The sequence below is a fragment of the Carassius carassius genome, chromosome 4 (genome assembly GCF_963082965.1).
Source record: "Carassius carassius chromosome 4, fCarCar2.1, whole genome shotgun sequence".
Taxonomy (NCBI): Eukaryota; Metazoa; Chordata; class Actinopteri; order Cypriniformes; family Cyprinidae; genus Carassius; species Carassius carassius.
The window spans coordinates 10,743,037-10,857,334 of record NC_081758.1 but is presented as its reverse complement, the minus strand read 5'-3'; the positions used below and the strand labels follow the sequence as shown (position 1 = coordinate 10,857,334).

Sequence of the window (114,298 nt, the reverse complement as noted above, 5' to 3'; positions counted from 1 at the left end):
GCTCCCACTGCGCCACTCACACCGCCTGTTCCACCAGCACCGTCTGAGGGCCCCTCCCAGCCGGAACCACGCCTCCCGATCCCGGAGGCGTACTCGGGTGAGCCTGATTTTTGTAGAGCCTTTCTTAACCGCTGTGATATGCACTTTGCCCTCCAGCCCAGAACCTTTGCCGATGAGAGGGCCAAGGTGGCCTTTGTACTTACCCTGCTTTCTGGGAGGGCGGCATTGTGGGGAACAGCGGTGTGGGAGAACCAGGATCCATGCTGCGCTTCGTTCCAGGCGCTCTCCGCAGAGATGAGACGGGTCTTTGATCGGGCCGCCGCAGGGCGGGAGGCGGCCAGGAAGCTGGCGGAGCTACGCCAGCACGAGAGATCCGTCTCGGACTATTCCATCGAGTTCCGGACCCTGGCGGTGGAGTGCCATTGGAACGAGGAGGCGCAGTGGGACATGTCCCAGCATGGGCTGGCTGACCGTGTCCAGAGAGAGATCTACGCCCTGGATCTTCCCCCGTCCCTCAATGGACTTATGGAGCTGGCGCTACAGGTCGATGCACATCTGGCACGGATGGAGAGGAGGGGTCTACTCAGCACCCCATCCAGGGGACCGGCAGACGTGTGATTCAGCGGCGGGGACGCGGCCAGCCCCGTCTACGATCACGAGCCCATGCAGGTAGGGCGAGCTCGGCTTTCCCGGGAGGAGAAGGAGAGGCGGAGGTCCCTGGGCCTATGCCTTTACTGCGGTGGAGCCAAACATCAAGCCCATGCCTGTCCGGTAAAAGGGCCAGGCCCGGTAGTACGCATGAGGCTACTATCGGGTGGGATCTCCGCCGAGAAGACCTCATCACCATCATCATCATCATCTACGCTCCTTCCGGTAAGGCTGCGGTGGTCAGCACAGACACACCACTGTCAAGCACTACTGGACTCTGGGGCAGAGGGTAACTTCATGGATAGCACATTAGCACACAAGCTCCACATTCCCCTCAGACCCCTTCCGCACCACATCACGGTTCACGCCCTGACTGGACAGCAACTCCCTACCATCTCGTACATTACTGAAGACATCACACTCATCACATCTGGCAATCACTCCGAGACCATCTCCTTTCACATCCTTGACTCTCCCCCTGGCACCCATTGTCCTCGGGCACCCTTGGCCCCTCCTCCATAACCCCAAAATAGACTGGTCCTCTAATTCCATTTTGTCCTGGTGTAAAAAGTGTCATGAGTCTTGTTTAGTGTCTGCCTGTCCGTCTGTGTCTGTGCCTGTGTTACAGGAGGAGGCGGTGGATTTGTCTAACGTGCCCGCTGAGTACCTCCATCTGAAGGAAGTGTTCAGTAAGTCTCGTGCTGCTTCTCTTCCTCCGCATCGTCCTTACGACTGTGCCATAGATTTACTACCAGGTAAGTCTCAACCTAAGGGCAAACTTTATTCACTTTCTGTTCCAGAGAGGGAGGCTATGGAGAAATATATTTCTGATTCTCTAGCTTCTAAATTCATCCGCCCTTCCTCTTCTCCTGCGGGGGCGGGGTTCTTTTTTGTGGGAAAGAAGGACGGATCACGGCGACCTTGCATTAATTACCGAGGACTGAACAACATCACGGTAAAGAACACTTATCCTTTACCGTTGATGTCTTCGGCCTTCGAGAGGTTGCAGGGAGCGTCAATTTTCACAAAACTGGACTTACGCAATGCATATCATTTGGTTCGGATCAGGGAGGGGGATGAATGGAAAACTGATTTTAACACCCCCAGAGGGCACTTTGAATATTTGGTGATGCCCTTCGGGCTCTCCAACTCCCCAGTGGTCTTCCAGGCACTCGTCAACGACGTGCTGCGAGATATGATCGATCAGTTCATTTATGTCTACCTGGACAACATATTGATTTTTTCTTCCTCTCTCCAGGAACATGTGCAGCATGTCCGACGAGTGCTTCAGAGGTTGCTAGAGAATGGGCTTTTTGTCAAGGCGGAGAAATGCGAGTTTCATGCACAGTCAATTCCATTTTTGGGGTATATCGTGTCTACTGAGGGAATACGCATGGATCCCGAGAAAGTTAAGGCTGTGGTAGAATGGCCAAGCCCAGATTCCCGTAAGGCCCTACAGAGGTTTCTGGGGTTCGCTAACTTCTACCGGCGTTTCATTCGCAACTTCAGCCAACTAGCCGCACCTCTGACCGCCTTGACCTCTGCCAAGACTGCGTTCAGGTGGTCAGACACAGCTGAGGCTGTGTTTGCCAAACTGAAGAGCCGTTTCATTTCAGCCCCTATTCTGATTACCCCTGACCCTACACGTCAGTTCGTGGTGGAGGTCGACGCGTCAGAGGTGGGGGTAGGAGCGGTGTTATCTCAACGTTCTCCCTTAGACGACAAGGTCCACCCTTGCGCGTATTTTTCATATCGTTTATCTCCGGCAGAACGAAATTACGATATTGGTAACCGAGAATTGTTGGCAGTTAAGATGGCATTGGAGGAATGGCGACACTGGTTAGAAGGATCGGGGGTTCCTTTTATAGTATCGACTGACCACAAGAATTTAGAGTACATTAGCACCGCCAAGAGGTTGAACTCCAGGCAGGCTCGATGGGCACTTTTTTTCGGACATTTTGACTTTACTATCTCGTACTGCCCGGGTTCCAAAAATATCAAACTCAATTCTTTGTCGCGTATTTTTGACCATTCCGAACGCCCGTCCACTCCCGAGTGTATTTTTCCTGAGACATTAGTGGTCTCCACTCTCACATGGTAGATCGAATCGAAGGTCAGAACGGCCTTAGAAGGGGTAACGCCGCCGCCCGTGTGCCCACCGAACCGCTTATTTGTGCCGGAGGGATTAAGGTCCAACGTTATCCAGTGGGGACATTGCTTTAATGTAGCTTGCCATCCAGGGGTTAACCGTACTAGATTTTTAGTCAAGCAACGATTCTGGTGGCCACTTATGGCTCGCGACATTCACAGTTTTGTTTTGGCTTGCTCGGTTTGTGCCACTGGTAAGACTTCCAATCGGCCCCCTGATGGGTTACTCCAACCGCTGCCGGTTCCTTCGAGACCCTGGTCCCACATCGCTCTAGATTTTATTACCTCCCTCCCGCCCTCCCAGGGCAACACGGTAGTTTTAACCGTGGTGGACCGGTTCTCGAAGGCAGCCCCCTTTATTCCCTTGCCCAAATTACCCTCAGCCAAGGAGACAGCGTTGACCGTCGTAGACCACGTCTTTCGTTTACATGGCCTCCCGATAGACGTGGTTTCCGACAGGGGACCCCAATTTGTGTCAAAATTTTGGCGAGAATTCTGTAGACTACTGGGAGAGACTGTAAGTCTGTCCTCAGGGTTTCACCCCCAGAGCAATGGTCAAACCGAGAGAGCCAACCAAGATTTGGAAAGGGTGTTGCGATGTTTGGTCTCCAAGAATCCTTCCTCCTGGAGCCAACAATTGTCTATGGTGGAGTACGCCCACAGTACCTTACCAGTATCAGCTACGGGCCTATCTCCTTTCGAGTGTAGTGTAGTTACCAGCCACCTATTTTTCCCAGTATGGAATCCGAGGTTGCGGTCCCCTCCGTTCACGCCTTCGTCCAGAGGTGTCACCACACTTGGACTAGAGCCCGCGAGACTCTACTCCAGGTGGGGGCGCGCACCAAGGCCAAAGCCGATCGCCACCGGTCAAGGCCTCCCGTATACATCGTGGGTCAAAAAGTGTGGCTTTCTACCAAAAATATTCCTCTCCGTTCCGTATCTAATAAGTTGGCTCCCAAATTTATTGGTCCGTTTACTGTCACCAAGATCATTAGTCCGGTGGCAGTCCGCCTTAAACTCCCTCCTGCGTACAGGAGAATTCATCCCGCCTTTCACGTATCCAAAATAAAGCCCGTTTTTCATTCTCCCATTAATCCGCCTACCCCGGTTCCCCCCCGCGCCGCGACTCGTAGATGGGGAGACCACCTATTCGGTCAATCGCATTCTGGACTCTAGACGGAGGGAACGCGGATTTCAGTACTTGGTGGACTGGGAGGGTTACGGTCTGGAGGAGAGAAGTTGGGTACCTGCTAGGGACATCCTGGATCACTCCCTTATCGATGATTACAATCGACAGGTAAGAGATTCTGGGGACGCCAGGAGGCGTCCTTAGGAGGAGGGGTACTGTCACGGTTCATGAATGCACCGTCTCCAGCTGTATTCATGTTACGTCATGTTGATTGTTTCATGGGGGTGATCAGCGGCAAGTGCATCTCATTCCAACTGCCTATTTAACACCCTGTCTTTCGTCTCTTGTTTGTCAGATCGTTGTTTGAGGTCGTCTGTGTCTGATGTCTGATTCATGTGTCCCTGCCTTGCTTTGTCTCCTGTTCGGTTTCTGTTGGATCATCACCTTCGCTCACGGATTATTGTCACCTCACTTGGATTTACCACCGCCGTCATCATCATCAGCGCACTCAATTCACCTACTCACCAGTCTGTGCTGCCATTGCGGTTCCTGCGTCATTCTCCAACCTACCATCATCTCAAATATTACTGTTAACTTGCTTTTGCCTCCTGTCCTTCATATTCCAGCGTCACACTAATCGCCTTTTTGGTAATTTCATGAATTAACTGACAACAGAACTACATTCTATGCTCATAGTTTCTTGTACGCATTATTTATAATGAAGCGATATAGAGTTGTGCGCCTATACATGCACGTAAAGTTGAAGAGTGTGCGCCATGAGCAGAGTAAAACACCTATCAGCATGGTAAAACACCTGTCAGTACAGGAAAGTTTGTTTTACTGACATATAGCCTACAACATCATCTCATCAGACCGCAGTTCACAGTAGTTCTACTGAAGCTCATAGGCACATGTTCCTCTCCGCGCTCTTTTGTACTTGCGGAGGAACAGTAGAAGTAGGTTACGCGTCTAATAAGTCTCACGTTTGATGTGGCCATAAAGAGATACGGCAGTTCCACATCTTAATAAATGCATTTCTTTATAAAAAAAAGGGGGGGGGGGGGGGGCAAAAACTGATTTTGAATGGGGGACCAAAGGGGTGGCCAAGCTTAGGCCAAGGCCACTCCCTAGCTCCGCCCCTGGACGGGACAGGGCAGGATAGGAGAAGATAGGGAGACACATTAGAATAAACAAGTGTTAGGACACTGGAAATGCAAGTTCTGGTTGAATTAATCATGTGAAACTGAAAAGGAATTGATTTCCAATGATACATTTGCTAGCTGCATTATAAAATATTAAGTGAATGTGTGTAGACCAGCAGCAGGAAATTTATTCATTTATATATTTATTTATTCACAGGGTGTTAACACCCTGAAAACCACATAATAGGAACCTATTAATTAGAGGAATGAATTATCATTAAATGTATCAACACTCAACTGAGTGTGTGTGTGTGTGTGTGTGTGTAGGCTATGCACTCGTTAGGCGGCGCAACTCCTCGCTCACTCTCGCTCTGTCTGTAGCACAGTAAGCGCAGGAAGGAGGCAGGGCTGTTCTTCCTTTGCATGTTTGACCATCGCTATTTGCTGAATCACACAAACTCTTCCGCATCGTCAAAACTTTGAAGACAGATCGCAGTGCATTTCAGTCCGTGGATACACAACGCCGTCAGACAGAGAAGGTGTCCTCTTCCGCGCAACTCTTCATGGCGAAAAGACCTTTCTTTTTCACTTCTGCCTCCTGTCACCTACGAGACACAAGCCTTTAAAAGTTTGCCTTGCATGTGAATGTAGAAGACTCATCTGTGAAATGAAGCTCAGTAGACAGTTCACAGTTCTTGGCAGTGCCATATTCTGTGTTGTGATATTTTCCTTGTACCTCATGTTGGATCACATAGACCAGAGCAAAAACCCGAATGGAGAGAGAAGTCAAAACGTGAGTATTCTTCTCCTGTCTTATGCTTATCAATAAACAGTGTTTATATAAAGAGATTGTCAGCGGATGTGTGTTTTCTGTGTTCAGACTGTAAACTTATAGGCTAAAAAAACTCGATGGTGATGTGGTTGATTAAAGGCAATAGTTTGAATTGATAGTTTGGTTCTTTCCAATTGACATTACACTATTAAGATAACAAACAGACACAAAGATGGCTGTGAACAGTCAGTCATTTCCTGGATTTCCTGTTTCTCAAATACTTTATCGTGCATTTTCCACTAAATAACTTAGAATCACGATACTGTTCTAAGCAATTAAGAACTCGAACGAAAAACGAGATTGTGTTTAGCTGCGGACAGTGAACTGATCTCAAAGATAATTTCCTCAGCGTTCATGGGTTGAGTTTCAAAACACTACATAGACTGCACACTGTTTCTGCTCAATTAAGATTTTTTTTATTCATAATATAGGTACAGGCTCGCATAAATAGTCCTACCTACCGTAACATATAATTGTATTTTTATGATTAAAATGAAGGTATCTTTTCAAATGTGTATTTTCTGGAACACCTTGTCATATGAACAACGATGACAACGTTTCATGCACCTCAAGTTAACAAAACAGCTGTTAATTAATTTCCAGTCGGACATGACTGGAAGAAAAACTTTTTGTTCAGTATTGGTTTTGTCAGACTGATTTAAACCGAAATCATTCGATTGTATTCTAAACGATTCATTAATTGAATCGACTCATAAGAGTCATTTGCTCGTGAATCGGACGATACTTTTCGCGCTGTTTGCTTTTGCGTGCAGCTTGCACGGTCAAAAAAAACATGTCGTTTTTGCATTATTTCCTTTTACACTGTTTTTTTTTATTCCGTCTTATTTGATTCAGACTGTGAACTAAACACATGTAAATGTAATGAGAATTAGTAGAATCGTAGCCGAGAAATAGCATTTTGGGCTTTGACTGCGCGAAAATACGCAAACATATTTGACAATTCTCAGCTGGCAGCTCACTAGGTTTTAAGACAGACACAATGCTTCATATTGTAGTTTACTTTTTCACTTAATACAGTTAAAATTTTCAATTAAAAACAGATTCAAATTCAGTGTCATAAACTTCAGTTCATTTGGACTCATGAATCGAAAGGGAGTCAGTTCTTAATTTCTGAACTTAAGAACTGACTCCCTTTCGACCAATTGTCTATTTGTTTTACAAGATTGAACACTGATGTTCTTTGACAGTGATGTACTATGGTTTAATGTAACACATTTTTGTACACCTGAATGAATGACATTTGCGACCCACAGTGGAAAGAGGGAGAATTCGAATCAAATGTTGTATTTTAGTCTCTCACATTTTCACAGACACAGTGCCTGTGCCTGATCTGTACAAGCTGCTGGCCAGATGCTGCATTAAATTACTTTAAAGTTATGTAAAAAATTCTGAGATGCACTACATTCAATTGTGCTTTGTTATCATGTAGTAATGCATTCAGATGTCATTGTCAGAATTTTGTGCTGAAGGGCTGCGTGATCTTGTCCGAGGCAGTGTTAAAGGTGTTACTCACTGTTTTACTCTCTTCTGCAGGGCCAGCTTGGTATTCTGCAGGACAAAATAGACCACTTAGAAAGACTACTTGCAGAGAACAATGAGATCATTGCCAACATCAGGGACTCTGTAATTAACCTGAGGGAAACTGTGAAAGATGGGAAAATGTTTCCTGATGTGAACATGAATCAGGGGAACGTGGAATTGCTGGCCCCTGCTCCTGCGCTGCTCCCCATCCTCTCAGAGGACTGTCAGTTTGCAGCACGCACGTACTCCAAGGCAGCAGATGGAGTACAGGTACAGAAAAATAAGTATTTATATTAGGTGGACCAACTGATTATTCTCAACAATCATATTTCTTTTGCTTGCCCAGTCAGGCCAGTGATCCAGATTTATACAGCCCTGTCAATATTTGATATATATATATTTATAATTTACTCAGCATTTGAATAGCAATATAATAATTTACTGTATATATATATATATACACTATAACACATATATATCTATAACACACAGACACACACACACACACACACACACACATACATTTACACACACACACACACACACATATATATATATATATATATATATATATATATATATACAGTAAATTATATTGCTGTTCAAATTCTGAGTGAATTATAAAAGTTACAGCAATTTACAAAAAGTATAATTTTTTTTGTCAGCAACAATAACTGGAAATAAGGCAGCTGTAAATAATATTTGCATGGGTTGTCTGTGGTAGAACTCATGCATTCAAATAACAATTAATTAATTCATGGTGGAACCCGGAGTTGAATTCCATTCTTCCTCCAAACTAAAACCTCAGTCATCATATTTTTATAAGACATACATATGAAACTAAACAACACTTACATATTGGTCAACTGTGTAATAAAGGTAGACTTTATCTGAAGGATTAAACTGTAACATAAGCAAACATAAGCATTTGGTTGGCTTGAGAGAAAGTAAGAAAAAAAAAATTCACAGTCAACTTGAAACTATATTTTGCTATTTTATGATGCACAATATACTTTTTTGAAAGTTTTTTTCCCCCTGAACAATGTTACAGTAAACATGGATAGATCAATGCCAGAGAAACTTGTTTTCCAGAGACTGACTGTTCTGTGGAGGTTGAGAAATATCTCAGTGCCTGGATTGCGTCACTCTAGCAGACTCATTTTTGCATATATTTGCATGTGCATTTGTCTATGGCTTGCATTTTCCTTAGCCCCTTTTCACCTTTAATTGTTTTACATGGGGACATGATGTAATATCAGCATTTACAGATGCAAGTTGTGATTTTTATTGCTATTGCTTATTGCTTGAGGAAAAAAGTCCCCTGCTGAATTAATTACCTACTGTTTTTTGACAAACACCATGGTTGTTGTTTGTCAATAATTCAGTTTAATTTCCATCCAAATTAACAACTTTGAGTTTACATGCAGGAATTGCTTGAGAATATATTTTTTTTGTTTCTTTCAGAAAACCAACAAATGAAATTAACATGTCATCTGGATTTAAATAGAATTTAGCCAACGCAAATAAAATGACATAGCTATCCTCTTTTGATTTATTTGATGTGTAAATGATTTTTTCACAGAGAAGCCATGTGGATGCTTTTGTTATAATGATACTTATTATCAGTGAGTTTTTCTCAAAACTTCCTTTAAGTTAGTGTGCAAAATGATACATTTTCATAACCAATATATATTAATGTACATGTCTAGTATTATGAAATGACTTTTGCACTTGGTCGAATCGAATGAAAGTATTTCTGTTATTGTCCAGTTAAATGATGCTCTCTCCTGCTTTCTTCCAGATGCTGGATGTTTATGACTTACTCAGCTTTGATAACCCTGATGGTGGTGTATGGAAGCAAGGCTTTGATATCTCGTATCGGGACAATGAATGGGACAATGAGCCACTCCAAGTCTTTGTTGTGCCCCATTCACATAATGACCCCGGTGAGTGATAATGTTTGTTGGCCATTGTCTTGTATTTGTAGACAATGAGAATCACCATTTATTAAGAAAACAGACATGTGTTTGTCTGATGTATGTACATGATGAATATTACAAACATTTGTAGTTTAATGGCTTTGATTGGTTGCAGATCGGGGTTGAATCTATTCAAATACGAATTTGCATACAAAATTGTCTAGTCAAGTACTCATACTAGGGTTGTGCCGATAGACAATAGTATCGTGCATCTGTGCAGAAAAACCAATATTGTATATTATATATTTTCCAATATCGTGCATCCCTACTATGGATATCACTCAATGCTAACTCTTACACAAACTAGTCAACTACTAAAGCCACTCTCTGAGCTTAAAGGCGCAATATGTAATTTTTCTGCTTTAAAAATAGCAGATATCACTGTATCTATGTTATATATATATATTTTTTGTGTACTTACATTATCCCGACAGTTTCCACGAACTTTAAAATCCGGAGAAAATTATAGTTTAATTAGAAGACACGGCACGTTTCTTTATTTCCGTTTTGTCGCCCGTCTATGGCGTCATATAAACTTTGACCCCTCTAGTTTATCTAACTTCCTGCGGAACCGCCAAATACAAAGGTGAACAGAAGCAAAGACGAGACGAAGAAGAAAAAGTAGTAGCTAGCCTTGATCGAGACTATTATATTTTATATTTATATTGTTTATATTCGTATTTATACCTCAATCAATAACTTAGTTATGGATCATGATTATGCTTTGCCTGCACGTTCTGTGAAGCGCAAACGTACGGGTGAAATAAATGACCCGAGAAGGTTTTGGGACAAGAGAAGAAACAAGACACGGGTAAATATTGGAGTTGCATTTCCAAGATAGAGAGAGCTTCGTGACAAGCTGAAACTACAGAGAGATGCTTGCATTCTAATAAACAGGTATGCATCCATTCAGCTAACTATATCTATCCGTATATTTTGTGAAACGATGATGTCTTGTGTAAAACGCAGACGGACTAGCTCTCATGTAGAGTATAATGTAAATCTACATGTGTTCTATATCTAGCTGGATAAAGTAGCTTCAAATGCAGTTCACTATTTTGTTCGATATCATAGTATAAACGTAGCCTAATTATAATTATTAACGAAAGGCAACCGTGTTTTTTTTAACATATATTACTACTAGCTAGATGGAATATTGATTTGATAGGGGTCTGATAATTCATATATCTCTCCGTTCGAAAATACGTGATTGTCAAAATACTAAGGCTGGTGACACACTGGCTGCGTGGCATCTCTGCTGCATGCCAGAAGCGTGGGGGCTGCTGCTGCTGTAGGTGACATAGAGGGAGACCGCTGACAGACCAGACTCTTGTCTTCATGACAACAATATCTATACTTCATGTTGAACATAAATATAAAGCCTACTGATAAAGGACACCGTCAACAGTATTGACGGCAAAATAGACTTATGTTTGACAGGTGCAATATTTGAAAATCGATAATTATTTATTTATTTTTTAAATTACATTTGTATCTGAATTTATGTCAACCTATAGACTTTCAAACATCAAAATGTCATGAATTAATATGTATTTGTGTACAAAATTACAAAATAAACATATTTTCCTATTATATTTTGCCTGGAAACGCTTCCAACACGCGTGCGTGTCGCGTGAAAAATAGGCGTCGTTGGTTCTATTTCTAGCATGCACACGTTTTCCGCGCGGCTCGAGCCGCGCCTGAGACACGCGTCTCACGCAGGCAGTCTGCAAGCTCTAACCTATTAACATGGGAGCCGAATTCAAAACTGACACGCCACGCAGCTGAGACGCCGGCCTCAGTTAAAATGAGTGAGGAATGTGGGGAGCGACAGAGCGCCTGTTCCAATGAACAATAACTCCCATGAGCCTACGCTCTTTCCCGACGTCATCAAAGTACGTCTCATGTTATTATTTTCATTGAGTGACCCCTGGTGGCCAAAAATTCCATACTGCACGTTTAAGTTTCTGTGCTCTTTTGCCTGCCAAAGGCAACAATGAAATATATTTTCTCACTGAATATTCACCTAAATCTCACCACTACAATAATGTTTGGGTGTACTTACAGCTGGGTGATAAATCTGTCAGAAAAAATAAATAATAAACTAATTAGTAATTTGGCCCACATCTACACATGTGTGTTGCTTGAAAGAAAAGCTATCATTAAATCGTTAAATGCAACACAAACTCACAGTTCATAACTACAGACTGCTTAAATAAAAGTTTGGTTTGACTTGAAGAAATTGTGACATATTATTGCATGGTAAATTGTACTTCTGAAAGGAAAATTATTATTATTCTTGTTTAAAAAATATCATACAACCAATATGTTCATCCATGTTTTAATATATACAGTATGCAAGTTTTGTTGTGTAACACCTTAACTGACAAAAAAAAAGGTTTATTTGAAAAGGTAAGTGTCATGATTTAATTACATTGTTAAATGCAATGTTAAAAATGTATGAATTCATTTGATTAAGCACAAGTTTGATGATGAATTCATATTAAATCATAAAATATTTATTTAGTATTTTAATTTATTTAGTATTTTATAGCAGCAATGGGAAGCCTTGAATATTTTTTAAAGCACTTGCATGGATTACTCATTACAAGCTTTTTATAGATTGAGCTGTAGTTTAAATAGTCTAAAAATCATCCATGTTTGACTAAATAAACCTTTTTGAGGTAGAAATAGTTTGGATGAACGTCTGTTGTGTTACTGACTTAATTCCTGTGGGATGACAGTGTTTCCCACAGAATTAGATTCTATTTGCGGTGGTGTGGTGTTTGGGGACCGGGGACCGGGGACCGGGGAAGGGGGATTAAGTTAAATATATCATAAATATATCATATATTTTTAGTGACAAGTACACATTTCCATTGCCAACACTTAGTGTCAGATACCTTAAAGGGATAGTTCACCCAAAAATGAAAATTCTATCATCGTTTACTCACCCTCAAGTTGTTCCAAACCTGTATGAGTTTCTTTGTTCTGTTGAACACAAAGGAAGATATTTGGAAGAATGACAGAATCAAACAGATCTCGGTCCCCATTGACGTCCATAGTAGGAAAAAATATCTGTTTGGTTACAAACATTCTTCCAAATATCTTCCTTTGTTTTCAGCAGAACAAAGAAACTCATACAGGTTTAGGGTGAGTAAACGATGATAGAATTTTCATTTTTGGGTGAACTATCCCTTTAAAGACATTGCTATTGCTACATTGCTATGCCATTGCTACACTTTCTATGCAATGACTGCTCCACAGACTTCTTGTTGCAAATTTTGCTCACACACACACAAACCTGGACCTGGAGATGGACACACACACACACACACACACACACACACTCAAACTCACAAACTTACTGACACACTCAAACACAGGCTCACACACTCAAACATTCAAAAAGACTCACACACACACACACACACACTCACAGACTCAGACACACACAGGCTCACACACACACCAAACTGGACCTGGAGGTGGACACACACAGACTCTGACACACCTGGACCTGGAGGTGGACACACACAGACTCTGACACACACACACACACACACACACACACACACACACACAAACCTGGAGATTGAGGTGGACAAAAACCAACACACACCAACCTGAACCTGGAGATAATAATAATATAATGTCTAGTCTGGTGGCTGTGATATATATAAACCTACCAACGTCCGTTGCCATGATTTTTGGAATGACAGGTCGCGAGAAGAAAAAAAAGACATTTTAGTCGCATAACATCGGTTAATGGAAACGCTGTCATTTTGCAATAGTTGTTTATCGATATTTATAAATACATTGTATAGATTGTATAAAATACAATTGTACCCATATTAAATAGTTTTAAAATCTGAATCAATCCGTGGCGGTCAGTGTTGATATTGTGGCGGGCCGCCACAAATTAATGAATGTATGGGAAACCCTGGATGAATTTAGCTCTGCGTAAAACTGATTTACGTCCGGAATTAAGTTCTTTCTCAGTCTTTAAAACTTAAAAAAATTGGTTTATTAGTACTACCTGATTAGTGTTACCTGATTTTATTTGTAATTGTAGGATCTTGATTTTACATCTATATATTCTATTATTTCTTTTAGTCTGTGATTGAATGTCTTTTTAATTACAAGAGAGTTGATCCTTATGATATTTATGCTTTGTCTTTGATTTACACTTGATCTTATCACAACTAGCCAGAGAAGATTGCTATTTACACCTGGTAATGTCTTAAATCTCATTTGACCACTCAGATGAGATTTTGAGTGAAGGATCTCTGGTTTCACAACATTTTAGACCCTGTTTGACCACTCGTGATTGGATCACCTGAGACTGATATTAATCCCAGGTGTAAACGGGGTCATAGTTACAACAGGTCCCTTTCTGGTACCCTTGTGCTTATTGTGAGAAAGTCTCCATGACAACCAAGTTCAAAGATACAATATAAATTTACACACAAATAGTCTAATATTTACATGGTTATATTTGAAAATTAAGTCTGTGTTTTGTCCATTGTAGGTGCCTTACTAAAACAGTGAGTTTTAGCTTAAAAATAGCTTGGGATAATAGAAATGTCTTCCTCTGTTGATTGACAAGTACTGGTGATAGCTGAACTTTTATTGAACTCTGAATATTTCTTTAAACAAGCTTACTGAATAGTTTGTGCCATTTTGTGTTTTATTCCCCAAGGTATTTCAATAGCTGTGATAGACGAGAATTGATGTACCCTTCCTCTTAACAGCCATCTCACTCAGCGCAATAGATCTAACAATGTAATAGCATTCTATAAAAACAGGAAGTTTATTACTTGACCCTTCCATGTAAATTACCAAGTGTTCACTTCATATATTACGTTACGTTTGAGAAAGGACCAAAAGGAAATTATTGTCAGATATACAGCGTTATTTAAAGGGTTAGTTCACCCAAAAATGTCTTGATCTTTCTAGCCGTTTAATGGCACTCAGTGGGTGTTACAGTGCATCAGTTCAAAATAAGTGTAATAAAAAGCACCCATCCTTAATAAAAAGTGTCTCACACAGCTCCTGGGGGTGAAATAAGTCCTCCTGTGGTGAATCAATGCATTTTTGTAAGAAAAATAACCATATTCAAAACTTAATAATCACTTTAATCTAGCTTTTTGCCAACAGTTGTACATGGAAGCAGTTCCGGGAGGATGACATATGAGGTTAGCGTTGTGCTTGTGCTGGTGAGTCTCGTGAAAATGAACGTTTGTTAACAGGAGCAAAGGAAGCAAAGTTTCCTTACTTTAGCAAAGGAAAACCAGTCTCCTCTTGGATTGTATCGAAATCCTCCGACACTCTACTTTACATATCCTCGTTTTGTACTTCTAATTAGTGACCGTTGTTTTGTTTTGATCTCTCCCCTGCGCTTCCGCGCTCATCACTTCTGAGCGGCACATCCGCGAAGCTGACCTCCATACGTCATCCACCCGGAACTGCTTCCGTGTACAACAGTGAGCGCAAACTAGATTAAATTGATCATTACGTTTTAAATATAGATATTTTTCATACAAATACGCATCAATTCGCTACAAAATGACTTTGTTCACCCCCTGGAGCTGTGTGAGACACTTTTTATTATGGATGGGCGCTTTTTATTTCACTTCTTTTGGACTGATGCACTGCAACACCCCCTGAGTGTCATTAAACAGCTTGAAAGATCAAAGAATAATTTTAATACAACTATTTAATTAATTTAAGTTGGCGAACGATCTCAGCTTCAGCACGGAAAGTGAGGAACTAACTGATCTCTGTTTCATTACAGTTTGCACATTTTTGTCGCGAACGTTGATGTGCCTTCAAAACACCTGGCAAAATAGTTGTGCGATAACGTGCGTCATCACTACGAAACACCCTTTACGGCATTAGTTCTGGCTTTTGTTCACACAGAGCTCGTTCCGGGACTGAACCCGGCAAAGTTACTAGGTCCCCAACGTGTTTGCCTTCACACAGACGGCGACCCGGCAATGTTCCGGCATTTATCCGGTTCCAACGTGCAGTGTGAAAGGGGCTTTACTTTGATTGTAGGATTTTGTATTTACATCTAGATTGTATTTTATCTCCTTTCAGTCTATAAAGTAAATCTTAAATCAAGTAAATCTTAAATCATTTCGGTAACACTTTAGAATAGGTAACACTTGTTAATTACTGTATTAACTACAACATTTCTCTCAATAAATTATTAATTAGCTTCTTATTAATAGTTAGTAAGGTAGTTGTTAGGTTTAGGTATTGGGTAAGATTAGGGATGTAGAATAAGGTCAAATAGAATAAAGCATTAATATGTTCTTAATTACCACTAATACATGGCTAATATTCTAGTAATATACATGCTAATAAGCAACTAATAGGTGTTACCTATTCTAAAGTGTTACCATCATTTCTAGGCCATCTGTGTTTACCAGGTCAGTCCTGTCTTTGAGATTTCAGATGTTTCATGAAGAAAAAAAACATTTATTCACTTCTTCTAAACATGTTTTATTAATAATTTCAGTTCATTTTGATATTTTTGTAGGGTGAAATGTAAAAAATAACCTGGTGGTTTATCCATCCTTAAAGGGGGGAAAAAATTAATGATCTAATTTGTCATATCGTTTGTTTATTATTTCTTAAATTATCAGTGTTAAATGTTAGCATTGAAAGCAATCCATGCAGAAATCCATTTTGTTGTTATGCTACAGGGAAACCTTAAAATGGGAAATGATATCAGAAAGAGAACCCTTTTAGTACCTCATGGCAGAATCACCTGATCTTGTGATCTTTAGGGGGTTTTTACATGAGATGTTTCTGTGTTCAGCTTGATGCAGTGCAACAGAATGCAGGGACTCTTTTAGCTTGAAACATTGTGTTTAAGGGGTCATCAGATGCTACATGCACTTGTACAAGTAGTTTGAACTGAAATGTGTGCAGTGTGTGTACACAACCACCCTATAATGATAAAAATCCGCCCAGTGTTTTTTCCTCTTTCTCAAAGCGAACCGATCTCAGATGCCTGTCTGTGTGACGTTACACAGACAGGCCCCTCCCACGATAGTTTAATAGACTAGTGTTTCAGCACAGACTGGACTGGTGTCTTACCATAGTCCCGTCCTGAGTTAGCTGTCATCAGTCCGCCATTGTTTCACCACTGGAGCAGATGTAGACAGATATAGTGACTCCTTAGCGATTGAGGTGTTCTGTTGTTAGCAGTCGTCATTTACTCCTGACATCTGAGCCGCTTAAGACATAGTGGATTACGTTTGTGGCTGAAGGGAATGTGCTCCCAGTCTACCTAAATGCATCTATGTTCGCGCTTATCATTTGTGATCCAGCTTCACCAACAGAAGTGAGTATAAGGTTTTATAATGAATCTTTGCAGGTCACCTTTCCTATTAAATGTGCTAATTAGCAAGTTTCACGATGAATGCGGCTAAAGTAAACAGTCTCTCTGAGAGCTGCTCGGAAGAGAGGGGTGGGGTCAGCAGAGCTCATTAACATTTAAAGGAAAATGCTACAAAACGGCTTGCTCTGAAAAGAGCTGTTTTTGACAGGGTAAAAAGGGTGTTGTTTTGCACCTTACCTTAACCTTAATTACACCGGGGCCGTTTGGCGTATAGGTCAACAAGCTTTCTTCAACGGCTTAAATCCATGGTGGTGACTTCAGTCTTGTCCCATGGAATGTTGACTGCTTGCAGATCTTCCATAAAAGTTCTAAACCTGTGTAAACACTAGACAGACAAAACCTGTTGCAACGCGGCGGTGTTGCTTTCAGTGAAGACATGGTTCACTGTTCTGCCGCATTCCCAACAAGGTCCATTGACCAACACAAAATTAATTTGCTGAATGCATAAACTGTATTTTGGCATTTTTGGCATCTGTAAACCTGGCAATGTAAGGGAAATGCTGTGTATGGTGTTTAATGTAATTTGTGAATTACCATAGACTTCTAGTCTAAATAACACAATTTGTAACTATTACTGTTATTACACTTTGTATTATGCTTGCTATAGAGTGTGTGACATCACGTGCACTACTGCCAGTGCCAGTCACAGCCTTAAGCCCCATTCGATAACTATAAAGATAACGATATTAGCATCCACACCAGCGAATGATATCGTCTGTTTATTCTAAGCACATGTGTGTCTGCTACTTTAATTTCTTGAGCTCGTTATAGCAGGATGGATTCAGATTGTCTGTCAATGTTTGTATCATTCATCAGTTGGAAAAAATCGTTCTGAAAATTATTCCAACGTAAAATAATAAAACAAACAAACACAATTTTTTAAATAAATAATAGTAATTCAAATTCTAATTACTCACTCGAGTGTAACTAGTCTGTTAATGGATAACTAGTCTTCCATTATTTTAAGCAAACATTTCCAGGTGAATTAACACGCACTGTTCTCACACACACAGGTAAATCGACTCGCTAGCTTAAGCTTTTTGTTGTTCGACTGTCATCATTGGTATGTGTGGTAACCCGACCTGTGCTGTTTATGTTCTGTATCAACATTTCTCTCTCTTTTCACTTTTGTTTCACTGCTGTTTTTGTAGGGATGTTGATTTAGAAAGGTAAACGAAAAGTGTGCATGAACAGACCTATATTTAATTCATAATTAACTTTCAATTCACCTTTTTCATATAACGTAATGAACTGTGTTTATTAGTGTTTAGTTAGCAAGCAGCAAGTTAGTCCCTTCAGCATAAACCACACTGATGTCTAGATGGAAAACTTGTTCTTGGAAGGTTTTTCTGTTAAATGCCATTATCTGATGTTTCATGGCTCAGGACGTGTAGCAACTGTCAGTTATGATCTGTTGCTTATGGTGTCACAATTATAATTTTTTATGATAGAATAATCCCGTACAGGCTTAATCTGTTTAAACCGATGCCATTGCATTTTTATAGTTATTAGGCTTAGTTTTCTCAATATTTGAGTTGCCGTTATTACTAAATGGTGTCATTTCATGTTCATGAGCATTTCATGTGGGATTCAAATGTGTGTAATTATTGTGAAATTGGGAGTGTCTGTTTGCAGGGTGTAAGATTGTTGTCTGCTTATGTGTATTTAGTAGAAGACTGTGGGAGTGTTTGCAAAACCTCTTTTTGTTTGCAATTTCATTTGGTACTAATTTGGCACATAAATTACACTCTTCACTTTTAAATATTTGTCAGGCTCATTTGAAACTTTAAACTTGTATTGCAAGTAGACCTGAGCTTCAAAAATTGAGAAACAATGAGGTGGCACCAGCTAATACTTTTGTAAAAAGGTAAAGTTAGTGGTACTATATGTTGTATGTCATGTTTTTATATTTACAGAGTGTAATTTTATATTTACACCCGAGGCGAGATGCTGTACCAATCATCACAGGTGAAGAACTTTATGGGTAAACCCCTTATTGTCATGTATGCATGATAGTTAAAGCATAACACACAGTTCTTTCTGCTTTCTGTAAAACCAGACACACAACTTTTTTTTATTATGCAGTACTGTGGTACTGGAAATGTGGTACTTGTAGTAATGCTAGGTTACTTTGATTTGCACACTTTAAAAAAAAATTTATATTGTTTTTGTTGGCAGAGAAAGAGAAGAGAAACTTACAGAAAAAGAAAAACATGCAACAAAAATAACAATATAAGTGGCCATACTTTTTGTGTACTAGATCAGTCGGTTTAACTGTACTGTACATACATCATTATACCCTCACGTAAGCCTTCAAATACATTCATCTGTTCAACATAAAAGAAAGCTTTCTCAATTTGTTTGTTGCAGTCATAGTATATATGTGAGTCTTTCCATTTCTTTGACATCTGTTACTATTTGAAACCACTTGTCTCTTGTAGATGTATCCTCTTTGTACCATTTCCTGGGTCGCAGCCTTACTTCTTTCCCATAATATATCTTTTTCTCATTTTGATCTAATATATTATGCTGAATGTCTCCTAGTGTTATTTACCCCTTTATATAATTCTGATGCTGCCCTATTTGTAACTTCCTTTTATCCCTGTATAATAATCTGAGTGATCTGATTCATTTGAGCATTGTCATTTATCTCTTTCAAGTATCTAAACAGATCTTGGTTTACAAGGCCAAACTTGTCTTTGGAAGTTTGAAAGCTTTCAATATCGCCATCGTTTATAATTGAGCAAATGTAGGAAATTCCTAAATAACCCCATTATTTGGATTGTGTGGCTCTAATTCAAAATCTGAATTTGCATCTCCAAATGAAGTTTGCTTACTGCTGTAAGCCACATTTTCAAAGTTGGTGGCTTACAGTGATAATAGATCTGCCTTTGGAAGTTATATTTTACTTATTAAAGCTTAAACTAGCAACCCTTTGCTTTAACTTTCTGTTTCCTTCTCAAGGAACATGTGACACTGAAGACTGGAGTAATGGTTCTAAAATTCAGTCTTACATTACAGGAATAAATTACACTTTAGAAAATATTAAAATAGAAGAAAAATCAGTTATTTTGTCAGTTTGTATTTTAGTTTTTTAGAATGAGTATAAAGCTCAGTCTTTGCAGCAAAGGCAATCATTATTTAGTCTCTGAGACTCTCTGGTGCTGCCGCACGAGCGCAAGGTCTCTCATTCCCAGCGCGAGCCTCTCTTTCTGCTTCTGCTGTGTTCAGCGAGCGCAGAGAGGAACAGCACTTTCAGTAAAAAAAAAAGATATTCTGTTGCTTCTAACTCTATTTTACAAGCAAGTATAAACGACATCAGTCACAGCACAACCACTGACTTTATCGTATGTGTATTTGATTTCATTAGTGCAGATTAATCTTTGAGAGCTGGTTATGTAGTCTTAATGTACCGCGTTTCAATCATTGTAATATTCCGTTGTCTGACAACAGAAACATTAAAATATAGTAATAAAAACTGTTTTATTGAGAATTAAATTAAATGGCTAAATTAAATTGCAGTATGTGAGCATAGGGAGGCAATACAATACGACGCACTTACGTCATAAATATGCTAATTAGCGCATGGCGTCATATATTTAATGTTCTCATGATTTATTTTTATGAATTAAAATGTTTCAAAACACCCCCCCCCCCCCCTGTTTTTTTCACAAATCGCACCCTGTTTATAAGTACTTATAAACAGCCAATATGCTAGTAAGTAATAAGCAAATAGTTAATAATGTAAATTGTTTTAAAGGACTGTTTCTTAAAACATAGTTTTACTAGCCTGATATTTCAAAGAATCCTTGATGTCCTTTATAGAATCAAGATTTCCATTTCCTGCAGTAGCGAAACACCCCCATAACAAGACTGGTCCAACCTTATGGGCAAACATAAAAAACACCTCTTTTGCACCAGACAAAAGTTTGGACACATCACTCCATAAAACATTCTTCCAGAACTCCACTGGTCTCTCCAAATGTATTTTAACCATTTATGTTCTTCTTGGTTGGTGTTAGTGATATGCCGGTATAAAATTTTCCTATTGCGATTAATTGCTGATGCTTTTATCACGGTATACGGTATTATCATGGTATTGAAATTTAGTTTCAAAAAGGGGTCATAATACAGTATAACAGGTTAAATAACCTATTTAGGTCACACTTTATTTTAAGGTCCAGTTCTCATTATTAATTAACCATTAACTATAACTTTTGCCTCAATTAATTTCTAATTTGCTGCTTATTAATAGTTTATAATGTAGTTGTTAAGTTTAGGGTATTGGGTAGGATTATGGATGTCATGCATTATATGTACTTTATAAGCACTAATAAACAGCCAACATGTTAATAATAGGCATGCTAATAAGCAACTAGTTATTAGTGAGAATTGGACCCTTTACTAAAGTGTTACCGAATTAACTAATGTTAACTAATGAAGCCCTAATGTAAAGTGTGAATTAACAATAAAGAATCAAAACTCTAGGGCATGTTGTAGTCCAGATTAAAATGAAAAAAACATTTTTTTTTAAATAAATAGCCTATTAAGTCTAAATATTTAAGTATTTGGCTGTGATAAACAACACAGCAAATCCTCAAATTTGAATGTCTATTTAAATACATTTGAGAAAGTAGCAGCTGCTTTATTTATGGGGTTTCCAAGGTTTTCCAAGGCAGTTTAGCGCCATCTGCTGTCAGAGAATGAATGTGCTTTCATTCAGGTCTCTCACGTTCACCATGTGCTTCTCATGCGTGTTTGTTTACATCAGAGCACACACACATCTTTCAAGGAGCATACAGCAGTGTTGTGCATTTTGACCAGATGATGGGAATAGTATTCTTAAAATGCATTCCAAATTCTGAATAATTTGTAATATAATTATGGTACACTGTAAAAAGTAATACCTAGATCTAACATATAAAAAGTGAGGCAAGTGGCTGGATGTTTTAAGTTGAGTCAACTTGCAGACTTTAAGTATAATAATCTCTGTAACATTACTTAATTAAAATGCAACAAAATCAAGTTGAGTTAACTAATAAGTGCTAGTATTACTCAGTTTTAGATAAACGTAATTTTCTTGGTACAGGTAACATGTTTATGGGTTGCTACAAGTAACCTGTACTCATTTTAATTAGGTTTTATGAACTTTATGTTCATAGTAAAATTAACCTAATCAAATGTGAATAAACATTTTAATTGAGTCCCGGTTATAACCTCAGAAAAGAAATCTAAATGTCTATATTCTTAACAGTATAGTGATCAACTTTACATAGACTTTTTCAATAACAATTACACATTGAGTTGTAGAAGAAAAAGATGGGAAGACAGATTGAAGACAATTAGATTTATTCAAAGTCAACCAGTATCACTTTTAACATTGCCTACAAAACATACACAATAGGACGCATGGGGTCCAATCCCACAAAGAGCCTCTGATATACAGTTAATTTTCATGACTATGAAAATTGTAGATTCACACTTAAGGCATCAAAACTATGAATTAACACATGTGGAATTATATATGGAATTATATATATAACAAAAAAGAGTTAAGAGTATAACAAAATATATAACAAAAACAAGTTAAGAGTTTCCAAAGGGCTTAATTTTGTACCTAATCTTAAAAATCATATAACTCAAAAATATTACATTATATATTGACAATATCACTTGTGATATGCTATTAAACTGTTAGATGCTATAAAAATTCCTCAGATCTTCATAAAAGCTGACATTTATAAATTGTTATAGTCTCTGGGGGGGTTGAATAATTTTGATCGCATTTGTATAACATGTCCAAAAGCATTTTGATACCGTACTTCTGATATCCCTTTAAAGGCGTAACATACTACTAATTTCTTGCATTTAACACTAAATGATATATTTATCCAAGCTACTCTTTCAGTACATTAAAAAGTAAATGGTGACCCCCATTAAATAGCTTGGGCATTCTGTTAAACCATATCCCTTTTATGGTTTGGAATAACATGAAAGTGAATAAATTATGACAGTATTTTCATGTTTGTGGCCGAAATTTGTTGTAGGTTCATGACATCATCTCAGCAACCTCTGTGAAACGTTTTGTGTGTTGTTCTGCTCAGGCTGGCTGAAGACATTCGATGACTACTACCGAGACCAGACGCAACACATTCTCAACAACATGGTGGTGAAGTTACACGAAGACAGTCGGCGAAAAATGATCTGGTCTGAGATCTCGTATTTTTCAAAATGGTGGGACGGCATCGATGAGCAGAAACAAGATGCTGTCAGGAGGTGAGGTTTTTCTCTGCTGTTAATATCCATTCATCCTCATGCTTCGGTGTAAGCTACGGATTCATTATTTGCAGCGTTAACACACACAGGTCTGGTGTAAGCAAGACTGGGAGATATTGAGGAGATCTCCATTGTGCTTTTGGTCCCATTTTAATTAAGTACTTTATTGCCTAGCTCTCAGGTGATGGTTTATGCGCAAAAATAAAAGAAAAACTAAATTAAATTAAGATATTGGTACAATACACACTGTATATATTTTCTAGTATGTGTTTATTTTCATAACCATTCTCTTCTCTTGAAACTTTCCCAAAAATCTGTTAATGTCTTCCATTTTAAACGATTGTTAATCAATGTTATTTGTTTAAAGATGTCATCAGTACATATTTACATATTGCAAAGTTGACCCTGCCACAAGAGAGGATGGGCTATAAATCCATGTCAAATATACAGAATTGGTCATGTTCACTGTTGAGCTAGCCTTGGGAAAAAACACAAATGCCATGTGGAAATGTAGTAAACATTTCTGCTGTCGGTTTGAATTCCAATTAAAGCATCTTTCAAAACGGCTGAAGCCAAATGAAAAATCCAACGCCAATATTTATTCACTATTGATTTGATGCACAGAAAGAGTTTGAAGCAAACAAGCTCTATTCTTTGTGAACATTCACCCCAACCCTCAGGTTTATTTCCAAGATGGCCTTGGCTGACTCCAAATCAAGATTTTTGGCAGGCATGAGCAGGTTTATTTTATTTTATATCAGGTGAATCTAGGTCTAGCATAATGATTCAATTTCTTTTACTGCCACATACATGGAGGTGTATCTTCAGAATAAATCAAGTTGACTGAGCTCAGGAGTCTGCCTAGTGCGTTATGGAAAATGGGAACTGCAGATAAGTCCATAAATTCCAATCTATGCTGATATATATTATTTAATTTTCAGTATCGGCAATGAGACATTTGAAATTTGTGTTAATCAAAGAGTATGTCAGAATATTTTCAGACTGGTCTAACCTAATTTCATGCTCTTCTAACATTTAACTAGTTACAGGAAGCATTTAGTCTCAGATTTCCCCTTCTAAGAGGGGTAAACATATATTCCATGGTCTAAATTGCTTCTGTAGTGTAAAAAATCAACCAAATATGTCTTAAATGATGGAGAAAAGTTCATAGTAGGGTCAAAGTCATCATAAAATTATCTTTGTAATCATTTTATTTGGCATGTCTCTGTAAAGTTATTACATTTTTGAATTGTTTCAAATAACCTACATTAATAAATCATGCACAATAAGCCCAGGAACATGTGCGAAGAAAGTTGTGTTGCCCTTTAAGAAATTTAAGTTTCAATTATCAGCTTTAATTATTTTTGGTAAAAATTTTCAAGTGAAAATGTGAAGTTCATAATTACTTTTTCTTTGTCTAACTCATTTGTAAAAATTCTATTTTTTGTTTCATGTGATGAAGTCACTTCCTGTTTAGTCACTTCCTGTTAGTTAGTTCTGCATGAAAAACAATGAGACAGACATGGTGTGCTCTCTCTGATAATCCGTCGCATCCACTTAAAAGCATCACAGAGGCAATGCCGTAAGTTCATTAATATAACACTAGATACGTTAAAGAGCCACACAGATGGGAAATCAAAAATTACCTGTATTACAGTGTATGATGTAGCTGTCCATCAGTGTAAACAATGTGCAAAGTAATTAAACCAAAAAGTACACGATTTATAAAGTTATTGGCTTCTAAAGTAAGGAGTCGACTCTGAATCGCTGAAACGAGTCGTTATAGATTTCAAATCTTTTGCCCATCTCTTTGTACGTAACGAGAACACTTTGCATAATAATCTCCGCCTACCGTCTTGGGAGAAACAAAACTCTGACCTGCCCCACCCCCCACACAGACGCTCTGGTTAGTAGTTGGTGTGATAGCATCATGTCGAGGAGACAGTGTGTTTTTAATTGTAAAGGCAAGTTTGTTTTATTTTCACTGCCAAAGAATGAAGAGCAGAAGAACCAATGGCTAAAATTCATTTTTACCACAATACCAGAGCAGTACAACAAATCCCTTTTGTTGTGTTCACAACATTTCACTGATGACTGCTTTTCTAATCTCGGTGAGTTCAAGGCGGGATTTTCAAAGCGTTTGGCCATAAAAGAGGGTTCATTACCAACTTTATTTGGACCAACAAGCATCTCCGAATCACAACCTGTAAGTATGATTATGAAGTTATGTGTTTGTTTTCTCCCGAGCGTCTTTATCAGTATGTCGCGCTAGCACTATATGTTAATGCTAACGCATTGTTTACCGTTTAAGTTGTCAGTTGACCAATCAGAACACGGTATGCTACCGAAAGGTATGGTTTAAGGAAACTGAATCTTTTGAACAGCTTTGCGTGAACCGTTTGGGGATCTCTGAGAATTGAGGTAATTTTAAAATGATATTTTGACAAAATGACAACGTTTTTTAACCTTGCATGGATTTAAACCTGTTGTACAGGACTTATAAACAGTTATAGGAAGCTTAGAATTTTCATCTTACTGGCTCTTTAAAGATCACATATTAGTGATGATTTTGTTAAAAAGACGATGTTTTGATAAGTTACTAAAAATTGTTGTTTACCATTGTGTACAATCTCTCAGCAATGCTATAACCATTGTAATCGCTGCTACAAAGAGAACAGTAGTTTATCTTTATGTTAAAGTCATTTATAATGCTATGTTAGTCAAGACACTGGACACTGAATATTGCTGTATTGTTTTATTACAGTTTTCACCACAAATGTTAATGAGGAAGAGGGACAGTAAATGATCAACCTTACTACGTGTCATTCTGTCTTCATTGGCTACGGTTTAACTTGGTGTTTAGTCAGAGTTTCAACACACTGCACGAGAACACTACAAAAGTGAATAGGGTGGTTTTTGATTTTGCGTTGACTTTAATGAAGGGTCTAATCACAGTGGCCCATTTTCTTGGCCAGCGATTGATTCGAGAATAACAGATCATTTTTCAAAGTAATTTTGAAAGTTTCTGTTCGTTATGTGCTGAGCTAGTGCTCTTGGTTTTGCTACCACTGCTCTTATTACTGGCCTCCAGAGGGCCACTCTATACGATTCGCAGCTGAAATATTCAGCATTACAGAGAAAAGCTGCTGAATAGCAATCAGGCCTGGAGAACTCTACTTCTAATAAGGGATGCCATTACCCAAGGTGTCTCATCTCTGTTCAAGAAAATTATTAGTTTGCAGCTTCAAAACTCAATAAATCTGAAGATTAAAAAAAATAAAATTGTAACCATGTTTAAAGCCGCAAAGTGGAGAAAGTGCTTTGCAGTAAAACCCCTGAAGAAAAGCTGTCGATGATGTTGCAGTGGTGAAATATTTGCAGCTCCACTGTCCTCTTTAAAGCTATGATTATCTTAGTTTAAAGACATCCACATTAACTTTGTTCTTTATATACTTATACTTTCCTGGTTTTACTGTGCATGTTATTGTAAAGTTAAGAAAAAAGTCTTTATAACATTTCATCAAACAATATTAATGTTGCAGATGGGATGACTTCTTCCAAACAGACAAAGCAGTCTGACTCATCCACTCTTGAATAAGTGCTTCTCATCTAGTTTATTTTATGTATTTTTTTTTTTTATTAAAATAAAATTGTAATAAAACAACAATAAACTGATATTACATTAAGAAATAATACTGACAGGCCTAAAGTCAAATCAAGTCAAGTCAGTTTATTTATATAGTGCAAAAACAGATTGTGTCAAAGCAACTGAACAACATTACCTAGGAAAATTAGTGTGTCAGTAGTGAAAAATGACAGTTAAAGGCAGTTCATCATTGACTTCAGTGATGTCATCATCATTCATCTCTGTTCCGTTTAAATAGTATCTTTGCAATCATTTGCAATCAAGCCAATGATATCACTGTAAATGAAGTGTCCCCAACTAAGAAAGTCAGAGGCAGGGAACCAAAACTCCATCGGTGACAGAATGGAGAAAAAAAACCTTGGGAGAAACCAGGCTCAGTTGGGGGGCCAGTTCTCCTCTGACCAGACGAAACCAGCAGTTCAATTCCAGGCTGCAACAAAGTCAGAGTTTTAAACACTATTAACATAAAGGCTGTTTTAGTTTTCCCTAAAAACAAGCTTTAAACAAGCCAAAACAAATTAATTTAAAGGGAAACTGAAAGTAAATTTGGGCTCATAGCCGAACTCTCTCATTCAGTACAAATCCAGATGTTTCCAAATTCACAATGTATTAACTATTATAAGCTAAAGTATTATTTATTACATAAAATAGGCTTTGTACTTCGCGTGTGTTCCAATATCGATGGGGAAAACATCATAATGAGCATAAAAAACTGGTGGTGGACGAGGAGACTCCCTTTCACAATGTAGAGTGCTTTGAGTGCTTGATATCATATCACCAATTAAACTGACAACAGCAGTCTCATGAATCTTGTTTCATTTGCTCAAATAGCATTAAAAAAACATATTTTCTCAGGCTAGACCAGCCATTGCGCATGTGCAGTCCAGATCACACGTCTCCGAACACTGACTGTTTCTATAGCAGCCAGGACTTTTAATGGCAGCTGTGGTTGACACGAGGACTTTACAGACTTTAGCGATTGACTCTTTTATTCAGAAGGCTGGGCTTCATTCAATAGAGCGGCCATATTCAGCGTTGCATTTTTTCCCCCATTCAAAACTGTATGAGTGAGACCTCTTGGGTATTTTATAGTCTTTGTTAACAGCCGACATCCACCCACTCCCCTTCTCATTTATCAGAGTGGGAGATCTTCCTAAAATCTTCCTAAAATCAGGACCAAGGTGGCAGGGCCTGGCCCCCTGAGGCCCCCAATGGCACAGACCCTGCTTGAATTAAAACTAAGGAAAAAATTAATACAACATGGCCATGATTAATCTAAAACCAGAGTATCTGAAACCAGGGAGTGAATTAGTACAACTTGGCCAGGATTTAACTAAAACTTGGGAGGGTGTTAGTACGAAAACTTAACTGCAACCTGCTGAAAATACAAATCTTCTCTACTTTCTCTAAAGCAGTTTTGGGGGTTAACTCAAAAAGTCAAGGGTGTTTAAATTAAAATCATGGCAACACATTACATTCTAATGAATCAATAAAATCAGAAAAAAATCGCCCAGTCATACCAAAAAATAAGACGTGAGTGCAAATTCTTAAGTCATGGCTACAATACCTACATTTGCTATGGCATATCAAAGAAAAGACTCCGTAGAACTACAGTTGTAGCTTCAGTTAAGAAAATAACCCTGCTTTTCTTGATCCAATCAAGTCCCACCTTGCTTTTTTTCTTGTGAAATCTGTAATGTATCTCATAAAAACACATTACAGAAGTACAGTTGCATTGTGAATGCAGTTTCATGTCAACTAAGTAGGGTAAATACGATTCCCCTTTCTTCTCTTTCATTGACTGTCTCTTTCTGTAACGCAGGCTGATAGAGAGCGGTCAGCTCGAGGTGGCTACAGGAGGCTGGGTGATGCCTGACGAAGCCAACTCTCACTATTTTGCCTTGATAGATCAGTTAGTTGAAGGTCACCAGTGGTTGGAGAGAAATTTGGGTATGTAAATCTATTGCATCTCACCCTTTAACTTCCCCTTTTTTATTCATTCAGTTACTTATCTTCACATCAAAACTAACAGTCCTGGAAATAGCAAAAAATATGTCAAGTATGTTTCATAACTACGTAATATATATATAATATACCAGCGTAAAAAAAAAAAGATGAATGAAACTTTGTTTCCAGGCGGACTGATATGGAAGTTATGTAAAGCCAGCCAATTAGATTAGAACTTGCTAGATCGAGGAAGAAGTTTCCAGTTTGAAGCGACTGTGGGCGGTCCTAGGTTATACTGGGTAATAATATCTTGTTTGAGACCCATTTAAATTCTGAATCAGCCTCAACTCAAAATGTGGGTTGTGAAACCAAGAATGTTAAACCTCTTAACTGCAATACTATAAGGAATTTTCGCTCTTCTACATATTTATGCTTCGTATATTGGGTCAAAGACCTCTGGGAGATTTTTCTTTTCAATGTTCATTATTAGTATATTAAAATGTGGAGGAAAGCCCTGGCTCTCATTTCTGCACATCCACTCTACCATCTGCTCTCCTGATATCTCCGCTGTCTGTGGACTGGTTTTCAAATATAGATTGATTGGAGAGACTGATACTACAGTGAGCCTTTCAAACAGCACTCGTTTCACCAATGATGCTAATTCCCAGTGTTACTCTGTGCCGCTGTGTTCAGGTTTGCTCATGAATATAGAAACGTGTCTCTTCGGGGGACATCTATCCTTCAAGATTACTTGTGTTACTCCTGTGTTTCAATCTGATCCATGAGTTCCTCGCTTTACCATCAGAGCTGTTGTAAATGCTCTGCTGAATTTATTAGTGTTTCTTTATCCGCATTAAAAATGTGACCTTGCTTTTTCTAAAAATGTGACTAGGAATGGGTGCTATAGCTAAAGAAATCTATATAGTGACCCGTGCTGGAAAAATAAGTCACAATGAACACATTTTTAAAAAATGATCTATTGTGAGTTTCACATTATCCATTAAAAAATCTTAAAAATGATGTATGATTTGTTGGAATGGCTGAGGTACACTTGTTTAAAGTCAAGTTTTGAAAAAAATCGAGTTAAACTTTTCTGAAGTTTCAAAAACAAACTCGCAACGATAACTTAAAATCTCTGGTAATACCACCAATTTAAATATATGTTCAACTTTTTTTTAATTTCCATTATACCACAATGCACCTCGCGGGGTGTATTGGCCAATCACAGAAGATTCATTCATTTCAGTAATTCAACTTAAATTGTGAAATTCGTGTATTAACTTTGTGTGGGTTTTTGTTAAATGTGAGCCAAAATCATCACAATTAAAAGACCCGAAGACTTAACCTACTTCAGTCTGTTTGCACTGAATTTCACAATTTGAGTTAAATTACTGAGATAAATTAACTTTTCCATGACATTCTAATATATTGACATGCACCTGTGTATTAAGACCTACTAATATAATGTTACACATCTGATGTTTTTCTCCAACAGTTACCAAAATGTTCATTTAAGACATAACCGATTATATTTGTGTGAATATTCGCCAAGACAGAAATACCTTTAATCTGTGATCTGATGGCTTACAGTCAATGCAGTAAAAACAATTAAGTTAAATAGTTAAATCTGTTAAATAATCATTGTATGTTTTACATACTGTTTTTTAATTATTGAACACTGAATAAGAATATTATTGAATCATTAACCGTTTATACGCATCAGTTACATAATACGCATTAAGTAAAAATAATCATCAGCAATATTAATACATATAATTGATATTTTTCTATACTGAAAACTCTTTGAACATTTTTGTTCAATATGTTACGTTTTAACTACATTTAGTGGTGGATGCACTTAAAACTACACCCTTTTAGTAAGTTTAGTATGTAATACTGTGTCATATTCCTCCTCTTTTTTTGTTAGGAGTGAAACCCAAGACTGGCTGGGCTGTGGATCCGTTCGGTCACACTCCTACCCATGCTTACCTGCTCAGACAAGCCGGTCTATCTAACATGCTGATCCAGAGAGTGCACTACTCAGTGAAGAAACACTTTGCCTCTCAGAAGACCCTGGAGTTCTTCTGGAGACAGAACTGGGGTGAGCAACTGATCTTGATGTAGGAAATAGAGGATAAAAAATAGTGGTCGACCGATATGGTTTTTTTGACAGCCGATACCGATATCTTGGAAAGCAGGGTGGCCGAAAGCTGATATAAAGCCTATATATATATATATATATATATTTAATTTTTTATATATATTGATAATTTTTGCTTTTTTTTGTGTTTATTTTTATTAATATTTATGAAATTTTTAATAATTTGACAATGGCTTAAAAATAAATGTGTAAAATAAACATACTTATACTTATATTTTTCACAAATAAATAAATATTTAATAAAAATATAATTTAAAAGCAAGTAAACACTGTAACCAACAGGGCACTCAGTTGTCTGGGAAGTTTGTGTGCATTGGGAATCATATTTTTCAAATAAAGCCAGGGTAAGACTAATTTTACATACAGCACAAAGTGAAAATGAAATGAATATGACAGTGGGCAAATGCATAAAGCACAGCATAATTTTAAATCTAGAGTTTAAAGTTTAAAGCATTCAGTTCACAATTTCGACCGACCGTCACACAGAGAAAAAACACGATCATGCTGGAAAAAAATGCACACTTCATAAGATCTCAAAGCTAGTTTCAACTAAGTTTGCAAGGTTTGGGAAAATAAATGTTCATTAGCTATTCAAAGAAATATTATAAATCATATTAATGCGTACTTGCTTAGTCCTGACGGCAAACGAGAAAGTATTTTCCTAATAATATAAAAGCAATTATTATAATACTTTTTGTATACATTAATTCCTTAGTTTAACCATTCTATTCGATTATTAGACAGACTTCTGTCTGTATTAGACAGCGCTGTTTACAACGACAGTAAACAAGAGGGACAATGTGAGCACTGTATGCTCAGGCGCTGCCGTTCTCATATATCAGCCAAACAGAAAAACTTATTGGCCGATGCCAATATATAAAAACATTTAAAGTATCGGCCGATATATCGGTCGACCACTAATAAAAAAAACAATGTTTTTATTGAAAAAGCTTTTTTTAGAGTTCATTTATTCAGTGCTTTAATGTTTATGATGAATTTCCGTATTATATAACTGGTAAATATGATGCATTTGATTATCATCTTTTAGTTAGTGATTATGCGGATTAAAACCTTGATAGGTGGGGCTGCTCGCTACATTTAGTCTCACGAATTTAGAGACAGAGGTGTAAGTGAGATAAATTCAGTTTTCCATGAAGCATCTGCAGCTGTTGGCCCCGGAGCAGTTGGTAACCGACCTAACAAAGTCTGTGCCTTGTAAAAGCTCACCTCCTGTTCCAGATGCATCTCCATCACTGGAGGTCATTCAGACACACACCTTTAAAGATAACCACACAAACAGGAGCGATAATGATCAACCTCACCAAAAAGTGCTCGAAGCTAAACTGTAGTGTTTATGTTGCTAGAGTTCCTCAGACTCATCAGGAGGTCAGAAACCACACAAGGAAGCGTGGTTAAAATAATGGTACAGTGACTGTTCATCACACCATCCTAGACACTTTCCTTTTCCCTTTCCTTTGGATAAATATTTTTGGTAACATCCTGCATGTAGCTACATGTCAATAGTGTTCAGTCAAAGACCTCATGCCAAATGTTGTATTTTGAAAAAGAAAAAAAAAGCTCTCATTTCTTGAGCTGTTACAAGGAATAAAGCATGCAGAGTGTAAAATGTAGAGACATTTGTGTCACCCTTGAAGGTCGTTGTATTAGAAAAAAAATTTACAAGCAAAAAAAAAAAAATGCACAAAGATATGATATTAATAGACTTTAAATAATAAAACAATATTTATGCTGTTCAGAAAATGCAATTTGGAACTTTTTTGGTTATGAATAGGGTTGTGAATCTTTGGCAAGGCTTCGATTCGATTACGATTCATAGGTTTTCGATTCGATTCAAGAATGATTTTTGCAAATTTAGAACGATTCAATTCGATTCGATTCACAATTAAATTCGATTATAAAGATTTGATTCTGCATTCTTTAAGTGCATTCATGGGATTATTTAAATGCTTATACTAAATTCTTTAAATGCTTAGTCAGGGGGCAAATTACAGTAGCATTTATGGTTAGAGAACCATAGGTAAAAAAAAAAAAAACCTTTTGTCCATTGTTAAATGATAGTTTAATGATGCGACATGGCATACGTAAAAATGTATGTAAGCCAAGTTTTTAAAAAAGAGCTTAAAGAGTATTATGTATAAGCTAACATTTGACACACCAGGGGCGTAGTCATAATTTCAGAAGTGACAGAAATGTCAAATACAATCATTTTATGTATGTAGCCTATATAATAATAATAATAATAATAATAATTATTATTATAATTTTTTTTTACAAGGAATTATCTTCTTTTTTAATTACTTTTAATTAGCTCTAATAAATCAAATACACTGCTGGACAATAATCAATCATTTGTAATCGATATTTTTTTCCTAATGGCAATTTTATGATTGTTTTATATACTAGGCTACATTTAATTAGCAATTATTTAAAATTTCTGCACAGAATAAGGTAGAAAATATACTTTATAGTTTCTGTACTGTAATAAATGTCAATTAGCACTGCATCATTCATAAATTGTTTGTGGGTTTTTTTTAGTTTCATCAGTTCATTCTGCTTTTATTCAGTTTAGCTGCAGATAAAGCCTGGCACGTCTATGAGAGCGAGATCGCTTCTCTTTCAGTGTGAAAACGTCTTCATCTCTATTTAACTTTTCCTCTCCATCAGCGAATGATCCTGAGGGAAAACATGCCAGATGTCTGTTTGCTAATGAAACAAACGCTACTTTCATGCATATTATCAGATAAATCTCGCGCTCTTATTTCAAGGACGTTGTTAATGCTGTGGTTAATTTTAAAAGTTTCCTTCGTATATTCGGTTCATCCGCATTCTTTAAACACATTTATAATTCAATGGAACTGTGCATATGATTTAGACACTTACATTTCTGCTCCGTCCATGCAATAAATACAGCTGTCGACGGCTCCGGTAACTCCGTCGGTAAGATGCAGAGAGCCATTGACAAACTACAGAAAGGTATAACTACTTCACGTTAGCATTACTGGACACGAGTCCTATAGATCACACGTCAGCTGCGTCAGAGACGAACGGAGCGCTAGCGCAATCCTGTGACAGTCTCAGTCGGTAAACAGTGGAGCGCGTGAAGGACAGATAAGAGGCACGATTCACGAACACTCTTCAAGGTCTCCATTAATTTGTGCGTGTAGTAATTTAATGTGTATACATTTTGAAAGCATTGAATCGCTATAGAAATCGGGATTCATTCGATTCTTAGCATTTTTAATCGATTACTGTCCAAGATCGGCAATTCACGATTCAAAAATCATGTTTCAAGATCGATGCATATGAATCGACAGGGTTTGTAATCGATGCATCGAGAAAACGAGTGAATCGTTACACCCCTAGTTATGAAGCATTAACAACGCATTCCGAACAGCATAAATTAATAATTAATTAATGGAGATTAAAATAAAAAAGGAAAAAAACAGAAGGGAGCAGAACTGCAGCCATGTTTTCGAGTTGTTTCAAACCAAAGTGCTCAAAAAACTACTTCAGTGGCCCTTTTCAAAGGATTCTTTGCACCAAATAACCCGTTGCAAAAAACAAAGGATTTAAAGGTTAAAACTCTAATGCCCTTTGGTTTTGTAACTGGTTATTTTTAGTCTTATTATAAGCTTTGTTATTCTAATAAAGGAGATCAAAGAAAGAAAGGTGTGTTACAGAAGCTTACTAATGATTTCTTAAAATGTATTTATAAATTGAAACCACTAAGTTCATTTGTTTAATGCTGCACTACAGCCTAGCCTCTTTCAATTTAATGAATTTTACTTATAGGCTATCTATTAAGTATTAAATTGGAAATGTCTTCAAAAAGTCTAATCATTTTAAAACACTTCTTTCTTTCTTTCTTTCTTTCTTTAATTATGAAAGTAATAATACTATAATATTAATAATAATATTTTGTGCAGAAACCTTTAACTCTCCAAATCTCTCGTTATATAGGGTATAAGGTTTCTCAATTCATAGTTAAGTGCTTATATTTAATGTGATGAAATACACCTGTGGTTACTCTGCATGTGTGAACTTGAGGAGAACTGACCTCACTGAAAACGAGCTTGGTAAAATCATTGTAAAGGTGGCTCAAAAAGTGTAGATCTAGTAGCATTTGTTTGCAGATGCCACATGTTTTGAGATTAGCAGTATAATTGTATGTTGTCATGATAATATTTTTGCTGCTGTATGTTGCTCCATTGGCACTTGTCCTCTAATGATTTAAATGAAAAATAAGAGCTGAGAATGGCAAACAAAAGAGGAGTCAGAGGAAATGTCCTCCTACATCCCATCTATTGTTTTCCATTGTCTGCCTGTTCAGTGTCGTGCATCTGTTTTGGGATATGCTGTTTTTTCCAGACCTAGTGTTTAAAACCCTGGAAAAATGGACTCTTAGCTTAACTTAGATCTCTGACTGTAGCCGGTGCTGAACAAATATGATTACAGTTCATTTGTTCAATGTTCATTCACTGTTCAATTTAATTCCATATATTACCATTTAACAGACAGCCAGACTACTCTGAGCTTCACATCTGGTCCCTTATTTAAAGGAAAATCCTGCATTATTTATTTGCACAGCTTTTATGAAGGTCACTCTGGAGCTCATGCTGTGCTGAATGGATAATTGAATATTTTTATTGCACCTGATTGACCGAAATCTTATTTCACGATAACGATATATATCGTGATATAGTATAGTACAATTAATTCAATCTCTAATCGCGATTACAATTACGGATGCCACAATTACGCAATCTTTCAAAGTGGCAATTAATCGTAAAAGTCCACTTATGTTATACTGCATGCTTAAGATGGGTTTTTATCTTTCTACATTTTATATTAAGGTATTTTCATTATTTTAATTTTAGTTTTAGTATAACACTATAATACCATTCATATTTTAACTTTTTTATCATTTAATGTTATAATCTGATGAATAGTTGACATTTGAGGCTTAACACTATAAAAAAAGGCTAAAAGTTTTTCAGTTAGTGTTTTTATCTTGTTTATTTTCATATAGAAATATGACATTCAGTTGCATCAAACAATGGTATAAACATGTAAATTGTGATAATCGTAAATTAATAATCGCAATTACAATTTCAAGGAAATAATCGACAATTATGATGATTGTTATAATCGGGCAGCCCCACGATATAGCTATTTCTATTTTTGTTAAGAAAAGGGAAGATTACGAACAAATTTTTTTCCTTGAAATAACATAATAACAATACTAAATGTAAAACTGAAATATATTAGACTTTAGATGCTGTCACATTTACCTTTAGGAATCCACATGATAGGGATGCAGAGTTCGCAACGGGTTAAAGTTAGTTGTTTAAATTTGCAACATTGACCGACTGACTTGATTTGAAAATGATTTCATCTATCGCTACACTATTAACAGTAGACAGTGGCCTTCTTGTTTGCATGGCCACACAAGACTAGTAACTTCGCATTTGTTTTTGGTTCCAACAGATCAGGACTCGAGTTCAGACATTTTGTGTCACATGATGCCATTCTACAGCTACGATGTTCCCCATACATGTGGTCCTGACCCAAAAATCTGCTGCCAGTTTGACTTTAAAAGGCTGCCGGGAGGAAGAATCAGCTGCCCGTGGAGAATTCCTCCTCAGCCTATCACAGATAATAACATACAGGAGAGGTACAGCTATACACACCAGTAACAGTCACGGACATTATGTGCTCCATGATTGTTTTGAACCATGTCTTGAAATACTCTGTCCCGGTAAATAACAATTTTGAATCCCTTTCTTGTGTCATTGTTTGTGGATTTGTGTTCCCCCAATTCTGATTAGATTAAGATTTGCCTCCACTTAGTTTATTCTCTCCATATGTAGGGTTCAGACGCTGCTGGACCAGTACAGGAAGAAATCCAAACTTTTTCGGACCAATGTGCTGCTGGCTCCACTTGGAGATGATTTCCGTTACACTGAAGCTGTCGAATGGGACCAACAGTTTGAAAACTACCAGAAACTCTTCGACTACATGAATTCTCACCCTGAGCTTCATGTCCAGGTCTAGCATCCTTAGACAGACTTCAGTGTTTCCTTGCCCACACTGTGAACTCTTCTTGGTATATTTTCAGCCATAATTCTATGTTTTCCTATATAACTCTTTTGTTTCTCTTTGCAGGCCCAATTTGGAACGATTTCAGATTATTTCGAGGCCTTGCGTAAAAGTACTGGCATGGATCCGGTTGGCATGAATGTTGGGCAGTTGGCTTTGCCTGTGGTAAGTGGAGACTTTTTCACTTACGCGGATCGAGACGACCACTACTGGAGCGGATACTTCACCTCACGGCCGTTCTATAAGCGCCTGGACAGAGTGCTGGAATCACATCTCCGGTAAGCCTTTACACAGCTTTTACCACTTTGGAAAATGATCAGCAAAAGTGTATTGCTTTTAGCTCTCTGTAGCACCAAAATGTCATTCATTGCACCAAAGAGAAAATATGAACCTGAAAAAAATGAAAATATGCATACATGTTTTTGGTCTGGGTCTCAATGTCCAAAAATTGAAACCGTAAAAATAACAAATAAAATGTCTGAACTTGATTAGCCTTTGAAACCATGATTTCAAAATGAACATAAAGTTAATTATGAGCTATAATGCCTTGCTAATTTGTGCAATACAATAAATCAATGACATTTTTCTGGAAATGTAACTTTTTCAAAGTGTGATCACTGGTTGTTGTTGCTGTTGTTTTTTTATTCAAAGTTTAAAGACCAAAATATTTTTGGTCTGGTTTGTCATCGGAAAACGACTGTGAATTTGAAATGTGTTTATCTGCTAAAAGTTGGTTTATAAAGTACACTAGCATACAGATGACCTAACACACATGCTCTAAAAGCCACAAAAACAGCATTATTTGAATTTTCTGACTTATGCACACACAGTCAGACAGGTCTAAAGAACCAGTTTAAATAACTAGCAATTTATAAAGTGGTTATCAGCCTTACTTTTCGGATTTAAATTTGACCAGTCTACTTTTTTATGTAACCGATTTAAAAAAATGTATGACCAGTTTTGCTGCAATAAATGAGATGACTAACATTTAAGACTAGTCTAAGCAGTTTATGTAACCGGCCCCTAAACTGATCGTGGTTGCTGGTAAAGTCTGTCTACATGAAATGGAGCTCTGTGATAACAGACGTTACCATCTTTTTCTTGCAGGGTTGTATGCTGCTAACTAACACACAAAGCTGAAGGTCACATGTCTGTGTTTTCATGATAAGACTGAAGCCCTGCGACAAGGTCTCAGCAAACTAAAGCAGCCAGTTTTGAGCCAGCGACTCAGTGGCTTTAGTATTTATTTGAACATGGCCATTGACTTTTCTCCTTGACACCTTTTTAACATGATATTATTGGCCCTAGAAAGATGAAAATGTATCTTATTAAGAAAGTGCCCTTTATAAAGTAATTACCGCTAGTATGTGGAGTTTGAAAGAAATAATTCCTTATTTAATTGATTATTCGTTATTTTTTTTTACAGCTGGAAACTATTGAAATGTCTTTGCAGTTCTCATTAATGGACCTGGTTGTAGATAATGAGACGTTACAGTGGTACATATTGATGTACTACATAGATTTTTCTACATGCTCCTCTACAGACATTTTTTCATGTTTATCAGTAGAGCACTGTTGTTATTGTTAACTAAAACTGTTAAAAAATGCTTTTGGTAATTAAAAAAAAGAGCTGAAATTGTATAAAGGAAAATGTTAATATTAGATGAAAAACCTTAAAACTTCTTTTAAAAACGGACAAAAATGAGAAAAGCACATAAAAAATGACTAAAACAAATTGAATAAAATTATCCTATAATTAATAATAATAATAATTATTATTATTAATATTATAATCCAAACTGAAAATAGAAAAAAGCTCTTTTAAAATATTTACTAATACAGTACTTTTATTTATTAAACAATACTTAAATAACCTTGCAATAGAGCTCTAAACTTAAACCCTCTAACCACAAAAAGTACTATGGTATAAACCTTTTTTAAATTAATTTTCCATGGTGATTTGTCCCATGTTTTTTGTTCATTCAAAAATGGTCCATTTGGTTCATGTCTCATGGATTTGGTTCATGTCTCATGGATTTGGTTCATGTCTCATGGATTTCGGTTCATGTCTCATGGATTTGGTTCATGTCTCATGGATTTCGGTTCATGTCTCATGGATTTGGTTCATGTCTCATGGATTTCGGTTCATGTCTCATGGATTTCGGTTCATGTCTCATGGATTTCGGTTCATGTCTCATGGATTTCGGTTCATGTCTCATGGATTTCGGTTCATGTCTCTTGGATTTGGTTCATGTCTCATGGATTTGGTTCATGTCTCATGGATTTCGGTTCATGTCTCATGGATTTCGGTTCATGTCTCATGGATTTCGGTTCATGTCTCTTGGATTTCGGTTCATGTCTCTTGGATTTGGTTCATGTCTCATGGATTTGGTTCATGTCTCATGGATTTGGTTCATGTCTCATGGATTTGGTTCATGTCTCATGGATTTCGGTTCATGTCTCATGGATTTCGGTTCATGTCTCATGGATTTCGGTTCATGTCTCATGGATTTCGGTTCATGTCTCATGGATTTCGGTTCATGTCTCTTGGATTTGGTTCATGTCTCATGGATTTGGTTCATGTCTCATGGATTTGGTTCATGTCTCATGGATTTGGTTCATGTCTCATGGATTTGGTTCATGTCTCATGGATTTCGGTTCATGTCTCATGGATTTCGGTTCATGTCTCATGGATTTCGGTTCATGTCTCTTGGATTTGGTTCATGTCTCTTGGATTTGGTTCATGTCTCTTGGATTTCGGTTCATGTCTCTTGGATTTGGTTCATGTCTCTTGGATTTGGTTCATGTCTCATGGATTTGGTTCATGTCTCATGGATTTGGTTCATGTCTCATGGATTTCGGTTCATGTCTCATGGATTTCGGTTCATGTCTCATGGATTTCGGTTCATGTCTCTTGGATTTGGTTCATGTCTCTTGGATTTCGGTTCATGTCTCTTGGATTTCGGTTCATGTCTCATGGATTTCGGTTCATGTCTCTTGGATTTGGTTCATGTCTCATGGTTTTACCATGTTTTATGGACATGGTACCATGGAATAGATTAGGTATAGTGATTTCATAGTATTATTTGAAGTACTATGAAGCATCATTTAAATACCACGTTGTATGTATATGATTGAGTTTTTTGATATTATGTGTGTTTGTGTGTGTGTGTGTCTGACTGCCCTGCATGTCATTGTTAAGTGCGATACCTGATAAGGATATTAATTTCCCTCATTTATTCCTGTATTGTACGTCTACACCCTGTCCTCTCAAAGACCGCTGTACTGATCACACAAGTGAATAGACTGGGTACACCTTCAGCTTATGGATGTGGAGAACTCTATTTAACATGGTATTTGCATTTTGATGGGTGTCTAAATGTAGGCTGGAAACAGTTTTCATCAGTATGCAGTTGTTAAACTATTCCCCGTTCTACATGATGGCTTTTTCACCCAGCAAATAGGACTTTGTTCAGCTCTGCTCAGTTTCTCTCTCACACACACACACACACACACACACACACACACACACACACACACACACAGTAGACAGATTAGAGATATTCAGTCCAAGGTCATTTCATGTTTAATTAATTATTAAAGTCAGTGTTTGGCTGTTCTTGCGGGAGCAGAAAGCAGATGTATGTTTGATGTGAAGTTTGTAGGTCGCATTTTAATCTTATAACTACTGTCTGTGAAACCAAATACAGAAATGCTGAAATGTTTGATCTGCAGAAACTACTTAGTCTATAAAAATACAATTAATACATTTAAGGTGAGACACTGCAGGCAAAAACACTGTTTTTTCAAGCACCTGTCAATTTTGAGATTTTGGCCTTTTTGGTTTTTCATAAAGTGCTTTTTCAAACTAGTGGAAGGAAAACATCCAAAAGACACTGTTAAGTGTTTCTTTTATAGCCCTTTATCTGTTTGTGTCAATAGATTTCAATTACAATACATATTTTTAAAGGCCGTTTTCTCAAAATGAGTTTTTTCTTCAACACTGAGCCATAAATCTCCACTTCAGTAGCACTTACACACACCAAACTTGACATTTTTATTCCTGTCTATATTCTGAAGATTTTTACAGAGGGATTTGTTCATATATATTTTCCTTGATAATATACAACATTTTATTCCCCCCAAAATTGTGAAAATATATTGTTTTCTGGCTGTTCAAAGTATTTTCTGAATTATGGAGTGACAAAAAAAGATAACCAGAATCTCCCATCTAGTGTTCAGATTTTTGTACTAGACATTTATGCAAATTAGCACATATTTCATTAAATAATGCCTCATTTGCATATTTAAACATAACATTTTTGAAAACTTGTAATACAAAAAATGTTTGCAATAATCAATGTAATCAATCAACTGGGTAAGTAAGGTGATAACTATTAGTTATTTTTTTTGCCCTATTCACCTGCAGTGTCTCGCCTTAAATACATTTAAACTATGGATAATTTTGTCACTTCAGTTTACTGATGTACTCATGATAGAGGTCATGCTGTGGATGTCAATAAAAAAAAAAAAAAATTTAATAACAAATAATTTAGAAATAATTAATTATTTTCATACTTTTTACATTCTCATTTTTTATTCAAATCAGCGTAAAGTTAAAGTAGCAAAACAAATACTTAAACCATGTGTGAATACAGTACATTTAAATTACTATTTCTATTAGTATTTTAGTTCGTATTAGTATTTCTGCTGTAATTATGACAGCTGCTTGTTTTCAGACTTTTTAAAGAAACTGAGAGTATTCAAGTTTTAAATAAATGAACCATGATTTGTGTAAATCCAGATGTTTCAAGAACTGTAGAACAACATTAGTTACTGATTTAGTAGTTATTGATAGTGTATATTTAGCATTTTAATTTAGATTAGAGTTGGATTATTTTAATATATTACTACTGTTTTTTTTTTTAATTTAAATATTTTTTAAGTCCTCCTGTGCAACCCTTGTAAATTTACTGAGGTCCCGGGCCCCTGGTTGAGAACTAATGCCGTTTTTTTCAAGATGTGAAATATGACTCCTGTCCAACAGGTTTTGATAGGTTTGCCCAGCTATAGAATTTCATCTGCTGTGGAAAATTTGAGAAGGTCATTATTCTGAGATATGACACCTGTATTGTTACTATAATGTGGAGAGATTCTGGTATCATTGTTGTTCTCACTCAGACACACCCAACACAAAAGGGACTGTACATGACTGTTGTCTTTTTTTCCCTGAAATTTGAACATTAGCCGGATTCAGGAGGTATTTTGATGCCAGACGGATTCTTGTAACACTGTGGATTTATTCAGTGTGAATTTTTGATCTTGCGAGGGAAGGAGTTTCATATATCACTTTATGTTTGTTCGCAGGGCAGCTGAGGTCCTCTACTCTCTGACCTTGGCCAATATTCAGAAGTACGGCCAGCCCAGTGATTACCCTGCAGTGGATAATTACAAGTTGCTGACAGAAGCCAGACGCAATCTAGGTCTCTTCCAGCATCATGATGCCATCACCGGCACGGGCAAAGACTGGGTGGTTGTGGACTATGGAACAAGGTAGCACATCTTTCCTGAAATATATGTGAAAGTGAGACTGATAATAGACTTATACTACTTGTTCTTCAGTTTCTTTTCATACATTTGTTGCATTTCACCCAAAAGTCGCATAGAACCTTCAAATTGCTTGTAAAGCAGTTGTTACCATCTGCTTAATAACCATAACCACAATGCAAAAATATCTAAATACTGAGAAAATCGCCTTTGAAGTTGTCCAAATGAATTCATATTACTAATCAAAAATTAAGTTTTTATATATTTACGATAGGAAATTTACAAAATATCTTCATGGAACATGATCTTTACTTAATATCCTAATGATTTTTGGCATAAAAGAAAAATCCATAATTTTGACCCATACAATGTTTTTTTGGCTATTGCTAAAAATATACCCCAGCGACTTCAGACTGCTTTTGTGGTCCAGGGTCACAAATATGAACCACTATTGTTAGTGATATAATATGCATCCCATGAATGGTGGCGTGCACATTTATAATGTAGAAACAACATGATCTGTGTTATTTTTAAGGTTGTATCACTCTATTCTGAATGTGAAGCGAGTGATTGTGAGCTCAGCTCACTGGTTGGTGCTCAAGGACAAACCAGCATACTACCATGATCCTTCAAATCCCTTTCTTCAAATGGTGAGTTTTCATATTGTACATCTACAATATGAATATGGCATCACTCTGAAATTTGAATATGGCATCACTCTGAATATGGCATCACTCTGAAATTTGGTGTGCATGTCACACTTGCTTGTTTTGTGTTACAGGATGATGTTCAGCCAACCCAAGATGCCTTACCTCGCAAAACTATTCTTGAAATTGGTGAAAAACCAAGGTAAATCAATAATTCCTTCAATTTCTAAATTAAATATCCTTAAAAATAAATTTCTCTGTAGAGGAGTTTTACTTTCTGAGCTTTTGTGCTTATAGCAGAATAATGTTGATTTGGTACATGTGTTGAAGTAGATGAACTACAGGCAGCAGAATCTGTGGCAAAAGTTTCATAAGAATGCTTAATTTTTTGTGCTGTTCCCAGGTTGTTGGTGGTTTACAACCCCACAGAGCAAGCTAGGACATCCATGGTTACAGTATACGTGACTTCTCCTAAAGTGCGCGTGCTTAATGCTCTTGGTCATGTGGTCCGTGCTCAAGTCAGTGCAGTGTGGAATGAACCCAGTCATGCTGCTACCGACGTCTTCCAGGTGAGGTCTTCTTCATTGATGCATCAGGGGTATGTTGTTTATGGAAAGTGTGTGGATTCTTCAAACTAGTCCGTGTTTAGTTTGAAGACATTTAAATGATCATCAAGCCACTGTTTGTTTTTTTCCTCGACAGTTGTCGTTTGTGGCTCAAGCTGCTGCTCTGGGTCTGGGCGTGTATCAGCTGATGGGAGGAATGGAGCCAAGGACAGAAGCTGCCAAGTACATGTTCCTTCAGGATGGCAAGCAGATTTCAGGCAGTAAACTGGAGCATTTCCCAAAGTTCTATCAACAAGATGCGGCTCCTGTGCACATTGAAAACCCTCACCTGAAACTCTCCATCTCTACAGCTACAGGTCTTTTAGAGGTTAGATAATAGACTGATACTCTAATGTGATGTATGCTTTAAGGTCATACATTTAGGAATGACTCTGAAATGTCCAGAGAACATCTCTTGTTTACAGAAAATGAGGGTGAAGGAGGATGACTCTGAGTATCTGGTGAAGGTGGAGTTTGTTTGGTATGGCACCACCAGCAATAAAGACAAGAGCGGCGCCTACCTGTTCCTGCCTGACAAAGAAGCAACAGTAAAAATTATTTTTTCTTAGATTAATCAAATATTCCATGTCTTGCCCAGTAGTATTGTTATTCTTATTCTTTCTTTCTTTCTTTCCGAGTGAATATTTTCCTACATTTTATTTATAAACAGTAGTAGAGAGAAACAGAAAATCAATAGACAGTAGGGGTGCTCTGATGGATCGGCTACCAATCGCTATCAGCCGATAATCACTTTGGGAAGTTTGATCAGCGGTCTCTTTAAAGGAACTCAACACATTTTTTGAAAATAGACTCATTTTCCAACCCCGCTAGAGTTAAACAGTTGAGTTTTACTGTTTTCGAATCCATTCACTGTGGCACTTTTAGCTTAGCTTAGCATAGATCATTGAATCTGATTAGACCGTTAGCATCTCGCTCAAAAATGACCAAAGAGTTTCTATATTTTTTCTATTTAAAGCTTCACACTGCTCTTAGTACTGTACTAAGAGCTACAGAAAATGAAAAGTTGGGATTTCCTAGGCCAATATGGCTGGGTTTGTGTAGTTTCAGCAATAGCAGAGTTGCTGGGGACAATTTTCAGGCGCTGCATTATATCATAGCAAAGTTCCTTAATTATTACGCCGGAATGAGAGTATAGTACCCAGCTGTATCTTCATTTTTAATTTTTAATATTTCTTCATTTAAATTTAGTACACGATGTAACTAGAGAAGAGTCAAGTTTTAAATAGGAAAGATATAGAAACTCTTTGGTCATTTTTGAATGAGATGCTAACGGTCTAATCAGATTCTATGATCTATGCTAAGCTAAACTAAAAGTGCTACCGCCAGAACAGGAGATCAGCTAAAAGGATTTGAAAACAGTAAAACTCAACTGTTTAACTCTAGGGGAGTTAAAAAATGAGCCGAGTGTTCCTTTAAACACCAATTTCATAAACCTATCTCAAGCTGACGACATACCTGCCGTGAGAGGTTTGGCATGGGATGCTGCAGCATCATCTACATCTCTGTCCGGCGTGGGTAAAATAATTATAATACTGAAGCTGAAGTACAATTCATATTTCTTTATTAAATAACTCACAAAGTAATTTGAAAACTTTCTGTGAGTCATAATTTCACAAACAGTGCAAGTGAATCACCGCACTCTCTCTTTCCCTCTCAAAATGCCCAGATGTGTCGCATCGTCACTAAAGTTACTTTAAAGTTTCTTTTCAAGTCTTGCCAGTGTTTTAACCATTCAACACTCGAGCACTCTTCTAGATATGGTGCGCTCATGCACACTCAAAGCACGCACACATAAGTCCGCCTCACATAACAGCTCTCAAAATCAGGCTTGTGCTGCGTGTAAGCCATTGCTCCTTTGTAAAAACTAAAAATGCACTTCATGATCAAATGTTTAGGTAATTTTATAATTATACCCCCCCCCCCCCAAAAGAGTCACTTAAGAGCCATTTTTCATAATTACAAGATTTTAATTTAATAACAAGAAAAGCAACAAAAATGGGTATTATATATATATTAACCACTCCTCTAAAAACTGCAGCAGGCTTGTGGTTAATTTGAGGCAAACAAATAATTATCATGAAAGTTTGCTGGAACATATTTTTATATAGTTTCACTCAAATTTCTGTTATTTAGCTGATTGGAGTTCTAAATATAACAGTCACTGCTCACAGCTATATCTGCTTTCCACTCCAATACTGGGAAACCTCATAAGAGCTAAACTCTCTCTTTCATCAGGACATTAGACAGTTTTGTCATGCAGTGTCTTTGGTAGCTCTGCTCTAAGGGGATTTTATGAGTTTGATTTGATTCACATTGATTTTGTTTTTCTCTCTCACACAGATTTACTCTCCCTCTCAGCCACCGGTGGTACGAGTCACTAAAGGACCGCTGTTTTCTGAAGTCACCACTACCTTCACGCACATCACACACACTCTTCGGCTTTACAACATCCACGGTAAGAGAGCCCAGCAAACACTCAACACCTGCACTGCTTGCAGTCATCACTATTTACAGCATGCAAATCAAATATTTACACTAGGGATTTGCAAAATTACATTTTCAAGTTCGACGGAAGTCCTGTATAATTAAGCCACTTTTGAGTTTTTGTTAGTGCCAAAAATCGATGGTGGGAGGGTAGCAGTGTAACCTCAGAAAACCTCTGGTTGATTGACCCCCAGAAATTCCTTTTCTTTTCCAAGTAATCTTTATTAAGAGAGCCTTTTATTCACATAACTATAACGACTTGTCTAGTACAACATGTTTTACTGGATGCTGTACAAAGCTTTTTTATTTTCTAGCTCAGTTATTGTTTTTAAAGGTAAGCTTTTTAATGTTCCACAAGCTATAACAAACTGTGCAATCTTTAATGTCTAAAAAAGACAGTGTATTACACTAATAAGTTACAATATTTAATCAACATCGAAACGAAGTTTGATATCAAAAGACAGTCCAACAAATATTTACTGGTGTGCTAAAATGGGATCATTTTGTGAAAGCATGACATGCATTCAGAAAGACTTTCTTATCAAGAGCACCGGGGGTTGGACAGTCTGTTAGTGAACCCTTATGGGTGGGTGAGATAACATACATCAGTGTTTTTGAAAGAGCAGGGCAGTCACATGAGCCTTAGGGACCTTTCCCCCAGTGATGTTTGTTTTTTGTCCAAAGAAAAGAAAAGAATGAGGCAAAACATCTTGTGGGTTATTCCCTTGAGTTCAAACTGAAATTTAGTATGCAAAGCTTAAGGAGAGGGACGTTCAACTCACACACAAGGTAGTTATCTCTGACATTATGAACACAAAAGGAGAAATTCTAAAGCTTGTACTGGTTTCTCTTTTCCACGTCATTACAACAAATGGCAAATGAAGCTTTCAAGTTTAAAAATGATACATTTTTTTCAGGATGCTTTGATAAAATAAAAAATTTATTTGACTGTCTTTGACTTTTGATCAGTGTGTCTATGCTAAATGAAAGTATTTATAATTTCTTCATGACCCTAAACTTTTGAACAGTGCTGTTAATAAATACAGAATTGCATTTTTGAGAGAACTGTTCCTGTCAGGCGGTTGCAATAGTGTTTTATCTTATATCTGAGGTATTTTGAGTAGTTTTTAGTTTTTGTTTTTCTGTCTGATTGCTAGGTGTTCTGGGTGATTGTTATGCTGTTGCTCAAGTCAAAAGAGCCCAAGTCTCTATGATATTCTGGTCTCTAGAGATGTTTCAGGTCCTTGGTATAAATCTAGAACTTTTCCACCTAAATCGAAAAGTAATTAACAAGACACACAATTTGTGGCATCATTTATGACTGTTGGAAAAACAAAATGTAAATGTTTAGGTGTTTGTTCAAATCATCAACTCAAAGCATGAGCAATAGTGTCAGTGATGGTTACCATCTCACTATGAGCTAATGAGGACATGCTCATGTTGAAAACTTTCCAAGCTATCGTACTCCATAAAAGCATAACCTTGTTTTTGTGGTTGTGCTGCTATATAGAGCATGTTCTTCCACCTTAAGGGGTTTTATTTTAATTAAAGGAAACCAAACATATTTGTCTCTTGCACTGTTTTATTCCCAAAGGCTCAATTAGTCCAATTCAAATTGCACATTTAGCATGAAGGAGTGTTTACTTATTTTCACCGTACTCTGAAAATTTATTTGCTCAAATTCAACTGAAGCCAGGAACAAGTTCAAGTTAAAAAAGGAAAGCAGTCGTTTGCTGTTGGCAAATGTACAGTTTGTAGTATTCTGGCAGTTTGTATGTGATTGTGCACCAAACAGTAAATGAGATGTTGCTTTGTGCATCATCAGCCTGATGACACTTATTGGTCTATAAGAAAAGTGGTCTTTAGTGGTCCTTGCTAAATTACTGAAAGTATATTCAGTATACAAACAATCACTTCAAAAAATTGCTAAAATATAAGTGTTCCACAGAAACAATAACAGTGAACAGGTTAAAGCAACATTAGAATGATATTTTTGTGAACTGTTCCTTTAAATACAGATACAGTTGATGCTATGTGAGTGTCGATACAGAAATTGTAGTATGGAAGTGGAGGAAACGGATATCCAATCCTCTTCTGTTGACTGTGCTCAATTGTCCATTTTGACCCCCCTCTTTCTCTCTTTCTCATAGGTGTAGAGGGTCAGTCTGTTGAGATCTGTAACACTGTAGATATAAGAGGCGAAATCAACCGTGAAATTGCAATGAGGATAACTTCAGATCTGAACAGCAAGGATCGATTCTTTACCGACCTCAATGGCTACCAGGTTTGACATCAGTATATTCTTTTTTTTTTCTCTCTCTCCTTGACTCCCACATACACAATAAAGTTTACACTGTTTATATGCAAGTGTGCGTTATAAAGGCAAGGGAGTATCGGTCGGGGCTCGTCAGGGGAATCTGTGGTTCTCTTTCTAACATTCGCTTGGTATCTCACTATAGGAATGCCCCAGGCATGACCGATTGCGAACGCACCAATGATACTGCGTCTGCCAATCACAGCAGACCAATCGCTGCAGTGATCAGGGAGTCCCACCTCCCTCTATATAAACCGAGCAACCTGCCGTTTTGTCATTCTTGCTCTCTTCCCTGTGAAAGATTTCGAAAGCTGTCCTCAGCAGACTTATAAAATTATTGTTCAACAGTTCACAGACAAAGCCACAAGGTAACACCCCAGACGCTATATTTCCATATGTTCTTTGAGTGACTGCAGTCCCTCTTGTGTATCAGCTTTCCCGTCCCATCCCACCGAAACAATTGGGAATTGTGGTCGTACAGATGAAACCCGGGTTCGTGAAATCAAAACCATCTTACATAACCACAGCAGCAAAACATTGTTCAGCTTACCCCCAGTGTAGCCAGAAGAGGTGGTCTACCTGAGAAATCAGTTCAGCTTCAGGAAGGGATAGGAGACAGCACTCAGAGTTTCTCTGTCTCATCCCTACAGAACATTTCACATCTCCTTCCTGTGAGGAATTCAAATACAAAAATTGTTCTCGCAGACTGTTCAGTGTCAGATGTGTGCAGGAGTGTGGCCTGTTCATCAAGTGCCCCTTAAAACATTGACTCCCCCACTACCAACAGTTCTGAGAGAGGAATACCAAAAGTTCATAAGCATTCCAACACAAATAAAAAGTTCTCTAGCCAAGGGCTAAGGGTGCAGAGTGGGATGAAAAAGATTCACAAAAAATCAAACCAAACTAATATGACTGTAACTCCCTTTACTGGGGCGAAGTTCCCCTCTTTGCCATTAGAGTTTGCTGCATGATGGGAAAGGCCCTCTTGGTGCTCAAGTAATGAACTGTTGTGCATGCGCAATCAATCCCGGGGTTTTATCCACTATAGACTGGGTCTACAGACCCACTGTAAAACCTCCAGTAATGTTCTTCTCTCTAGCGGGTGATGAAGCACCATTGGGTGTGGATGATCTAGCCCACTAGGCCAGGATCCTCTCGTCTGCCGATTCATGAGAGGAGCGCGGCATTTATCGAAACCACTGATCACGCCCTTGGATTTTTCCTGAACGAACTCTCAAAATCCTGTTCAAGCCCATTGAGAGGATCTCCTTAAAGCTGCTTTCTTTAAAGACCTATCTGTTACTCACACTTTCTACAGCTAAAAGGGTGAGTGAACTGCACCCATTATTAGTTCACTCCTCATATTTGATGTAAGATCCAGGTGGTCAAAAAGTAACTTTTAGAAATAACCCAGCATTTATGCCTGAAGTATTCAATCATGCTGGTTCAGGTCAGTTGGTGGAACTGATGGATTTCCATCCACCACCTTTTTCATGTCCAGAGGAGGAGGAGATACACTGTTTATGTCCTGTGTGGACTCTAAAAATGCATGTACAAAGAAACGGGGCACTTCGCAAAAGCAATCAGCTTTATACTTCGTGGGGCTGACACTGTTAAGGGAAAGCCTGTCTCCCATCAATGCCTCTCGCACTGGGTTGTAGAGGCCATCATGTAACAGTAAAACGGTTTATATACAGGGAGGCGGGACTGATTGCTGCAGTGATTGGTCTTCCATGATTAGCAGACAAGGTGTCATTGGTGCTATGGTCACAACTGGGGTGTTCCTATAGTGTAAGTCTGTAAATCTTTGGGTCAATATATATATATATATATATATATACATACAGATGCTGGTCATATAATTAGAATATCAACAAAAAGTTGATTTATTTCACTAATTCCATTAAAAAAGTGAAACTTGTATATTATATTCATTCATTACACACAGACTAATATATTTCAAATGTTTATTTCTTTTAATTTTGATGATTATAACTGACAACTAAGGAAAATCACAAATTCAGTATCTCAGAAAATTAGAATATTACAATACAAAGAAAGGATTTTGAGAAATCTTGGCCAACTGAAAAGTATGAACATGAAAAGTATGAGCATGTACAGCACTCAATACTTAGTTGGGGCTCCTTTTGACTGAATTACTGCTGCAATGCGGCGTGGCATGGAGTTGATCAGTCTGTGGCACTGCTCAGGTGTTATCATAGCCCAGGTTGCTCTGATAGTGGCCTTCAGCTCTTCTGCATTGTTGGGTCTGGCATATCGCATCTTCCTTTTCACAATACCCCATAGATTTTCAGGTGAGTTTGCTGGCCAATTAAGAACAGGGATACCATGGTCCTTAAACCAGGTACTGGTAGCTTGGTGCCAACTGTGTGCAGGTGCCAAGTCCTGTTGGAAAATGAAATCTGCATCTCCATAAAGTTGGTCAGCAGCAGGAAGCCTGAAGTGCTCTAAAACTTCCTGGTATACGGCTGTGTTGACCTTGGACCTCAGAAAACACAGTGGACCAACACCAGCAGATGACATGGCACCACAAACCATCACTGACTGTGGAAACTTTATACTGGACCCCAAGCAACGTGGATTGTGTGCTTCTCCTCTCTTCCTCCAGACTCTGGGACCCTGTTTTCCAAAGGAAATGCAAAATTTGCTTTCATCAGAGAACATAACTTTGGACCACTCAGCAGCAGTCCAGTCCTTTTTGAAGCGAGACGCTTCTGACGCTGTCTGTTGTTCAAAAGTGGCTTGACACAAGGAATGCGACAGCTGAAACCCATGTCTTGCATACATCTGTGCGTAGTGGTTCTTGAAGCACTGACTCCAGCTGCAGTCCACTCTTTGTGAATCTCCCCCACTCTTGTGAGCTGAGTGAGTGTCAGCCACGTTTAAAAAGTTAACAGCTTAAGTCATTTATGGATTAATGCTTATTGGAGACGCAAACCGCTTCAAACGATTCAGTTCGATTTGGTGAACTGGTTCAAGAAGAACCGGTTAAATCGAATGATTCGTTCGCGCAGTGTTGTGAACGCGCTCACAACAGACCCGGAACTAAATCTAAAATATCTTAAACCGTGCTCCGAAGATAAACGGAGGTCTTATGGGTTTGGAACGACATGAGGGTGAGTTATTAGTGACACAATTTTCATTTTTCGGTGAACTAACCCTTTAAGTTCGTTGAGTGCAAGATCACTTCTCTTACACTTCTCTCATTTTCATAAAATAAAATGCTATAATATTTAACTATTCCTCTCCATCTGCGAATGATGATTTTGAAGGAAAACGCGCCCGATGTCTGTTTGCTATAGCAATGAACGAACTCTATTTTATAGGGGTGCTGAGATTGATCGGCTACTGATCACAATCTGCCGATAATCGCTTTGGGATGATTGATCAGCAGTCTCTAAAAAGGCAAATCTCATAAAACTGATCTCAAGCTGATGACGCGCCTGCCGTGAGAGGTTTGGCAGGCATGCAGCGAAACCGTCTTAGTATCTGTCCGTGCGGGTGAAATAATTATAATGCTTTAGTGGAGGTACAATTCATATTTCTTCATTAAATAACTGATAAAGTAATTTGAAAAAGTTTTCCTCCTATCAAAATGCAAATGGCTTCAAATCACATCACGTCTGCACTATAAGTGAGTCGACACAGGAATTGTCACCTGCACTATCAATGTCACACCGTCACTCAAGTTTCTAAATTGCATTTTTTAAATTATTTTTATTTCTTGCCAGAAATAAGTTTTTCTTGTTACTTTTTAAGAAAAGAAAGCCAAATACGATAGCAAATTTACCAGAATATACAATACCTTTAAAAAGTTTGGGGTCAGTGAGATTTTTTTGTTACAAATTAATACTTTTATTCAGCTAGGATGCATTAAATTGTTCAGATTTATAATGTTACAAAGACTTCTATTTTAAATATACTGTCTATAATATAAACACTTTTTTTTCCTTCTGTGAAATGTCCGATTGGGTACCAACAACATGACTGCTGTAAACAAATATTGTAAAAGAATAATCTATTTTTTTTTCTATAATTAATTGAACCACAAGAACATGAACGGATGCTGCTGTTATGGCCTTTTCACACACATCAGATCTGATGAAACCACATTTTCATCAGTCTCTGAATGAAAGTGAAAAACTTTAATGACCAGAAGCATGTTGTTGCAGGAGTTCGCTAAATATGATCTCAAGGTGGGAATACAAAAGGATAGCTGGACTAATTCTGTTTACTGACAAGTAACACTAATCAACAAAGGAGTTAGTTAATTTATTTGAAGTGATTGTTTTGACTTGTCTTGTTGTATTTCGGTTGATAGTGTCAAAATGCCTAGTTGTTTCTGGATGGCGTAATGAAGATGTCAGTTTTTTTGTTTTTCATTATTTCGACAATTAATCAAAAAAGAGTTTAGAGTGTGCTCTAGGCCTGACCAAAACAAACAAGTGTCAGTTTAAATCACTCATTTTTTTTTTTTAACACATTGGAGTATTAGCGTGGCATTTAATTAGCTTATGATGTCTCTCTGGCCTTGGCCAGGATTAAGTGCTTTTCTTCGGTCCAAACTAATTAACTGACTTCACAAAACAAATGCCTCATGAATAAAAACTGTGAAATATTCAATCCATTTTTCCTCCAAGTCACAATAACACACACACACACATATCAAAGCTCATCAGTTTGACAGTGTTTTTTCCTTCAGATAAGTGTCTCCACATGCCCACACTCAGTGTTTGCAGGGCTCTGAACATGGGGAATTTTGAGCTTTTCCTCCCTGCAGTGTTAAAAATGCCATGGGCTGTTTTTACAGGTGCAGCCGAGGAAAACCATGGCTAAGCTCCCCCTGCAGGCAAACTTCTACCCCATGACCAGCATGGTTTACCTGCAGGACTCCAGCGCCAGACTCTCTCTGCTCACCGCACAGTCACTTGGAGCAGCCAGCCTCAAGAGCGGTCAGTTTGAACTCAATTCTAAGTCCTGTAGGTCTTGGATCTGGATTTGAAAATCTGAAATAAACCTGGAAATAAAAAAAAGTTATTATCTAAAATTAACAAGACAAAGAATTCCAGATTCTGCAATTAGTTTAATTAATAATGATTCAGCATTATTTGGACACTGATCAAATAAACATATTTGTCTTATTGACCATGTGAACTCAGATATAGGAATTTTATCATCTCAACTATTCTGCTATTTATTCAGGAAGGATGCATTAGATTGATCAAAAGTGACAGGAAATATATTTATAATGTTACATAAGATTTCTGTGTCAAATAAATGCTGTTCTTTTGAACTTTCTATTCATCAAAGAATCCTGAAAAAAAAATCATGGTTTTTATACAAAAATATGGATAATAATAAGAAATGTTTCTTGAGCACCAAATCAGCGTATTAGAATGGTTTCTAAAAAATCTTGTGACACTGAAGACTGCAGTAATGATGCAGAAAATTCTGCTTTGCGTCACAAGAATACATAATATTTAAAAATGTAATGAAATAGAAAACAGTTATTTTAAATTGTACTGTTTTTACTGTTTTTTGATCAAATAAATGCAGCCTTAATGAGCATTAGATATTTTTTCCAAAAACCCCAACCTTTTAAACGTTAGTCTACATTATAATGTATATTAATTTCACTTAAGCATCACAACATTGATTTGGCACTGAACCCCCCAAAAAACTATTGGCTTTAGTTCTTAGTGTTGTATTATATTTCTTATTTCTTAAATTGTATAGATTTTTAATATCATCCTCTTTGGATCATTCTCAAGTCATGCTGGAGAACATGATCAACAGATTTTACAACAAACTGCTGTTATTAAAGTCAAACCAAATATTAAGACATTCTGACATATAAAATGATCTTTATAATAAGAATGTCCCTCTAACTTCATTATAAATACCACATGCCAACTTAATGCTGCATCAGTAACAAAGCCGTAAGCAAATAATTTCACAGCTTTCCATTTAGACACATCACTGAGCATCAGAACTGCTATTCTTGGGTTTTTGTTTGAAAAGATACGGCCTCACTTCACTCTGGCAGGTCTACAGGTGTAGGTGAATTGCTGGTGAAGAACACTCCAAAGTTGAATGTAAAGTGCTTTTGGTCATAATACAATCTGTCAAGTGTGGTTTTGTCAGGTTGTTTTGTAAAAGATGATGTATTTGTTTGGTGCTCAAACAGCGGGCTCTATGGTCTCATGGTCTATGGAACAGATGATTTATGCATGTCCATTGGATGCATCAGTGGGTCTTGTGGTGAAGTATGTGTGACATCTTAATGAAGCTCATTGCTGTGGACTCAACAGGTCAGCTGGAGGTGATTATGGACCGCAGGCTCAATCAGGATGATAATCGAGGCTTAGGTCAGGGAGTGCTGGACAATAAGATCACTGCCAACTCCTTCCGCCTACTGCTGGAGAAGAGGAGCTCTGCGGAGGAGGTAATCAGGATGTAAAATGATTGAGCTAAAGAAGCAAAAAACATACATCCATTAATGACCACTTGCTATCAGTGTCTGGATTTTTGGAATTTTGGAAGTTCCCTGCTGAGACTGATACAGTTAAGCACAATGAAACTCAATTAAGCATAGATTGTGTGTATGGAACACCATATTTGGTAAAAAAAGACCTTTATTAGCTGATTATTGGATGTAAGTTACATGTACCCATGACCATGGTGTTCCTAGCTCTGTGCTCTACTGTTCAAGCTACAGGAAGGCTTGTGGATATTTCAAGAGGTCATATGATGTTGCTAAAAAGAACATTATTTGGTGTAATGAAAGGGGTTCATGCTCATTCTAGTTTCAAAAAACACATTTTCCACATACTGTACATTATTGTTTCTCCTCTGTGCCTTGCCTTTCTAAAACGCGTCAATTTTTACAAAGCTCATCATTCTGAAAAGTGAGGTGTGCTGTGATAGGCCAGCTGTCCAGTGCATTGTGATTGGCTGAATACCTCAAGCGTGTGACAGAAATGTTATGCCCCTCACTATACTGTGATGCTGTGTGTCCCGGAGCATTATAAATTAGGTATTTGTTGCATCCAGTGGGGACATAAGTACGGATTGTAATGATAATACCAGAGGTTGTAAATTCCAGTCCTCATGCCCTCGTTGGGTTGAACAGTTCTGGAACAGTGTTGTAAATACAACTTAACCACTGATTCTTAGTTGTGTCTTCTTTAGGAAGGCCAAACAAAGTAGTTTCGCTTTCACAATGAAACACACAGCTTCTCACAACATGACGCTGGCAGCAGTTTCGAGAATAAAAGTTACACCTTCTTTCTTTGCATGAACTTTTGGGCTGCGTTATGCAAATCTTCCTTCATCGTGATGTAGACATGTGGGGCTGTGTTAGAATGAGTCGTTTTAGGAGGGTGTGGACGAGTGTTAAGAGCTCGTGACACTCCAAAGAGAAAGGAAAAATTGAAATCGCATCATATGACCCATTAAATTGTAAATATTGCATGTTTTATTGCACGTTAATTTCCCCTGTTTTTATATTTAGATTACTTTTGCCATCATCTAACACTCACTTAATCCTTCAAAACACTTTTTAATAATATTGTTAAATGTAATTATTATCAATTTAAAAAAGAATATACATTTTTCATACTGTTCATCATAATGCTATGATGCCTAAATTCATATGTAGAATTTAAAAGGCCTGCTTTTAGTTTTGAATGATAGAAAAAGGACTACTGTTCAAAAGTTTGTGGTCAGTAAGATTTTTGAAATACTTTTGAAAAGTCACTTATGCTCAAAATCAAAAGAATTACAGTAAAAACAGTAATATAAAAAAAGACATTATTTAAATGTCTTTACTGTCAGGTAGCTTCTTTACAGGACTGAAGGCCCCGATATACTCAAAACGAAGTTCCTTTTCGTTCTCCGTTTAGGGGTAAAACGTAGTTTGAAATACGTGAGCAGCGGTAATTAGCGAACATCCGGACGCCACCCACTATGAATATGTAAATATGTGCTGTGAGCTTTCCTCTCAGTAACAAAATAAACCACAAACAGTTTTGTTTATAAAAACCATCTGTTCATAACAACATGCGCATGTTTGCACGAGCAATCCCGTGAAGTCACGCCACATGTATTTACATGGCACTTTATTTATGTCATGTAAACCTTAGTTTTGGCTGGATTTTGTTCAAAATTACGTCACATCAATTCGTTCTATATCTGATATCAGGGCCTTGATAGTGGGTCCAAGCTTGTCATTTATGGTCATTAAGAGATGGTTAAACAGATGGACTGCCAACTCGTGGACACTGTGGAGCAACAACAATCCATCTCCCAGTTTCTAATGTTGTAATAACCGGCTTGACCACCTTAACCTGCACCCATCCCCACCCACCCAGTTGTGTTAACAAAATAACCTGGGCCCGTATTCATAAAGAATCTTAATGCAAAAAGTAGCTCCTAGTGACAAAATTCTAAGAAAATTCTTGGAAATGTGGGTGTTTACTCTTAAAATTAAGGAAAAAATCCTAGTAAAGAAAAAAGTAATTAAGAAAGCATCTTAACCCTTAAAAGAGATCTTAAGGTCAAACTTGTTAGGAGCTCAGTCAAGGACTTTTAAGAGGCTTAAGAGTTTCTTTAGCAGAGGAGAAAATGGCAGAAAGACAAAGAGGCAGAAGAAATGTGTTGCAGACAATGGATGACAGTGAGTTAATAAGACGCTATAGATTAGATCGTGCCGGGATCATGTTTGTGACTGATCTTATTAGAGAAGTGCTAACATCTCCGACACACTGCAGAAATGCCATAGCGCCAGAAATTAATCACTACATTACGATATTTGAGCAGAGTGATCACACAAACAATTACAGCACTTTCAGAACATCTTATTGTGTCGCAGTTAATTTCGTTTCCACTGGACATTCCCACCTCGCAGGCTCAGAAAACTGCATTTATGAATATAGCAGGCTTATAGGGGCGCACAAGCAGGGGGAATGAACCGTTAATAGTTTGTGCTATACGCTCCCATGTCTGCTGCTTGTCCCTTGCTGTGACACCTGACCCAAATTTTCCTTTAAGAATGGCCTTGTGTTCATCCACTAACTGGGCTAACAGTAAACACTGTTCCTCTGTCCAGTTTGGCTTTCTCGCCCTTCTTGGTTTTGATTCCATGTTTGATACATTAAAACCAACATTCAAACCGCCACTTAAATAGGACAGCAATCACTGGCTAAGAATGATAAAAGTTGTTCCACTCTTTCCAATTACAATCAAATACCTTATAGGAAATTAAAAGTATGGTAAATAAAAAAGGATTTCTATACACACATATAATGTGTGTTTGTGTATGTGTGTGTGTGAGAGAGAGAACGGTCAAATAGGAAAAATTACGCATGTACATTCAAAGTGAGAATTAGAATAGACCCTATACTTAAAATCACTCTTTTTTTTCCTTCTTGGACAACCAACCAATCACAGTCTTCAAAAGATTGTGTCATACATAGCAACGGGGTCAACCCCGCCTCCTCACTAAGATGAAAGTTTTTGTCTTTTGCTCTCAGATCGGTCCCGAATCGCTCTTAAGCTAAGACTCCTACGTAAAAGTTTTTAAGAGAAATGAAGAGTTTTCTGAGAGGATTCTTAGAATCTTTATGAATACGGGCCCTGTAGGTTACTGTCTACTTAGACCAGAAACATATTCAGTGCAAATATGGAAATGCTGGTCAATGCGGTCCCATTGAACATTCTTGCTTTAATGTTCTTTCTTGTGTTACTGTGGCTGTAAGAATCCTCATTATGTAATATATGTATTATACGATGGTAGTTTAAATAACTTGAACTTTCTTAGCTAGATTTTCTTGGAAATGCTGCTAGACCATTTCAGTTGTAGAAGACTAATTCACGCACTTGCACAGTTTCCTGTTTTAGACTGAAACCTATTATAATTTAATGCTGACTTTTCTGTTTTAGGCCCAGAGTGAGGAGACTGCACCATACAGCTATCCGTCTATATTGAGTCACATGTCGTACATGTACCTGAACCATCCCCTCATCTCAATAGCAGTCAGTCAGCGCTCGGATGCCCCATCCTTGATTCCCTACAGCCCTCTGAGCGCCTCCTTCCCCTGCGACATGCATCTGGTCAACCTGCGTGCTATCCAGTCTAAGGTATGCCTCAGTTGGGTTTGTGTCTTCTAGAGGATTTGAAAGAGGAAGCAGAAACCAGTTTTGGCAGTAATTGGGGAGCACAGGACTGCTGGCTCAGTTCCTTAGAGGGCCATAAAGTATATTGACCTTCAAATTGATATTTCAGGGTCTTATTTCCCAGGGCTGAACAGTAATATGTTAACACATGACAGCATAAAGGTAAAAGTGTTCAGTACAGGGCTTATGGGACCGTTTGAGAGATTTCAGTAGAGGATGAGAGGATGCAATGCAATCTGGCTTAAATGCTTAAAGGGGTCTTATCATGAGGAATCACAATTTTCTTGATCTTTTGAGATAAAAGATTTAATTGTACTGTCAAAATATACATTAACTTCAAGAACTCGAATCCTCCCAAGTGACTATTTATTGAAATAACATATGAACACATGACTGCCCTCATTAACATATCAACAATGCCTATTTGGTATTCAGAAACGGATATGGATAGTTATTCTTAACAAATAACAAATACTGTCACTCTGCAGTATCTTTCTGAAGAATCCCACTGTCAGAAAGACCTGCTGAAATGTATTTTTAACAGTATTCTTGATCATGTCAGTCTGAATTGAACAGTTTATGTGGCACATTTCAGCTTGGATTGTTTAGCATGGATGCTGTTGAAGAATGGGAGAGTTAAAAAGTCAGCACTGGCCAATAATGACTTATTTATGGGTTTTGATACATAAACATTGAAAGAGGACACCACAGGAAAAAATAAATAATAATAATATAAAGACATGACACATTTTAGTGTATTTTTCAAAAACAGCATTACTGTGTTATTGATCCATTCCAAACTGTAGTGAGTTGCCTCGCTGTCTTCATATTGACTGAAAAGTACACTTTTAGTGTACAACATTTTACAAAGTATATGTGTAAAAGAACTGTATACTTGCAATACAGTATTAATTTAATAAAAAGCCACTCAAATGTTTTTAAGGACACAACACTTTCACAACAAGTTTTACACATTTTAAATCATTACGTTTCAATTTTTTTCATGTGTTAGCTAACATACTAAAGCACATGTAAAGTAATTAATTATCATTATAACTGTAGTGTTATTCGATATTAAAATGAATGAATGAATATATTTTAAATGTACTAAACTGCAACTTGATCATTGCAAAGGTATAATAACAAATACATTTAAATAGATGACATTAAAGTTTCAATAGAATTATATCATATATGACATTATGTATAAAACATTATGTGATTAACAACATTTTAGTTTACCAGAAATGCTTGTCAGTACATTTGGCAGTGCACTTTAACTATATTTCAAAGAAAAAAAAGAGTAAAAGTAATTATGAAATTACATATAAAGATTATATAAACTTAAGTGGTCAAAAAGCAATCTGAAGTTCAGTTATATGCATTTAATAGCAATTGAAATTACTTTACATTTGCAGTTAATTGCAGTTAATATACATCTAAGTGTAAGAAAACAGTACATTCAGTTCACACTTTTAAAAGTATTCTGTAGTGTACTACTTTTTCTCAAGGGCACACCATTATAGTGCACTACTCCCATGAGGTGCACATTACATTCCAATAGAATTTGATGATAGCATGTTGCTAAGCTAAGAACTAGAGACTACTAGTTATATCATACTAGTTTTTATTGTCTCTTGCTTGAATTATGACTGACAGGTCATCAGAAAGCCAGAAAACTCTCTTTAACTGCTGAATTGGGATGCTGCATTCACTACCACTATATGAGATTATTAATTAAAATGATTGACAGCACTGTTGGATGAAGTGCAGAAGAGCTTTTTCTGCACTTAGTAGCTGAAATAGAATAGAGTCATTTAACAATGCCTGAAAGTTCCTTTGTTGTGTGTCTTGGAAATATCCACCCAAGGACACCCTTTGTGCAAATGAAAAAAAAAAAAAAGTTTTTCAAGCATGGAGGATATTGATTATATTTCATTATTTTTTGCACAACCAAAAATGTACCTCAGCTGTGAGAGCTTTGTTGACTGTGCAGAGTGATTTACTATTTCAGTTGTTAAGCTAGTGCTCTGGGTTTAGAGTGATGAGAGATTCTGCTGGGCAGAGGTGTATGGATAAATATTTTACTGTTTCACTGTTCATGAAGGGGCAAGTATGGATTCAAGTGCATATTTTATTATGAATAATGACAGAAAATATTTAATAGAAGTGCTGCCTTAGAAATTAATTTCTTCTCACTCCAGTTTGTGAAAAAAAACTTGCAATGAATGGACATATATGGAGAAAGACAGTGTATTGGGGAAACCTTAAATTACACACTTTAAAAAAAAAAAAAAAAAAAAAAAAAAATATATATATATATATATATATATATATATATATATAGCCACAAGATTTAAAGTTGCACCCTATCATTTTAGAGTATTAAGAAGTTTTATGTGTAAAGATATGAATCATAATTTTTAACAAATTTGAATTATAAATAAAAAATGCACACACATGTGAAATGAAATATCAGTCTTCTAGGAAAAGCTGTATAATTCTAAATGCAGTGGGTGGCTCACTCATGAAAACACAGGACAAGATGTGTCATGCAATCGACCCAGTTACCAATAATGTAACAACAGCAATAATAATACAAATGGGCCGCAGTTAGTAATCAAACATGGTACATCCAGATCAATAGGTGTCAGTATAATGTGCAAAACAAATGGGTGAAGAAGAGCCAGTGAAGTGTACATTTATGGTGCGTTTCAAACTGGGTAAATCACCCTCTGAATGGCACTTCGGAGTGAAAACAATCATGGCCGCCATATTGACGGGTTGTTCTAAACGAAGGGCTCAAAACTGGCCAATTTAAATGAAAGATCTCGAAGGGTACAACTTTCGGGTCCCCATGATCCTTTGCACAGGGAAGTTGTATGGCGTCACAGAGTTCGACTTCACAGATAAATGTATGCATAGGATTTTTCTATATTACTGTAAAATTTATACGAGTTAGATTGGGAATATTATTATGGTCAAAACGGCATTGTACTTCAACAAAACTACTTTACAGAAGTGTGTTCCAAAAAAATAGTTTTTTTTTTTCTCCTACACCCTTCATTCCTTCGAAGCTCTCACTCCGGTGGGTAAACCCTTTGAAGGGATTAGGGCATAGGGATGAGCCCTTCCAAATGGAATGCAGGACGTTAGACAGTTTGTAACTTTCAGCTTTCAAAAAATTATTTTCCAATTCTTTCAACTGATGTTTTGACACTATAATGTAACTATGATGTAAGATGTCAGTAGAATGGCTTGTAAACGAGAATGAAATTACATTTACCTCATTATTCTAAAAATAAAATGATAATTCTATAGTGGAGAATTTTACTAATTATGTGCACTATATTCATGTTTTTACTTAGCCTGTTTATTTTGTCATGAAAACAGATGTTTAAATGTTTCAACAAAGAATTGGAGTAGAAGCATTATTATTTTTTTCAATTTGAGATAAAACAATTTTTTATGAATTTATTGATAATTAAATAAAGTTTAGTTTCAGTTTTCTGCCAAATGAAAAATTTTACTTAGGTTTGGTGTTTCTGTAAAAAAATAATTTCGGTACATCACTAGTTTTAATCCAGTATTACCACTCATGTTATTACCATTGGAAGTTTGTAAGAAGCAGTAACTGTGTAACAATAAAAGCAATAATACCAGAAACGCATTTTAACGCATAATTAATGCATAATTCTCTGTACAACTTTATAGAAATCTAGCTTTGCCCAACTACAGCTCAAATAATACACATTTCTGTAAGGAAGATCTATATGTGTGCTTCATAAAAAAATAAAAAAGAAGGGGAGCCCACCATATGCCTTTCCTCATCAATCCATTCATTGTAAGTGCTGTAAATGGAATCATTGTTTGATTTTACAAACCAAAATTATTTTCAGCGCAGAATCGGCAGCCTCTCCCATGCTATCAGTAAAGCTCAAGTTATTTTGAACCAGCAAGACTGCATTAAGTTCCTTTGTTTTCTGAAGTCTTGAGGAGAGACTCTTTCCATGGTGCTGTGATGGGAGAGACTCTCACTGTGGTGCTGAGCTGCAGTGTTAAAGGCAGCGCTCCATAATTGGCTCAGTGTGTGCGTGTGGAGAAGAATCGGTGTTGTGTTTATTCAGCCTGAGGCTCTGTCTCGCTTCTCTCACAGGAGGAAGGGGGAGGTCCATCCGAGCAAGCTGCTTTGATACTCCACAGAAAAGGCTTTGACTGTGGCTTCTCCAATCGGAACACTGGCCTACTGTGTACCACCACACGTGGCAAGGTAAAGCAGATCACGCGGTTTCCCACACACAGTCCCACAACACTCATTTAAAGACTTTGGCCTGAGTTTTGGCTTATATTTAAAATAATAATCATAAATAAATAAAGATTGTATATTTGCTCCCAAAAGGATAGTTCATGCAAAAATTCTAATCTATTTTAAACACAGAACCCATATTCCATAGAACACAAACAGGAGAACTTACTGGTCTTTTTTTTCTATCCAATTAAAATAAGGCACTGGAGCATTCAAGCTTCAAAAAGGTACCATAAAAGTCATATAAATGCATTAGTCTGAAGTCATGCAGTAGTTTTGGATTCCTCTATAGTGAGCTGTTAAAGGGATAGTTCACCAAAAATTACTCCCTCTCATGCTATTCAAGATGTAGGTGACTTTTTTTCTTCAGTAGAGCAGTAAAGAAGTTTTTGTTGATTGATAAAATCCAAGCCGATGGATACCGTCACTTTGAGAGGAAAAAAGCATATCAGGCAACATAAAACTAATACCTGTGGCTCTGATAATATATTTATGTCTTATGAAGCAAAACAGTCTGTGTGTGCAAGAAATTGAACATTATTTACAACATAATTTCCTATAATCCATAGCCTAATGCTGTGTTCACACCAAACGCGAATAGAGCGTCAAATTCGCGTCTACCGCGTCTAGTTTGCCGCTTGACCATTTTGAGATCATTCGCGCGAGTAATTAGTTTCATTCGTGCGTCAAATTAACTTCACAACAGACGCGAATTCGCGTCATGGGGGGGCTTCTGCCAGCTGAGTTCACGCAGCATTTTCTACCGCCATTTTTATTCGGATAATTTTAAAAATATTACTGTTATTGTGTCATGAAATGTAGTTTTAAAAGTATTTCAAGCGAGAATGTAGTTGTTTTAAACTCAAATATGCGGTTTATTTATAATGACAGCGTCTATTTAAAAAATGTGTTTCGCCGATCTCGGAGATGAGCTCCATACGATCAGCGGGAGCTCAGAGCTCAAGTATCCGCCGAGAGCAGCCTCATCTCGGCTAGACCCTCTGACATTTGCCGCTGGCTCTGATGTCTCTTTAGTGGTTCAAGTTAAAATATAATTCGTTTGGGGTAAAACGAAACGTTTCTTATCTTTGGCCTTTATTCAATTAATCTATTAATATGTTATATATAATATATATATATATATATATATAGGTCCTTTATTTTATTCCTGTCTCTATAGAAAAATGAACTTTTGTAATATAGCTCTGGTTGACTGCTCACTGACAACATCAGTCGTTCCTCTTGTTGAATGAGTGGAGAAGGGAATTCCTGCACAACCGGAGGCTGCAGGAACATACTATTGAATGAGTGACTCCTAGCAGGCTCCTGGTTGGTTAACGCGACGCGAATTGACGCCAAAGTTCAAATTTTTCAACTCGGGCGGCAGACGCGAATTCGCCTCATTCGCGCGTCTAGTTCGCGCGAATGACGCGAATTGACGCGCGAATTGAGCGCTTAAAAACACTTAAATGCACAAAAGCACCATTCGCGCCTAACGCGCGTATCGCGCGAAACGCTCAATTCGCGCGTCAATTCGCGTCATTCGCGTCATTCGCGCGAACTAGACGCGCGAATGAGGCGAATTCGCGTCTTCCGCGCCGCGCTAAACGCCCCATTCGCGCCGCGAGACCTCCAGACGCGCGTAAACGCGCCTTTGCATTGACTTAACATTGAAATCCTTTGCGCTAGACGCTCTATTCGCGTTTGGTGTGAACACAGCATAAGGCAAACAGGTGAGTAAAGAGCCAGCACTACTGAAATACTAAGTCACTGTTTTGAACCTTTTGTCTTTTTTAGTTTAATTGGTGTATTTTTTTGCACTGAGTTAGGGATCTTTTTGGTGCTTTTGTATCCTTTTTTGAAGTTTGTTTGAATTTATTTACGTTTTTGTTTGTTATTCCAATCATATTTCAGAATCTGAACTGTCAGTTTTATAATAATGATTTAAAGGTGAAGTGTGTAAATTCTAAACAAAATGTAAAAAATAACTAGCAAATCCAAAAATCATTTAAAACAATTGTTTAACAAAGTGCTGTAAAAGCATAATCAAAGTAAAACTATTTTACACATAAGAAAAACACCAAATACATAAACAGCTCTCATACGGAGTTAAATGCCAGAACATTAAAACAAATAAAATTTAAGACTAGATTTAAAAACAGCAAGTGTTTGGGCCTGCCTAATATATAGCATGTATGTGTCAGGGATCTAGGAAGGAGAACCCAATTGCAGTGAGATATAACAAGGGTTTATTGACAAAACATTCAAACAAGAGGGTGGTGAAGTGCACAAGATACCACAACAGCAATAAACAGGAACAGCTAGGGAAGGCCACTGGGAAGGCTTCAGGAAACAACTGGCAGAATACTTTGGCAACAGAGGGGGCAGCAAGACCAGGCTGATAGAGAAGACCACACAAGGCACCATAGAGCAGAGCTCAGACACTTGTTGACCACTGACTCTGAGACCGACCAAGTGCCAGGCAGGTAGAACCAGGACAGGACACACAGGGACAGGTCAGGAACTCGAACACAAGACTAGACAGGACACAGCTCCACAAAAACACAAATTAAACTCAAGACGAGGAAAAACAAACCAATATAAGGTTAAGTAACAAAATAAGAAAATTACCAATTTAACCAACTTAAAGAATAAAATCAAACAAAACCAAGAATCAAGACTAGAAAAACTAACTAAATATTACAAATAAATACAAAAGCAAGAATAAACAAATGACTAAAACAAGGAGCAAGACAAGAACATATAACTACAAGGACTAGACAAGGGCACAAGACCAACCAGACAGGGAGACATGGGCACATATTCAGCCACATCCACAGACAGAGATAGAGGAGGTGAGGATGACCACGTACCAGCAAACACAAAAGGGTAAGGTGCACTATAAATAGGGAGGAAAATACATGAGGGACAGGTGAGCACAATTAGACCAACTAGGCTAACAAAGGGTGTGGTAAAGAGGAAACAAGGAGGAGGGGCTAAAGGAGCACATGGCCAAGAAAATAACTAACAAGGCCATATGCTGACACTAGACACAAGAAACAAGAACATAAAACAAAGTGACAGTGCAAAACCCTGACAGTATGACCCTTTTAAAATCATTTAAAGATAAAAAAGACTTGACTTTTGATAATTGCCTCAACTGAAAAAAAAAACTAGAATTAAGGAATTGATTTGTTTTTCCAATTTTAATTATTAAACACCCAGGTTTTTACCATTTGGCTTCACAAATGATTTTATAACATTCAAATCTAAATCAAGGGGATCACAGGTGTTGCCAGGTCTAAATATCATGACTTCTGTTTTTTCTTCATTGAACTTTAAAAAAATTTGAAGTTATCCAGGCCCTAATCTCCTTGAGGCAGTTCAACAATGGTGCTATAGAGATTGCATCTTTCCATCTAAAAGAGAGATAATGTTGTGTATCATCTGCATAACAATGATATGAGACATCACATTACCTAAAAATGGACCCTAATGGAAGATGTAATGAAAATAAGATCGGACCAAGAATGGAGCCCTGAGGGACACCACAGAGAGAGATGCAGAGGATGACATAAAATCCCCAAGACGGGCTGAAAAACTTCTGTCAGATAAATAAGATCTAAACCACTCCATCACAGTTCCCCTAACTCCAACGCAGTGCTCCAGCTGAGAAATCAGGGTGTTACGGTCTACTAAGTCAGTAGCTAGTAACAATTCATTATAAACTTTCAGCAGGGCTGTTTCTGTGTTGTGGAGTGATTTAAAACCAGACTGAAATACTTCATTGTAAACCATGAAAAGATTTTTCAGAAAATTCAGAATGACGGAAAATTACTCTTTGAGCCAATACAATAGTGTGATGCCTACGCATTCAGAATTAAATGACATAAGCACATACCAAATTTACTCAAACTTAAACTAAAAATTTACTTCAGATTATTAATAAATACTACAATAGTATTCTTAAAACAATTACTAAAATAACGGTTTTAGGAAAAAAGTTGTTACTAATAAGTTGATTAATTGGATGCATTGCACTACAGTGGTTAAACAGCTAATTACACTTCCGTATAGGAAACGCACCCTTGGTCAGATACTCAAAACAAACAAAGTCTTAATGCCATAGAGCAGGGATGAGCAAACTTGGTCCTGGAGGACACTGTCCTGCAGAGTTTAGCTCAAACCCTTATCAAACACACCTGAACAAGCGAATGAATATCTTCAGGATTACTAGAAAGCTACGTGCAGGCGAGCTTTATCAAGGTTGTAGCTAAACTCTGCAAGACTGTGGCTCTCCAGGACCAAGTTTGTCCATTCCTGACACACAGTAACAGTGCTACACTCTACACTCAGAAATCAACCAACTTAATAGTTGCTCTGTATATTAAAATGAGACAGAAGACACATAAAAAAGGGTACGTCACCTTTAAGATGTTTATAAAAATGAGCTATTTACAGAAAGAGTTCCATAAGAAAAGTTAACTTTCCACTCAGTTCTATGAGACTGTCAGATATGCTAACCTTCTCACCTCTTACAAGTCTAAGCCATGACTCAGAGCATACTTGAACATGTTGTTGTGTTGGAAGTCCTCTAATCAACAAACTGTGTTTGCTGTGTGTGTGTGTGTGTGTGTGTGTGTGTGTGTGTGTAGATCCACTTAGAGAAGCTCCTGACAGATCTGAAGGTGAAAAGCATCACTCCTGTATCACTGTCTCTGATGTACACATACAGTAGTGATGCTGACCTGCAGGAGATCAGCCTTAAAGCCATGGAAATCAGGACTTACCGCCTGCAGCTGAGCTGAACTGAGTTGCAGTTACTTCTGCTCACGTCCTCCGTGTTGTGCCGTGATGTTGTCCTCAGCTAAGGACTCAGTAAGCGATTGTCAACAGAAAGCTTGAGCTTCACAGCAAGGCACAATATGAACTCTTCAAAAATTCCCAACCAGTTCTCTCAGGTTATTTAACATAACGTGACGATTCTTCTGTTTGAATCACTGCTGAGAGTTGACAGTTTGCACTGGGAACATACAAGTTGTACACTTTGAAAGTGGGGAAGGTGCAAGAAACGCTCTTCTCACTGTTACATGATGAAGAGAAAAGCTCCTGTTTGATCAGAGTGCTTGTGCCCTGTTCATTTTATCCTTACAATTCCAAGGTGAAAGTTAATTTATAGATTGTAAAACTTACCTGAAATGTTATTTTGTTGCAATCCCAAAGTTTTTACTCACAAATGTGCCTTAGTCTGTTTAGGTGTAATGGATGTGATAAGCAATTTTAGACCTTTTTTATTTTGTGATCTTCAAACAACCACAAATCTTCATTTGTGAAAAGTTATTTTTGAATGCAGATTATCAAAATTTTCAGTGTTTTCTGTTTTCTTTAATTGTCCCTTGCAAACGACTGCAAGTTATGTTTATCACATTCATTGAAATAGGTAATTTAATGCAACTTGAAATTTAGACGATGAAGCCTCAGATTTTGTCTTTATCTTTCTTCTGTGATGTTTTTTAATTTTTTTATAGATACTATATATTTGTCATCTTTTTTTTCTGAAGGATTATAAATAGCTTCAGTAGCAATTTAAATTCACCAAAGGTGGGTGTCTTGCAACAATGTGCTAAAGAATGTGTATGGAAGATTTCATTCCATTTGTTCCCAGAGATGATAATTATCAAAGAAATTGTTTTATTTAATATATTAGGCTATATAAATATAAACATGCATATATTTTTATCAATATAAATCAATGTAAATTTAGTTGAAAGGGGTGATGAATCATACAATGGTGTCATGGTTACTATGGATTATAAACCTCACGTGATTGTGTTGAAGTTTATAAACTAAAATTATCTTAGCAGCTAGATATATTACACAATCAAACTATGCAAATGTAGATTTTTGATTTATTCAACAATGATCTATTTTTTTAAACCGTCAGGTAACACGGGCCCTGTGGGGTTTATCGTAAATCAAAAACTTCCTGTAGTCAGAAACTGTGTGGCAGTAATTCTCCCAGTTTTACCTGGAAAAGTTCTTGAGGCTTTTTCTGGTATGTTGAAGATTTGCAGCTCATCATGACACGATATGAATGTTTTCCTCAAATTCATTTTCCTTCTTTCTGTGATGTTTATTCTTGAAGGGAAACCATTTCCTGTGTCGTTTTGAGGTGTTTTCTGTTTGAATCTGCTTTCAGGCTCTAGAAGACTTGGTTGCTTGTCTTGAGCGTGATGAAGGATGATCATTTGTTGACTTGCTACTGTGATTTTTTTTCATGTTAATTGGGTTGATTCTGCATGTTTTTCTTTCTCTTTTATGAAAATATTCACTGGTGTCTTGTTCTGTTGGTCAGTCAGAAGTGCTGTGATCACTGTATTCTAGCTGCTTAATTCACACTTTTATGACCAAATTGGTCTGTGACTGTAAATAATCAGGATAATGAAAGCAGGCCGATGCTTTTCAACCCTGTGAGAACATTCCTCTTTTTAATCTTGAAAAGTGTGGTGACTATCTGAAGAGTAATGCATCTTTTTACCAATGTTGCCAATTACAATTTTAGCCAACTAATATCTGTCTGTCATTTGAAAGGAATGTTACAAAAAAATAAAATGTAAAAAATGTGGCCTTTTCTTTTGTTTGCATTTTAAGAACTATTTCTTATTGCTTTATAGACTCATCATATCTCATTGTTTCATGGTGTGTTCTTTTTGACATTTTCAGCGCGTTTCTTCATTGTCTTCTCTTCCTCTTCCTTTCTTTTTTCCAGCTCTATCTTTTCAATGTCTTCCTCTCTTTCCATCATTTTCAATTCCTTTTGCCACTAAAAGATTTTGAAAGAATTAAACATTAACAAACAAGTGTTTTTGAGTCCATTCAGCCGAAATGCACACATGGTACAGCAGCAAAGTTCCTCGATTATTACGCCGGTATAGTTCCTAGCCATATTAGCCTAGAAAATCACAACTTTTCATTTTCCGTCAGTCTTAGTACACAGTGTAACTACAGAAGAGTCCAGTTTTAAATAGGCAAAGTTTTAAATAGGCAAAATATTGAAACTCTTTGGTCATTTTTGAGAGAAATGTTAACGGTCTAATCGGATTAAATTATCTATGCTAAGCTAAGATAAAAGTGCTACTCTCAACAATTTAACTCTAGGGGAGTTGGAAAATGAGACTATTTTTTTTTTTTTTTTTACTGGAGTGTTCCTTTAATGTATTTGGTGTGAATTTTTTATTTTATTTTTTGTTTTTTTATTTTTTTTGCATTCCCTGATGAAACTTGGTGCCACTGCTAGTACTTTTGTTATTGTACCAGATTCTTTTAAAGAGAAGCCAAAAACCTTGGTGTCTTGTCTGTAGTAATGGTGAGGGGTGTGATGGGTTCAGGGCAGCCTCCTCCAGCTCTGGCTTCTCTGGGTTTGGTGGTTTTTATTCTGTGCCGGTGGTCTGCAGAATGAGTAGTGAGTTGATCTGGGAAAAGAGAGTGTGCTGACCGACCAATGATCCGCTCGCTCTGTGCACGTACACACAGATCAACACATGTGTGAACTCATCCTCTCTCTGTGCTTCTCCAGAAGCCTTTTATCACCCTGTAAAGGAGATAATAACAGGGTGAAACTGCAGGTCCTATTGATCATATAGAGGCTTGAATTGAGATTCTGTTCTCGACTCGTCTGATTTCAAAGTGTCAGAGTTTAATGCTTTTGCACCAGATGAATGTTATGAAAGCCACAACAACGTGCTTCAGCATTTTGTTTAAATTCAGATGTACTTTCCTTTCTGATGCCTCGTGAGCTCTCTATTATCATGTCACCTTAGTGTTGGGCACAATATAACTTGGACTGACTCTACATAAGCCTCATGGATTATTCAGCTGGGTAAGGTGAAATAATAATAACAAAACACAACTGTATTCTTTCTTTCTTTTGTTTGTTTGTGTAGATAAGCCATGATGCAATGAAATGGTCTGACAAAAGAAAACTGCCTTCCCTGTACTGATGTATTTCCTATTAAAACAAAAAGTTGAGTGGGACATATCACAATATTCTTCCATCGAACCTGTCCACTGTTCAGGATAATATACTAAAAATCTGCTTTTACTTTTTACAGTATATAGTATGCATTAGTGTTTGAAAGTTTAGGGTCAGTAAGGCTTACTTTTTTCTTTTTTTTAAGAAATCCAGCAAGAATGCATTAAATTGCTAACAAACGTGACAAAGACGCTGACAAAGTTATAAAAGATTTCTATTTCAAATAAATGCTGAACTTTCAATTTTTTCAAAGAATCCTGAAAACAAACGTATTACGGATTCCACAAAAATATAATCAGACACAACTGTTTTAAACTGATAATAATAAGAAATGTTACTTGAGCAGCAAATCAGCATATTAAAAATGATTTCTGAAGGATCGTGTGACACTGAAGAGCTAAAAGCTATTCAGCTTTTCCATCACAGGTATAAATTATAATTCAAAATGTAATAAAATAGAAAACAGTTATTTTAAATGTGTTTTATTTCATTATATTACTTTCAAATGCAGCTTTGGTGAGCATAAGAGTCCACATTTTATAAAACTACATTTTAAAACAAAACACATTGTGCACAGTATCCCACAATGCAATGCACTTGACCTTGCAGTTCAGATGCATAAAGATGACCTTAAAACTCCCAGAAAAGGACATGTTGTCTCCCAACTAATGTTTGCTGACTTCAGGAACATAAATCCCATTTAGTAGAAGGAAATTATTCTAAACTAGTTTTGGAATCAAAAGACTTTTGGAGTTCAAAAGAGTATTCTTCGTTGTGTTGTGAGGAGTGTTGTAATATTTGGGCTACGTTCACTTTGTACCTCAAGTACCTCAGTGATCCTCACAGCACTGATGTCTCCTGCTTCAGGTGTTTCTGCATTGTTAACCAGGCAGTGTTCCTCAGAGCTTCCTGCGGCAGATCTGTGCCAAACCCTGAACCACACTGTACCGCAGCCTCCATCTGTCTTCATGCACTACACACAGAGATCTGCTTTACTTTCAATAAATGATGGTGGCTATAGAAAGTATGTGGACGTGTTATTTTTTGCAGATCATTTTAATAGATGTATGAAGTCAGTTCTCCGGCAGAGCAACCACAGGTGTAGTTCATCACATTGATTACAAACATGATCCCCCAATTCTTTTGTCTATTGTTTTATCATTTAAAAATGAATAAACTTAATTTTCTTCTTTTCAGCACAGTGGCTGTTCTGGCAAATGTCCATCAAAATGGAGCAGTATATGTGCTCCAACTGCCACAGCCAGGATGCTTCCTGCGATGCCGTTTCCTGCATACACAGAAAAATAATTCAATTCAAAATAATTTAATTTATCAAATGATTAAAGATTATGTAGAACCCTTCTGGGTATGAATTATGAGTAGAAATAATACACTAAAAATTAAAATTATATTCTTTTCTGTTATTCTCATCCTCAAAATGATGTTGTTTATCTCATAAAATGTCATGCTGATTTTTGTTCAAGTAATTTATAATTTATAATATTATTAATATTTATTAACACGCAATTCCTAAATACATCTATGCATTTTATCTTCTATGATGAAGGTTGAGTGCAATGCATTGTGGGATACTGTGGACAACGAGCATTGTTGCAAACTGCACATTTTGGCAAATGTAGGCCGTACAGATATTTCATGTATACATTGCAGTATACTCTACCATTATTATTTTATTTCTTGTTTCTTGTGTTGGGGGGGTTTATGGAAGCCAGTTTCTGCCACTGAATGAAAAATAAAACAAGGTAATTGCGAATTGTCTGATATAAAATCGCAATTCTTACTTTTTACAAGTTCATATCTTGCCATTCTGACTTTATAAACACACAATTGCGAGTTATAAAGTCAAAATCGAAGTTATAAAGTCAAAATTTACGAGTTATACATTCAGAATTGCAAAATATAAAGTCGCAATTCTGTGTTTTTTTCCGGCAATTGCGAGTTCGTATCTTACAATTCTGACTTTTTTCCTCAGAATTTTGAGTCATAACGTCAGAATTCAGAGGAAAAAGTCAGAATTGTGAGATAAAAAGTCGCAGTTACCCTGTTTTATTTTTTATTTAGTGGCGGAAACAGGCTTCCATACATAGTCAAAAATACTATGGGATAAAACATTAAAAACGTAAGGAAGCAAAAGAAAAACAACCTCATTACTTAACCTCACCTTATCAAGTTGTTTGGTTTAATATTTTATTATTATTTCTGAGAAAAATATTTTAAAACAAAAAATATTTAAAAAAACTACTTTACTGCATAGATATAAGATTAAACACTTGAACACTCATGTTTGTCAATGACCCTCCATCTTGTTCTAAACCCCGACTAACTTTCAGATTTTTATTCATTCATTTGTTTGGACCATTCCTTTCAACCAGTGTTAGAATGTGTAAAATGTATTTCTTTCAACCCTCTGCTATCTTATGCACCTGAGAACTATCCTGTCTTCGGGCCATGTGAAGCTTCAGAAGGGTCTGAAGGCACAGCATGCTAGATTTGGCAGCCTCTCCCAGAATCATCAATCCTAACCCACAGTCAATCCTGAGGCGAACAGAAAATGATGTTACTTTGGGATTTGAACCTACAGTTCCACCTATAAGCTGCTTACATAACGTAAAACCTGCGGAAAGCATCTCACAAACACTTCACACACCAGTTGTCACGTTGAAGCTTATCTCTCAGCAACATAAGCTGTTTGATCACTTCAGAGAGCTGAGTGCCATTGTTTTGCACACAGTAGCTGAGAAGGCACTGCTGTAGTATCTGGTTAACACCATGCTCCTGTGCCTCCACAGAGACCTGCCAATCAAATACAGCTTGCAATTCAGTGAATCACTCAGCACTCCCTTTCTGATTAAGTTGACCTAGCCTTCAAACCTGCACTGAATCTCTGCGACATGCACCATGAAGAGAACGGCAAATAACATGTTGGGGAACTCTTGGTAGACACGGCCTACAATTTTACTTGCCATTAGTTTTGACAGTAGCAACATTTGCACTTAAATCACCTGTCCTCCGGCCATAACTCAGTACTTCTTTTCAATCAAATATTATAAAAATAAAATATTATGTCAAATTACATAGGAAGCCAGTTTCTGCCACCTAAAAAATACTTTGATAAATTATAATTATCAACAAAAAGCCATTATTATAAAAGAGAAAGAGATTTATAATATTTAATCATTATTACATGAATAGTCCATTTTTAATGTCATAATTGACATTTTATGTCATTAGTTTTGACTTTATTTCATAATTACAACTTTTGACATTATTTATATATATATATATATATATATATATATATATATATATATATATACAACCCGAATTCCGGAAAAGTTGGGACGTTTTTTAAATTTTAATAAAATGAAAACTAAAGGAATTTCAAATCACATGAGCCAATATTTTATTCACAATAGAACATAGATAACATAGCAAATGTTTAAACTGAGAAATTTTACACTTTTATCCACTTAATTAGCTCATTTAAAATTTAATGCCTGCTACAGGTATCAAAAAAGTTGGCACGGGGGCAACAAATGGCTAAAAAAGCAAGCAGTTTTGAAAAGATTCAGCTGGGAGAACATCTAGTGATTAATTAAGTTAATTGATATCAGGTCTGTAACATGATTAGCTATAAAAGCTTTGTCTTAGAGAAGCAGAGTCTCTCAGAAGTAAAGATGGGCAGAGGCTCTCCAATCTGTGAAAGACTGCGTAAAAAAATTGTGGAAAACTTTAAAAACAATGTTCCTCAACGTCAAATTGCAAAGGCTTTGCAAATCTCATCATCTACAGTGCATAACATCATCAAAAGATTCAGAGAAACTGGAGAAATCTCTGTGCGTAAGGGACAAGGCCGGAGACCTTTATTGGATGCCCGTGGTCTTCGGGCTCTCAGACGACACTGCATCACTCATCGGCATGATTGTGTCAATGACATTACTAAATGGGCCCAGGAATACTTTCAGAAACCACTGTCGGTAAAAACAATCCGCCATGCCATCAGCAGATGCCAACTAAAGCTCTATCATGCAAAAAGGAAGCCATATGTGAACATGGTCCAGAAGCGCCGTCGTGTCCTGTGGGCCAAGGCTCATTTAAAATGGACTATTTCAAAGTGGAATAGTGTTTTATGGTCAGACGAGTCCAAATTTGACATTCTTGTTGGAAATCACGGACGCCGTGTCCTCCGGGCTAAAGAGGAGGGAGACCTTCCAGCATGTTATCAGCGTTCAGTTCAAAAGCCAGCATCTCTGATGGTATGGGGGTGCATAAGTGCATACGGTATGGGCAGCTTGCATGTTTTGGAAGGCTCTGTGAATGCTGAAAGGTATATAAAGGTTTTAGAGCAACATATGCTTCCCTCCAAACAACGTCTATTTCAGGGAAGGCCTTGTTTATTTCAGCAGGACAATGCAAAACCACATACTGCAGCTATAACAACAGCATGGCTTCGTCGTAGAAGAGTCCGGGTGCTAACCTGGCCTGCCTGCAGTCCAGATCTTTCACCTATAGAGAACATTTGGCGCATCATTAAACGAAAAATACGTCAAAGACGACCACGAACTCTTCACCAGCTGGAAATCTATATAAGGCAAGAATGGGACCAAATTCCAACAGCAAAACTCCAGCAACTCATAGCCTCAATGCCCAGACGTCTTCAAACTGTTTTGAAAAGAAAAGGAGATGCTACACCATGGTAAACATGCCCCGTCCCAACTATTTTGAGACCTGTAGCAGAAATCAAAATTGAAATGAGCTCATTTTGTGCATAAAATTGTAAACTTTCTCAGTTTAAACATTTGCTATGTTATCTATGTTCTATTGTGAATAAAATATTGGCTCATGTGATTTGAAAGTCTTTTAGTTTTCATTTTATTAAAATTTAAAAAACGTCCCAACTTTTTTCGGAATTCGGGTTGTATATATAAATACATTTATTGTATATATATATATATATATATATATATATATATAACTTTTTGTAGGGTTGTTATCTCATAATTATGACTTAGTATCTCATAAAATCAACTTTTATGTCATAATTATGACTTTTTATGTCATAATTTCAAATCTGGTTAATTTCCTAATTTATTTCCTATAATTAAAGAGATTTAGTGTGTAATAATTTCAACTATTTTTTATAATTATGATAGTAGTATATAATAAGTATTATTATTTTTTTAATATAATTTCTGGTTACAAATGACTTTTATGCATAATCATGATTTACTATAGCATGATTTTTCTTCTTATGTGGTGAAAATGGGCTCCCATACATATTATGTAATAATATCTGTTAACATCTACATTGAACCTAATATTCTAATTTATTTGAACATTTTAAGAGAATATTCTAAAATTAATTCTTCGTACATAAACTCTTATTTTGTAGTATTGTATATACTAAAACATCTTTGTACTGGTAAATATAAAGCCAGTGATAAATATAGATATTTGATTGTTTTGCAATAATGTTTGACCTAAGACTGTTTCAGACCTCTCGAGCAGATCTATATATGAAAGAAAACATATAGGTGAAACAAGGACTGATATATGGGTAAATCTGCAATTACACTGAGTACAAAAAGCTTGGACATCATCTGTCACTTTTCCATTAACAAAATGAAACAAAAAGTACCATGGTAATATGTTTTTGCAAATGTATGTACCATAATATCCCCAAAAGTACTTTGCAGTGTACCCATGGTATGTGAATGCTGTAATTATTCACTCTTATGGTCTATATAAAGGTACCACAGCATTAACATCTAATACGTTCTTCTGATAACTGAAATCTAAACACGGCTCACTCTGTGACTCTCAATATGAATTCTGTAACCAAATGTAACAGATGATTCATTTGTAAAAGCAGAAACTATCAGTCGCTGCAAGGCCACACAATGTCTAACTTTTCCACTGCTCAAGCTCAGCAGGAGAAGCTGTGTTCTGGCCCCGGGGAGATCAACATGTTTGCCTTCACCTCCAGACGCTGAGGACAAGAAAAGAGAATCAGTGCGCTTCAGGCGAGCGTTTTCATCAATGGAGGTGTGTCTCCACCTTGTGGCTGGAGAGAGTAATAAACTCATCACAACTCGTCATGCGGTTTTTAACACATATATTTAACGAAGCCTTATTTCTAAGACAATTCAAACCGGATGAACAATGAAGAAAGCATGTTTAATACCTTGCATCGACTAAGAAATTGCCTTTCAAGATCATACTCTTCCAGCTCTTTGCAGTCTTGTGCTTGATTGTATTTTTCAATGAAGCCTTCTTTTGTTTCAAAATGGTTACTGTAAAATACGACTACTGTCATATTCAGTGTCAGTTCAATAATAAAAAAAAAATTATATACACATATTTAATGGATGGATATATCACTGTTTCGAAATGACAACAAAATGACTTTTTATCTCATAATTTAGACTTTTTATTTTATTTTTTTATTTTATTTACTACTTATTTATTTTAAGGGGAAGTCGTGGCCTAATGGTTAGAGAGTCGGACTCCCAATCGGAAGGTTGTGAGTTCGAGTCCCGGGCCGGCAGGAATTGTGGGTGGGGGGAGTGCATGTACAGTTCTCCCTCCACCTTCAATACCACGACTTAGGTGCCCTTGAGCAAGGCATTGAACCCCCAACTGCTCCCGGGCGCCGCAGCATAAATGGCTGCCCACTGCTCCGGGTGTGTGCTCACAGTGTGTGTGTGTGTGTTCACTGCTCTGTGTGTGTGTGCATTTCGGATGGGTTAAATGCAGAGCACAAATTCTGAGTATGGGTCACCATACTTGGCTGAATGTCACGTCACTGTCGGCTCAGTGTTTAGATATATTAGAATGTTTCCAAGCAGCACGGAATTTTTTAATTGTTGATCACAAAGGGAGGTGATAACCCGCGTGCGCAGAGCCATGCACAGAGCGCCGCTGGTGTAGTGGTATCATGCAAGATTCCCATTCTTGCGACCCGGGTTCGATTCCCGGGCGGCGCACATGATTTTGTCGGTGAAACATTTCATTGCATTTCTTTAACTGTATGACCGTTATTCTCTTCTCAACACTAAGAACAGTACGCATACATCTCTGTTTATTGTACTGTACAGCGCTCAGGCGCGTTTTCAAAGCTTGCTTCCTGCGCGCTTTGTAGTTCTCATGCGCATGCGCGCTTGCATTTCCGGTCCGGTTCCTCCGCCATCTTATGTCGCCTTTCCATTGTTCATAACTGGAGTCAGCCGAGGCGGCATTTCACATTTACTCTCATTATAACAGGCTTGGCGGAGAACATAGAGGGTAACAACACTGGAAAGATTGAGGCACCGGCGTTACTCGAGAACATCTCAAAATCTACACCAGAAGACTGTTTTCTCTCAGGGATCGGTGTCTTATTCGATCGGAAGAATATGATGGACGACGAGCAGCCCAAGACCCTGTACGTATATCGGAATTAACAGGCACCTTCACCTCATGTGAAGCCGTTCTGTTTAAAAACACTTTCCGGTTTTCATTTCGCTGAAGCCCTCATAGTTGATAACATTCTTGAGATCGTGAGGCTAAGAGAACCACAACCACAGAAACAGACGTGTTCATTTTGTGCCTCGAACAAAAGCTCTGACTGCTGGAATAAAAGATTTACCCTATATCTGGCGCCCGAGACCGTTGAGTTAGACACGGGACAGTCGTGCGGTCTCCAAGCATTTCGCATTACCCCCTTGTGCTAGTTATTGAGTTGATTTCGATGATTGCAGCAGGCCCGTCGAGGCCACAGCAGGGACACTTCACTCCGCTGTGTGTGCGTTTGAGTGTGTGAAGTTGCCTTGTAACGTACTTACCGAGAGCTCATTGTCATTACAGCATTGCTAGACAAAGAGCCTGTGTAGTGTGTACACTTAAGTGTTATAACGCTTTACGTCTGTATATACAATACGCTTATGCAACTGACACGCAGCCATGGTCCAGCCATGTTTGTAACGTTATAAACGGTGAATTATTTTGTTGTTTGTCGCTCACGTGCCTGCGCACTCTCGCGTGCACTGTTTTGTCATCCCTTTGTTTCGGACCTGTATGCACGATAATAAGCTGCTCAGTGCCGAATGACTAATGAGGTTTTTTAAGGTCAAGTAACGGCCAGTAGCTCCTCATGCCCACCTAATTCCATTGTAATGTAAATGAGTTAGATCATTGTAACTCCGGTGAATTTGGCACAGATTGCGCTTGCAAGGACCACTATAATTAGTGTATCATATCATACATTCAAATAAATGTTTCTTTTATTCAGCATGTCACTCATTGTCATTTGTTTACTATTATTTTTTGCTCCAGGTATGTAGGAAACCTGTCCCGGGACGTGACAGAGGCCCTTATAGTGCAGCTCTTTGGTCAGATTGGCCCCTGCAAGAGCTGTAAAATGATTTTGGATGTGAGTATATAATTTGCCAATGCAGAAAATTGCACGCTAGTGCCCTCTTTCAGCTTTTTAATTTATATTTCTATACATTTTTAGCTAGATTTTTTTTCTCTCCTGAAGTGTGTTCTCTCCCATGAAGATGCTTTGCCTTTAAAACTCAATTTGCAATAAAAATTATGGAGCGTTCACGATACATGTTGCTTTTGTCTGATCGACTCATTTGCCTTCAGACGGCAGGTAACGATCCATACTGCTTTGTGGAGTTCTTCGAGCATAGGCACGCAGCGGCCTCACTTGCAGCCATGAATGGGCGTAAAATAATGGGTAAGGTAAGCTATCGTATCTACAGGGTGAGTTGGGCTGGGACGGGAGGGCGGGCTAGGTCCGATGTTCTGCAAACTTGTTGCGACATAAATTTGACCCGCTTGAGTCAGAGGTCAACATTTGCCTGTATACTGGATGTGCAGTTTGAACTGAGAGGGAGGTTTTGACTTTTTTCATGTTCTGGCCGTGCAACATTCATCGTTTAATCAAAAGAATACAATTATGATTGGTGAACGTGGCACATGATTCATCTCCGCAAGCAAGACTCTGTTTGTCTCTTTGTGAGAGACTTCAGAACAAATGAGCGTAACAGCACACATGAAGAAACACACTGAGGTCAAAATTCAAAATGTTTAGTTTATTCATAACATAATATAGTTAAGAAAAATACCATGACAAGCGAGCCATTTTGCTGAATATTCTGACGACTCAAAAAAGCATTAAAAAAAACCCTACATGATGCATGCATGCATTACGTGAAGACTAGTGCACCTGCGCTAAAGCCACTATAAGGTAAGCCTGCAATCATTATTCGAAAAAGTTAACAGCTAAAGCTAACACTTCAGTTCAATAAACTAGAAGTTATTTAAGAGACTTATGTTTTAGCCTGTTTTTGTACTATTTCCACAATAAAAGTAATCCCAAACAGCCACAGCACTGTTTTTTGTCACTGAGCAACATGACGGTGTTTCGTTCCTGAATGAATCAATCATTTCAATGATTTGGTTCAATTGCAATTACTCTCTTATTGACAGTGACTCGCTGCCACCTACTGGTGGTTTTAATTTGACATTTAAAGTGCCTTTTTATTATTTAAATTTCCAATATCAGTATTCAACGTTTTATATTTAATATATCAAAACATTGTGCATTTGTAAAAATAGGTCTTTTTATAAAGGTAAATAAAAATCAGCAGATTTAAGAATGTAAAAGCTGATATAACACTGAAAATATTGCTTCAGAATAAATTGCTTACGCCACTAAAAATCTCAGTAATGCAATGCTTTTGTGGAGAGATTTTGCATGGAATATTGTCTGCTGATGTAAAAAAAAGTTAACTGTGTGTCTTAGTAATAAATGTAATTTATTACTGCGAGGATATATTGTTTTTTTTTTTATGTTAAACGCATTAAATATTACTTATGTAATGTGCATTTCCACTACAGGTTTAGATCTTAAATTTCATATAAGGTGGTATTAAAAAGGTCTTAAATTTAACTTGTTCATGTCTGTAGTAACTCATATAAGTTTTCATTTGGACAGTGGAGTGTGAATTTAGTATCAAGTCTCCCTCTTCTTTTCTGTACATTCAGACCTCCATTGTGTTCAGGAGAGTGGTTTATTAATAGATAAATAGAGAGCAGCAACTTGTCCATGTCTGTATCATTTCTAATATTTCCCTCAATCTTTTTCTTCCTATATCCCTCTCTCTCCCAGGAGGTAAAGGTCAACTGGGCTACATCACCAAGCAGCCAGAAAAAAGACACAAGCAGTGAGTTCCATCTTAATATATCTTCATCTTCAATAAAGGTGATTCTGAATCCAAGTAACTCTTGTTCGGTGGGCTTTAGATCACTTCCATGTCTTTGTTGGAGACCTCAGCCCAGAAATCACCACTGATGACGTCAGAGCTGCCTTCGCACCCTTTGGAAGGATATCGTAAGTGAAATGACATGATGAATTTAGAGTAAAGAAAACCTTTTTCTTCCAGTGAGTTGCATTCAACTACTACTTTGAGTCACTCAGTCTGTTTAAACCCCAGTAACGTGTAAGGTCACGTAAAACGCTTGTCACCTTTTTATCAAGGAGAGGTCATGAATAATGCAGAAACACATCAGCACACATATGCTTCTGCCTCACTTTCAGTTTGCATGTATAGCTGAATTGTCATTTTTATTAAATATGACCATGACTGAGTATTTGTGTAGGGTTATTTAAAATCTCATGTTAACTGTTTTCTGGCAATGTCCAGATTATGTTCATTTGAATAAAATGTAAAAAGGATTTTTATAATGAGCTGTTTTTCAGTGGGTAGCGTTTTTATTATTTTATTTTTTTACACCAACAGATTTGTTGACTTCATTCTCAGTGATGTTTAAAAGTCTCAAAGAGTTCTAGTATAATTTTTCTCAGTCAAAATAGCACATTGCAGTTCAAGCAGTCTGTTGTCGACCTGCCCAACTTTTTCTCTCTTTCTCAGAGATGCACGTGTGGTCAAAGACATGGCGACGGGGAAGTCTAAAGGCTATGGTTTTGTTTCTTTCTTCAACAAATGGGTGAGTCATGATCCAACATCAGGAAATGCAGGGTTTTTTTTAAAATAAGGGTTAATGCAAATGGCAGAAGCTTCTGTTGTGGCCATGTGCTGATGTACTTGTTGTGCTGATGTTCTTGTTGTGCTGATGTACTTGTTGTGCTGATGTTCTTGTTGGCAGGATGCAGAGAATGCCATTCAGCAAATGGGAGGTCAGTGGTTGGGAGGCAGGCAGATTAGGACTAACTGGGCTACAAGAAAACCCCCAGCACCTAAAGTCACCTATGAAAGTGAGCATCCATATGCTTTTAAAGAGTTCTCCACTTTTTTTTTTAAATATATTTTTTTATTGTTATTTTTTAAATCAAGTGCAAACCTCACAGTGAAGATGAAACTGCAGTCTACTCTGTGTTAAAAGTGTTGATTCTGTCAAAAGAAAAGAACTGTCATTTACTCTGACCTTTATTCCAAACCTTTATGAACTTTGTAGTTTAATCACACAATGTATTTTTGTGCAAGTTTTGCAGAAAATCTATTTTTGATAATAGTTACTCAGACTGTTGAGTTCCATGAATAAGCAAAGGATTGTTTTCCTTCTAGCTTCTAGCTGTCTTTTTTGTTTTATAAATCTGGCACATCAAGACTTGTCACACAGGTTTAACGTTAATGATAGGACTTGCAAGAACATGTTTGTCTTGATACAAGTGACAGCCAATACCTACAGAAAAAATTTTGGAAAGTCAATCAGTGATAACAACGTTTAAATTGTGTATGAACTTTAAAATGAACCCAGACTAATCAGCATTTCATGAATCAATTTCACAGCGAACACCAAGCACTTGTCGTTTGATGAGGTAGTGAACCAGTCCAGCCCCAGCAACTGCACGGTTTATTGTGGCGGAGTCACTACTGGCCTTACAGGTTCATGTTTGCTGCAGGCTAAAACATCACACCTTTGATTTGTTTATGCTTTTGAGAAGCTGAACCTGGACTTTTTTTTCTTGTACTGTCTGTGTAACCCTTTTGAATTCAGTTCATTCACTTTTGCAATGTGCTCCTGTCATTCTGCTGTAGAACAACTCATGAGACAGACCTTTTCCCCTTTTGGCCAAATAATGGAAGTCCGAGTTTTCCCAGACAAAGGCTACTCGTTTGTGAGGTATGTTAATGTCATTCGAGGGAAATGTGATGGTTACAGGTCCTAATGGTGGAGACTGGTGTAACACTCTTCATCTCTGCAGGTTCAACTCTCATGAAAGTGCAGCTCATGCGATAGTGTCTGTTAATGGCATGTCCGTAGAAGGTCACATGGTGAAATGTTACTGGGGTAAAGAGACTACAGAGATGGTGAGCCCTATGCAGCAGGTGCAGGTACCTCAGGTGAGCAGTAGTATGTTTCATTCCACCTTTTTTTTTTTTTTTTTTTTTTTTAATGTTTTGATAACTCATGGGCATATTCTGATTTTTATAGCAGAACAAAGTTAGTTTTGCTGCACAACCATACGGCCAGTGGGGACAGTGGTACGGCAACGCACAACAAATTAGTCAGTATGTCCCTAATGGCTGGCAGGTACCCACTTACAACGTGTACGGACAGGCCTGGAACCAGCAGGGCTTCAAGTAAGTCTACAGATCAACTTGGCCTCTGTTTTGCTGAATTTCAAAAGGCTACTTTCTTGGCGTCTGATTCATTGGGTTTATAACAGGGTTTCCGCAGGTCCTTAAAAAGTCTTACATATAGTTTTATCAAATTTAAGAAGTCTTAAATGGGACAAGAAAGTCTTAAATTTGAGGACTGAAATACAAGAATTGCGATAAGGCTGAATGTGAGTGCTGAACTGCTTTGTTTACTGCAGTTACTGTAGAAACGCTATAGTCTGCAGTTCCGAAAGCGCCTCCTGCTGGCAGAGGATGAATTGGCTTTTTCAAGAAGCCTGTCCGCTATTTTCGTTCAGACCAATATGAAAATAAACCCATGTTTTTATGCTGCAAACACACAAGATTTTAAATGTGAACTAGTGGATTATTCATTAAAAAAATCTAAACAATTAAGATCTATTTAGACCTTATGTAATGTAGTAATGTATTTGTATATTAATTGATACTTTTGGCTTGCATTCATTTTTTTAAAAATGGTTTAAAGGCGGAAAAGTGAAATTTATAATTTTATTAAACTTTGTTTTTGTGAAACTCCGTATCTGAACTGTAAATCATTCCTGTTACAGTTTAATGTTTCCGTAGACATTGCCATACCCTGCTTATATGGTATACATTTTATCTGTGCTTATGGAGCATTAAAATCATTAAAAAAAAATGTTTATAGATTAAAAGTTTTGGTAACTCTTCACAGTAAGGTCTCATTTGGTAAAAATGCAGTAACTGGTAACACTTTACAATAAGCTCTCTTTTTTTTTTATCTTAATGAACTATATTAGTTAACATTAACTATATATATATATATATATATATATATATATATATATATATATATTAGTGCTGTCAACGTTAACGCATGCGATTAATTTTTGTTTGGTTTAATGTGTCAAAATATTTAACGCAATTAACGCAGGATCCGTATTTTCTGCCATCCGTTGGCTAGCTTTACATTATATGATCACGCTCTTATTCATTTAAATGCTTTTAAACATTTCAAGCGTGGCAAGACAAAAGAGAATGCGCTGTCTGTGAATGCCCTTATGTGACACATACACACGTACACACACACACACAATGCATAGACAGGGCGCCAGAATCCAGTTCTCTTAAGCGCTTGAACTAACAATAAAAATCCCAAAGTGCCAGTTTTGTCGATTATCCTCATAAGAGCAATCTTAAATGATTTATATAAAGTCTAAAATGAACAAAAAGAGTTGTGAGAGAATCCATAGACAAGGCGAGATCCATAGACAGTATATAAACGGTGAGATCCGCGTGTCTGTCTACTCTTAAAGGGACAGCAGCCAATAAAGCTTCCTGTCAGTAAAGTTAAAGAACAAAGGGAACAGAGAAAATGACTCGCTGCTCTTGACTAAATAACTTTTGTAGCTTTAATAAGGATTAACTATTTCATTTATAGTTTATGCAGTGCAGACTGCATATAACTTTGATAACTTTATTAAATTTCTGTATATTTCCTAACTGTTAAGACAGGAAGGGCAGGAGTAAACATGACATTTATTATGGGTTTATGTTAGCATTGTTTTAAGTTTACTTAAATTAAAAACTGTTATATTTTTGAAGCCTAATAATAAATGTAAAAAAATAAAAAAAAATCAGTAGCTGTATTAATATCAGTTATACTGGCCTTCATTCATAAAAAGATGCCATTTAAACAAGTATTTAAAATATACTGTGAAATTATTACATTAAAAAATATATTAAAAAGTACAAAAACATTTCTTTTTTTATTACGATTAATATTAATAAGTGATATTAATTATCAAAAATACTAAAACATATATATATATTATAATGTAAAGTTAATCTGTTAACATTACTTACTATACTGAGAACTAACATGAACACTAACATTTTTATTAAATAACATTAACAAAGATTAATAAATGCTGTAAAAATATATTGTTCTATTGTTCATATTACTGATTAACACTTTACAATAAGTCCTTAAAAACTTTTTTGTAACATTAATGTATGAACTAACAAAAAACATTTTTATATTATTTCACAGTACATTTAGTGTCAACTGATAAAACTTAAAATTTTAATTTGTGTTCATGTTAACAACTGAAACCTTATTGTAAAGTGTAACTGAAGTTTTATGTATCTCTCTCTGTGTCTGCTTTACACTTGAAGTTATAGCGGAACACTTTCATTGCTGTAACCCTTAAAAGCAGACTGCCAGAGGGTTTCTGTAAATGCATGTGTCCACTGTGCACCGTTTTCCTGATTCCTGGCACTGGTGGCTTGGGTTCGTCTTCGCTGCTTGCAGCTATATTTTTGTGTTCTTGCTTGTTCTGATGTAGTAATTTTCACAAATAAAGAGAAATTGCTAAAAACATAACATGAATTTAAATGTAATTATTTCAGGGTTTTCAAGACAATAGTCCTAACATTGTAAATATAAAAGTCCCACTTCTGACACTTGTCAGTCAGTAATTTAAATAAAACTGCCTATAAATAAAAGAAAAAAGAAAGTTGAACATTTGACAGCCACTGAAAATATTTCCCGTAGTTGTGCTCAGCTCAGGTACTTATTTGACCAAAAATGGTTCATGTTTGTAGTATAAAAACAAAAGATACAAATCTTTCAAACACAAAACTACTTATTAAAAATAATTGTCCAAAATCGTGGGAACCTTTTCGTTTGACCACACAGAATGTGTATTTTAATCATCATTTATTATGTAGTATCACAGAGCTAAAGTATTAACCGATAAGTGTCCCACACAATAATCATTAGGGCCTTCCGCACCGAGGGAACCTTTTCATAGTACCAGAACTAATTGTGGAATACCCACTTTTTGGCGTTTTTCGCTCCGCCGGAACTGGGTGAGATTTTAGTTGAGAACCAAATTAGCTCTTACTCCGGAGCAGGGTCTAACCAGCGCAACTGGTACTATCTGTGACATAAATAGACATTGAATGTGCAAAGCAGTGGTAAATGGTTCAAATTAGGGGTTTATTAGACGCCACTATACAAGTTAGTGGAGAATGCGTGTCGACTCTGTAGTCAACATTTCCACTCGTACAGTTTGTTAAATTGGGAAACTTGTGAGATTGCTGTCAGTGTTTATGATGAAATAAAAACACTAGCTGTTTATCTCCTTAAACATCTTCTCTTCCACCAGCTAACAGTTACTTTGTCTTGTAGTCACATACAGGCTGGTGCTGGGTGGCCCGGTGTGAGTGCCGTGAGTAACGGAGGCGTGGTGGAGCCTGCGCAGGGAGTCAACGGGACCGTGCTGGCCAACCAGTCCAGCATGGGCACTGCAGGATACCACACACACTGATGGAGCGACGGACAACTCTAGCACTCCACTGCGGCCGCAGCAGGGATCTACACACCACCCCCTCCCCATTCTCAAACACCCATCAAGATGCCTGGCCTGGGGAGGGCGTGTGCCATTTTTTTTCCCTGACCCTCCCCACCCTACACGTGTTATTTTCCTTGAGTTTAAGACTTTAAGGCAGATCTTGCTCGTCATCGCGGGGTCTCGAGTTGCCCTACACTGGGATTAAACGACACACCCAGAAACACAAACGTATTCAGACACGTTAACACTCATAAATCCAAGAGTCTTCGGCCTGGTGTCCGACCGACTTATTCCGAGAGGACTATGCCATTTTTAAGTCAAAGTACTATAAATCAATAAAATCAACAATAACTGCAACCTTTCCATTTTTGCTTTTTTTGGTTTGTTTAGAGCGTTTTCAGCTGCTGATTTTGTAATATATGAAGCTTTGCCTTTTTCTTTTTTCTTTTTGGACTGCCATTTTAAAAGCAAAATTTTGTTGAGAGGAGTGATGACACCAATGAATCGTGTGAAATGTCAACTTTTTTTGTGTTTATAAAATTAATAAAATGGATGTCAGTTGTTGTATTTTTTTAATTAGACATTCAATTTCTCAAACTGAACCAATTGCAGGGATGACTGCCACATTTTTTTCCTTAAAGGCAGGTGAATATTGCACAATATTAATACGTTTTCACAAGATTTGATGTTACGCAAATTTTAGATATTTTAAATTGTTTTGCATTCCACTTTTTTTGAGGGCTTATAAGTACAGTATACTAATCTGTATATAAATAACCAAACAACTGTTGGGTCGCTATATAAAGATAATTCAGATGTTGATCATGAATGCTTGCTTGCTTGTTTTTTTTTTTTTGTAGGTAGGTGTGAGGGACAGTGGGTGGGAAGGGGTTTTGGGCTTCATCGCAAATATCCTTCAGCATTAGTGACTCTGTTAAAGCTTATCCATGCGGTTGTAAGGATTCTTCCAGAGAGCTCGTGGAGAAGAATTTGCTGCCTTGCACTGCAATGAACATTTTGTTAGAATTGCGATAATTCTGTGTATAAAATCGAAATGTTAACTTTTAAAAAAACATTTTTTTTAAATGAAGTATTTGGTAGCAAGACAAGAAACCTGAATGGATCAGAATTTTGCACTGTTGCCCAATGGAGTTTTAATATACAAGACCAATTATGTTGCCTTATTTGAGTTGATTTCATTTGAACAAACTGATGTTAATGAAACATAGGCAGTGCCTACAAATACATTGAGACCTTGGGTTTTGAGGGATTTTTAAAATAATATTCATCCTATTATTACGTGTTCTTGCTTTGTCCCATTAAAATGCAGATGCGAACCAACATTTCTGTCTCCCCTGTTATGTCCTGTATTTGAGCTGGATGGTCTTACACTACATACTTTTAAAAACTTTTTTTGTTTCCAGGGGCAAAATTGCTGGTTGTGGTGGAAATAAGTAAGTTTTTGATAAAAAAAATAATAATAATTATATATATATATATATATATATATATATATATATATATATATATATATATATATATATATATATGAATTCTTGATGTATATGTATATTTTCAGATGGAACATCTAAAAAAATGTAAATCAAAATCTGCATGAAATTTGAAGTTGTAAAAAGATAACGATCATGTATAATAATTAGAAGATAATATATATTTTTTTACAAGTACTTTAAACGATTTAATGCCAAGTTGGCAAATAGCAGAAATAAAAAGAAACAACTTGAGAAATAAAAAATATTTCCAGAATATTAATAAGCTAGTAAATAATGTATGGTTTTGATTGGTCGTTCTGTGGCCAATCGGGAAGCTCGTTACAGCCGCAGCGGAGAGTCTGTTTGTAAGGAGGAATGGCGACGGTCACTGGAGCTCTGAAGAGAATCCTCCGCCGGATCTGACCACTGAGCGCCGGGAAAGCGCTGCTGTAGAGGTCGGCCTGTCTCATCATCATTTATACACTCTACCATTCACTATCGCACAGCTAATGTTTAACTCAAAGCAGTCCCGAAGAATCGATGTCATTAGAATGCTTAGTCTTATATTGTAGTTATTGCATGTCAGTGACATTTTCATATTATTTGTGCAAATGTGCAAGTATGTGTCTTCTGGAACAATTTAAAAATATATATTTAATGAACGTTTACCGTGTTTTCTCTTCGTTATTTAAAATTACATCATGAAGGAGGCACTAAAACTACTAGTTTTTAATGTATGTATCGTCTTTCATTACATAGACTAAAGAGTTTTATTGCCTAGATTAGAACTTTACAATGAGAAATTAAACTAACCAAATAAAGCACAGTGGTTTTCTGGGCATGGTACTGTGGCAATAATTAGGTTTTTAGACACGTGCCAATCCAACAGCAGGGTTTCACATAGCCCCAGCCAACCCCCCTCTTATATATTTTGTAAACTGTGAAAATGATCTTGGCCTGCAGTATTCACATGTTGCTGGAACAATAAAGAACTGCTTCATAGCTGCTAAACAACAGAAGAAATTTGCACATTTTGTTTCCTGCAATGGACTGTAGGTAAACATCTACCTCCTCCAGTGCTGTTTTCTGTTGTAGAAAGTGTCTGCATGTAAGAAACTTCCTCAAATTATTCACTGTGTGAGTGAGCTGTGTGATGATTGAATCAAACTGAATAAAAAATAATTTCAGATCTTTTTACAATCCAGTATGTGGTAATCTCAACAGTCAGACAGGGATTTACAGTAATACTTTATAGGGACACTGGGGTTTGTGTCTGAGTTAAAAGGCTGCACTTTACAGCATTACAGTATTTAAAGGGAGAGTTCACCCAAAAATGAAAATTGTATGTTTATCTGTGTTTACCCCCAGAGCATCCAAGATGTAGGTGACTTTGTTTCTTCAGTAGAACACAAACAAAGATTTCTAATTCAAACCACTGCAGTCTGTCAGTCATAAGTGGATGGGAATCATGGCTTTGAGACTAAAAAAACATACACAAACAAAACCAAATTAAACCCTGAGGCTCGTGACGATACATTGATGTGTAAAGACATGAAACGATTGGTCTGTGCAAGAAACTGAACTGTATTTGAAGAAACAAAGTCACCTACAGGTGCAAGTAAAAAAAAATGAATATCTTGGAAAAGTTATTTATTTTTTGTAATTTAATTCAAAAAAGCAAACTTATATTCTAGATTACTTGCACTCAAACTTAAATATCTCAAAGAGTTTTTTTGGTTTTAATTCTGATGGTTATGACTTACAGCTTCTCAGTATCTAAAAAATTAGCATATTTTCTCAAAGATCAATCAAAAAAAGATTTACAAAACAGAAATGTTCAAGATCTCCAAAGTAGGTTTAATTATGCACTCAATACTTTGTAGGGGCTCCTTTTGCACAAATTACTGCTTCAGTGTGGCGTGTCATGGAGGTGATAAGCCTGTGGCACTGCTGAGGCGTTATTGAAGCCATGTTGCTTTGATAGCAGCCTTCAGCTCCTCTGTATTGTTTGTCAGATGTTACTTATACAATACCCCATAGATTCTCTTTGGGGATCAGGTCAGGTATGTTGGCTGGCCAATCAATCACAGTAATATCATGGTCATCAAACCACTTGGAAGTGGCTTTGGCACTGTGGGCAGGTGCTAAAGTCCTGCTGCAAAATGAAATCAGCCTCTCCATAAAGCTTGTCAGCAGATGGAAGCATAAAGTGCTCCAAAATCTCCTGGTAGATGAATGCATTGACTTTGGACTTGATAAAACACAATGGACCAAAACCAGCAGATGTCATGGCACCCAAAATAATAAATGATTCGGAAACTTCACACTGGACTTTGGATTCTGTGCCTCTCCAGCCTTCCTCCAGACTCCAGACCTTGATTTCCAAATGGAATGCTGAATTTACTTTCATCTGAAAAGAGGACTGTGGATCACTGAGCAACAATCCAGTTATTTTTCTCCTTACCCGAGGTGAAATGCTTCTGACGTTTTTTCTGGTTCAGGAGTGGCTTGGTTCTAGGAATGTGACAGCTGTAGTTTTTTCGCTGAAGACGTCTGAGTGCGCTGACTCCGGCTTCAGTCCACTCATTGTGAAGCTCTCCCAAGTTCTTGAATTGGCTTTTGCTGACAATCTTCCCAAGGCTGTGGTCATCCCTGTTGCTTGTGCACCTTTTCCTACCACACTTTTCCCTTCCAGTCAACTTTCTAGGAATATATTTTGATACAGCGCTCTGTGAACAGCCAGCCCTTTCAGCAATTACCTTCTGTGGCTTACCCTCCGTGTGGACGGTGCTGATGATTGTCTTCTGGACAACTGTCAAGTCAGTAGTCTTTCCCATAATTGTGGTTGCATGTTCTAAACTAGCCCAAGAGTTACCCAGTATCTATACTCAAAATTAATCAAACTAATCAAGCTCAAAATTGAACATTCACATTTTTTTGAGATACTAAATTTGTAATTTTCCCAAGCTGTTAGTCATAATCAGTCTTAAGTCAATCAATTGATTTATTTAAGTTTGTTTGCAACGAATCTAGACTATAAGAAAGTTTGCGTTTTTTAAATTACAAAAAATAAAGACCTTTTCCATGATATTCAAATTTTTATAGATGCACCTGTACGTCTTGGACGCCCTGGGGGTAAATTTTCCCTTTAAACAGTCCTTTGCTTTGACTCCCCCCTTGTTGATGAACAATAAAATTGTCCTGTATCAATCTCAGTTTCAGTGTACGTCTGCTAACAATGGATGCTTCTCTGGTAAACTCTGCAATATCACTGGCATCACAAACTGTGGTTTCTCCTGTTACTCAAACCTCCAGCAACTTGAACAGGAGACCTCGAAACAAACGGAAGACTCCTGCGTTTCTGTCAAACTTGGGCAAGGCTACATTAAGAGGCATCCGCAAGTGCCCTCAGTGTGGCGTTTACAATGGCACCCGTGGCCTCAGCTGTAAGAACAAGGCCTGTGGAACCATCTTCAGGAATGGGGAACATGGGACTGGACGTTTGAAAAAAGGGGCATGTGAAGTGGTTCAAGTTGTAACAGACAGTGGAGGTGGCAGGGCCGGAGGGCCGCAAGTGTTCTCTGTGCGTCAGAGGGGACGTGGCCCTGAACAACGAGGCTTTGTTGAGTTAGTCCTCACGGATACAGCTATTACAACTGCAGACGGAACCCTGCTGACCCGTGTCAACCTCGGTCGCTGTTACATGCCCTCTTGTCAGCAGAATGAAAGTGAGTCAACAGTTGAAGGTGGCCATCAACAAGCAACACAACCACCCAAAAGTCCCTGTACCCATGTGAAGCAAGCCATGGAGTGTCAGACCCAAGCAACACCTCTGCCGCTCAAAAGCTCTGTCCTGGAGGCCCTGGTGGTCACTTCCCAGGCCAAAGAAGAGTTGTGGAGGCTGGCTACAGAGACACCGGGACCTCTAGTGCAGAGGGTTTCTAAAGGGACCCTAATAGTGAAGTGCCAACCAGGTGAAGCCCACCCTCTGGGATTGCTGCATCTGACGGTGGGCTTAACTGGTGTTAAAGACAAGACTGTGGGTGCGGCTCCCTTTCAATGTGCATGTTATGTACCTAATACCAAGGGGGATTTGGGGGTGAGAAGTGGGGGTCAGTCTAATATCAACAATGGAGAAAATTCCCACCAGCATAATTTACCTGAGCACTGCCTCCATTTCTATGCTTGCGTTTGTGCCTTCACAAGTGATGAGAAGCTGGCCTCTGAGTTTTCAGCTTTCCTCAACTACAACATGAATGGTAAGTCCATCATTTAGGTCCTAGGTCTTGAACCCTGTTCCTGGATAGGCACTGTCCTGCAAAATTTATTTCCAACCTGCTTTATTTCTAACTACTCTGGAATGTGATATTTCAATTGATCCAGAAAAACTTTATTATTTGGTTAAGGTGTGTTTGATTAGGGTTGTAGCTAAACACTGCAGGACAGTGGGTTACCAGTGGAGGGTTGAAGACCTATGAATTATGTTGTCACCTTATGTGCACCTGCACGTAAGCTCTCTTCCAAAACCTAGTGCAGTGGTTCTCAATTCCAGTCCTGGTGACCTACCGCTCTGCACATTCTGTATGCTTATCTAACTTTAAATTAATTTTTTAAAATTATATTATTTAAAATCCCATGCTACGTGTACTGTGTTAAGCTAACTGAGACTTGTTATAGCACTTATATATCATTGCTCTTTTTGTTGTTTTTGATTGCTTCCACTGTCTTCATCTGTAAGTCGCTTTGGATAAAAGTGTCTGCTAAATGAATAAATGTAATGTAATGTAACCTTACTCGCCTGATTAGGATCATCAGCTCATAAGGAGAGATCTCCAATGAACTGAACTGAATGTGACAGAAAAGAGAGAAATACACAATGTGCAGAGCAGTGGGTTGCCAGAACCAAAATTGAGAACCACTGACCTAGTGATCCCAATTTCTGTTTACTGTTGTTCAAACATGTTCCTGAAGTGCCAATTTCTTGCAAAGTTTACCACCAACCTTTAATACACACACCTGAAACCAGCTAATCAAGGTGTGTTCCTACAGAGCTCCAACCTTGTTCAAACTCACCTGCCCGTAATGCTGGGTACACACCAAAAGATAATCGGGCTAATTTTGGGCAGATTTCCCCCCTTCCCACAATCCTAGCTATGACCTGATTATCTTGATGGTTCTACAGATTATCTTATCAGATTTTCCCTTGGTGTGAGGTATGTTAAGACGGTCCGAACCTGATCGGAAGAACATCGGAGCTGCCCCGATCGGGAATCGTAAATATTCTACATGTTTAATATTTACGATCAGAAATCCTGATGTGTGGGGCGAACCCCGAGGACAGATGCGTGCACGCTCTGGAGATTATCACCTGAAATTAAACAATATTAAATTAAATTTAAATTAAATTAAATTATTATTAAATTACAATATCCAACCAGAAAGCGAGATGATGGAAGACGGAAGCAGTCATGGCGCAGCACAAAGTGAAATTGATGTGGACAGCAGAGATGGAGAATCAGCTTGTTGATTTGTGGCAACAGCATGAATGTTTATACAATGTGTCATGTATAAAATCATTCCAAACACAATCATTGCCATTTCTTCCTGCTTATCGTCCGCCATGCTTATTCTGAAGTCTTGCGAGATTTCCTGTGTTCAGTTGAGACTCTGGTTGAAAATGTGTCTTTGTCACATCATTGCACACAACACACTATAGGAAGAAAAAAATGGTTAAATCTAGGATTTTTTTATCCTCATGTTTGTGGTCTATCACATTTAGAAAATCTTATAAGACGTAAAAAATATTTTGGTGTGAACCCAGCATAACTCTCTAGTAATCCTGAAGACCTTGATTAGCTTGTTCACGTGTGTTTGATCGGGGTTTGAGCTAAACCCTGCAGGAAAATGGATCTTGAGGGCCAGAGTTGAGAACCCTGGCCTAGTCTACTGAAGTCTACTAAAATAGGCAGAGTTAGCCAAACTTACCACTGAAGGGCTACTTCTGCTCTAAGGTTGCATCCTAACCCAGGTTCCAAAAATGACAGACTTGGAAATCTTTACAAAGAAAGCAACTTGTGCAATACAAAAATAGTGCTTAAGTGAAGCGCATAGCAAATTTGACAGAATTGTGTTCAATAGATTTTGATGTTACCATGAGCTAGGCTAACAACATGCTAATAAACATCAAAATGAATAGTATACAAATATATTTTCCGACATAAAATTTTATTGGAGGAAGTCCATGAATTAAAAGATAAACTTTCTATTGATACTTTTTGATACAGAATAAAATATATTAATAATTTCCTCTCAACATTTATTTTTCATCCCTATACTGCAGGTGATATTCACAGTCCATGCACAGTCCATGCTTTCACCTTTCACAAGGGATACATGTGTTTCTTCTATAGGTTTTGGCCAGAATTAGCTATATTAGAGAGTATACTATTCCTGCATTTGTGTCAAGAGCACAGTTGTGATGAATAAAAAATTTGTCTAGTTAGGGTTCACAAGAGGTTTCGAACAGGTCTATATATAGTGTATTGATTGTTTATTTATGTATTAGAGATGACTGTGAAAATTATTACACATGTCCAGGACTGCAGGAGAGGGCAGATGCCACAACGCTCAGTATACCTGAGGCTCAGCAGCACATTGAGCCTTCCATCTCTCATCGTCCCAAGAGACTCAAATTTGTGGAGTCCTCTACTGGTAAGTTAAAGCTCATGGACAGGCTACACAGAATGAGTAACCTCCTACCGTCTGCACAAAGGGCACTGTTGCCAAGCACTTTCAATAGAAGTCTGCTTGAAAATGGCAAAATTAGCATATATTAGCATTAATTAGCATACTCATGTCATTGCATTGTATTTTAATTATGCCTATTGTCAATCCTTTACTTCCATTTGCTTCTCGTCTGCTCTCTGTAGTTTAATACAGCCGAATTACAGAAAAAAATTAGCATGAAATGCTAAAGTCCTGATTTATAACAGCAGTGTTATCTGACAAAAATGACCACAGACATCAGTTAAAGACAAAGGCTGTGTAGTTGTTTTGGATATATGTACATATAAAATGATCACTCACAGCTTGTGTGAGAATAACAAACCACAAGAAGAATGTTCAGTTTTCAGTCAGCAATGTTTAGGCCTAATCTCTTTTAAGGAAAAGTGGTCTGAAAAGTCACCTAGGCGGCAAAATTGCTTTGTACCTTCTCATAATGCAGTTTCTGTATTAATTTTATTTGGGGTAATCACAACATGGAAATATATGTATGTGATAAAATTTGCTAAGATAAGATTAAAGTGTTACATATAACAACTACAAAAATGACAAAAGATTCACCAAAATATTTAATAAACAGACACAGGAAGCAGGAAATTTAGAGAATTTTGTGGAAATCTGAGCTTTCTGTTGGCACAGATTCTGTGTAGGCCTGCTTATCGACCTCTCCACAAAAATCTGTTGTTGATGTCTAAATGCTGCTGCTATGTTCTACAGTTACTGACCACCTCCTCTGTAATCTGTTTTCCTCTTTTATTCTTTGGCTCTGTGGACCTGCCGCTGTTTCACACAGCTTCCTTTGTCTCATCCTCATCTCTTCTGGCTGTCAAAGACACTTCTGCTCCCACCCTAAACCAGCGCTTAGTGCTGGCTCCCACTCACAGAAAACACTTCAGTTCTACTGGGCTTAAAAACCCAGGTGCTGCCAGATACTTCCTCTTTCCTTACATACTTTGGCTTTTCTTGTTCTTTGACTTTCTGTATTTCCCCCAGCACTTATGCTCTCATTGTTCATCAGTACAGATACAAAACTTTTGTTGGTTGATTTAGAGAGATTTCTAATCACATTAGCTGTTTAAGTTTGAAAATATAAATTATGTACACATGGCTTTCACTATCATAGTTTGCTGATTTTGATGAGTGTTGTGTGATTGGGTGAATTAAACAGGAAGCAGCCAGCCGGTGGATGAGACGCATGTGTCTTTGGGTTTCCAGCACTGGTTGGCCAGTGTTACTGAGAGGATCCATCAGACGATGCACTTCCAGTTTGATGGTAAGAGAATATTAGGTTGAATCTCATAGAGCCTGTCAAGAACTGGTCCAGGTCATATTTCACCTCTAGATCAAGATACACTCACCTAAAGGATTATTAGGAACACCATACTAATACTGTGTTTGACCCCCTTTTGCCTTCAGAACTGCCTTAATTCTACGTGGCACTGATTCAACAAGGTGCTGAAAGCATTCTTTAGAAATGTTGGCCTATATTGATAGGATAGCATCTTGCAGTTGATGGAGATTTGTGGGATGCACATCCAGGGCACAAAGCTCCCGTTCCACCACACCCCACAGATGCTCTATTGGGTTGAGATCTGGAGACTGTGGGGGCCATTTTAGTACTGTACAGTGAACTCATTGTCATGTTCAAGAAACCAATTTGAAATGATTCAAGCTTTGTGACATGGTGCATTATCCTGCTGGAAGTAGCCATCAGAGGATGGGTACATGGTGGTCATAAAGGGATGGACATGGTCAGAAACAATGCTCAGGTAGGCCGTGGCATTTAAACTATGCCCAATTGGCACTAAGGGGCCTAAAGTGTGCCAAGAAAACATCCCCCACACCATTACACCACCACCACCAGCCTGCACAGTGGTAACAAGGCATGATGGATCCATGTTCTCATTCTGTTTACGCCAAATTCGGACTCTACCATCTGAATGTCTCAACAGAAATCGAGACTCATCAGACCAGGCAACATTTTTCCAGTCTTCAACTGTCCAATTTTGGTGAGCTCGTGCAAATTGTAGCCTCTTTTTCCTATTAGTATTGGAGATGAGTGGTACCCGGTGGGGTCTTCTGCTGTTGTAGCCCATCCGCCTCAAGGTTGTGCGTGTTGTGGCTTCACAAATGCTTTGCTGCATGCCTCGGTTGTAACGAGTGGTTATTTTAGTCAAAGTTGCTCTTCTATCAGCTTGAATCAGTCGGCCCATTCTCCTCTGACCTCTAGCATCAACAAGGCATTTTCGCCCACAGGACTGCTGCATACTGGATGTTTTTCCCTTTTCACACCAATTTTTTGTAAACCCTAGAAATGGTTGTGCATGAAAATCCCAGTAACTGAGCAGATTGTGAAATACTCAGACCGGCCCGTCTGGCACCAACAACCATGCCACGCTCAAAATTGCTTAAATCACCTTTCTTTCCCATTCTGACATTCAGTTTGGAGTTCAGGAGATTGTCTTGACCAGGACCACACCCCTAAATACATTGAAGCAACTGCCATGTGATTGGTTGATTAGATAATTGCATTAATGAGAAATTTAACAGGTGTTCCTAATAATCCTTTAGGTGAGTGTATATATATATATATATATATATAAATATAATACATATACACATAAATATAAATTAAAGATTATGAAGACTATTGGCAAGCTCAAGTCATATCTGAAAGATTGTATTTACTAGAGCAGTGCACATGGACAAAATTGTAAAATTACAAATTATGAGTGGGAAACTAAAACAAAATTTTTGAGCCCAAGTTTCTAAATTGGGGGCATGTCAATGAGAATGAGCATCTGTAGTTTAGGGTAAATGTGTTGAAGGATATGAAATCATTTTCCCATTTACAATAAAGTTGCATATACAAAATATGGCAGTGTTGTAAAATAACAATAGAATATGTAATGATTCAGATTTCTCCAATATTTACAATTTTGCATTATTTGACAGGATTTAATGATGTCAAGATGATTTTGCCATTTTTCTATAATATTGTAAAATGAAAATAAAATTCAATGTAAGATTCAAAAGTAATGTTTCTCGACGTGATGTTTCTCATTATGTTTAGTTGTCATCAAATTGTGAAGTATTTCAAAATAGCAAAATTGCAAAATTAAATAATTGCAACAAAAAAAAAGTGGTGGTAAAACAAATACTGCTATGCATATATATATATATATATATATATATATATTTTTTTTTTTTAGATATATATTCTAAGTCATACAAGTATATACGTTTTTAAATTTATGAAATAGGTGTAAAAATAACAAAAAATATAAAATGTAACAAACTGAAAAAAAGCTAAATATATTGAAATTAGTGTAAAAAAGTGCTGGTCGTATAATTACAATATCATCAAAAAGTTGATTTATTACACTAATTGCATTCAAAAAGTGAAACTTGTATATAATATTAATTCATTACACACAGACTGATACATTTCAAATGTTTATTTCTTTTAATTTTGATTTAACTGACAACTAAGGAAAATCCCAAATTCAGTATCTCAGAAAATTGCTCAGGTGTTATGAGAGCCCAGGTTGCTCTGATAGTGGCCTTCAGCTCTTCTGCATTGCTGGGTCTGGCATATCGCATCTTCCTCTTCACAATACCTCATAGATTTTCTATGGGGTTAAGGTCAGGCGAGTTTGCTGGCCAATTAAGAACAGGGATACCATGGTCCTTAAACCAGGTACTGGTAGCTTTGGCACTGTTAGCAGGTGCTAAGTCCTATTGGAAAATGAAATCTGCATCTCCATAAAGGTCAGCAGCAGGAAGATCTTGAAGCACTGACTCCAGCTGCAGTCCACTCTTTGTGAATCTCCCCACATTTTTGAATGGGTTTTGTTTCACAATCCTCTCCAGGGTGCGGTTATCCCTATTGCTTGTACACTTTTTTTTCTACCACATCTTTTCCTTCCCTTTGCCTCTCTATTAATGTGCTTGGACACAGAGATCTGTGAACAGCCATCCTCTTTTGCAGTGACCTTTTGTGTCCTGCCCTCCTTGTGTAAGGTGTCAATGGTCGTCTTTTGGACAACTGTCAAGTCAGCAGTCTTCCCCATGATTGTGTAGCCTACAGAACTAGACTGAGAGACCATTTAAAGGCTTTGCAGGTGTTTTGAGTTAATTAGCTGATTAGAGAGTGGCACCAGGTGTCTTCAATATTGAAGCTTTTCACAATATAAAAATTTTCTGAGATACTGAATTTGGGATTTTCCTTAGTTGTCAGTTATAATCATCAAAATTAAAAGAAATAAACAATTAGTAATTAGTCTGTGTGTAATTAATGAATATAATATACAAGTTTCACTTTTTGTATGGAATTAGTGAAATAAATAAACTTTTTGATAATATTCTAATTATATGACCAGCACCTGTATAGTTTGCTTTGATCTGATCAGATTGATACTTAAGGATATTATATAAACAGGAAAGCCAGAGCCGCTGGTCTTCCACATCCCGCAAGCTTTCTTCAATGCCTTACAGCAGCGTTTATCACTGGGCTCAAAGAAGAGAAGACTTCCCAACTACACCACCAGTGAGTAAATATCTGTAGCCATTAGTATCTAACCTTATATTAATAGTGTTCTAACAGTCTAATCTGATTATACATTTCATTACACCTAGTTTTAATAATTTGTAATTTGTGCGTTTTTTAGCTTTTGTGCGTAATGACGCTTTGCCTCTGGGCTCTTTCTCTAAATACACCTGGCACATTACCAACCTGATGCATGTAAAACGCATCTTTGATACCCCAGAGGTTTGTGCTCGTTTCCCCCATTGCATCAAATCTTCACTAATGGATGTAGCATCTGTGGACAATCTCTAAATGATGGCACTCTGTTTGTACAGTTACCACTAGAACTCACTCAGAGTTTTGTGAAGAACAGTGATGGCTCCTATTCACCGTATCGCTGTCGGGAAACCCCTACTGATCCTGGATCAGACACCTGCCTCCATTCACGCACCAGTAAGCCTCTGGCCATCAGACCACTGGAGCTACGTACCTTCCTCAGAGTGGGTAAGTGCATCTATTCACTTATTGTGAAGTCGGATTTATCAGTCCTGGTTTTGTGCCAAATCATATTTCCCTATCAATTCTCATCCCCAACTGGACCAAAAATGATTCCACTGTCTACAAGAACTGTCCTTTTAGATAGAAAGAATGAAAGAGTGTTCTTTTAGATTCCTGATTTAGCAATCTGCAGTATTGCTCGTTGTTGTATGTAGTTTTAACCATTTTAACCATGGTCATAACTGCTTTTTTTGTAATGACTTGTGTCACTTAGGGAGGCTTGTACGAGGGGATAATCATTATCATTCAATGTATTGTGCTTTATGACTAAAACAGTGTGGTATGGTTTCTCTCAGGGACATGTGCTTCTGAGCAGACAGAGCCTGTGCCCTTTGTGATTGAATGGATCCCAGACATCCTTCCGCACTCACAGGTGGGAGAACTGAGGATCCGGTTTGAGTACGGCCATCAGCTGGGCAGTAAACCCGAGCACTGCAAGAGCTCGGCTGGGCCAGAGAAAACTGAACAGATGCCATCCCACACCAGTGAAGACCCCCTGTAGAAACATCATGAAATTCTCATGCAAATCGACAACTACATTTCTCCACTGTTCATAATGTACCCTTGTAAGAAAAAAATGGAAAACAATGACACATTTTATTGCACTTATATTAAATGGCAATTAGGAACTTGTAAAGTGCTACTCAGGAAAAGTTCATTGTCAGAAACAGGTTTAAAGTTTGCAATACAAGCACCTGATATGCAGATGTAAAATATTTATAATATACGTGTACAAAAACAAAAAACAAAAAAAGAAATAGTGTGAACATATGTTTTGTGCTGTACAATAAGATCAGATTTCTTGTTTTGAGAAATCATGTTCATTGATTTTGTTTTTTTGTTTACATGTAAAAGAAGAGAACCCTGTCCCCAACCCAATTTTCCTCACAGAAAAATGTGCAAAACACTAGATTTAAATAAAAATGGTTTTGTCTGATTTCTAAGTCTTTCTAACTAGTGAGGATCAGTAAAATGTCCTGGGTTTTCTTATTTCACTATATAAGTGAGGACATTTGGCCCTCACAAGCACAAACACACACACACACACACACACAAATAGACTCTAGTTTTGTTAAACTGAATGAGCATGCTGTTCTATGCTGTTCACCTCATTATTTGCACAGTTGAGTTTTTTATTTCCTTTTTCTATCCAAAGCAATAGCAGCAACATTGAAAACTCCAACCTTCATGTTTGATGCAAAATCTCACGCGATTGCCACCAACTCACCATGCAGTAGTTGTGACATGTACCAAATGCTTTCACATGAGTTTCAGGTTAATTAACTTGTCACGCTTCTGAGGCGTCACGTCCTCTCAGTTGTCCGAAATTGCACAGTGTGTGCCCAGTTTAAGGGCCTGATATTTGAAGGTTTTCAACAAGAACACCCTCTTCGCTACCACCAACTATACTCTACTGATGGCCAATACCCATCAAATGGAGTAAATGTTTGTTTGCACTGAGCAAAAAGATAGAACAAGTAAATTGTATAAACTATGTTCCTTGCTTAATTGTAATGGACTTTACAACAGATTTTTTTAAGGATAAGATACAATGGAATTGTAACCCCAACTGCTCCCTGATTTAAAGGTTTAAGCAGTCACATGATGATGAAAATTAGTGGATGAGAAACCGATCAACTTTCCCTCAATCCCTCAAGTCTCTCCGATGCATTAGAGGCACACTTTTGTAGCTGTCTTCAGCTACAAAATCAACAGAAACAAAAAGAAATGGTGACCACACACATCCACAGATGTAAACAGAGAATTAAACATAAGAAATAAGTCCTGGGATGGATCAAATGGGTGCAGTCAGCATGAGAGACAAAACAGCTGCTAATAACAAGTAATCCACACGATTAATCCCTCAGGTAATGTCTTGTGAAGCAAAGCCTGCATCTTTGTAATAAACCTATCTTTAAGATGTTTTTAACTCCAAACCATTGCTTTCAGCTATAATACATATCCTCTATCCATAATAATGTTTTTTTTAAAAGTCAAATTATTCAGATATGCACAGAAATAGTCTTTTCATAAATTTATTTTTTTCATTAAAATAGTTCCTCTCAAGAATATATGATCATTTCATTTCCTTCATAGCCCATTTATGTTCATCATGTATGTTCATCATAACGTCATCGTACAGTAGTGAGTCTGAAAATGACTGTGCAAAGTGAAGTGGTGTGAAAAACCAATAAACCAAATCCCACTTGAGCAATAAAAAATACTTAAGCAAACATTTAATAAATATATATATATATATATATATTTTGTCTAATGCGTATGGAAGTATGAATGAGAACCATAGTATTTACAGTCTGATAATGGCACTTAGGATCTCAATAGCTCTGTATTGCACTGACTGGAGTATCAGCAGTTCTGAACAATTATGTCCAATAGCCTGGGAATAGGTTTACACCCTAAAATAATTTGCAGATGTAACGTGATGCTTGTTGTCTCCAGAATTTTTTTTTACTCACCATAGAAATTTCACTTTTTTTTTTTTAGGAATAGTAGGTGGTACACAGTACAGTCAGTATTCTAGTATACGTACAAACCAGCACTGCATCGTACATGATCCTCCTGTCCAACAGATGGCGCTAATGACTGTCCAGCCTGCATTACTGTGTGTCTGCGAAGGAAGAAAGGAAGGATTGGCAGCTTAGAAAATAAACAAAAGACGAGCTCAGATTGCTAAATGTTTTTGACGTTAATTAAAATCTTTTAACTACGCTTTTGCGGTCTTTAGGTTGATCTATCAACAAGGGCTGTCCGACTGGCCATGAATCCCGACCTATCGCTACGAGTGAGCGTCTTCTCCGAACAAGGAGGCAGGAAATACATGGAGGATTTAACGGAGGTGATCGTAGAGCTGGAACCCAGCGACGACGAGCTGCGAGCGGCCGGACACACCGATCCAAAGCCGGACCAAGAGCCAGTCTCTGAAAGCGACCCGCCGGACACAAACAAGTCATTACCCGTCACGGTAACGTGGAGAAACACGCTGTCCGCCGACGAGAGTGACGGTGCCGAGGAGCCCGGGACTCAGCCGGCGGCAGCAGACAGCAGGAGGTCGGTCGCGTTCTTCGCCGTGTTTGACGGACACGGAGGTCGAGAGGCTGCGCTGTTCGCTCGGGATCATCTCTGGGATTTTCTCAAGAAGCAGCGGGGCTTTTGGTCGAAGGATTACCGGAAAGTTTGTGCCGCAATTCGCAAGGGTTTCATCGCATGCCATCATGCAATGTGGAAAAAGCTTCGTAAGCCAATTCAAGTCTATTTCCCATCTGAATGGTGCGACGTGTCCTGACATTAGCGCCCTTTTAAAATTTCTAGCTGCGAGTGTATGGTTTTATGAACGGCAGTGTAATTTAAGACCTCAAGACAATTTCTAACGACTGTGTTAGAATTAAACTCATGGTAAGATGGATAAAGATGAGGCGGGGGCTGCGATTGTGTAAATTATGTGTCGGGCTTATACACCTTTTGAAATTGGGCGCCACTATCTACTTACTGCAGAAAAGACGAAAAAAAAAAATCGAATGGAAGGGTCCCAGTGCGCATGCGCGGAATATGCGCATGCTGTGTATCTTTGTATTGTATGTAATTATTAGACAGACAGAGAGCACGTCTATATAAAACTATTGCAAACCTTTACACACTTTTAAAGTAATAGTCATAATTATGTACTATGCCATAATTAAATGTTAAAATATTTAGAAAAAGAGCAGCTTATAACAATGATAAAGTCACTGGTAACGACGTAGCATCACATAATAATGAGAATCGTTCTCATAATCATTTAACATCTCATAGTAATGAAAACGTTTTTCACAAAGAGATTTTGCCTCGTGATAACATATCATTATGAGAAACTTTCTCATAATAATGGTTTAGTATCATAAGAATGATGGCATGTTAGTGACATCTGCTGGTCAAAGCTGTGTAAATGCAAACAGAAAACGTGCCAGGGTCGGCAAAGCTTGTGTTTTGATTAAAGTGATGGGATAAAGACGATCATTTCTCATTATTATGAGATATTAAGTCATTATTACATAAGGTGACCAGATTTCTGAAATGAAAACCAGGGACATTTCCTAGTTCAGTGGTCAAAATATTACTGAAATCTCACTTGTCAGTGTCTACGAATTTAAATGGGGACGGTATGTTTTTGCGTTTTTTCTTTTTTCTTCTATTGTTGTGGGTTCCATACATTAATATCATAATTGATACAGTGGTGTTTGAGGATCAAACTTACCCTACCCAAGTCCACTCCCTGGTAAGAAAGAACATCACTAAACATGATTTATAATTAATTTAACATACAAGGCTTATTTGAACACGTTTTGGAAATTTGTAACATTTAATTTAAAAAAGCTGTCATCCCTACCAAAACATGAATTGTATTTAAATTCTCTTCACTGATAGTATTTGCACTCAGCCATTTTGTTCATTCAGCCACTATACTACTGCTAACAAATCTCACAATGGACAAAAAACAAAACAAAAAAAACAACATATATACATATAACATTTTTGAGAAAAAAACAACTTTGCTAACCCGAAATTCTTCCTCAGGTTTGACAGCTAACTTTTGATGCCAGAAATTTACCTGGTTAAAGTTATAACTGAAGCTGAAATGTATGTGCTTAAAGCGTGAAAACAAACCTCATTTGCTCTTGCACATCATAAATACTTTTGAGTTTCAGTTTACCATATTTAATGTGCATTAGATAAAATAAAAATGCAAAAATTAATGAGTACTTGTTGAAATAAAATTGTATGGAGTAAAAAGTACAAAGTACAGTTTTTTTTTTCTTCAGAAATGTAATCAAGTAAAAGTAATCAGTTTACATTTTACATGAATAAAGTACAAATACCCCCAAAATAATACTTAAGTACAGTAATCCAGTAAAATTACTCAAGTATTTTACACCCCTGCAAATAGCAAACATCTCAAAACAGTAGGCTGGTTTTATAACAAAATTATGGCTTTACAAAAACACATAAAAATAAAACAATAAATATGATAACATATAAATAAAACAACAAATGTTATTTTCTACCTGTATTTAACATGTTCATAACTGTGTGTACATACCTACTACCTTTCAAATTTTGTTTATAAAAATATGCTTCTGGAAATGGATCTTCTCTATCCCTAATCAGGGTTAGTATTTAGCATTTTAGGCTCATAAAGACTACAACGTATGTGCTTTGTGCAAATGTAATTGATTAGTTTTTGTTTTTGTTATATCTTTCATATCAGAGACTTCAGAGTTGTTCCGGCGGAAGTTTCAGGAATGTTTAACAGGCCTATATTGTGTGCAAAACAATCCCGCACAATACTGCACACAAACAGTATTACTTTGTTTTAATATGTATATAACGCGGTCTCTTTTGTTAACTGATTATAACAGCGCTCTGCTCTCGTCCAAGCTTTCCATGGCTACAGCAGTGGCTTGCGACCCAGTAATATGCTGGAAGCGAAAATAGTCGCAAATCATAGTCAGCTGACTAAATTGGTCGGGTGTTTCCAGTGTATTTGTGGGTTGTTTTGAACGTGCTGTTAAATGGGGAAATATTTCAGGGACAATTCCAGCCGGGGACAGGACACCAACAACCCTGACTGGCCCCGAAAAAAGCGGGGACATCTGGCCACCCTATTATTACAAGAAAGTTTCTCTTTATCATGACTTGTAAAATATATATATATATATATTTTACTCAGCTGGTGGTTACGGGCTTCCATTTTTATTTTGCAGTGTCTTGCTGTCGTCGTGGTTAACGATATGTCTTTTTCTTCAGCTCAATGGCCAAAGACGTTAACTGGCCTCCCCAGTACCTCGGGCACTACAGCCAGTGTGGTGGTCATCAGAGGGGACCGCATGTTTGTGGCTCATGTCGGGGACTCGTCTGTCGTGTTGGGTGTGAGGGAAGATCCCTCTGATAAAGTCATCAAAGCTGTGGAGGTCACACAAGACCACAAGCCTGAACTCCCGAAAGAGAAGCAGAGAATTGAGGGACTGGGTGGCAGGTGAGAGCTTGCTGCGTGCTGACACTTTTAAGTCATCTTAAGAATCAGTCTTTTGGATAACATACAGTCTTGAAGAACCTCAACTAACCATCACAAGTGTATTTTTGGAAGGCCGATTAATTTCTCTTTGTTTGTGTGAGTGTAGTGTGGTTAAGAAATCTGGTGTGAACCGTGTGGTGTGGAAGAGGCCTAGGCTGACTCACAACGGCCCGGTCAGACGGAGCACCCCGATCGATCAGATCCCCTTCCTCGCTGTTGCCAGAGCTCTGGGTAAACACTTAACTACACCGGCACTCAGATATACTAAATATTGAGGAACAGGTGGTTTGTACTGCCGTCAGTTCTCCTGAATAAGTCAAAGCTGTGCATAGAAATTCTGTCGTCATTCAAACTCATAAGACTAATCTTCGAACCACAAATAAAGATATTTTTAATGAAACCTGAGAGATTACTGTCTCATCAATTGAAAGTTCATTCCACCCAAAATTCACAATTCAGAAAATTCATAGAAACATTGTAAAATTAATCCATATGAATTGAGCGGTTTCATTTAGGTTGTCTGAAGAGAACAGGTGCAATTTTATTTTTATTTTTTAAAACATATAAACATTGAACAACACATATACATAGAGAACATGAAATATGCTAAACAGTAGCTGAGCTGTTCTTGCTTGACACACAAAAAAAAACCTAATTGGTTCTTGTAGAAGCTTGAACATGTTTGCGTTTCACACAACAATAGGTCATTTTAGGTGAATGACTTTTAGTGGAGGAATAGAAAGCTGTTAGGTTTCGTTTATATATCTTCATTTGTGTTTCAAAGGTGAAAGAAAGTCTTATAGGTTTGGAACCCCTTTAGGATAAGGGAATGATGAGAAAATTGCTCTCTTGGGGTGCTGTCCAATCATCTCTTCTTACATCTATCTTCAAGTTGCTTTGTCGCTGCAGATTAAAGAATGGCAATTTAAGAATGTAAAAACACTCAATGTTCACCCAATAATGGCATTTCAGCCATTATTAACCCCTCATGTTGTGCCAAACCTGTATTTTAAAGCATCAATGCACAGCATAAAGTCTTTTGTGTTTCACGGAAGAAAGCCGTGCAGATTAGGCAACACGTGGAAATGGTGACAACATTTTAATTTTTGGGTGAACTGATCTGCCTTTATCCTTAAAGCGGAGATGGAATCATCAGGCTATTTTTGCATTTGTTGAGCTGATGGCCCCTGATATCATTATTTGAGATTTTTCCTGTTTTCTTTGAGTTTCTGGGGTATTTTTATTGCCAAATGCTTATGTATAAAAATAATATTAAATATAATGTCCTTCCAGGTGATCTGTGGAGTTATGACTTCTACAGCGGAGAGTTTGTAGTGTCTCCTGAGCCTGACACCAGTGTGGTGACCCTTGACCCTAAACGGCATCGTTACATCATTGTTGGCAGTGACGGCCTTTGGAACATGGTGCCACCACAGGAGGCAGTGACTGTGTGCCAGAGCCATGATGAAGCTGTGGTACCAACAAATTTGTCCCTAACCTTATGATATATTCTATTGATGTTCATTTCTAAAAGTGTGTGTTTTTTACGCCCTACAGGCACCTTTCGGGATGTCGGTTGCTCGTCGTTTGGGGTGCCATGCATTGATGCGATGGCGTCAGCGGATGCTCCGTGCAGACAACACCAGCGTCATAGTTATTTCCCTTCCTGAGCCTGGCAAACCCCACCTACCTTTGCACAGAGACGAGGTCATACTCAGCCTGACAGAGGGTCCGCACTGTGACCCCGCAATAGGGTCCCGCTCCATCACACCACTCATCAAGGTAAAAAGAGGAAGAGATGCTACACTTTCAGAAGCAGTAGCAGGCTCCGTACTAATTTCGATAACAAAACAAAGACTGTTTTAAATACACTCCCTTAACTATTATTTTATTTAACTATTTGAAAATAAAAATGTTTAAATTAAATGTTAACACTTTAGTGCCACTTTTAGACCAAATTCAAAACATTACTAATATATTGGCTGTTTATTAGTACTTCTAAATCACATTTAATTTTTTATTTTTATTTTAGATCGCTTATTCCTACACCATACCTAAACTTAATTACCTTACTAACTATTAATAAGCAGCAAATTAGTAATTTATTGAGGGAAAAGTCATAGTTAATAGTGAATAAGTGTTCCCTGTTTTAAAGTGTTACCATTGTGTCTACACTTTGCTGGTTAAAAGGATAGGAATCGCAAGCATGAAGAACTAGTTTTGAGATGCACTGATTTTTAACAGACGTGTTAAAATGTGTTGCAAATAAGAAACTTTGTCTCTTCAGAGTGTGATGCAGTTTCCTGTGTGTGGGTTCCAAATAGAGTCAGTACTCCGTATTACCAGTACTGCATAAAGTCTAGTATTGTTTAATATTGACTTTGTTCTGAAGTACCGATACTTTTGACTACACTACCCAGCAACTTCAAGCAGACAAAAACAGGAGCTCATGCTATGCTTGAACTTCAAGAGATTTCTGTATACTGTCCAGGCTCACGACTAATCAGAAGCTTTAGATAAGACTTTTTACATGAGTTCCTGCTCATGTTAGCTACACTTTGGCTCCACGCCCACCAAAAGAGACTCTGGCACACTGTTCTTCAGTCCTGCCTGCTTTTCTCTTTATCCCCTTTCTTTCTCGCTCTCTCCGTCTCCCTCTTTCCCGATCGAGGCCTCCATTGCATTGTCAGAGCAGTTCCGATGGAAGCCATGTCTCCGTGTTTGTTTGGCTCCAGCATGTTTCAAGCACAGCTCATCCAGCTGCTCTTGGCTGTTTTGCTTTGGCTTGGAGAGCTGGAGAGTGGACAGATGTTTGTGTTTTTAATCCTTTTAAGTGGAGTGGATTTGAGGTTTAGAGAGGCCGCTTTGATCGTTTTTCCTGTTTGCTCTTCTGGTGCTGTTATGATTTTGATAGAGGGGAAATGAAAAATACAGAACAGGGCAAGAGAATGCAGAAGAGCAGGAATGATGCATTTCCCCTGTTGTAAAGTAGTGATGAAGACCAGACTTTAGATTGCTTTATTTGTATTTTGTCTTTTAGAGTCGTTGGCATTTGTTTGTAGTTTGACTTTGAATCTTTCCATTTCTGGTCCTTCCTCTGTGTTTTTTTTAACTTTTACTTTATATCTTTTAAGAATTTTTAAATATATTACGGTTCTGGCTGATACTAGCTGATTTTTATTTTTCTAGTATGGCTGACATTAAAATGATGTACCATTTTATCTAAATAAATTAAAAATAAAACAAAAACTACAAATAAATAGTTTCAGATGCTACGCATCAATTTTGGAATCACAACATTATTATGTACAGTATGGACAATAAATATACATTTTGAGATCGACTGAATATGATATTTAACAGTATTAAATTATTGGAGTTTTTAAAGAACCTTGAGCGTTAGAGGATGGCAAGGTTAATCTAACTGTAAAATTCGATCAAATGAGCATGCATAATTAAATATCCAGTATTAAAATAATCTGATATAGGGTGATATAGTATTGTGCATTCTTAGTCGTTGTTGTTTCTTTATTTGAAAGAAGTTAATTTGTTTATTTAGCAAGTATGCATTAAATTGTCAAAGGTGCCGGTGAAGATTTTTACATGGTTAAAAAAACATTCTGTTGCAAATAAATGCTGTTCTTCTGAACTTTCTATTCATGAAAGAATCTTAAAATAGTCCTGTAAAAACGTATCACACTTTCCACAAAAATATTAAGGAGCAAAACCATTTTTAACTGTGATGATGATGATAAAAAATGTTTATTGAGCACCAAATTAGCATATTATAATTATAATTTTTTTTTATTGCAATAATCTTTCTCAATATTTGAATATATTATTGTCACAATGTAAGATTATTAATAATTTTGAGTAATTTTAATAATTTCAGTAACTCCTACGCTAAGTAACTGTATTGTTTTTATGCCATATAAATGCTAAATGAATGCTGGTTTTTCATTTTAAAAGACATAATAAAAAATGAACAGTACCTCCCTGTAAATGGATTTATTGTAGTTTTTTAATGTTAACTTGTAGTCAGTTTTCTCAAAAGGACTCAAAACTACTTTTACTGCTAGCTTTGCAGACAAAATAGCCTACCCAGCACTTTGCATATAATAAAATTGTAATTCTAGATTTAGAAACTTTGCATATAATAAAATTGTAATTCTAGATTTAGAAACTTTGCATATAATAAAATTGTAATTCTAGATTTAGAAATGAGTGTGAAAATGATGATGTCTTTGACCCTTTACAGAGCCCGGATCCAGACGTGTCCTCAGGCAGCAGTGAGTCTCTGCCGGCGCTGGAGAGGAGGAACGGCCTGTCAGGAGTGGGTCTGAGTGCAGAACCCCTGTTAGAGGAAAACCTCCCTTACACTGAGCTCACAGACAAAGCTGCCTTGACTGTGTGCCCCAGCGAGGGCAACCAGACCCCAGAGACTCCCCTGTCCTCACCGGATGTGTCCAGTCCAGTGGGGAAGAGGCCCAGACGGAGCCCCCTCACCCCGAGCAGCTCCCGCCGGAGGACTGTTGAGCGCTCCGTACCCAAACGCAACACCAGCAGGACTCCCAAACAGACCCCCAGCGTTCCTGTACTACAGCACCGCAAAGCAACCCTCTGTGTCTGCTGAACTCTTCTGTCAGACTAACACAAGCTCCAAAAGACCGTCAAAGAGTTCAATCTACATCCTGGTATCTAATGTTCTGCATGGTCACAAGAATAAATAATTGCTATTGTTGGTGTCCATGTTTTGACTGTGTGCCTCTGTTTAAAATGTAGGATTTTTTTTCTTTCCTTTTAATTTTAACAGTGTGGATGTGAGAGTAAAAAGAAAATCAAATTTTTAGTAATCGGATTTATAGTTATTTTACATTTTTACAAACATCTCTTTTTAAGGAAAAATCATGTAAAGGATGTATTTAATACTTCTCCCTTTTAATTCAACAGCATTATTTGAGTCCATCTTAGAAATTTCATGAATTGCTTGAACATATTTTCTAAATATGACCAAATAGTTGGAGCTATACAATATATATTTTTATACTTGTTATATTTTTCAAAATGACCAGTTTTTTTGCCCCACAATGCCTGTGTGCACATTTGCCCTTGCCGATATACTTTATTATTTCTACATTTAATATTCACCCCAGTATTTGATAACATTGTTCTGTCTTTATTAAAAAACTTTTTTTTTTTCAAGGAGCATGAGTTAATGAACCTGAGACATATCTCTGATCGCTGGACTACAGAGCAAATGTATTTATTTTCTTTTTACCTTTGTAAAAGTTGAGGATTGCATGATCTGTTATATCCTTATGACTGTCTTTTTCTTGGGGCGTTTTGATGTTTTGACTGACCACCTTTTTGTATGTATTTCATTATTGTAAGTTATTTAATATCAATAATGTCTGTTAATGTAAAGCAGATAACATCTTCCAACACCAGATCCAGAGCTAATGTGATGTGTGGTTATGATGTTTAGAGACGAAGGCGTTCACAGCACACATGTACAGCACATTTTAGCGGGATGTTTGTTGCCCCATGTTTGAAACTGTCTGAGATTTAAACACTCAAGGTGGAAAATAAGTCATTTTTTCATAGTGTTTTTATCCTTAGAGATGAATTTTCACTATTTGCTATAGTGGCATCTTTGGTTTGAGTACTCATGTGGTGTTGCCTGAATGACAGTGACAGTTTGATGGATGTAAATTCATATAGAGCTTATAAAAAAAATCAAATTATATTTCAAACACACCTACAAAGGCCAAAAATAATTGAATTTGAGAGAAATAAAAGAGAAGTACTATTGTTTGAATCAGATTCTGCATGGTTAAAACCTGTTCTAGAGTGGGATTTCACTTCATTTTAATATCTTCGGCAGTGGGGTATCATGGAGGCTTTCCTCTTTCACTGTGGTTGTCTGAAATGTGTGATCGGTCACATTGAACTGCATCTGTCTCTGAAATGGAATCGGCTATTAGTGTATTGGATGCTGTCTTGTTCAGGGTTTGGCTATTTTTCTTTCTTTCTGGAATTGCAATAAATAGATACTCGATTTTGTGTTTAAATATTTACGTGTGTTGCTATTCTCTGTGTCCTAATTCTTAAGGAAGAATCTTGTAACATTTCATCAACTCTCAGTAGTTAAATAGTTCAGAAATGCTAAAACTCTTAGCATGCTTCAAGAATGAGACCGTCGGTAACCATAAAGACCTATTGTTTACTGAAATGCAATTTAGAGTTTACTTTTGGCATCAGAAAATATTGATGTACTTTCTTGAGGCATGTTATTTATTTATTTTATAGATCTTCCTTTTTTAAATTTTTTTTTTTATCCAGTGTTTCAAGTGCTGTTGTGGCGGTGATTCATGTTACTGTGTTTATCCAATCACTAGGTGGCAGTCAATACTAGGGGAATAAACTGAATGTCGAGGCTTGCACGTGCAGCCCCGCCCCATACCTACTCTGATTGGTTCAATCTTGTTTCATAGACTTACATGATATGAAATGTATGCGTAGTTTGTAGGACGGAGAATGCTGTTTAAAAAGCTAAAAACGCTGTACAGTTTTATAAAGCCTTCATAATGCACAAAAGAAGAAAAAAAAAACATTAGCCTGTAACTCGCCATGTCTCTAAAATGATTGTTTTGTTAAATTAAGCTGATCTTTAGGCTAACATACGAATATAGTAAATTAATTGGGTTGATTATTCACAGTAAGACGACCAGGTCTTCAGATAGAAGAATGAATTATGAATTAAATAATTCTAGAAAATTTGATTATTTCATATCATCAGAGTATGAGAAAGGAAAATGAAAGGGGTGTATCATTACTGTTTTTATTTATATAGCATGAGAAGACAATTATTGTTGCATATAACTATCCGTCATGCAGTTGATAAATGACACTGCAATAGTCTAATGTGTCTGCCAATTAAATTTTTATGAAACTTTTAATTTTCTTTACTACATTGCAAAACATACAGTTTTTCTCCCCTTTATTTCAGGAAAATATGCTGCTCCTCGTTATTTGAAAGTGAAGAAATCGATAAACTTTTTTTTCTATCGGCCAGTGATTCTGAAAGGACATACCTTTAAACCGTTGCTATAGTAACGAACACAATTTCATGATAATTGTGCTCTTATTTTAGTGCAGTCTCACAGCCACTGTCAAATTTCGAGATAAACTTTATAAAGTATCATCTATTTATATTAAATTGGTATCTTCTCCGATATACATTTTGTGACCATTGAGCCGATTCTTTTCAATCAGCTGGAATGATTCGGGACATTCTACGTTTAATGTGCCTTAATGCATTAAAACTGTGTTTTTAAAAGACCAAACTCAGCAAACAAACAAATAATATAACATTCTATTCACTGAATGAATAAGAATGCAATGTGTTTAATTACGTGTTGAGCATTTTCCTCCCATAGAAAACCATTAGACTAAAAGGAAAACGCGTAACGTGGCGTAATGCATTAAAACGTGTTTTAAAAAGACCAAACTCAGTAAATATTTTTAATAACACATTTTATTTACAGACAAGCAGGTTATGGGTGGAAATTAAACGCTTTGTGTTCGTATTCTGTGCTCATATCTGCTTGTCTGTTAATATAATGCTTTATTAATAATTTGTTTACTGAGTTTGGTCTTTTTAAAACATTGTTTTAATGCATAAAGCCACGTACTTTCACGTTAAGCGTGCTTTTAGAATGTCCCAATTATTCATTTG

At 37.3% G+C, this 114,298-nt stretch overlaps 4 protein-coding genes, 1 non-coding gene and 1 pseudogene across 7 annotated transcripts; 5 read left to right on the top strand and 1 right to left on the bottom strand.

Annotated features, from left to right (window-relative positions):
* The first annotated feature begins 5,439 nt into the window (after window positions 1-5,439).
* On the top strand, window positions 5,440-69,717 carry LOC132133752 (alpha-mannosidase 2-like). The gene is made up of 22 exons (XM_059546696.1): window positions 5,440-5,860; window positions 7,454-7,711; window positions 9,243-9,387; window positions 22,939-23,110; window positions 28,579-28,706; window positions 30,631-30,804; window positions 36,373-36,559; window positions 36,756-36,933; window positions 37,051-37,262; window positions 42,352-42,537; window positions 43,067-43,181; window positions 43,313-43,380; window positions 43,582-43,747; window positions 43,881-44,111; window positions 44,209-44,331; window positions 46,145-46,259; window positions 48,439-48,572; window positions 53,434-53,575; window positions 54,935-55,068; window positions 58,566-58,763; window positions 62,956-63,069; window positions 67,761-69,717. Exons 1-22 carry the CDS (start codon window positions 5,735-5,737, stop codon window positions 67,911-67,913), a joined length of 3,459 nt encoding a protein of 1,152 aa, XP_059402679.1. The 5' UTR covers window positions 5,440-5,734; the 3' UTR covers window positions 67,914-69,717.
* Window positions 69,718-70,639: 922 nt separating this feature from the next.
* LOC132130125 (transmembrane protein 232-like) lies at window positions 70,640-74,124 on the bottom strand (annotated as a pseudogene).
* A 3,949-nt stretch (window positions 74,125-78,073) lies between these two features.
* trnag-ccc (transfer RNA glycine (anticodon CCC)) lies at window positions 78,074-78,144 on the top strand. Its single transcript has one exon. It is a non-coding gene; the product is annotated as a tRNA-Gly (tRNA).
* A 198-nt stretch (window positions 78,145-78,342) lies between these two features.
* Window positions 78,343-87,695, top strand: tia1 (TIA1 cytotoxic granule-associated RNA binding protein). Of its 2 annotated transcripts, none has more exons than XM_059546715.1 (12): window positions 78,343-78,581; window positions 79,472-79,568; window positions 79,787-79,885; window positions 81,318-81,372; window positions 81,452-81,539; window positions 82,081-82,156; window positions 82,316-82,424; window positions 82,960-83,055; window positions 83,209-83,293; window positions 83,376-83,514; window positions 83,609-83,754; window positions 86,966-87,695. In XM_059546715.1, the coding sequence occupies exons 1-12, from the start codon at window positions 78,553-78,555 to the stop codon at window positions 87,102-87,104; spliced, it is 1,158 nt and encodes a 385-aa protein (XP_059402698.1). In that variant the 5' UTR covers window positions 78,343-78,552; the 3' UTR covers window positions 87,105-87,695. The 2 variants fall into 2 exon arrangements, with proteins under 2 accessions (XP_059402698.1, XP_059402689.1); XM_059546706.1 differs by having other exon boundaries at window positions 78,345-78,581; window positions 83,606-83,754.
* A 1,247-nt stretch (window positions 87,696-88,942) lies between these two features.
* On the top strand, window positions 88,943-101,427 carry c4h2orf42 (chromosome 4 C2orf42 homolog). Of its 2 annotated transcripts, XM_059546884.1 has the most exons (9): window positions 88,943-89,076; window positions 91,838-92,880; window positions 95,219-95,332; window positions 96,198-96,323; window positions 96,573-96,677; window positions 99,846-99,953; window positions 100,075-100,175; window positions 100,268-100,436; window positions 100,787-101,427. In XM_059546884.1, the coding sequence occupies exons 2-9, from the start codon at window positions 91,860-91,862 to the stop codon at window positions 100,990-100,992; spliced, it is 1,950 nt and encodes a 649-aa protein (XP_059402867.1). In that variant the 5' UTR covers window positions 88,943-89,076; window positions 91,838-91,859; the 3' UTR covers window positions 100,993-101,427. The 2 variants fall into 2 exon arrangements, with proteins under 2 accessions (XP_059402867.1, XP_059402874.1); XM_059546891.1 differs by lacking the exon at window positions 96,198-96,323.
* A 1,669-nt stretch (window positions 101,428-103,096) lies between these two features.
* On the top strand, window positions 103,097-112,631 carry ppm1db (protein phosphatase, Mg2+/Mn2+ dependent, 1Db). The gene is made up of 6 exons (XM_059546682.1): window positions 103,097-103,744; window positions 106,293-106,521; window positions 106,667-106,791; window positions 107,854-108,035; window positions 108,118-108,342; window positions 110,819-112,631. Exons 1-6 carry the CDS (start codon window positions 103,270-103,272, stop codon window positions 111,191-111,193), a joined length of 1,611 nt encoding a protein of 536 aa, XP_059402665.1. The 5' UTR covers window positions 103,097-103,269; the 3' UTR covers window positions 111,194-112,631.
* Window positions 112,632-114,298: the final 1,667 nt, after the last annotated feature.

Coding starts and splice junctions, on each gene's coding strand:
- LOC132133752 (XM_059546696.1), top strand. CDS start 5,735: ATGAAGCTCAGTAGACAGTTCACAGTTCTTGGCAGTGCCATATTCTGT. Junction 5,861..7,453: donor ATGGAGAGAGAAGTCAAAAC/GTGAGTATTCTT, acceptor TCTCTTCTGCAG/GGCCAGCTTGGTATTCTGCA. Junction 42,538..43,066: donor GTTGTGGACTATGGAACAAG/GTAGCACATCTT, acceptor GTTATTTTTAAG/GTTGTATCACTCTATTCTGA.
- tia1 (XM_059546706.1), top strand. CDS start 78,553: ATGATGGACGACGAGCAGCCCAAGACCCT. Junction 81,373..81,451: donor CCAGAAAAAAGACACAAGCA/GTGAGTTCCATC, acceptor GGTGGGCTTTAG/ATCACTTCCATGTCTTTGTT. Junction 83,056..83,208: donor AGTCACTACTGGCCTTACAG/GTTCATGTTTGC, acceptor ATTCTGCTGTAG/AACAACTCATGAGACAGACC.
- c4h2orf42 (XM_059546884.1), top strand. CDS start 91,860: ATGGATGCTTCTCTGGTAAACTCTGCAATATCACTGGCATCACAAACT. Junction 95,333..96,197: donor ATTTGTGGAGTCCTCTACTG/GTAAGTTAAAGC, acceptor TGTTTCACACAG/CTTCCTTTGTCTCATCCTCA. Junction 96,678..99,845: donor GATGCACTTCCAGTTTGATG/GTAAGAGAATAT, acceptor TTATATAAACAG/GAAAGCCAGAGCCGCTGGTC.
- ppm1db (XM_059546682.1), top strand. CDS start 103,270: ATGAATCCCGACCTATCGCTACGAGTGAGCGTCTTCTCCGAACAAGGA. Junction 103,745..106,292: donor TGCAATGTGGAAAAAGCTTC/GTAAGCCAATTC, acceptor CTTTTTCTTCAG/CTCAATGGCCAAAGACGTTA. Junction 108,036..108,117: donor AGAGCCATGATGAAGCTGTG/GTACCAACAAAT, acceptor TACGCCCTACAG/GCACCTTTCGGGATGTCGGT.